The sequence below is a fragment of the Chinchilla lanigera genome, unplaced genomic scaffold, assembly GCF_000276665.1.
Source record: "Chinchilla lanigera isolate Chin_1 unplaced genomic scaffold, ChiLan1.0 scaffold00065, whole genome shotgun sequence".
Classification (NCBI taxonomy): domain Eukaryota; kingdom Metazoa; phylum Chordata; class Mammalia; order Rodentia; family Chinchillidae; genus Chinchilla; species Chinchilla lanigera.
In genome coordinates this window covers 6,462,020-6,606,198 of record NW_004955466.1, presented here as the reverse complement: position 1 = coordinate 6,606,198, position 144,179 = coordinate 6,462,020, and the positions used below count along the sequence as shown (strand labels likewise).

At 41.8% G+C, this 144,179-nt stretch overlaps 2 protein-coding genes and 1 long non-coding RNA gene across 7 annotated transcripts in view; 1 reads left to right on the top strand and 2 right to left on the bottom strand.

Annotated features, from left to right (window-relative positions):
• The first annotated feature begins 41,308 nt into the window (after positions 1-41,308).
• Rhoj (ras homolog family member J) lies at positions 41,309-129,377 on the top strand. The gene is made up of 5 exons (XM_005399158.2): positions 41,309-42,144; positions 107,077-107,135; positions 117,300-117,464; positions 119,335-119,430; positions 126,980-129,377. The coding sequence occupies exons 1-5, from the start codon at positions 41,961-41,963 to the stop codon at positions 127,124-127,126; spliced, it is 651 nt and encodes a 216-aa protein (XP_005399215.1). The 5' UTR covers positions 41,309-41,960; the 3' UTR covers positions 127,127-129,377.
• Positions 49,572-76,437, bottom strand: LOC106150167. Of its 4 annotated transcripts, none has more exons than XR_001236816.1 (8): positions 76,295-76,437; positions 75,095-75,212; positions 59,689-59,791; positions 58,733-59,017; positions 58,237-58,393; positions 51,917-52,005; positions 51,489-51,594; positions 49,572-50,940 (listed from the first exon to the last, which is right to left on the bottom strand). It is a non-coding gene; the product is annotated as an uncharacterized LOC106150167 (long non-coding RNA). The 4 variants fall into 4 exon arrangements; XR_001236818.1 differs by lacking the exon at positions 75,095-75,212 and having other exon boundaries at positions 49,572-49,887; positions 50,348-50,940; XR_001236815.1 differs by lacking the exon at positions 75,095-75,212.
• Positions 129,378-139,421: 10,044 nt separating the features above from the next.
• The window catches only part of Gphb5 (glycoprotein hormone beta 5), a 5,137-nt gene continuing 379 nt past the window's right edge, over positions 139,422-144,179 (bottom strand). The window contains exons 1-2 of one of the 2 annotated variants that reach the window (XR_001236814.1): positions 141,221-141,278; positions 140,623-140,704 (exon numbers count right to left, since the gene is read on the bottom strand). Coding sequence is in view for 1 of the 2 variants with exons in the window: in XM_005399157.1 (XP_005399214.1) it covers positions 140,516-140,704 (189 nt within the window). In the remaining variant the exon portion in view is untranslated. Of the gene's footprint in view, positions 140,705-141,220; positions 141,279-144,179 lie in introns of those variants that run through there. The other variant, XM_005399157.1, reaches the window with a different exon arrangement.

Sequence of the window (144,179 nt, the reverse complement as noted above, 5' to 3'; positions counted from 1 at the left end):
TCAGGTATTTAGCAGTGAAAAGACCAGCCGATACACCTTATAAATTCCCAAATATCTTTGTCTGCAGAAAAGGAAAAGTTGATTTTAAAATTCATATGAAAATGCAAGAAATCCAGAAAAGCTAAAAGAATCTTGAAATAGAAAGGCAAAGCTGGAAGACACATTTCCTGTTATCAGTGAAGTCACATGTTGCTTAACAACAGGGATACATTCTAAGAAATATGTTTTTGGATAATTTCATCATTATGCAAACATTGTAGTGCACTTACACAAGCTAAGATGGCTAGGACATCATTAGGTGATATAACCCTATGCACTCTCACTGACCAAAATGCTGTTATACTGTGTATGACTGTACTTGCTACCAAGTGACAGCAACCATGAAAGCATAGTACTGCCCCAGGGACAGACATATATAGATCACTGTGCTATTAGAATTAAAATAAAATACCATGTGCCTATCAGCCACTGCTTTTCAACAAGGGTGCCAAGGTAACCCAATAAGGAAAAGAATAATGTGTTCCATAAATATGTGTTAAACAACTGAATTTCCACATGAAAAAGAATGAATTTGGACCCCTATGTCACATCAGATACAAATATTAACTTAAGTGGACCAAAAATCTAAGTGTGAGAGCTAAAAGTATAAAATTCTCAAAAGAGGATATAGGCATAAATCTTTGTGACCTTGTAATCACAAATATGATACCAAATCATACACAAAAGTAAATAGGTAAATTGGGCTTCATCAAAATTTAAAATGTTTGGCCTTCAAGAAATATTATAAAAAATAAAAGTTTCTAGAATGGAAGAAAATATTTCAAATCATGTATTTGCTAAAAGATAAGTATCCAAAGTAACCTGAATAAACACTTCCTCAAAGAAGATATACAAATGGCCAAGAGACACATGAGATATTCAACATCATTAGTTATAATGCAGATCAAAACCTTGACTTATTACTTCACACAAACTAGGGTGTCAGAAAGAAGGAAGGGGAGAGGGACAGAAAAAGAGAGAAAGGAAGGATGGATGGATGGATATTTGAGAATATGGAAAAATGGTACCCCCAAACATTTCTGGTAGGAATATGAAATGGCGCAAGCACTTTGGAAACAGTTTGGTGATTATCCAAAAAGTTAAACATACATTTATCATATGACTCAGCAATTGCACTCCTAGTAATACATCCAGGAAAGCAGAAAGTACATGTTTACACAGCAACTTGTACATGGATGTTCACAAGAGCATACTTCATAGTAGCTAAAAAATGGAAACAACTCAAATGTTACTCAATGGATGAATGGATGAATAAAATGTAGCATATCCACACAATGGAATATTGTTCAGACGTAAATACACTATCACTTAGAGAACTTTAAAAATATCACACCAAAAACAAAGAAGCCAGATCCCAAAGGACACATGCTGTACAATTCCATTCATATGAAATATCCAGGATTGAGCATGGTGGCACACACCTGTAATCCCAGCAATTGGAAAGTTGAGACAGTAGTGTTGCCGTGATTTTGAGGCCATCCTGGGCTACATATTGAGTTCAAGGCCAGTCTGAAATATAGAACAAGATCCTGTTTCAAAAAAAAAGAGGAAGAGAGAGAGAGCATAGAGTTTCTTTGGGGAGAATACAGAGAAGTTGAAATGAAAATGTACAGTGGTGATTGTATAACTTTATAAAGAAACTAAAATTGCTGAGTTATGCACTCTAAAATTTATGTGAATTATATCACAACTTAAAAACTTAATTCCATATGTACCAGAATCTACATTAGTTCTCATAGAAAAAGAAAGTTTAGATTCCTTGAATTTCCAGAGTCTGAGATGATATCTATTTCAGTCTGAATTCTTATTCTGTATTTCTTTCAAACAACTGCTACTCATCACCTCACTGGTGGTTTTGAAATACATTTTCAGGTCTGAGAAATGGAAATGACATTTCAGATTGAAAAGGAACGACATTATATTGATTCCAGTTCTCATGAATAAGCAACACAGAAGAATTCTGCTCTTGCAAAGAACACAGCAACAATTTAGCACTGGACCTTCTCATTATAAGAGAAGCAAGAAAATGGAAAATAAAACTTCAAGCTTTATTTTTCAAGAAAATGACAGAGACAAATCAGAAAACTTCAAATTGCCAATAATTACTGCCAAAAATAAAGCAGAACAGGAATTGAGGACTAGGAATATAAAGAAGGTCTGAGCCAATGATCTTAGAAAGAGGCAGGAAATATAAAGATCTATGAAAAAATGAGGCAGCCTTAGAAGCCCAGGGCTCTATCTCTTTTTGATTACAGTCTTGGTGAACACACAGCTGCTAAGAGAACGGTGTAGAGATGAGCCACCAACAGAAACATAGCCCCGTGTTTAGCCTTTAAGCTGGGAGGCCAAGAAATCTACTCTGGCCTCAAAACCACCACAAGAACCTCCTGTTAGACAACACAAAAATCTATCTCATTATAAAGTATAACTAATTAGAAAGAAAAATGCTCTCCTAGTCACATCAAGATACTACAAAGGAAATTTTTTTTTATTTTAAAGATAAAAGGAGGGAAACATTAACAGACATACAACATTTTACATCATATTACAAGCACAATACAGACAATAGAGTTACAAACAAAGTGGTAGGGAATTAACAATGGTGGTTGTATTACATATTGATATCTTCAAAGTGGCTTCTCATGAAAACAGATATAGACATGCAATACTGGTCAACCAAAGACTCATGACAGTTTCTTTCAGCATAGAAATAGAAGACAGAAGAACAACCATGTTAACTATCCTGTATATACATACATACAAAATTTCTCCTTCTTTCCCTTCTCTTTTCCCACATCCCAGAAGCCCTACAAAGGAAATTTTAAAAGTTTAAAAATCTATCATCTTCTTACAGACAAAGAAAACAATAGAAAAAGTATTGACACCAAGTGTCATGGCCTGTGTCTGGATGTCCCCCCAAAGCCTCATGTACTCATAGGGCAGGCTTCTAGAGTTTATGTTTGATTCATGGCCAAAGGCTGGGATTATGGGTGTGAGTGGGTAGCTTGCATACAATACAAGGGAGGGAAAGAGGCTTCCTCTCTGCTGCTCCGCCCTTTTGCTCATATAGCTTTTGCTCTTTTCCACAACCATGAACTATTATAACAAAATACTTGAGACTTGGTGCTTTATAAAGCAAAAAGTTTAATTTAGCTCATTGTTCTGCAGGTTCTCCACTTTCATGCAACCCTGCTTGAAATCTCCACAAACTGTGAGCAAAATAAACCTTTCCTTCCTTAATTCTGGGCATCAGGTATTTTGTCCCAGCAAGGAGAGAAAAGTAACCAAGACAACAAGTAAGTGAAAAGTGCAATATAATATTACAAGTGAAATTTTGAAGCACATTTGTAGAAATTGAAACAATAAAGGAGAAATATCAAAACTCAGAGAAGAGAAAAATAGACAAGAGAAACTGATAATAGAGGAGAGGAGGATATGTTATAAGAATTGACATAATTCAAGAAAGAGAGGAGAAATTTTAAACAGTTCCTGAAGTGAAGACTAAACTATAAGGAGTATAAGGACAAATAGACACCATAAAAAGCACAGAAAGGATGTAGAGTACAGAAATAAGAAAGTCAAACAACACACAAAGTAAAAAGAACAACATAATTTTTTAAACCATATGGAAAAAATAGGCCTAGAAGGAGTCAGATATATAGAAAGAGATATAGATGGATAGATTAGATAGATAGATAGATAGATAGATAGATAGATAGATAGGATAAATAGATGATAGATAGATAGATAGATAGATAGATAGATAGATAGATAGATGATAGAATGGCTCTATATATGATGTATAGATATATGTGGAACATAACAATCATTTAAAATGATTTCAACAAAAAAATCCCTTCTGGGTTGACATAAAAGAGGGAAAAAATGAAGGGGGAGAAGAAAGGAGAAAAACAGACAAGTTGACTCCATAGATAGAAAAACATACTCAGTAACTGGGACAATTGACCCCAAATGGCCAACACTGAGACATAGCCCAGTATGTTATTATTAAAATAAGAGAAAGAATCATTTGGGCAATCAAGTAAAAAGAGCAAGTCAGTTATAGGACAGAAAAATCAGACTGGTCTGAACCAGTTTGATTTATGTATGACACTATTCAACAGAGGCTACAGAAGAAAAGAGAATAGATCCTACAAGATGTTCATGATTAAGAGAGACTAAGTCAAGGATTTTACATCCAACTCAACTCATGTTAGCATAGAAAGGCTACAAACATAGTTGTATTGGTCTGTTTCTATAATTATAACAAAATACTTAAGACTTGGTGCTTTATAAAGCAAAAAGGTTAATTTAGCTCATGGTTCAGTAGGTTCAAGGACATGACACTGGGATAGGCTTGGCTCTGGTGAGGATCCCACAGTAGATGACATCACAGTGGTAAGAGTGTATGCAGAGGGATATCACACAGTGAGATCAGAAGCAGGAATGGGCAGATTTTTAAACTCTTACATATAAGCATAGAAAGCATAACATAACAGGACTCCATCCAAACACGTTTTCTATCAACACATGCACATAAGCATAAAAAATCTGTTAAAAGGACGAGATCCTCAGATAGGACCACAAAACAGAATTCAATTCCGTACTGTACACAAAAGACATGATTACAACTCAGCAATTTTAATGGCTTAAAATAAAAGAAAAACACATTTTTAAAAAACAGTGTTCCAGCAGAGGGAATAATCAACAGAGTAAAAGGACAATCCACATAATGAGAAAATCTTCACCAGCTACTCTTCACATAGAGGGCTAATATCTAGAATATATAAAGAACTCAAAAAAATTAACCTCCCACAAACAACCCAATCAAAATGTGGGCAAATGAACTGAATAGATATTTCTCTAGGTTTGGGGGAATTCGCTGTACTGATTTCCATAGTGGCTGTACTAGTTTATATCCCACCAACAGTGCAGAGGTTCTCCTTTTCCCCATAACCTCACTAGCTTCTGTTGTTTTCTTGTGTTGATGGTAGCCATCTGACAGGAGCAAGAGAAATCTCCGTTTTGATTTGCATTTCCCTAATGGCTAAAGATGGTGAACTCTTTCTTTAGTATTTATGGGTTATTTGTATTTCTTTTGAGAAGTGTCTATTCATTTCATTTCCCTATTTTTTGATTGGGTTGTTTTACGAGATCTAATCGTTTGAGTTGTTTGTGTATTTCTAGATATGAGTCTTCTATCAAAAAAGTGGCTGGCAAAAATGTTTCCCCCTTCTACAGGTTGTTTCTTCCTTCTGTTGATTGTTTCCTTTGCTGTGGAGAAGCATCCAGATTAGTGATGGTGAAACCTTTAGAGACAAGTGCCCAAACTGCAACCCAAAACCCACTTATTTATCACAAAGTGCCAACACTGCAATTTGAATTTTGCAGTGAATACTGAGGTTTTAGTAGAGAAAAAACAACTCATATATTAACGTCTTTTGTCTTAAAAGAAAAACAACACATTTACCATAGGTTCCCACAACTGATCAAGGTGATAGACAATAGGTGGGTAGGTACGTAGGTAGGTAGGTGGGTAGGTAGGTAGGTAGGTAGGTACATACATATGTATGTACATACATACATACATAAATACATACATATATACATAGACAGATATACTGAAAGATGGTAAGGTAAACAGCTCCTGACATTAGGGAGTTTTCATAATTAAATTCCTCTTCATAGATAACATTTTATAAATACCTAATATTGATATTTCATGATTAAGTATTTTAAAAGTCACCAAAGATATTTCTTTGTTTTGATTGTCTCTGTAAAGAAAAAAAACTGAGATAATGTTTTAAACTTAACATAGACTTCCCGAAGAGAATCATAGCTTCTATATAAATTTCTCTTTTTCTAGTGTCAACAGTTAAAACATATGGATCAAAAACATTTTTCTAAAAAGTACAAAATTAGCTACTGCTCATGAGGAAAAACTTCTTGCTTTCCAATACCTTAATGTGAAATGATAGACAGATACACAGATATATACATAGACACATAGAGCAAAACATAAATACATAGATAGATATATAGGTACATATAATAGATACATATAATATAGGTACATATAATAGAAATCTATTTTTACTAAAAAAATTACATTTTTAAAAGATGTAACTTTACTATTGATGTTTATTTTTCCACTGTTGCCCAAACGAATATGAGTCAGCTACAGTTTTTTTTTAATCAAGTCAAAAACTATAAAACTCTAAGAAGGCCCCGGAAATGAAATCAATAATCAGGAAAACAAAGCCTCACCCTCCCGTGGAGTTTTCCTATCTGTCTCTCAGCGTGCCTAGAAATGCACTGGTGACTCATCTCTCCTTGTGAGGAGAGCTGGAAGCCTTACCAGCAGTTCCACAGGGACCTTGTTTAGGGGAGGCAGTGCCCAGGCACCACAGCCAGAAATGATATATCTCACTGGGTTTCCAAACTGGCTCTAAAGTAAACTGCCCAGCAGAGCCAAGTGGGAAAGAAACCAAGCCAGAAAGCCATGTGAAGTGACTCTTCATGTGTGAAAGGAAAGAGGCCGTGGTCAGCTGGTTCCAAGGCAGGGTGGCATGGCAGAAAGTGGAAAAACAGTTCATAGTGTGGCAGGCAGGAGGCAGCACCAGTGGGCCTCCCTTTCCCTTTTCATCCCATCCAGGCTACAAGTCTACTGGTCGGTGAGACCCATAGTCAGGGTAGGGCTTGTCCTCAGTAAATCCATCCAACCACACGCAGAACTGTGCTAGTCAAGTCAGCAAGCTGATCCCGTTATTACATACCCAGGATCCAGTATCACACACCCATGATTCTATCACTCCCAAAAGCCCACCTGGCAGCATATGAGGCTTTGAGAGACATTTTAAATGTAAGCCATACGTTGCTATATGCTAACCTTTGCCCTACCATTCTTTTCCCCGCAGATTTATTGACAAATAAAAAAATCTATACATTTAAGGTGTACAAGATGGTTTGACACACACATAGCTTGTGAAATAATGGTTACCAAAATCAAGATAACATCCATCACCTTGCAGAGTTATCCTGTATGTATGCATACACATGTGGTGAGACTATTTAAGATCTATTCCCTCACCAAACCTCAAGTATGTACACATTATTACTAACTATAGTAAATCAGGCCTCTGAAACTTGCTTGTCTCAGAACTGAAAGTTTGGACCACTGGACCAACACTTCCTCATTTTTCCTACTTTATAATCCCTGGGATATACCCTTCTAGAACTCTGTTTTTATACGTTGGATTTTTAAAATCTTCATGTAAGTGAGATCATATAGTATTTGTCTTTCCATGCCTGGCTTATTTCACTAGGCATGGTGTCCAGTAGGCTCAACCATGTTGCTGCTGCAAATGGTAAGATCTCCATCTCATTTAAGACTAATATGCCATTACAGATCTAGATACCACATTTTATCCATTCATCCATCAAAAGACACCTGGGTTATGGATGTACTCACTGCGCATCTTTCTCCTTCTTTGGGAGGTGGGGAGAAAAGGGGATTTTAAAGACCATATGCATGTTTAATAATCCCACAAAACCAGGTCAGGTACTGAGAGCCACACTTCACCTCCCCCTGGGCCTGCAGGGTGGAACCAGTTGTCTGCAGGAGGTACTTACACTCTCTACCCCTGGGTGTGTGCTAAGAAGCTCACCTAGAGAAGACGGGGAGGATGGAGACACAGAGTGTTTGAGGTACCAATGGGCTGGTTAGATGGGGCCCCCATGCCAGGCCTGTCAAACGACTCAGCAGCAGGCTTCCTGATGGAGTCACAGAGTAGTTAGCAAGGTGTGCATCCTCTTCCCTCTCCCCAGCCTCTCCAGCTTCTCATCCATGACCTTCACCTCAGTACCGTGAATGAGGGGCAAGAAAGAAGCGGGCCTCTTGGGAAGTGTCATACATGGCATGGAGCCAGGCGCTCACACCCTGTCCTCTCACTTCCCCTCTGAGGGAGTTAGAGGGCAGAGAGGACTGAGCTGTGCCTTTGGGAGAGAGGCCACCCAAGTGGCATGAAAATGTGTTTGGTCATGCTTCTGTTCTTGGATCTTGTGCTCCAGTCGTGTGCTGGAACTTCACTGGACTCCTGCACTCCTCAGAGTTGCTCTCATCTGTGGATAGCTGTCCAAAGCAATGCTTCCATGGTGGAATGACAGTCTGTAGGAAGCTCACATTCCTCCATCTCGCTGACATCCATTATCATCATTCTTCCGGAATTTCCTCCAACAGGGTCACTCCTGCCCCCTAATTACTGAAGTCAGTGAGGACTCTGGACTTCGCTCAGCAGAACTCTGCTGCGCCTGACACTGTCGGCCGCTCCTGGTTTGTGAGGCTCCTCCCTGGGTGGGGAGAGCCTACCCCAAGTACTCTCTTTCCACCAGACAGCATATATTCTGGACTGGTTCCTCTCCATCTACTTGCCCCTTACACGCTGGTATCTCCAAGAACTCCTCTTTGCTTCTTAGCTCACGTTTCTCCTAGACTCTCACCTACCCTAGTGACTCCACCTATCTACATGTTGGTGATTTTCCAGTCTACACCTACACATTTCCCTCATGACTGATTTTCAACCAATGCCATCATTTTTTATTTCCTAATGAGAGGCAAAAGAATGGTGCCCTCCTTTATCATCTCATGCTATGCTTCACATGCCTTTTCACAAAATATTGTAACCGTCTGTTTTCTTATATTACCCTCCATTACGCTGTTAGTGGTTCAGTGAGTTCAAACTCAACTCAGTAACTTCACCACACACCAGCTCACCCAGTCATTCACTATTCACCCCAAAACCTCCCTTTTATTATGGCTTATATGTAGATATCCCTCCCAAGTCTCACTCAATGGTCAGGTTTTTGGAAGTGACTGGATCTAGGGAGTGTGACACTGGATCAAGGATGTGATAAATGATTTAGTCCACTGATTGGTTTGGCATAGCTCTGAGTGTGGCTGAATGGAATTACTGAAAACAGAAGCCCCACCCTGGGTGTGGGCGGTACTAACCAGTAGGCTGGATGCAATACAAAGGGAAGAGGGAGAGGAAGGCTCATGCCTGCCTGCCTCCTGCTTGCCACACCATGAACTGTTTCTGCTCTCCACGCCCCTCTGCCATGCTGTCCTGCCTGGCAACCAACTAACTATGGACTGAAACCTCTACAAACTGTGAGCTAAAGTGAACTTTTCCTCCTTTAACTTGTGAGTGCTGGGTATTTTGTCCCAGCAACAAGAAAGTAAATTTCAACATACGAGTTTGGGGGCATCACCATTCAAACCACACTAACATCTCATGAAATACCTGCTTCTTTTGATTTCTTAAATTATTTAACTATATTTTAATTATTTAACTTTATTTCACACACTATTCAAAAACAGGCAGCAGGCAGTCCCTGGAATAAAAATAACACCTTATATTGGACAATTGGACATTTTTCTGATGAAAGAGTAATGAAAGCTAATTTACCCATGGTTAGTTTTCTGAATTAGAATAAATTTCAAGTTATATTATGAGTAAAATTCTTGATAGCTCCTGGGAGCATTGTCAGAGGACATTAGAAAGAAAAATTCCACTGGAGTTCATTGTCTACACTAACTCAAGGGCCACTAAAATGATGTTTATGCATACCCTAGACCACATCACATGCCTTCGGGTGGCTTCCTACTGGATGCAAAAGGGTTTTTACATTTTGAATGTTTATTATAAGTTTGCATCTGCAAAATCCTTATACCTTAGTCAGGGTATATTCTATTTCTTAGGCAGTGTATGGAGTGTTTGATTTGAAACATGATGCAGATCAGAATTGCTCTGCTCAGAATGTTTGGAATGCTCTTCCAGAATTCGTGTATTGAAACATAACCACTAAAGCAATGGTGGTGGTGGGTGAAGCCTCTTGAATGTGATTAGGCCCAAAGGCAGAGCTCTCAAAAGTGGAGTTTGTGCCCTTACACAAGAGGGCGCCCATGAGGACACAGGAAGAAGGTGACATTTGTGATCCAGCAAGCAGGTCCTTGTGAGACACCAAATCTGCTACACCTTGATCCTGAACTTCTCAGCTTCTAGAGCAAAGAAATAAATTTCTCTTGTTTAAAAACTACCCAGATTGTGCCATTTTTATTGTTAGAGACTAAACAAAGTAAGGCAGGGCTTTTAGTTCCAGTTTACTCACTGTGTAAGTGTGTGACTTGTTGGACCCTTTATGCTTAATTTTTCATTTGTAAAATGAGTGAAACGATAAGAAAATCTGCAGTCACTAAACAGCGAGAGAAGATGACACAAGTAAGCACTTACAGCAACACATGGTTCCTTCTCCTCCTTCCACTTGCAGTTTCAAAAACTGTATCAAAACTCACTTGTTTTGAGAGAAACCCAAAACATAAATAAAGAGCAAAGTAAAAGCGACATAAAAGGAAGTAGGGAGATCTTTTTCAAATGGGAAGGGGAACAAGGGAGGAGAAATGGAATAGAAGGAAAGACAATTTTAAAAATAGAAAAAAGAAAAGAATGGAGATAGCGCTTTTCCAAATGGGAAGGGAACCAAGCAGCGAAAGGAGCAGGGGGGGGAGAGGGGGAGCAGACATAAAAAGAGTCAAGATGTGTCACATCCATGGCCCAACTCTTCACAATAAATGTAATCGTTATATACTGCACACATAGACTAATAAAAATAAAAAGTAGAGGATAGCTGGGATGATTGTACTGCTGATGTCTAAAGGCTTTTTGAAAGGAACAGTTAATGCTTAACTTTTTTTCTGACCAATTTTGCTTGCTTATATCTGGTAATCTGAACAACTAACTTGAAGACAACGATATGCAATGTAGCAACCATTGGTGAATTCTTGCCATCTTGTCCAGTGAAGCTCTGTATCGTTCTAATGGATTTTTTAAATTATTTTTTATTCTCATTAATGGTTTAATCAATCTTGCATCCTAACATCTAGCAACCTGATAAACTTTGTGGAAGATAACAATATGTAATATAACAACCACTGTTAATTCCTATCATTCTGTTTTGAAACCCTGTGTCATTTTTATTATTTTTGCTTTGTTTTGTTTTTTGTCTATGTTTTTTTGTTATTTTTTATTCTTTTTAAAATAAAAAATAGAAAAAAACTCACCTGTTATTCTGAAGTGAAATCCTATCTGTTATTTCTCCTTTTGTCTGCCATCAATTTAATTGTATGAGGAACTATCAATGTTTCCCAAATTCTTCTCATACTTTAGTATAAATTATCCCATATATCTACCTTTAAAATACCATTTGACAATGAAAATGAGTATCACTTCAAGAAAACATTCTGGATATCCATATTTTAATATTTTTTCATAAGAACATCTAAGTGTTAAATGTGAGTGTATAAAGTATCAAGAGTTTCACAAATCCTGGGTATTTTCACACGGAAACCATCATATCCTTTAAATTTGGCAAAAGTATGTGTCTTGGTTTTTGCTCTTACATGTATAGTCCTTTAAAATGTAGATCTTTCCATTCTACTGGATGTCAAACTAAAATGTTGCTGAGAATGCTCATAACCAAGCTGAAAAAATACCTGAGAAAGTTAATCTTCCAACACTGAAGACATGTATGTGGATCTCACGGCTATCGACGACATCTACCCAGCCAGTGTCTCATTTATCTTCAGGTCACTGTTTTGGCCAGCGGTAGCGTCTAGAACCAGACAGGTTATGCTTTTTAACTCCTCAGCTGGATGACCCTGTGTAGGTTTAGGAACCTTCCCTGTGCCACAATTTCCTCCATAAGATAGGACTAAGGACAGCGTCATCTCACATGAAGATCTAGTGTGAGGGTTATACGGTGTGTTTCTTAATTCACTTTCTCCCAGACACAGAGCCTGAAGCAGGACTTAGGGTCAGGTGACTTGCTGCGGGGGTGGCAGAGGAAGGCAGACAGAGAGAGAAAAGCCATCCCTACCAAGGATGTGTTTGGACTGGTTCAACTCTGGGCCACTGCAGCTCAGTCCCACAGCGGGCTTTCTGAGGAACTTTACAGAATGGCCCTCTAAATCTCCGAAGAAGGAGAACATGCTGGGACATTTGTCCAGTAACTCCCACTTCCTGTTTGTCAAGGGTCCTTCCTGGAAACTTGCACGACGATGGCTTGTTCCCTGACTGTGAAATCTTCTATGGCTGCAGAGAAGTCACAGAGGCAGGAGAGCTGAAACACATCCTCATGGTGGGATGATGGCAGTAAGCACAGAGCTTTTCACCACGGCTGCCCTAAGATCCAGCTGAGCTACACAACGTGGTGAAGGGTTCATAAATTATGTGGTGCAGTGTATGAAACGCTAAGCATAGGGTATAGAAAATGGTAACTGCTTCATAAATTGTAATTAGTAATAGTAGTATTACGATCAACACCGAAGAGTAAAAAAAAGGAAACCTCATTCATCCTTTGGGTCCAAAGACTGAACAATATTGAGATTTACTCAGATACAAAATGCAGGCAAGAGTGCAAGGAGCAGAAAGTCATAAAACAACGGGTTCGTTAGTACTGCATACGGTTCTAGATGTCTGCAAGATACTGTAGTGGACATGTGAACAGGAAGCCTGGAATTTTGGTCTGGAACACAAGAGAGAATGAATGAGACCTGTAAAGTGGAGACTGGGGAGCCATGTGTACCTATATTAAACTCAATATTGACATGTGATCCCAGGGGAAAGAAAGAGAGCTAAGAATAGACTTGCGCAACAGCAGTACTTCGGGACCGTGAAGGAAAGTGATGCTGGAGAAGAAATGCAGACGATTAACCCTACCAGGGAAGGAGGAAGCAGGCAGGAGAGAGTGGGTGTCATGGAAACCAGAGCAGAGGCGAACAGAAGCGCATCTAGGAGGAGGGAGGACCCAACAGTGTCAAGTGTGCTGCACAGAGCAGGAACACAAATTTAAAATGCTCATTACACACTTTTTAAAAAAAATATTAGTTCTTCACATAATGTGATTTTGGTTGGAAACTGTAGAAAGAAAAGAATGTAATGCCATAAACATTAAGGCTTAGGAAGATCTACCAAGTTCAACCCAACACAGTAAGCTTTTACTGAACAATTGTAGTCTGCCCAGAGCATAAGAGAGATGGCCTAAAATCATATAAAATTAATAACGAGATCTTTAGATCTTTTCTATTCTTTGCATATCTTTTGTTTCTTGAAAAATGCATTCTGTGATGTCAACATTTCCTGTTAGGAAATCGGCCATGGGCTCCCCCAAGTGCATGCATTCTTCGATCAGCGAGCATTCCTAACCCCTTTCTCCACCCAGACCCAAAGCCCGTCATCTGAACAATGGAAGCGAGGCAGGCCAACCACATTATTAATACACCCCACAGCTCCTCCAAAAGTGCTTAGATATTGTCTTCATTCTAGAGGTGCAAAACAAGAAACTTCGCTTGTTTCATTGTCCTTGTGACCAATTACTTTTAGCTTTGTGGTTGGCAAGCACTGGCCACTAGGTGGAGAGAGATACCCAGAGAGCCCCGAGGCAAGGCATGGGCTGAATTTTTAGTGCTTAGTAACTCTCTGGGCAAGTTCACTTGTGAACAAAAGAAATCTCTATGAATGGTAATGGTAAGTATTCCATGTACTTAGGGGTCATTACTCTTTTCTCTGGAATGTCCGCATTCACTTTCTAAAAATGAGTTAGTTCTGTGCTCTTCTATCAAGGTAACGGTCAGAATTGGAATTGATGAGCCTTGTTGCTGTGCCTGTCTGCTGCTGGCCTCCCACACAGCCTCCCTCCTTCCTCTTTTCCAGTCACTGTGCCATACCCAGACCACGCGTGCCCTCCAAACGCAAAAGACTGACCATATCGCCCCGATGTGTTGCATTCACCCTGGAGACCTCTGAAGGACAAAAGGTGTTCAGCATCTAAAGGGATAGAACTGTTAAGGGTGCAGTTTGAGAATCAGAACCAAACCACACCTCTTTACCTTCCCTAAAACCTGCCTTGATTGGAATCGTACTAAATCTCCCATTATCTTTAAATAACTTATAGGTGATATTTGACAAAGAAATCTGTTCTTTCAGCCACACGACACTTATACTCAAGCAAACTAAAGAAACTAATTGCTTCTGAAATCCTTTTTGTGATAGAGCTTGTTTCTCAACTTTTTACATCAGGCCATAATCTTGTGTTCTTTCTCTTTTTAATCTTTTCCTTTGATTTCCCATCTCTCCTATTTTAACGCACTGATTACTTTCACAAGAGACCTTAAATATAGTCTGCTAACTTGCCCTTCAAATAAGTTATACACTTATTATTTTTCATCCTTCATCTAAACAGACACATTCAAATGTGTGAGTTATTTCCTGGAAAATGCTTTTCTGTTTTTCAATGGGTCAGTGTTGGCAAGGAGGAGAATTTTAAAAAATCATAACTGTTCTATAGTGATAAATACAGCAGTATGTCTTAAATAATCTCTTATCTAGATAAAAGTGTAAAAGATAAAAGTGTAAAAATGGGTGAAGATAAATAAGATAGGAAAGGGGGAAATAAACCTAAAAATGCATCCCAGTGAGAAAGTAAATGAAGACTAAATGAAAACTACCTGACGGCATTGTGGAGTTGCACCTGCAGATCTTGTTGGTTTCCGCCCTGGGCTTATCCCTTTGAACCACAGTTCTTGTCAGAGTTGACTCCTCTACTACTTTCACTCCATTCACTGCCTTCCCAAACGCTGAAGTTTTGTCAAGGTATCAAAAGATCCAAAGATAACCATTAGCTTTAATTATCTTAAGAAATTGCTAAAATTAACTTTGTTGGTACAAACGCTTTGAAATCTGCTTTTTTACTCAACTAAATTCTTTCACACCTTTCAGAAACCCTGCCCCATGCACATATGCAAACTTCATGACCCAGAATCATGGAACTTAGAGCAGAGACCTTGGGGAGGTGAATCCTGGGCCCGTCATCAAGCTTGGTGCACTCAGACCAGGAGAGGAGAAGCGCCTTCCTCATCTCTCCTAGCAGTGCCATCCATTCCACCTCTGCTCCTCCTCCAGCACTTGCCCCGTACTATAAGCATCCTAAAATTCTGATTTTCTCTGATAGTCAGTACACGAAGAGCTAGTAGCCAAGCCTCAAATTTAGACTTTTCACTTTCTTTCCAAATGAGCTTAAATGTTTAGTTACGGAAAGACGCAAACAGTACTGAAAGATCTAGCTGTTCTCTGACTTACCTGTGACCTCCATCTTTGAATCTGGCCTCTTCCAGCCCACCCTAGAGGCCACCTAAAGCTTGTGAATAGCACAGGGGTGTTACAAGATACTCTGTATGTGCATGTGTGTGTTACAGCATTCATTACAAGCAATTATTTATAAACTACATACGTGCTTCAATACTTACTTTTTCATATGCTAGAAGAGTCAGAAATAAAGGTTCTCTGGCCTCTTTGGAGAGACACTGCTGACAAAAATGACCAGGTTATTGTATGGGAAAATAAAGAATTCTCCTGATAAAAACAAGGACGCCATTAACAAACTTTCCCTTTCCTAGACCATCTTCATAGAGTTCTGTCATTACACATCGTGTAATATTGTATAGTCCTTTGTTACCCTCGCAGCCTCCTATAGCAGTGACGGTGATCCCTTCAGAGTTTTCGATGATACAAACACCCCGCTGCAGCACCGGTGCCATAGGTCTGCCACCACTGCCCCATAGCACAGGTCCCATCATCACACCCATTTCCCAGATGAGGAAAGTGAGGCTTGGTGAAGTGCTCCAGCACATACAGTAAACAAGTGGTTCACCAAGGACGAGAAGCTACATTCCAGCCACTCTGGGTCACCATCTCCTAGAGTGGGTTAATTTCCATGGATCAACCCTACTGCTTCAGGAAACTCACCAGGAGTCTTCAACTCCTGCTTGGTGATTTGTCGTCCCATGTTTAGTTCTCGTCCTCAGCCACACTGTGTATATGTGAGGAACATCAAGGAAGTGAGGCGCCCCAGTTTGTTCTCCATGGGGGTGCCCATGGAGGGGTCAGAGTTCAGAGTTTAAGCTTAGTGATGTCAGATCTAGCTGTTCTCTGACTTATCTGTGACCTTTCCCCAAGCTTAGTTCCCACCTATTCCTCACACTAGCCATTTGTTAGTCTTTGTTTTGCCTTGTAATCTATTAAATAGCATACTGGAGGCTAATTCCTCAGCTCTCCTGCCCACCCCGAGATGTTAAATAAATTCCATTTCTGTTCCTTTCTCCACAGACCCTGAAGGGCAATGTCTGCATCCAGTGTTCGCTCCAAGTCCATGATCACATCAACCACCCCAAAGCCTAAAGTCAAGAGCTGCCAGCCTCCTGTCTCTGCTTGTTCAATGCACATCCCCTCTGTTGTGCTCTCTCTGGACCTTATACACCCACGTGCCTCCTTGGGTCCCTGTAGTTAGGTCAGATAATGACACAAATTCGTGGTCATCTGTGCTCTGATGTGGGCCTGTCTCTTGCTCCTCCAGAGGACTCCCAGAGGAAGCACAGCTGTTGGTAGAACCTCAGACATCGCACATGGTAGAGACCTATTTTCAGGACAGCGTGTTTTCTATGACATGTAGGTGACATTTGCTCCCCTACATCATCCCTTCCTGGAGAGACTGGCTGCATCGCAGAGCATGACTAGGTATGTGGCTTCTTCTGTGCAGCAGGATGAACAGACGTAGAACTGGAGGAAAGAACAGACGTAGAACTGGAGCCAACCCAGGAAGAAGCCACAAGAAAAAGTTCAACCTAAGAAGTAGAATACGGTGTCCAAAGGATTCAAGACAACACAGAAAGGATGCAGTCCCGGCAAGCTGCCAGCATCGGGACAGAGCACAGGCCAGCAGGCAAGTGGAAGGGGCGGTAGGGGCTCATTCATCCTGGACCAGATCAAGTGCAGAGAGAAAGAACTGGGGGGAAACCAAAGAGCAGCAGCCAGGCTGCAAAAAGGAATAACAATGGGATCCCAGGCCAGCAAAGCTCCCTTGCATACCAGCCAGGTAAGCAAAGTACCGATTTGGCTGAGGAAACAAGACAAGACTCTGTCTCTTGAGGATAAACAGAAGGCCAAGATCTTGGGGCAAAACCCCATGATCAGAGTGGAGATACAGTTCCAGGGCCAGATTCGGTGCTTTGACCCTGGATAGGGTCCTGCAAACTCTCTGGTTTATAGTCAAGATGAGTCCACCCTTGAGCCTTAGATGTGGCTGGACCAGCAGCTGAGAAGGCAGGGACTCCAGGCTGGGGTCTGAGATGGGGTCAGGGTGATGCTCACTAGGAAAAAGGGCCCCATCTGTGCAGAAATAACCCTGCAGACACAGTGTGTGGCGAGCCGCCAGCATCTTTGTGTTATTTAGGAAAAAATCCCTCTCAACTGGGCACAGGGATGTTTGTGGAAACTGGGCTTAGCTTATGGCCCACTACCACTCCTCAGTCAGGCACCCTTGGGTTCCAAACCGTATCTAGCACACATGGAAGATATAATGGATTAGCAGAGGAAGAAAGTTCATTCTGGACAGGATTTCACTTTTTTGAGAAAATAACAAAATTTCCTCCTCAAATCCTACGGGATATAAAAAGTAGAATCAAGCAGAGCCTGTGTTAGATGCTCACCAATAAACAGGCTTCTTTTCCTCCCAGAAAGTTCATTTACAATATGAATTCAAACTAAGAAATCTGAGAAACTCCAGAATACGTTTTGGCAAAAATATTAGTATTTCATGACTTTCTTTTCATAGTCGAGTTATATGCATGCTGGTTTTTTCCAGGGCTTCCTAGCAGAGTTTTCATTATCTATGACAAAGTGGAAGATAAGTTGGACAGATGCACCGTTCAGAGGCCAAGTTCTGCACAGCATTTGCTTTCTGGAAATAACACCTGGCTCTGTAGCTTCTTTCCCTGGAGACTGAGCGGCTGTGGACGTGGCTGGCTGCTTGGCTTGTTTTGCAGCTGTGAGGCCACATCCCAAGTCCCATTTGGCATAAGCTCCAGCTGTGCAACATCTGACTTCATCCCTCCACATCCTCTCTTGTTCTTTTATCTGAGACAGACCCCAAAGAAGTCACGAAAGATGAACTAGAGTAAGGATTCTGGCCCTCAGCCTTTGGTAGTCGTTGGAAATAGGACCTGGCTATGGGGGACTGGTGTTCTGTCACTCTGCCTTGGTTTGGAGAAGAGGTTAATCCCTTCCATCCTGCAGGACCTGGGGGAAATTGGGTTTCCATTCTTAGAGGAAAGGAAAAGAGAAATCTCTTTGGAGAGTAGAGCCTTTTCTGTCATTAAAGCCAAAAACTAACAAGTAAAGAAAGGAACCTACGAAGATACTTAGGAAAGAAAAGATGGCAACAGACTCAAGCGTTCCAGAAATATCTTTGAATTAGGAGGCTTTGGGTTTGGTGATTTTTTGAAAACAAAATTTTAATTTTCCAGATTATACATGTTCATTAAATAGCACCCGCATACAATCACTGTTCTACATCTGAACTTATCCATTTGGGCATTTTCTGACTGTTCTGTTTTTCTAGTATGCTGTTATATGCTATATAGTCACAATATTAAGTTCTTCAGTTTTGCCACTTTATTACCATTTTTGTAACAACTTTTATGGTAGTGTAATGAAGCAATTAATTTTCTAAATCATTATATAATAATTATAGGTTTAAAAAAGAAAGGTTAGGTTTAGGCAAAAGAAGAAAGAGCTAAACTCCAAGGATTAGACAGCCTGGAGCCTAGGAGGTTGGTGACAACAGTGGCAGAAATGCAACAGCGAGCAGAAACACCAAAACAACACCCAGGATTTGGAGGCAGATTTATTTACATCAATAGGCACTGATCAGGATCATTTCTGAAATGCCAGACCCTGATCACTGGCGGTCTAGGGCTTATATGGGATTAGCAAGCAGGAAGTACAGAAGCAGAATGGCTTGTCAATTGGGGACTGGCTTATACAATGTGCATCATAGTGACCAGCTATGCATCTCAGTGACCAGCCATTTCTAAGATAGGAGCAACCGGAACTGGAACAAGAACTATTACCTGGGCAATTAACAAACTGAAGTATACGGGGGGGGGGGGGGGGGGGGGGGGGGAGTGCATTTTCTGCTACAGAAATGTTGAAGCAAGAACCTTCAAGACTGCCTGGTTCCCAGCTACATAAAGTGTGATCCACGTACCATCAGCATCACCATCATCTCAAAGCAGATAAGAACGCACTATTTCATCCTCCACCCCAGAACTGCCACTCAGAGTCCACATCTCAGAAAGACCTTCCAAGTGTTGAGACTCACTGGTTTACTGCAACTTTCTCCCTAACCAGAAAGGGAAAGTCTGGCCGCAATCACTTAGCTAACTAATAGAGACATGGTCTCCACTTCTTCCCACTAAAGTTTATCTTATTCAACTAATAATAAGAGGCACATTTATCAATGACTATACATCAGAAATGACCGTATTTGTTTTATGTTTAATTCTTTCGAAAACCATATTAGTGCATCTATTTCACAGACCAAAACATTGTGCTAAATAACTTGGCCAAGTTCACATAGTCTGGAGCTGGCAGAATTGAGACAGAACCTTGGGTGTCTGGCTGTACTGCTTATGCTCTTAATCTCCAAATTGAACTGGATGTGTACATGGATGGGTAGGTGGATGGATGGATGGATGCATGGATGGATGGATGGAAGGGCAGACAAATGGTTGGATGGACAGACAAAGGACCCTTTTGCTATACTTCTGACTCCTAGCTGCACTGATAAGCATCAAACTTAAGCACATATTTAAGGACACACTTAAACATGTGGGGACAGTATGCAGAGCAACCTGGATTTGAACCAAAAAAGTCTAGTTCCAAAGCCCTCTTCTGCCCTCAATCAATCTCCATACCAAAACTTCAAAACAGAACAGCACACTAGGGAACTGTGCCTAATAGCTAAAAGTCATTGTAAGCCAATGTCATGCATTTTACCTCTCCAAGAAGTTGGCTAAATGTCTATTGGGCTTTCTGCTTGCTATTTTCCTACCAGTGTCTTCTCCCAATTTACTCCTTCACTTTAATCTTTATCCTGCCCATTTGTTCATTATTGGTTATTATAGGGCTGCTCAGGACAGTGTGGTAGTCAAAGCAAACAGCCTGTGCCCTCACAGAATTTGCAGTGTACAAGGGTAGACAGAAATTAAATCAATGGCTGCCCAGGCAGATGTGAAACTTCAAACTGTGTTAGGAAGGAAGGGCATAGAGTGCTGGGAAGTGAATAGCAGCGAGTGGTGACCCCATCTTGCACTCAGCCTTTTTCTGTTCTACAGATTTAAGATTAATTATAATATATAGTAAACAAAACAGTATGGCATGAGATTAAGGACAGATATGAATCAACTGCATTTATGTTGGATATACACTTTTCCAATTAACCTCAAATGTCTATACCAATCTAATGAACAATTTCAGTGTCACTTTTTCCTTTATAAAAGTTACCTGGAAAAAATGGTAGCTTCACATAAGATTGCTTACCTTCCTCCATCTCTTTGTCTCTCCACCCCAATATCAAATTCATTTTCAAATATTCACATTGTGTAAAGTTGTATAACTCCCTAATCCTGCCATTAAGTCCAGCAACGCTACTAGTTCCCTACTACTGTTGTAATAAATTACCGTAAGTTTGACAGCTTAAAACAAAACAAATTCATTACCTTGTAGTTCTGGAGATAAGAAATCGAAAGTAGACCTTACCCAAGGTGTCTATAGAGCTGTGTTCCCCCTGAAGACCCTAGGAGGGAACAGGTTTGCTTGTCTTTTCCTGTTCACAGGGCCTGTGTCCATTCCTTGGCTTGTCCTTAGCAATTTCATCACTCCAGGGTCTGCTTCGGTCCTCACATCTCCTTCTGAGACTATGCTCAAGCCTCTGCCTTTTACTCACAAGGATCGCTATGGTTACACGGATCCCACCCAAATAATCCAAGATAATCCCCCATATCTCAGGATCCTTAATCACATCTCTGAAAAGCTCTTGACATGGGTAGCAGCGTAGTCACAGATTCAGGAGATTAGGAGGTGGATCTCTTTGGAGCCATTAATCTGTCTAGCACTCAATGCTCATTTTATCTCCCTTGCTCTGTACCTAGCCATCTCAACTTTTTCCCTTCATCCTATTTTCCATTGTCTTTCCCATTCTTTCCTTCACCACAAAACCATGTCACACTTCTGGTAACACATCAGCCAAACAGGAAGAAGGAAGCATTGAAAGCCAACCCCTGAGCCCTGGGTTTCCTCTGGGCATCGCTGTTCTTCTTTCTTTTTCTTTTCTTTTTTTTTTTAAGCAAAGCTTTGTCTTGGACTTGGTTTTCACAATATCATAACAACACATTTCCGGGTTCAGAATGTGCCTGTAGAACAATAGAACGGCTGTCATTTTTTCCAGGTTACCTTTATAAAGGAAAAAGTTACACTGAAATTGTCCATTAGATTGGTATAGACATTTGAGCTTAATTGGAAAAGTGTATATCCAACGTAAATGCAGTCGATTCATCTGTCCTTAATCTCACACCATACTGTTTTGTTTACTATATATTATAATTAATCTTAAAACAAGTGATGTAGTCCTCCAACTTTATTCTTTATTTTTAAAGGTCTATCTGCAACTTCTGCATCTTATGTCAGTTCTGCAAGCTGAGTCTTTCAACAAATTTGTCCACTTCAATTAAGTTGTCAAATGCCTTGGCATAAAGTCATTCTTCATATTCCCATAAGAATGTTTGTAATATTTGTTGTGCTGTCCAGTATCTTACTCCCACTACTAATAACTTGCTTTTACAACTCACTGCATTGATTTTGTTGTGAGTGTATTGATCTCCTTAGTCCTGTCAAAGAAGTGCCTTTGAGCTTTGTTGATTTTCTCTGTTGTTTGAATTTTCTGCATACTTTTAATATTTTCTTTTTATTAGTTTTCCCTACTGTGGCTTCATTGCTGAGGTATGTTGTCCTTTGTGCTTTTCCAGCTTGGGTTTGCTAAGCTTCATGAATCCATGAGTTGATACTTCTCATCATATATGGAAAATTCTCAGTCCTATTTCCTCTCTCTCTTAATACTCCGATTGCATCACTATGGGTGACCATTTAATATCCTACATAGCCGTCTTTGGAAAACTTTTTAATCTCACTGTTTCATGTCAGTAATTTCTATTGTTTTGGTTTTAAGCTCACTAATCTTCCCTTTAGCAGCACCCAGTCTTATGCAAGCTTATATACCAACTGATTTCACAAAGTATATTTTTCAGTTTGTTCTTTCTGTTCAAATTTTCATTCTGTTATTACTTGGGATTTTTATTTATCCCCTTATATGCCTTATTTCTTTATATAGTATATTCATCCTTTTGTAAATTACTTTAATATAAGAAATTACTTAATGTCTCTGCCTGCTGCTTTGAACAACTGGCTCATCTATACATCTGCATTGCATGACTCTTTTCTCTGTATTGCAAGTGAAATATTCATGTTTATTTTTATTGTAATCCAGGCATTGTACACAGAAAGCACAGTGGCTGAATATTTTTGTTTCATTTTGGTTTTCTTTTTTTTTTTTTTTTTTTTTCAAAAATTGAAAATTCTCTTCCACGATGAGCTGAGAAGTTCATGTTCAGTGAATGTGGACCTGGGTCAACTTGGATAAATTTATGTTCACCTGTGGCTGGGCGTTATACCATGTGCTTGCTGCTTTGATCATCACTTTTGGGAGACTATTTTCCATGGGTCTGATATTTCTTCACATCTCACAAACAGAGACATGGATTACTTATTTTAAACTGTCTTTGCAAGGATATTTATGTAGCAAATATCCTTGGAAGACAGAGATGGTGTCTCCACTTAGAGCAAAGAGTGGGATACTTACAGACCATCATAAAAATATTTGGGTTCCCTAAACTCTGTCTTCCTTTCCTGTAACAGAACTTACTGAATGTTCGGGCACATGTCTCATTGTCTTTGCAGCACCCTTTGGAGAACTGCATAGTGACAACTGCAAGTAATAAACCACCATTCATCTTTGACCCAGGAGTTTTGTGTCCCTTCCCAGCATCCATGAAATTATGGTAAGCGAACTTGCTTGTTTGCAAGTAGGGTAAAATCTCAGATACTTCAAAGTCTTACGCCACCAACTGGGAAGGATTTGGACTTCCGTCACATATATGTTCTATCCACCTTTGTATTAAACTCTGGGAAAGCCCTGGAATCACTTACAAGCATGCCTAAAACTGTAATTTCTCTGCTTTCCAGTCCCTTGTCCACCGCAGCTTTTACAACAGTATTAATTGACAGCCGAGGAGGGAGTAATTTCAGACTAATCAATTGGCTTTTCTCTTTACTGCTACCCCAGATTCTGATCTATCTCAGCAACCCACAAAGTCATCTAGTGCTTGCCTGATCTCTCCTTATCCCTACATCTTCTTCTATGGCACATTTTGCTGCTCCATCTGCCCAGACCTAGAGCAGTAAATTCCCTGGTACAGAAGCTGCCATGGTTTTTACTAACTCCATATAAAAGTGATTTTAATTTTAACTAGGTTTTTTGTTGCCATGGAAATGGACATTCTTCCACTTCTCTAACACCAGAAGTAGAAGGTTTTCTACCTTCATTCTGATCTATGTCTTTGCCATGTGCCATATAAAATTCCAAAGGTATTTTGTATAAACAAGGACTGCACCACTGTTCTTGTGTCCAGATTTGGTTCAACTCTACAGAAGATTTTGATATAATAAATAAACCATAAACACACAATAGTATAGGTAGAAGGCAGCAAACAGCTGCTAAAAATGCTGCTCACTAACATTCCATAGGGAATTTTAGTTTGCATAAAGTAAGAAAGAGAGGGGCTGGGGATTTAGCTCAGCGGCAGAGCGCCTGCCTGGCAAGCGCAAGGTTGTGAGTTCGGTTCCCGGTACCAGAGAAAAACCAAAAAAAAAAAAAAAAGTAAGAAAGAGAAATTGTAAAGTCAAAGTTGATTGTATGCATGAAACTAAGGAAAGAAAAAACCCTACAGGACTGATGTTAAAAAAAGACCTTCTTAGGCCTTCTTAATACTGGCATATTGAACAGACTTTATTGAATTACTTTTTGAAAGTCAATAATTCAGCACAACTGGGAGCGTACCCTTTCAAGATCTGAGACTTTATCTGCAAATTTTCATAAAGCCCCTTTAAAATAGCCCCAGTATTTCTTAAATTTGGTTTTTCTTTTTTTTGAGAATAAAATTATATCCTAGAAAAACCATGGATACACAGAAATTTTATTTCCCATCAGCTCAAAACCCATGGGAGAGAATCAAGCAGCCCTTCTTGTTGAACCTTAAGATGGCCTCTAAAAATTGGCAAAAAAAAAAAAAAAAAAAAAGATGGCCCCCTGATTTTCAAAACTGCAAACCCTGACCTTGTCACTTGCACCTACTACTGAAAGTGCTACCTTCTGCAGTATAAAATTAATTAATTAATTTACTTAAAGAAATATATCTGAGTGTTGGATGCCGTGTACAAAATATCAACTTTCCTCTAGGGAAAGTGAGAGGAAATAGGATACAACGACCCTATTTCTCACTTGCTCTCTCTCTCTGGACCCATAGGCATTTCAGGTCCAGCAGTCTAGAGTTTTTTATGGAGGGAAAGTCTTCTGGTTTACCCCAATGTGAAGTCATTCCCAAGCTCAGCTGCCCCCTGGTGAACATAACTAACAACATCTGTTCATCAGGCTTTCCAAGTCCTTGAACATACCCCAAATGTAACACATCATGCCCTGGGGAGCCACTGGTGTGTATCACCCATTCCTTCTTAATCTCTTAGTCTAATCCTTCGTATTTCCTGTGCTGACTTTCCTTTAGGGTAGAGTGAAACTGGAAAGACAACAGAGCCTATACACATTTTAGACTATAAGTTCCCTAGGCTCTCTTTAGCCCTAGAAGATTTTGAATAGAATTGGTCAGTAGTAGTAAATTGTTTAAAAAGTTGGTCTCAACAGTGGCTCCCATCCCATACACCTTTTGCAATTTTGTAGTTAGAGTTATCCACTACTATCATAAATTTATAGAGCTTTCCCTTAAGCCTGCACTTCGAATTGATTTTATTAAAAGAACGCAATAGAACTGAAGAGGTGTGACTTCCAGTGCTAGACTTTCACAGGCCTTGTAGCTTCCGGTTTTATGCTCCTACCACACTCCTTTTAGTGCTGACTTGATAACCCCATGCTGTGGGGACACCCAAGATGCTCATGTGGAAAAACCACAGAAAGGAAATGCAAGATACTCCAGCTGACAGCTCCAGCTGAACTCAATCTTAAACCAATCTGCTGCTGAATGAATCCTCCACAAGGGAGCCAGCAGCAGAAGAAACACCCGACCAACCCACCCAGGATCAGGATAAGAAGCTATTTTGAAATTATTGGTATGCAGTAATAGAACTGACACAGTACATGAGGTCATGCTCTCTAGAACAAGTCAGCCTAGTTTTGAATCCCAGCTAGCTATGTGACCCTAGGCAAGTTATCCAACCTCTTGCTGAGTTGAGCTCCACCCACTTTCTTCCTCATCCACAGTATTTACCAGGTATGCGACTGCCCGGCTAGACTGCGTTTCCTAGCCTCCCTTACCCTTAGCAAGCATGTGATAAAGGCTTGTGAGCAGAATAAACGTGTACCTTCTTTTGGTCTGGGCTTAAGACCCAGGGCATACATTTCTTCATGCTCTTCTGTTTTGGATGGACTGGAAAATGGATAGATCCGCTACCTACTTTTAATCACACAGTACTGAGGAAACAAAGTGAAAGGAACAGGGATTCCTGAATGGCTACATGGAACAGACCTGCCTCTCTGCTCACCATCCTACAAGAGCATAATAAGCCCTCCACTCTTTAAGCCATAGCATTATTCCATCGTGTGATTGTTGTCATGCCTCACCCTCTATTCTAACTAATATGTGTTCTATGTCTTAGTTTTAAGTAACACCTGAGGTCAACTTGACATTGCCTGATATTCTCTTAATAGCCAGAATAATATAAAATTACTAGAGTGTTTCTATGCTCCTCTACAGAAAGTGTCTCGCTTAAACTGAATACAATAAGATAGTATAACAATGTTGTAAAAGATATTGCCTTATAATCTATTATAGAGCACAATGTATGCAAGTCTCAAAATATATTTTTCTAATTTTGACTTTAATTGAAAAATATTTCTAAAGCACTCAGATTAGTCAACCTACTCTTGGGATAATAGAAGTTGTTCATGTTGGTAATGTATATTTTTGAAGTATCTAATCTCAATAGCTGGCAAGATGAGATGATCTCCATTTTAAACTGGATATTCAGTATTTTTAATTTATTAATATTAAATGGGGTGGTTGATTTTTTTGTTAGTTTTTGTTGTTGTTTTTGTTGTCGTTGTTTGTTTTTGAGACAGGGTCTCGCTGTGTAGTCCAGGCCTTCCTTGAACTCACTATGTAGCCTCATGCTGGCCTTGAACTCATGGCAATCGTCCTGCCTCAGCTTCTCAAGTGCTGCAATTACAGATGTGCACCAGCATGCCCAGCTGGTTGAGTTTTACCAGATTTGGTGTACTACTGAAGCGCACCAGGACGTACCTTCCTCTCTATTTGGTGGCTCTTTCCACTTCTTCAAAGATCAGTCATGGAGATTGTTTTTAAATCAATGGCACTCATTAGAACATCAAACAACTGGAAACACAGGAAAAAAGTAGACAGCTTCTATGAGAGGAGATCACCACAAATGCATTATTTAAATACTCATGCTAAAAAACAATTCTCCCTGGAATATTACAAGTGGAGCAGCTCTCATAGTGCAGGAATTTTGGTAAACTTGCACGCTTTGAGCATATGTAGAACAAGACAAAATGTAACCCAGTGTTACCAGAATCTGAGGAAAATCACACAACTGTGTTATCTCACACTCGTCTGCCAAAATTCATACTTGATGACTCACTGGAAGTTTATAAAATGAAAACTGATAAAGCACACATAAAACTTTACACAAGTACATTGGTTTTTTTCATGTTTTTGAGGTTGTGACAAAACTTGTTTTAAAACTGATAACATGCCTGAGAGAACAACCATTTAATTCAAGGATAAAATGAAAATAAGATTACTTCTTCAGAGAGAGAGAGACACAGGCCTTATGTTTTAAGGCCTGTTTTATCATTCCAAGAGTGATAAGTGCAGGAAGCAAGAGATAGGGAGAAGAAGCCAAAACCCAATTTCAGGACAGCAGGAAAATTAGAAACCTTCTAAAGAAGGAAGAAAAAGCAAAGGTAGTTTGCATGAAATACTTTGTATATGTTTTCAATAATAATGAGAAAATTTTGCTTTTAAATTGGGTTGTGGAGGACAGTAGAGATGGTACAAAGGCCAGATGTTTTCTTCTGCTTCCCAGAACAGGTTAGCACTGTATCAGGCTGCACCACCACCCTTGCAACTTATACCTAGCATATGGTAAAGATATTTGAACAAACATGTCAGAATCTGAGCAAATTAACACCACAAGAGGCAGTTAACTTGCTGCTAGATTCCTAATGCTCCTTCCTAAGGGGTCTGGCAAGCCAGGTTTGGAGCTGCAGATGTTGCTTTTAGGAGAAAAGTTTAACTTCAAAATCAAGTTCTTTCAGGTTACTTAATATTTATGAAGAGACAAATTGTGACTTTATAGTGAGTGACTCTGGCAAATAAAACCTGAACAAAGTGATGAAAGGTTAATATCACCAGTAGGGAAAGGACATCATTGGCCTGCTGACCCTGTACACAGAGAACAGACACTCTTATAGTATTCCCACCAAAAATGTATAAGCTGAATCGGACTATATTATACATCATAAGAAAACATCATACAAACCTAAAGTAAGGGACATTTTTATAAAAAACCCTAGCCTATGTTCTCCAAAAATGGCAATGTCTTGAAAGGCAAGTAAAGGGTAAGGAACTTCCCAGATTAAAGAAGGTTCAGGAGATATGTGGACTAAACACAATGCTTGATCTTAGTTTAGATCCTCTATTGGGAGGGTAATTGCTACAAAGCCTTTAAATAGGGACTCACCTGATAAAACAGTATTCTAAAAATGTAATAGCTCCTCAGTTGATAATTTTACTATGGCTATATAATAGAACATGTTCTTTTCTAGGCAGCTTATGCTTAAGAATCCTGAAGTCATGGAACACAATGATGACCACATAGTCTCAAAAGTTTCAGGGAATAGTAGGTAATTAAATAGAGAAAAGGTATGATAAAACATGTATATCAAAGTTTTAATAAGTATTGAATCTAGACACAGAATTTATGAGAATTCTTGGTAATTCTTAAATTCTTAAATTCTTGATAATTCTTAAAGTTACTTTAACTTTGAAAGTGCTTAAATTTAACTCTTTTAAAATATGAGGTTATTAAAGCTTGCAAGATTAAAAAAAAAGCAATCATTAGTTTCCAGTGCCCCTTATCTTGTTTAATAACTTGATGAGTTCTGAGACCAAAAAAGAAAAGTTTATCTCTTAGTACATGAATTACATAGATAATAAGAGCTATCCATTCAGCAAGTTTTAAATGTTCTTATACATGTCAGAAATGGGCATCTTTCAGAGTGCTTTTATTTTACAGTAATTTCACTGAAAATAGCTGAGGAGTAAGAAGGTTTGGAGTAGATGTTATCAAATCACCTAACATTGAGAAAGCTAAACTTTGAATAGCATGAATCATTATTTTAAAGAGCACCCTAAATACAAAGATTATTCCCTCAGTGTTAGTGGGGCCAGTTATATGTCAGGTACTGCATTACTTGTGGGCCATCCTAAACCAGAACTATAGTTTCCAGACACCCCTCCAGTCCACACCTCTCCCTCCTGTGCAGATCCACTTGGTCCCAGCACCCTGTGTCACTTTCCTTGATGCTTCACAGGTATCTACACCTGTACCTGCAAAACTCAACTCTTGATCTTCCTCCTCCACTGCCTTATATCCTTCAGTCTTGCTCTGTTTCAATAAGTATTGAACCGATCTCGTTGACAGAGGAAGAAAAGTGGAGCTCACTCCTGCATTCTGCATGACCCTCCTACCCACATTCAATGTGTCGCCAAGCCCTACTGATCCAAAATCTGTACCTTTCATTTATCTAGGGACTTTCCTCATTTCCATCCAAGAAGGATAAATGATCTTGGTCATTAAAGCATGAGTTCTCAAATCAAATTACTTGGATTGAAATTCAAGCTGTAAACTCACAGCTGTGTCACCTTAGACAAGTTCTTTTGCCTCACTTTGCCTCAATGTCTTCATCTGTAAAACTGGGACCCATAATGATATCTGTCTTATAGGATTCTTACAGTGAGCCCTTAAGAAGGAGACAGTATTACTACTGCTTCCATCTGCCCATCGTCTGCCCCCTAGACAAGGCTTTTACTGTTTTCCCTGTTCCCCCATTTGTGTCCCTCTAACCTTCACAACTACTGTACTAGCGGATCTTTACAAAAACTGTTATAAGAGCACAATTAGCCCCTTAATCTTTTTTAGTGACTTCCCTTTACTCTTGAATAAAATCCAAACATTTTCCATGTGCCTACATGACCTAGCCCAGCACTTCTCCAACTTTTGACAGCTGAAGACCACATGATAGACAGCCAGTCACCACAGGGCTACCACTTTCAGGTTTAAAAGAGAAAGAACCTAATCCTTATTCCAATATTAAGTAATGAAAATATTTAAAAATAAAAATAATAATGGATAGAATGCTGTTTGCAGTTTTCACCAAGCCATCCAGCTCTACATAAACTTAGTTCAGTTTCCAGCCACAGGTAGATGGATTTTTTAAATACTTTGTTTCTAATAAACTATAAAATCTTAAACTGCAATTATGCACCATCAGGAATGCCAATCTAGGGTAAATCTGTCAGCGATCCCATAATTCAATTGAGCAGAGAATTCAAACATTCGGGGGTAATTTTTCACTAAAGATCATGCACACACCTCTGTCAGATGCTAAGTCAAAGAGCATAACACACACACACATACACACACACACACACATCAGAAAGGTTACTGATATCAATCAGTTCCTGATCCAATCTAAAAACATCCAGTTCTGGCAGCGTTTCTTCTGGGTCTGCTGTAGCATTTAGTTATGGTTTTCAACTATCCCTTAATAATACCTTATCATTTTTTCTGGGACCAACGAAGAACATCATCATGAGCTAGGAGAAAAATTAAATTCTTAGCAACAAAGCTCTTTTCACTGTAGGTCAGCCTTTGTAACAAATCCTGGCACTTTACGTTCCACATAAGAAATCGTGATATGCCAGCTTGCCAACAATAGATCAGGTTATTTGAGAATCTGAGATCACTAAGATACATGCAAACCATTTGAAAACATATTTCAATGGCATGATGCTCTCATTAGCAGATCATTATGGAGAAATATTTTTATCTCTTCCCTTGTGGAAGAAACATGTCAGCACCTTTCTTCCAATTCTCTCTCCATCTCCTATGTCATTGATTTGTTTTCCTTTTTATAAGATCATTCCCATTGTGTAGTAAACATGCTGCTGTTCTTTCCTTTAAAATTTTTTATCTGATCCCTCCCTTGAACCTCCTCAATAAAGTTTTTGTTCCCATCAGTGCTCTCCAAACCACTCTTGTCAATAACAGTGACCTCCACATTATTAAATCCGGTCCTCCTCATTCTTGAAAATCAGCAGCATTTGGCCCTGTTTTTTAATTGATACCCAAAAGTTGTGCATATTTCTGGGATATCACTTGATGCTTTTACATATGTATATATTGTGCAATGTTCAAAAGAGGGTAAACATAGCCATCTTCTCAAATGTATATCATTTCATCCTTATAAAAATATTCAAAGCCCTTCTAGTATTTTTGAAATATTCAATATTAGTTATCATGTTTCTTTTACTTGGAATCTTTAGTCTACTTCCTGTTGCCAGAAGTCAAGTAATTTATGAAGAATAAAGGTTTACTTAGCTTGTTTTTCTAGGCTGAGAAGTCCAAGAGCATGACATGGGCATCTGCTCAGCACCTGCTCAGCGCCTTCTTACTGCAGCAGAACATGATAAAGGGTATCACATGGCAAGAGAGAGAAGCTCTCACGGGAGTTTCTCTTCTCCATATAAGGCCACTAATGTCATCACAGGAACCCTGTTCTCATCACTTCATCGAATACTAATAACCCTTCAAACACTAACAACCCTTCAACAGCCCCAACTCCAAATATGTAGGGATTTGGATTAAATTTCCAACACATGAATCTTGGAAGGTTGTATTCAAACTAGAGCTGTACTTGGCCTCCAGGTCAGGTCACTCTGAGGTTCTTTCTTTACCTCCACATTCCTCTTTGCTCCTGTCATGTCAGGAGCTTTCTCCTTTCTCTAAGGGACAAGTGCACATCCCTCGCCCCAGCTGTCTCCTGAAATTCAAGGTCATGGATATCACTGTCTCCCGGCATCTCCACTGGTTTATCTCACAGACAAACCTTTCCCAAAGCCGAACTCTTCATCTTCCCTATCCCTAAATCTCCACTCACATTCTCAGTTCATGAAATTCCATCTTTCCAGTTGCTCAGGTCAAAATCTTGGGCAGTCATCCTTGATTCTTCTTATTCTTTCTTACAAGCTACCTCCAATTCTTGGAAAGACCTTTCCCGTCACTGGCATGTCCATAGTAAGATTTCTCCCTTTCACTTCCCCTGCCCCCCCTCTGGTGCAAGCCATCATTATAACTCACTATATACATCACTGGACTCCTCATTTCCCATCACAGCAACCAGAGTGAGTCATCCAATCACATCACTCCTCTGCCCTGGCTCTTTTAGTGAACTTCCCATCCAATTCAGCCAAGTCCACCTCATGACCTAAAATGTGCTATACAGTGTGGCACTTTGTTACCTCCTTTGCTGTATTCTTTGCTCATTCTGTTCCATCACATGGGGCTCAAACATTCCAGAGATTCCCTCCCACACCAGTCTTTGGCTAGTTTCACTGTCAATGTGTTCTTCTCCAAATATAGCTCCCTATTAGACTTGCAGGCTTCTAGGCTCACTTTTGGCCAATTATCATTTCCTTTCTAAAGTTTTTGCCCCCACGGCACTTTTCTTCTAGTAAGATAAATTCTATAATTACCATGTTTATTATTTATTTTCTCTCACTGGAATATGAGCTCCACAAGGGCAGTGCTGCTTTTTCATCCAGTTCATTCATTATAATATCCCTGGCAGCCTTTAGATACTCAATGACTATCTGTGGTAAACCACTTCTAGGAATTTTTCCAAGTTTTCCAAGTCTACCCTTTCTGTTTGAAAATCATATAGCAGTTGATTACTAATAATCATTTTTAAAGAGGTTTAAGGTTTTAAGACTCAGATTCGTACTTGAATCTCTTTTCTATCATTTAACCTGCCAGCTGTGTGACTTTGGGCCTGAGTTTTCATTGCCACTTAAGAGCAACAAATGTCATGGCACCTGCTTCTCTGCTCAGTGGAAGCATTAAAAGTCATAAGTGCACAAAATTTCTCAGCACAATGCCTAACATATAATAGGTCTACATCAAATGTTAGTAAGCTCCATTTCCCTTTCCTACTTCCACCTAGATAACAGGCAGAGTTACTTTCTCTGTCTGGTGAAGGCTGCGCAGGGCTGCTGACAGCTTTTACTACGTCTAGCATCAGCAAAGCATAGCGACAGTGCTACTGTGGTGTCGGGTAGGGGAATGGCCGCAGCCAGGCAGAATCCACCATATTGGATAGAAAGGTTCAGCCTGCTGCCCCCTCAGAGAGCCCTCAAAGATGTCTCAAAATGCTCATTTGATTTTTCCAGCATAATTGTGAGAGAAGCTATGCTATACCAGCATCCATAGTAAAAATTATTTCTGCGTTTTAAAAAGTCTTAAGGAAAGACAGTGAAAAATCTTTATTTCTGCAAATGCTTTTCAAACTAACTGAGTTGTTGTTTTATTTCACGGAGTCTTTCAGTATATTCACGTCTAATTTTAAGACCACATCAGGTTTGTGAAGCAGGCTTCACAAATCCCCTGTCTTCCACAGGATTTCCAAAGTCCCCATTCACTCTGAAGAAGTTATACTCAATGACAGAAATAAAATTCAAACACTTTATTTACAAAAATATTTTCAGTCCAGAGTAATTTAAGATTAGACATTATATCGACCTTAGTGCTGTGAGATATACTAAGAATAAATATAGTGGTGCCTCGGTTCACAAACTTGTGATAATTCTGCTCACAAACCAAACTGAACAAGAACCAAATCAAATTTCTCCACAAGAACCCATTGAACCTAACCATTGAATTTCATTCATTTCTCATTGAATTTAGTTTGTGACCACAGCTGTGGAAAAAATTAAGTTCGTGAAGCACTGTACATGAGACAGATGTTAACTGAAAAAAGAAAATTTAAAAATGAATGCAATTATTCTCTTAAGATACCATCATATTCATCAAGTTGACTTGGCCCAGTAACAGTATATTATACGTTTCAAGGGGTAGAGAATGTGACAGCTTAATTTTTCAAATAGGTACCATGCTCAAAATACATTTTGGAGGAAGAACAAGAGCGGTCAAAATGGTATTTATTTCTCCTGTCTCCACAGTGTTACAGGCAGTCAAGTTATCTGACAATATGTCTTGTGTCCAAAGTAAAAGGAAATACATGTTTCCTATTATGTGCCAAATTTACCTACCAAGAAAAGGAAAGCAAAAACAAATGGTTGGAGGGGCTGGGGATTTAGCTCAGCGGCAAAAGCGCCTGCCTGGCAAGCGCAAGGTCGTGAGTTGGGTTCCCGGTACTGGAGAAAAACCAAAAAAAAGAAAAAAAAAAAAAAAAAAACAAATGGTTGGATGGCTCCTGTTCTATATCAAATCAAGAAATCTGTGGCTAGAGATGTTGCTAGTCATTACTTCCAAGAAATGAAGTTTCACACTTAGCGTTCCAGCACCATTTTGATGATGCAAAGGGTAGCCAGGAAAACGGGGAAAAAGGTACTTAATAGTCATCTTTGATTGAGGAATGGTTGGAATCACCTGCTGTGGGAATCTAGCCAAATGAACGGTACAAATTCCGTAACCAGAAGGAATGTCTGAATCCTGCCTCTCCTGCTTCCTAGCTATGTGAACTCATTCTGTATTATAGCTACCTCATCTGTAAAAGGATGACTTTAAGGTACCTCTCCCACAGAATTCGGGCAAGGATTAGATGTCTTAATAAATGCTAACACATAGTAAGTACTAGATTGTTGGCCATTATTGTTATCATTATGGTTACTGCTACTGGCAAAGAACTATTATTACTACTACTAATACTATTATTATTCACTTTTAACCAGTATCTATAGTTTCATCCCTCATCTTTACTTCTAAGGTTCAGTAGGTGCTGGATGGGTCTAATTGCCCTAGACCTATCAGCATATCTCACCAAAGCCAAGGCAGAACGAAATCTGGTCATGTGGAGGACATGCCAAGATATACACCCTCCTCATTCTGGAGGTGGAGATGTGATGCTTACATTTATTGTGGCGGCGGGGTGACCTACAGATGCAAGGAAGAGCCTGGGGATGAAACCAATCCAGAATAAGAAGCCAAGAATGGATCTTCATGGCAATAATGAGTCTTGGGCAGCCAAACCCAAAGCGAGATTCCCTTGAATGTTCAGTCACAGGAATGTTTATCTGCCACTAAATACACACACACACACACACACACACACACACACACATTAAAACTCAGTCACCAGTGTAATAGTATTAAGAGATGGGGCCATTTAGGAAATAGTCAACTGGGTCACGAGGGAGGAGCCCACACGAGTGGGATGGGTGCCCTTGTAAAGAGGTCGAGAGAAATAGTTTGTCTCTTCCACCATGAAAAGACATAGAAGGAGCCCCCGATGAAGAGCAGGCACTCACCAAGCACTGACTCTACTGGCACCTTGACCTGGGACTCTAAACAATGAATTTTTATTGTTTATAAAGTAACCAGTCTAAAGTATTTTGTTATAGCAGCCTGGAGGAACTAAGATAATCACTTTGGATGTAAGCTAGTTTGGGTCCAAGTTTGTTGTTTACACCATTGCATATATTCATGACTGTGTTGTAGAGGGATGTGACATGTATGTTTTTATTTAAAAGATGAAAAGTCATTATTTACTAGGGATTGCTCAGTTTACACAACTAAGGCTTAAGTGTCCTGGATATGAGTCTTAACCATGTAAATACAAGAGAGTAGACTGGGGGAGAAAACTAACTCAAAGCATAATCACATGTGCTCAGCACATGCCCCCAGAGTTTCATAGCTTGAGTAAGCAAAGAAATACTTGTTAATCAAATCATCTTCAAATATCTTTTAATGCACTGTCTCAAATATCATATGGCAGGACACAGTTAACTCAAGATTTCCCTTTTTATTCGTGAATTATTCAAGTAATAATAGAAGTACATCTCAGATTAATTTAAGTCAAAAGGGAAGGTACTGGTTGGCTATGAAGGGACATCCAAAACTATGTTAGCAATAAGTCAGTCAAGGGCTCAAATGATGGTTAGGGTTAGTGTGATCAAGGATCTGTTTTTCTCCCTTTCAGCTGTGTTTTTCTGCAGTAATTTTTTAATTCCTTTTTTCGTCCCCTTTTCCTTCCTCATCCCTCCACCCATCTCTTGATCTCCTTTTTCTTTTTTTGTAAATTGTTTGCAATACCTTAATTCCCTTATTATTTGGGAAGTTGGATTTGATCATTCTAAAGTCCTTTCCAAATTCAGTGAGACTGAGGTTTAGAAGTATTCTGAGATGTAATAAAAAAATGAAGATATAGCAGAAAAGTTCTTTGAGCATCTATAGGGTGGGCATGTACAACCACAAAGGCTTCACATTCAAGATATAAATGGCACTTTGTAGGTTTTGTTGTAATTGAATCAGAAATTAATTCCTTACAGATGTAGGCAATTTTGAAAAATCATCTTTCTTTTAATATAGAAGGATAAAATAGAGTTTGACTAAAAGTGTGTATCAAATTTACAGAAAGCAAACCATTTTATGCATATTGCCAATTTTCCCAATATAAAATCAGTAAAATTATATTGTTTTATCATACAAAATTAAAGTAAAAAGTTAGACTCCCATAGTAGACAAGAGTTACATTTCACAAACCAATTACATTTTTTTGGTTTTCCAAACAGTGAAGGGGAATACAAAATAATGTTCAAATATAAGATGGTTGACAATCAATAGAAACAGATTAAAAACCACTACTAAACCCAGATGCAATAAAACACAATAGTGAATAGAAAACACAATAGTGAATAGAAAAACAATAAAAAGGGAAATTTCATAACATTATCTGGAAAACAAACACTTTGCAAGAATTCCCTATCTTGACTATAAGGTAAGTCTTTTCTGGGACACTTAATTTGAAAGCTATGCATTCTCTCATACAATGACTCCTGTGATGACAATCAGACGATTTTCCCTCTCTTCCTTCTTCTGTGCTTGGGTTTTGATAGATTTGTTTGAAGATATTTTCTTGCCTTAACGCCTTCTTCCACTCATCCCACTGAGGCTTAGTTCCCAAGTCTTCTTCCTTCCAGTCCCTATCACGGACCAGCACTGAATCTGACTTTTGAGGTATGGTCTCGTGTCAACCCTGGAAGTCTTTGTGATGCTCTTTCTTCTGATGCAGATGATTCCTAAGTAAAGATGAATTAGTCAATGAGCAGTTCAGGCAGTCTGAACAGACACGTTCTGTTCACAAGGTAGAACTGTACTTTCTTCTGCATTTAGGGTTTCACCCACAGGGGTTTGGTCAGTAAACTGCAGGCTCTCAGGAAGTCCCTTGCTATGTTTATTCCAGTCACAATAACTAGACTGCACCCCTCTATACAACAGAGCTGAATTTCCTGTAGTATTTTTTTGAGATTCCTTTAATTCTTTATTCTGTGTATCAATTTTTTATATGACATTGATGTTACCCATGCATCTGAAACCAAGGACAACTTTGAGCTGTTTTTATACCAGCAGTGAAAACTTTCCACCAATCTTTCTCACTCTCATATAGCTCAGATACAAAAAGGAACAGTGGTGGACTGTGGTACAGCCCCACACCCACCCTGTCATAGTGAAAGTTGCCCACCCAGACAATGGCCAGTCCAATAGCTATATTGAGAACCATGTCCCTAACTAGCCAAAGTAGTCACCAAAGATCTTTGTTTGACTCCAAGGTGGTCATTTCCACAAGCTATTTCCAGCTCTGCGCCCTTGTTCCAGGAACAATCCAGCACAAAATCAACCTCAAATGTTCTGCCTTCCAGCACACCTCTCCAGTCTGGGAGATCAGGAATTACTGGGGAAAAATATCTCTCCAAACTATGCTATAACTCCATATTTTCTGGGTACGAGGAATTTGAATGGTCCTTCATATCTGGTTTCTATAGATAGAGACCAATTTTTAAAAAATCAGATAACACACAAGACTCCCTTCCTCCAAGGCAAGGTTTAGTATTCAGAGTTAAACTGTGCAGTAGTGAAATACTCAAGAAATGTGCACACACACATGCACGCGCGCACACACACACACACACACACACACCGCTTCATCATTACTGGCCAAGAGGCCTTTGCTAGTACTGAAAGAAGCCCTGTCTGCCTTTCATTTGCAAGTAACCCACTTCTCTTGGAATTAAGAGATGAGGAGGAAAAAGAGACACCTCTAAGCAGGAAATATAAGCCATTTCTGGAATTATAAAAAGATTAGATCCAAGAAAGTGTGGCTGATATGATAAGGCACTACATGTTGGGATGTTGCTTGAGCAACATGCAGAGGCAGAGTGCAGGTGACCCAACACATGAAAAACAGACACATGAGCATCACTGATAGCACACTCACCCCCAGGGGAGGGGCAGTTCCAGTCCAGGCGAGTCCTAGGACAGCTTGCTCAGTTTTAGCATCCCCTGTGAGCCTGAGATTTAGGCTCCATAGATTTGGGTCAGCATCCTTAGGACTACATAGCACCTGTCTTAGTCACTTTTTTCTGGTTGCTGAGACGAAAGACCTGATACCCAAAATGAAAGAAGGAAAGGTTTATTTTAGCTCACAGTTTGTGGAGGTTTCAGTCCATACTCAGCTGGCTCCAAGACAGGGTGGCACAGGGCAGAGGGCAACAGTTCATGGCCGCAGAAAACAGCAAAAAGGGAGGAGAAGCAGAGAACAAACCTCTTTCCCTTCCTTATATAGTACACAAGCGACCTGTCCCACAGCAGGTGTAGCACTCACACTTATAATCCCAGTATTGGACCATGAATCAATCATAAACTCTAGAAGGCCCCTCTGTGACTGCATGAGGCTTTGGGGAGACATCCAGACACAAACCATAACAGCACTGCCCCATACCCACCCCCACTACAGATCTGACTTCACGAATAGCCCCAGAAAGGACTTTGTCTGGAATGGAAATGATTTATGAAGGAGGAAGGAGACGAGAATAGAGACAGGGAAGGGAAAGGGAAAGAGCAAAAGGGAAAGGAAGGAAGGGAAAGGAAAGGGAAGAAGAGAAAGGTAAAGTCTTCTATTAAAGTCACAGTAAAACTGGAAACAATCAGAGGAGTCAAAACTTTGTGCAAAAAAGTGCCCTGCTGCCATTTGGGGAAATGTGTGTGAAGTCAAGGCTCCAAGCACAAAAAGGAGCCAGGAAATTAAGATCTCTTGGAAGAGGCAGAAAATATTACCCAACTGTATTTCACCATGTGCTGGTAAGTTTATATAAACTTGGTGGTGAGGTAAACCAAATAATTAATGGCTATGTAACCACAGCTCAATCATTTACATGGCCTAAGACCCAAAAGTACAGGCAGCTGGAGCAAAATATTTAAGGCATCAGCCATCCTACCACTTCCAGAGTTCTACACGTGAACCTTCAGAATCAAAGTATATTCTTCACCATCCTACCTGGGCAAGCAAACAATTCTATGGACTCCTAGATCTATAAGAAAAATGCTGAATTGTTTTTAAGATTTTTTTATTCTTGTTCATGTCAGTCTTTTGATATTTGAATATTTTCATATTTTAAAATATTTATTCTCACATAAGCCTGTGATCTACTTAATCTGCAAGCTGAGATGAAAGTTTTAACTTTTTTGCCACTTTTACTAAGATGTCTCAAAATTTTTTCTCCATAAATTTTAAATTTATGGAGCAGCAAACACTGAAGAAACAAGATTATTTTGTGAACTAAAAGCAATATTCTCCAAGGCCATAAATCATCTTTGCATAAAATCCAATCTGGCAAGTGTACCAAACCTTTGAGTGAGCTTCAAGTCTTAAATGTCTCGAGCCATGGTCCCTATACCCCTCAGAATGGGCTTAGTACCATAACTGATGATCCAAGGGTTAGGGATATATGGCAGAATTTCACTCAGTCCTGTTGCTCAGCTTTATCCTAGGCCACATGCTTGGTGGACCAGCCTTATAGTGAGAAATACGGGCTTTTAGGGAACCAGCCTTTTAAGGGACCAGCCCTGTGTTTGAAAACTCTGCTAATCATGTACCATCCCGCCTTTACTGCTCATGCCAAGGATAAGATCACAAGAAGAACCCCTCAAAGCTCTGCAAAACGCATGTCACTACATTGTGCTCGGGGGTCCTGGTCATCTTCAGAGGGATTCTTGGCAATGCCAGCAACTCCTTCACCTGCTCAGACTTGTTTGGTTGCTATCTTCATACTTGAGCCTCTTTTTTAAGAAGTAAAATATAAATTTTCCAGTTGCAACTTTATGATTGTATATTCCAGGTCTCCCAGGTAGACTGAATGAAAATAAAAGTATATAAATCAGACAAAGTCATAGATATCTTCAAATGCTTCAAAATTGCGCTAAACATAAACCATTCTGCTTTCATATGACAAATACAATGTCAATTAAACTATGTCTGGTGGTCCCATTCAGGCTGTTTAACAATGATTGGCTTCCTCTTTCCAGCGCATGGCAAGGTTATACCTCGGATTCTCCTGGACACCCCGATGGGGGTGTACAACTGGCTTTGGCTACTGTGAGCAGAGGGGTGACTTCCAGGAGGAGGCTGCAAGAGTCAGCGCCTGCTCCTCGCATTCATTTCTTCGTCTGCCACAGCACTCGTCAGTGTTGTCAGCCTGCAACCCTGGAGATGACACAGACACAACAGAGACAAGGTGAACAAGAAGTATGTATGCCATTTTGAATCACTGAGCTTTGGAAATTGTTTGTTGCTGCAGAATAACCTAGTTGATTCACCACAACTTAACTGAAACACTGTTCCAATGCAGGAAAGAAATATTGGGGCACTAAGCATTATGGCAAAAATTAACACAAAGCAAAAGAAATTTGGGACTGTATCTATTACGTGTTGGCATAAATATGATATGTGGGATACATATATGTATCTGATAGCCACTTACGAAAACACACTTTTCTCCCTCCCCCCTCCCCCAGAAAAACTCAAAGCAATTGGATAATCTGCATTTCTCAAAATCCCAAAGAGAAAGAGTTCCCCCATGTTAACTCATTCGTCAAAAACATTTACAGAGTTCCACTTCTTCTCCAAGACCAAGTACATTAATCAAATGCAGAACTTCAAAGGGGCTTCCTTTGGAGGGAGCCAGTAGACAAATAAATTAGCTGCCAGTGGCTCCTCTGTAATTGAAGAGGGCCGGGTTGACCCAAGGCAAGAGGAGTTAATCAAAAAGGGAAATACCTGAGCAAAAACTGCAGTGGGGACCTTAAACAAACCAAAAAGCCATTCTGTGTCCTCGCATTTCCACCAGAGTTAAGTGTGAGCTGGCATATGTGTTTATTTACTAATAAAACACAAACGCCCGGCATCTGATTGATTTCTTATGTACTACAACCATTAAAAACAAGTTTGTATCCCAAACCCATGCTTGAGCAGTGTGTTCAACTGCTTGTGAACCTGATCACACACATTATACCTACGACCTACAGAAAAATTTCCCTTGGAAAACACTGTAACTCCAGAAGGTTTTCTTCTTCGTTGCAGAAAAGAATCACTTGCGATTTCTCCTTGAAGTAAGTAGAAAACTGCCCGCTTTTAGTTTGCAGAGTTTAACTGGTGACTCAGAGAGGGATGATGTCATATGTTATCCTACAGTTGCCGGGGTGGCTGTCTCTGCCCACCCAAACCCTTCCCTCTCTTTCCGCGGCAGGCAGTCCTCCCCTCTTCCCACCCTCTCTGCTTCTTTCCAGCCCAGCCACAAGCGCGCGGCCTCCCCACAGCGGGTGGGACAGGAAGTCTGACAGCTTGAGTCTGCAGAGGGACCCCTAGTGTTTTCCCACTCCAGGTCCTGGCATCGTTCCCCAGAAGCACAAACACACACACACATACACACACAGAGCTCCCATTGTTGCAGCCTTCCCCAGCCCACTGATCCTAATATGGAATGCGGCAGGAAACCCATGATTTCCTGACACTCTGCGAGCTGGAGGAAGCAAGGGGGAAACTCCATTAAAAAGCCCAGCTTTCCTCCATGTTAGATATGCAGTGGGAAATGGGGAAGATTTAGTAAAATTCCCCTGTGTCTCAAGCCAGGCTGGGAATGGGGAGAGTAGCATGAAGCCCTCAGGCTCCTGAAATTTCTAATCTGCCTGGACTGCTCCAGAATTCTGCGGAAATGAGGATTTCCTAGCTGAAAGTAATAGGGAACTGGGACAGACCCTTCTCACCATGTCCCCGAGTGTGCACGTCCTTTCTCTGCCAGGATGGTAAGCGACGGAGCCTACACCGGCCTGGGACTCGCCTATGTGATCTAAGGTAGCCAGAGGAAGGCAGAGCGAGCTCCAGCCTGCGGCTCACTTCCCACCACTTCACGTGCTCTGGAAGCAGCAGCAGTTCCAGCATCTGGAGCCGCAAGAATGAACTGCAAAGAGGAAAATGACAGCAGCTGCAGCTGCGGTGGTGGCCAAGACAACGAGAAGAAGATGCTGAAGTGTGTGGTGGTTGGGGACGGTGCCGTGGGGAAGACCTGCCTGCTGATGAGCTACGCCAATGACGCCTTCCCTGAGGAGTACGTGCCCACCGTGTTTGACCACTACGCAGGTAAGCACAAGCGTCCCAGCGCTCTGTGTCCCGGCGCGCAGAGAGGTGACCGCCCAAGCTCAGGAGGGCCTGGCTTAGTGGAAATGTCAGGACTTGGTACGGGCCTGGCAGTCACCAGGTAGGTGGGTATAATGTGGCTTTGCCAGAATTGTAGAGATAAGCATTTGTACCTCCGTTGGTATTATAGCACCCTTTCCCCTTCAAAGCAAAAGAAAGTACCTTGAATCTTGGAAAAGTACCCTGAACTGTCCTCTAAACTTTGGGGCCAGAGATGTTACTCAAAATATGCCTGAAATATCACCAGCTTTTTATTGTGAACATTTTAAAATGTACTGTACTTGCATTACAATTCTTTCCTATCAAAAAAGAACAAAAAAACCACTAGACACACCACTGATTAAAAAAAAATTCTTGCCACATTTAACCTATCCTCTTCATGCTGCTTTTATCACAAATGAAAATGCTAAGATTAATATATAAAATACTTATTTTTTTTCTATGACACATGATGCTGAATTACTGAGCTTTCATTCTCCTGGGGTTGTCAGTATGGATAAAAGCATTAAAAAGTTTTTAAATATCCGTTAGACAGTCTGTATTTGACATTAAAAGAAACATTTTTAATTGATGTATTTTTTTAAAGTAAAATTACAAATACAAATAAGATCTGAATCATTTTAAAGTATGTCCGAAAAGGACAAAATTGAGCCCAGGACAGTGGAAAGAATGACAGTAAGATACTATAGTCAGAACGTCCTCCTTTCAGTGCACTTCTGGTTTTCAAATGTTCTAAAGTTTATAGGTGTACTTGTCAGTATGATACGTTTATCTAAGTTTTCCCATTTTGACTCTGACTTTGTGTCCTACTTTCAAAAAGAAATCTTATTTTCTCACATGCAAATTCATGAAATCCTTCAAGTGTACAGCAACCTAAATTTTATAACTGGCATTGGACTTAGTGATTAGGATGGTGAGTTATCAGAGATCTGTTTTGTAAGAGGAAATTTCTCTTTCTTCACCTTGGCTTGGGATCAGGATCAGCAAAGAGGAAATGGCCCACAGGAAGCCAACATGAGTGTTTACTTTGCTCGGTGACCAGTTGAAGTCCTCCTCCTACGGGAAGTAGTTTCTTTTCCAAAGCTGGATATTCACCTAGGTCTTCCTTCCTTCTGTGTGTGTATGGTTGGCGACAATATTACACAGCAGACAAGGAGAGAACCACAGAGAGTATGGTATCCATTTCCTGGTATATTTTGTATATTTGTAGAAATTATGAGCACATTTGGACACTGGATCCCCTAAGCTTTCCTGAAAACAGCAACTATGCCCAGAGAAGAACATTTTAATGAGAAAAGAATAAGGAAAAGTGCAGATAGACTTTTCTTTTGAGAAAAAAAAATTATAAAATTTATGGCTCTCTGCCTTGGGAAAGTTCCTATGATTCCGGTCCCAAACACATCATAGCAAAAGTTATTTATTCTACATTTTCTTTCTGCCAGGAAAGGAAACATGACTGGTGTTTTATTTTTAAAAGCTTTTAGATCAAATGTGGAACTCAAGATCTACTAAAGGGAGAAACTACAAATGTTGAGAAAGTTATATATCTGAATCTCCACCTCTTCAGTGAACCACTCACATGGTACCAAGAAGAGAGTAAACCTGGGTGTAGAAATAAAGTCAGCTGATATTTTAAAAACATTAGAGAGCAAACCAAGGCTAAAGCACAGGTAAACTCTGCTACCATTAAATTATTTTACATGTCAATTTGCTACACACTTTGAGCATCAACTATCTCAAGGACTTTGCCTACCGTATGATTTTAGCCTCCAGGGAATCACAGCCACTGCACTGAGAGCAATTCTTTGCACATAGTAGGCATTTCTAAACATGGTTGCCTTGATTTTCACCTCATATCTTTTCAAGTACATGGTCATCTCATGTGCATCAATGAGGTTAGAAGGGACAGAGAACATGAGCCACATACCTCTAGGGTCATAATGAAGTGCTCATTTCTGTTAGCAGAGGGGTATTCTCCATCACAAGACACCAACTGCACCCACCCGCACACTCCTCATCTATGCTCTGGCTGAACACAAATCCACCAGGTATTAAGTGAGAGTCTGCACTTAATTGTAAAAGAATCAAATGTCTCTTTTCCACTTTGACTCAGTATCCTTCCTTGGTCCCTCTGGCCAGTTTGGAAAAGACTACCTGCAGTTAGGCTTCTGAGTCTTTAGAAAATTGCAATGAGGTCAAAGCCTTCAAATCTCCTTTGAGATATTTCATGAGTAACTACTCACCCCAGGAAAGTAGATGTACAGTAGTAAGGATGGAAGTACAGAATATTACTCAACATGATGAAACTCAGAAGCCAGACAACCCAGTTTTAATTCTAGTTCTACCACTGTCTGTTCCTCTGAACAAGTTACTTAACCTTTCTAGGCCTCTTATACCAAAGTAAAAACAAGCACAGTAAAGGTACCTGAACTATTTGAGCCGTTCATGAGAACAAAATGAACTAATGTAGGTAAAGTTTTCACTGCCTCATATGGGATAAGCATTAGGCTTTTTGGTAGCTGTTATTATTAAGAATATGTCTGTACACTTGCATACAAGTATGAAAATGAATTAAAATATAATTAAAAGATAAAGAATGCAACAAGGAAAAATATAATTCCAACAGTATCCTCTAGAAGTGTATTATTGTGCTTATGAAATAGTTAGCAGTATATTGATAATTAACAACTATGTCCTCATGGAGTAATAGTAGTAGGATGTTAACTTAAGCAGGGAAATATTTGGTTTTTTTATGAGTAGAGGCAGAAAAATCAACAACCAAATTAAAAAATCCAAGGTTTTTAAAGTTTTATGAATTTTGCTTTTATCCCTTCCTCCTAAATAACAGGTTCCAAAAGTACTGTGTATCCCTGAGTAGCTTTCCTTACCTCTCTAAGAGAGCTCCTTGCCCTATGTCCAATCCATCTCCAGAAATATGTTTATATCCCTAGGGTGCACCACACACGATGGTGTGACAATGTATGTGTTTCCTTATCTTCCCGTTCCTACTGTGCTGTGAGCTCCTTAACAGAAGGGTCTATACCTTGCCCAATCCAGTCCTCTTCTTGCACTCTTAGAAGCTATTTTAAAGGCTTCCCTTAGACATTTTTTTCACCTGCTTTCTGAGGTACCACATTCTCCTGGTTTTATTCCACCCATGAGTGAATCTCTCTCCACTTCCTCTGTCCACTTCCTTTATCTCATCCAACCATCTCACCGTTCCATCCCTCCATCCTTTTCCTCATTAGAGTTCATGTCCTGGCTAATTGTATCTGGTCTCAGGCTTGAAATATTATTTACATACTGATAATTTATATCTCTACCTCCCAAAACCTCCAAACACTCATATAGTCAACCACCCTTGTAGATGTCTAACATTCGAACTAATTTGTCCTAACAAGATTTTAATTCCTCCAATGCACTCTTTTCTTGGTCCTCCCTATCTAAGGACATGACCATCACCTTCTTTGAGTGACTGAAAACAGAAACTGTGGTGCTATCTTTGACTCATGCCTTTCTCTGACAGCACTCTCTCCCTCCCCATTCAAAACATTAGTAGCAGGGCGTGATGGCGAACACCTGTAATCCCAGCACTGGGGAGGCTGAGGCAGGAGGATCGTTGAGAGTTCAAGAACAACCTGAGCTACAAAGTGAACTTAAGACCAACCTGAGCTGCATAGCAAGTCCCTGTCTCAAAAAAAAGTCAAAAGATTAGTAATTATCCTTTTCTTCTCCAAAATCAGCTCAACATTCGACACACAGTCCATCCCCAACTTCACCACTCGCCATCACCAACACGGACATTTCTCCTGGGTGAACCACCGTCATCTCCCGTAACCCAACCCCTACTTCCAATCCTGACAGCTATGTAGTCAGTCCTCCAGCAGAGAAATACCATGGTCACAGCTCCGCCCATAGCTTCCTCTAACACTCAGACCCCGCCCTTCATCATCACATGCAAGGCACTCCATGACTTTGTCTCTGTTCCTCTCCCACTTTGTCTCCTGACTCCCCTCTTCCGTATTTCCGTTGTAGCCACAGCTGCCATCTTGCTGTTTCTGAAACACACCCAACTCCTTCCTTCAAGATGTTGCGCTTGCTCTTGCCCTAGCCTAACATTTCCCCCACATCCTCCTTAGCGTCACGTGACTACATTATTTAACACATGTGCATGCCCGCACGCATGCACACATACACACACAAACACACACACCATACTCTCTTCTGACCTTGTATTTACGTGTCTCTCTTCCCAACACTTTACCACTACATCACATTAGATATTTATACGCCCTTCTTAGCTTCTAAAAGCAGAACCTGTCATGTAGTAGACTCTCAGTAATTACTGAATAAAACAAATTAATTTATCTTAATTACCTTTGTCCCTTCAGAATTTAGGTAGGTCTTAGTCCATTAAAATTTTGAGGAATAAATGAACAAATTGCTGGTCCAATAGGTTATCTGTTTAGGAATGAATATGTAAAATATGTATTATGTGTATTATATTTTTAACTATTTTGTTCACATTTTATTTGGGTTTTTTTTGGGTTTTTTTGTTTTTTTTGGGTTTTTGGTTTTTTTTCTGGTACCGGGAATTGAACTCATGACCTTGCGCTTGCCAGGCAGGTGCTGTGCCACTGAGCTAAAACCCCAGCCCCTTTGTTCACATTTTAGATAATTGTGAACAGCAGATAATCTCTACTGTAATTGTACTGGATATTAAGTTGTCTTGACCTAACTGAACAGTGCCACATCTATTGAATAGTATAGCTCTATAGTGTACAAATATCACTTGGGATATTCCTCCCTTGCCTTACATTTAAAAGCTGCCCTAAATGTGGTGTGGCCATCTCAAACACTTGCAGTTCTCATTGCAGAGCACATTCCAGAGTAACCCCAGCTTAACTGAGGGCTGGAACTGAATGGTGGGGGCAATGTGATGAAGGCATGTTTGTTACAAGTACATCTAAGAAATATCTCTGGACCCTCCTTGCTACCCCACTTCCAGGGAAGACTCAAGATATCCTAGAACTTTCACATCGTTAGCTTTGGGTTTTGTAGCAGACTATTTAGTGGTAAAATATTCTTATCAACTAAAACTTCACATGAAATATGACATAAAGATAAAACTTGCATTTGATTTTAGCTGAGTTGTGCATTGGTCAGATTGTATGCATGATTCATGTTAGTGTACATGGATGTGTGAAATAAGCCAGTTCCAGTTGAAACCTGTTTACGATATACTTGATTTACCATCTCCCTCATCTTCTATATTGAAATGTGTTTTGTCTAAGGGTCTTTCTTCCAACGCTCATTTCTCCTAGAACTTTTTGTCAAAATCCATCAAATTTGGAAATTCATTTTAAACCAATATTTGCAAACCCAGGTGACCTATGCAGGAAATTCACACAATTCAGGGAAAAGAGAAGAATCGAGCATTTCTATCAGCTGAATGAGATGTAAAAGGAAATGGTTTGCACAGAGAACTGATAGTCAGTTCTAACTTTTTCCACCCACTGAGTGGCAGTCAGCCTGGGTTAGACTCGTCACATCCACAGTGGCCAGAGTGGGATGTGGGAGTGAAGGAGGGGAAACAGGTCCAATCCAAAGTGGGGGAGAGGCAATATAAAAGTAAACTGTGAATAAAGACCAAGTCCCCGGCTTGTAGAGAGCTGTGACATAGCTCTGTCCATTTGGGAAATTTTACTCAGCAGTTTCTTTGGCTCTTCCTGAAGACTCCTAAGAGTCTACAAAAAGAAGGGATATTTCTTTCTCTGTCAGCCGCAAGAAAACCTAAAGCAACTCTCATGGGAGCATAAAGCAAATCACCACATTCTTAACCTTAGATAAAAAATACACAAGAAGTCATAAAAGAGGGAAACAAAAGTGGCTCACTGTTTCTCTGCTGGAAAACCCAAAATCCTGTAGGTTTCTTATACCCCGGTATCTCCTTTTGTGGTGGTGTGATGTGCAGGTACTGCTTTTTGTAGACTCTGGGAGGACACACTGCAGACCCGATGGCAGGAAGCGTACAGACAGCGCCCCCTGCAGTCTGCACCCTGAGACCTGGACTGGCCAGCTCCCTGGAGCCTCTGTGGCAGGGGAGGAGGGGACAAACTGCTCTCAAAGCCAGATGTACTAGAGAGAGGGTAAATTGTGGCCTTCTCTTCTGGGAGTGAGAAAGAAACACTAATAAACAGCAGGAAAAGAAAAGTAGGCATATATGATGAGAGTACCATAAGAAAGGCCTGCGCCAGGGCTGGAAACTGCCTCTACTGCCCACGACCCCTGCATCCCCACTGTAGCCAGCAGCACACCAAGGGCTGCAGACAGCTCAGGCCCAGCAAATGGGTTCCCCTAAACAAAACTGTTAACTCGGCATCTGGCTCCCAGGCTCCATGGCTCCCTGTACTGTGCAGGGTAGGAAAGTCATCAGTCGTCTAGCTAATGCCCACTGCAGCTGGGTTTCAGACACTGTATATTCTGGGATAGCTTTTTCAAAATCAACTATCTCTCCTTCTTCCTGTGGGATGAATAGTAAATTTGGTTCTGAGATGCCTTAAGATCTTGGCTGTCTAGGTTCTTGGGTATCCTGCAGTTGGCCTGTTTCAAAGGCAACGTGGAGGCAGGTGACAAACAAGACCACTCAAGGAAAGGCAGGTGAGAAAATTCAGCAGAAACCGCCTCCCTCATTCATTCTGAGCATGAGACCCACAAGGATCCATAGAGGGCCTGCCCTCATGTAAAGATAAGCTCTCCTGTGACTGAAAATGTACTTCCCACCAACAAAAGTCCATGACCCCTTCTGGGTTGCTTACAGAAACCAAGGAGTTAATTTTTCAGGGATAACACAGGGTAAATCCCATCATGAATTTTATAGGCACCGATGCTGAATCACAGGCTGGCCTGGCACTCTCCCTGAATACTCCGAAGCCCACCAACTTTTTGGTTGTGCCCAATTTTCACAAAACAAAAGGACATGATCCATGTGTGTTCACTGGGCACTTTACTTTGGTTCACAATGCAGCTTTTAGCCACGGTGTTCCTAGTTGCATTGTCAAATTCACTGAGGCCACGTGTGTTCCTATAGCGATGTGGTGGTGGGAGTCATGAAACTGGACCACTGCTAGAAGCCGTGTGGACAACAGTAGTACAAGCTATATGCTTCCATGCTCCTTGCTGTGATTCCAGCATATTCAAAGTGTTTTCTTGGTTCTTTTTTTCTCTTTTTTGGTGGTACCAGGGATTGAACCTAGGGCCCCATACATATTGAACTATCTTCATAGATCAGTTCTTTGCCTACTCACAATGATCCTATGAGATGCTATTACTTTCTCACTTTTACTGATGATGAAACCAGGACAGAAAGATATTAATCAATTTTCTCAGAGACAAATTGTTTGTAATGAAGTAAGTGAAGACTATAAAATAATAAGTAATATAAGCAGTGTGTAGGTTTATAATTAATGACATTTATTTAAAAGCCACCGTTAGGGTATGCCAACCTGCTATAATAAATAGATACGAACACTTAAGGGATTAAGGCACTGGCAGGTATTCCTTGCTATTGTTATGTTCCTGGTGCAGGATCCAAGTCAATAGGGCTGCTTTGCTCCAGGTGGTTACTGAGAGACCCAGGCTCCTTCTGTCTTGTGACCGAACCATCTTTGAGGATCTCATCATTAACTGCATCCATCGAGCATAATGAGAAAGATTATGAAAAACTTGAAGGGACAGTCATGGGCCAGGCCTGGAAGTGACAGTCATCATTTCCAGTCACTCTGCCCAGCAGATAACTTAGTCACAAGGCCACACCTCACTCTGAGGGAGCTGAGAAAAATGCCCACCTTTGTGTCCAAAAGAAGAAAGAATGGATTTGGATGGAAATGAGCAATCTCTTCTGCAATCTTTCCATCCAAATGTCCTTACCCACTTCCCCCACAGGTAAAGCAAATTCACGCATTTCCCCAGAGGGATCATCCAGAGTTCCACTGTGGATGCCACCACCCCAAAGTCCTACATGAGCACCAGGCTCTCCATTGAACTAGATGCAATTCCTCATGGCCCAGTATAAGACCAATTATCTAGCCCATAAACACAATCACCCCTTAAACAATGGTAAGACAAGAGGAGTAGAATGACTTACCAAAATGTTCAAACATCTTTTCAGAAGGAGAGGAAGGAGAGACGCATAGCAATAACAAGCACTGAGAAGACGCCCTGCCCTGGCAGTGGGAAAAGTCCTTGAATTAACCTTGATGCTGTTCAGTGGGAGAAATATTTTTGTCCATTATTTTCGACTGTTCTGGATCAGCCCTCCGCAAGCTTCTTCCTTATCGATTTTCCTCCATGGCCCACACCTGACTTGGGCCCTGGAGAGAACGACTTTCTCAGGGGCTGCACAGTTCTCTCAGCTTGCTTCTCTTTTGTACTGGGGGGACAGTTGTGACGGTCACAAGTGTATATACTCCAAAGTTACAGTTTCTTTGGAAATATCACTCCCTTGAAAACTTACTAGGCTTCATGTAGTATGTTCTTCCTGTACATATTTTCTAAAAATGCTTCATTTTCATGCTTCCTTTTGCTCTGAAACAACTACAGCTACCCAGAGGCCACGTACAACAGTAGGCTCAGGTAGGACAACATCTGGGTCTCATCTTCGAGCAGAGCAGATACTCCTGGGTTAACAGAGAAGTCTTCGTGGGCATCTGTTGCTTGAATCTTTTTAAATTAGATCTTCTGTTTGTGGAATCCGGAAAAAATAATTTTTAGCCCTTATGTGGTTACTGATCCTTGTGTTCTGTTGATCTCTGCTCTATAAACAACAATTTAGCACTTCCTTTACTTTTCTTTTTTTTTTTTTTTTTTGGTTTTTTTCTCCGGTACCGGGACCTCGTGCTTGCCAGGCAGGCGCTTTTGCCGCTGAGCTAAATTCCCCAGCCCCCACTCTTCCTTTTCTTATAAATGTCTTGCTAAACACATACAGTAACAATGACTGTACACTAACATTATGGTTTATTCTAACCTTTTCCTAGAGCGCTGTGGACTCAGTAAGAGCTAAGCTTACTCTCCAGGTTCCACAAACTGCTTCAGCACAGTATAATATAGAGCTTCATCTACCCAACCTGCCACCATCTGCCACCTAACAGACTAGCCAAGAGCACGCTTCTTAGGTTCTGGTAACACTAGTAGCAAACCACAAGATGAGCAAGAGTATGGTAACAAACTCATCCAAATATGTAGTGAATCAAACTATTAGAATCTTATTTCTTGATCATATCTGAGACCTGGGAAGGTGGTTAGGTTGGTGAGCTAGTTCTGCCCCATTTGGTCGTTTGGTGATCTAGGTTTCTCCATCTTGAACTTGGTCAGCTCCAAGGACTTCGTGGTCCTCTGCATGTAGACAACAGAACAGGAAAGACTGAGGAGTGATGACAGGAAGTGGAGGCATAAGCCAGGCCCACAAACAGTATGCCAACTTTCTGTTCACTGTTTCGGAAAGAACTTGGACTATAGGCCACATGCAACTGCAAGGAAGGCTAGCTAGGTCCCCAAAGAAGGGACAAACATATTTAAATTGACACTTGGTAATCTTCACCATAGTCGCTAAAATGAAATTGTTTATATCCAATACAAACTTACATACACACATATAAGCTGCCCTAAGTACCATGTTTAATTAACTATTTATTCAACTACAAGTGACATACTTTACCTATATTTCCCAAACTTGCCTGGTAGGAAGCAAAACTACCAGACAAAAAGGAGATTCTTGGGTCCAAGCTGGGACTGCTACATCAGACCCTTTAAGAGAAAAAAGAAAGAACTGTGAATACAAATTTCAACAAACATCCATGCTATTCCTTAGTAGGTAGAACCTGGGAAACTGCTATTTTGTCATTCAAAATTATTTGGATATCATAAATTCACATAGATCAAACTAATGTAGCTTAGCAAGTTCATTACATCTTTTTTTATGCTATCCAGGTGCCTATAAAAGAAGCCAAAAGGAGCAATTCCATACTCAACCATCAAGCAGTAAAAGCAATTTAAAAACAAATGTCCATATCATAGTTCTTGACTGAAGAGTTTCTAGCAGATTATGCCAAACAGGAAAGGCTTTTCGAATCTCTAGGAAACGGCTAGCAAATTCCTAAATGAGGAACCAGGGTGCCTTCCAGAAAGATCTGTACCCATGGCTAGGACATGGAGGGAAACTCTGAAGGAGACCCAGGAGGCTGGGAGTCAGCAAGTGCTGGGAGTGGCTGGCCTGGGAAGGGCAGAGCAGCAGGACGGAGGCTCATGGGGGTCATGCGGCGTCCCAGCGCACAGCAGCCAGGCCGACTTGAGTACACTGAGAACCAGCTGTGGGAGAAAAGCCTCGAGCTTGGGCAGAGCCTGCTTCCGCGCAGATCGCTCTTCCCCAGGGACTGCTGCCTATAAAAATAAACAAGCAGTGTGACTGTAAGACCTTCGCAGGGGTCTCCAAGGAAAGTTGGAGATATATTGAGTCTTGAGGGAAGAAGCAAAGGATTCTTAAAGAAACAAGAACGAGGCTGCTATCCTGAGGGTATTTTTGCTGCAGTTCTTTCTTGGAAACTGTATTGCTCTTCCATATCCATCCAGCCTTGTGATTATGAAATGAACAACACACATCTGCTCCCCTCTGCAAACCCTTCTGTTCTGCTTTGTACTTTGACCTAACATTTGAGAGAAAGGAGGGTAAAAAAAATGAAAAACTCCCTATAATACACTTTCTCGGAGTCCAAAAATGCTTCCACTTGAGAGAGAATCTGGTTCCTGAAAGAGAGAGGGTGTAAATTCTGGAAGAGGCAGTAATTGCACAGCCGGAAGTCAGCTGCCCTTATCTGGACAACCCCTCGACAGGCACTCCTGCTGGTGGGGACCCAGCCTTTCTCTGGAGTCGGTCAGGCTGTCTTCATGCAAACTGGGAGACAGGGCCTCAGGACACGGCCTAACTTGCCAACAAGAGGGAAGTAACATTCTGTGAGGCCTGGGCAGAATGCTCCACAATGAACAAAATTGGTTCCTAATCCACTGACAGTAATGGTTAGTGTATTACTAGTACAAATAATAGTTAGCTCATAGTAAATAGTAGAGTGTTTCCTGGGTGTCAAGCCCTGTATTATTACCTTTGATGTTACGCTTGAGCTTCACATTGTGTCCAGGTAACGGGTATCCTCATCTCACAGGTGAGGAAACTGAAACTCCGAGAAATAACTTCTCCAACATCATGAGGCTAGGAAGCGGCAGGACTGAGATTTGAATCTACCGAAGTGTTACTCCTCAGTGAGGCCAGACGATCCTGATTAAGTTGGATCCTCTTTCAAAACCTGTTTGTTTACTCTTTAGTTTTTATCCTATTTACTTGTCCGTTGCTATTCTCCCCCTACACACTTGCTGCAAGTGAAGTTCTCTCTCCCTTATTTTATGGCCCTGATGCGTGGGAATGAAGCTACAAGACCCATCTAGAAATGTTTATTGCATAATTGAGTACATGAGTAAATAAATAAAAGATGTCCAAGAGTCACATTCTCATAACCTTGCATTTCATCGAAGTTAGCATTTGTGTGACTAGTCAGGATAATTTTTCTATGTTGTAATTATTTTATTCCCCCACATTCTAAAAAGACATATACTAAGCCTCAAGAACATACCTTGAAAAAGATTATATTGGTCTTGTTTAAAATCACAAGGTTGCTGGGATTGGTGGTATATACCTGTAATCCCAGCACTTGGGAGGCTGAGGCAGGAGGATCACCATGAATTCAAGATTAGTGTGGACTACATAGTGAGACTCTGTCTCCTATATAAATAAATAAATAAATAAATAAATAAATAAATAAATAAATAAATAAAACCACAAGGTTTTGCTTTAAAATTTCAAATTTTTGAGTTCTGAGTGCTTTGCCTGAGCATAAAGTTGGTTTCCTCATTATATTAAGGGTTTGTAGTATCTCTGTGTTTCTGATGCTATACCCTAGAAGCAAAACATCTTAATTCCTTAAATTATGTACTCTTCAGATAATGAGATTAATTGAGAGGAAAAAGAACAAGCAAGTAATCTCCTTAATATGTGCCATGTATAAACTTCCTAAGAATTATGAATAATGTCTATAAAATGTAACTATTCGTTTCTTTGGAAGTACTGCAGAGCGGTTTTCAGCTGATCAGCTTGCAAGGGGCATAGTGAACACTAACACATCTACACTCACACTGGGGCACTTTAAACTCGTCAAAGGAAAGGTGATTAGGAGAAAAGAACCTGCGCTTGCTTCCCTCCTCCCCTTATATTGGATTCGCTTGCACAAGGAGCCCTAAATTTTTCTTTCCTCAACTAAAATGAATCATATGACATTTGCAATAGTTCAAGCTGGTCAATAAAAAGCCCTAAAAAATTTTCAATAGTAAACATGTTTTTCACCAAACTCTTCAAAAGCAACAGAGAGTGGATGTTAAATCTTAAATGTCAATATTAGGCATAAACTTTGCTGTAGAGGTTCCACTCTATTCATTTCATTCACTTATCCCCTTAATAATACTCCATACCAAGCCATTTCTATTTGACAGAATAAAGCTCTCCGGCTGCAGATCAGAGCCATTTCCTCTTCCTCGAGCCCAGCAGTGATGGAGAAAATCTCATTATTATTCTCAGAATAACAGCTCTGCATGTATTCGAAGACCAAGGAAGGGTTCAGCCTTGTTATCCTCAAACCATACACCCAGATTCTTTTTTCTTTTCATACACCCAGATTGTCCTAACTCCCTTCTTATTTGACCTATTCTTTCTCCCTTTTTTAATGGGAAACTTCTTGTGAATTCACTTCAACTCAATTACCACAATTTGCCTCAAACCTAGAGCCAACACACTGCAACCTTTGCAATGTTTTCATAAGAATGGCCATCTTGTCGACCTGGTTAGGTGCAGTCTTAACAGGATATAGAGGATTAGACTAAAGAATATTTTAGATTACGTCTATCTTCCTTCTTCCTTTGTATTCAAATTAATTTAGGTCAGCTTAACTAAATGCAGAGAACTGAAGTCACCAACACAAGAGCACTACATTTAGCTTCCAAAGTTTAATAAACCTCCATCAAATTTTCTCCAGGTTTATTTCTATTATAATATGAAGTAATGGTTTTCAAAAGACAAGATTCCCTTGTTTCTAGAATTAATGTAATTTTGAGATCTTCATATAACCTCAAGAGGCCACATGTGCCATGCTGGAGGGTATACTCCTTCTTGGATGCTTAGGTTGACACACTTTTGGTGTTATAGGAGATGTCTTGGTTACTATGGCAACTATGGACCGCTAGGCTTCACAGTACTGAGTACCCCATCATTTTAACAGACATTCTAGTCTCACTGGGATTTAGTACATTATAGACCACGAACCACCCTGAGTTACTCTCACACTTCATTCACTGCCCACCACTTAACACATTCAAATCTTCTGAAGGATTATATATCAGGCAAATGTCCCACTTACCAACCTCACCAGTTATTACACGTTGAATTCTAGTTGCACAAAAAATATTCTGTACCAGAGGAAGTAGAAATGAATGGATATTTCTGGACCTAGGAAAAAGTCATGGGCTTCAAATGACAAACCTCAAGGCACATACAAGAGACCACAAGTCACTTTGGTCCTAACTACATCGCCAACTAATCTTAAATATAGTGATATACACACAGCAAAAGGAATTACTTCACATTGTGTCTAATTCTGTATGTTGGTCCAAGAGTGATCTCCAAAATGTCAATTGACATCCAAGTGTTGTTTGTTAAGGTGATGTGAAAAAGGTAGAAGGGGATTAGGAGTATAAATAAATAGCTGCATAACTTTCAACACATTCACATAACTGGAAAAACACATTGTACTTGCCTTCCATGTCGAAAGAACCTAGTAAATCCAGTTTTCCTTCCTGATACCATCACTGCCTCAGTTTTCCCATCTTTCACCATCCCATGTGCAGTTTAGGAAATGAGGAAGAGTAGTCTATGATAATAACTTAGCTTCACTTTAATGGCCAAGGTCTGGTTACTCCCACAAATTGCAGCTAACTCAGAGCCCCCATGGGCAGAAAGTAAAACATTTGGAAGGTAGAAAGCATCAGACAGAAGGGTCCCCTTGCCCATTAGAAGGTAAGAATATTTTTCTACTTCTTTGCAAATAGGCACCAACAACCTGGAAACAAAGTATCTGATAATGGTGACTTTAGAGGATTTCCTACATACATTTCTTCTCCTTGTGGTTCTTACAATCAATAATATGCTAATCGAGAAAAATTTTGTTTGTTCTTCTTTAGCTCTTTTGTGTATATTCTCCCATTCCTTTTTTAAAAATTCCTATGCTATCTTCAGTATATGCATGAAAAGTTTTCGTCTCCCGCTCCATTACTTCTACCTGGTGAATCCCACAGGAAGGGAAAAGCACAGGTCCAAGGCAACGGCGTGTCAACTGGAGAACCAGCTCCCAATAAGCCAAATTTTATGCTGATGCTATTTAAATTTTATCCTTTATCAAGGAAAACAGACTCAAGAAATATTTTAATAGTATATGTGAGAATCATAGAAATTCAGCTATGGAAACGATGCCGCCATGCGTGGAGGATGAAGAAGGACTGTATATTTCTTCTCTGGTGAATTAATCAGTGATTCTGTGAAAATAATGTGAGCCCACCCCGCAGCAATGTCTATCAAATCTATGGAAAGAGAAAATTAAGTAAATTTCTTCTGCAATTGTTCAAGGACAAGGTTCTTCTGGCCCCAGACCCTTGGTCTTTTTTCCACAAAGATCCATCATAATTCTTGTTCTACTGCAGACAGCAAGGCTCCTCTATAACTCCCTAAACTTCTGCTCTTGGTCTCACTTTAGCATCAGGGTGCAGAAACAAGTAGATTCTGTATATTCCAGGGAGAAAGATAATCATGGGAATTCCCTGCTCCTTGGAGTCCAGGCCTGCATGATATCATTTCACTACCCAAGTCCTGGTCTATTAGGAACAGTAAGCACTGAACAGGAAAGAGCTGGATATTATTAGAGAAGCTCTAAGTGTTCCTTGAAATAAAAAAGACTGATGTTTTCATTTGACTTCCAAAACCCCTGCCTCCTTTATACATACTGTCCTTAAAGGGAAAACGTGCACAAATCCAAAAAACAAGACTGGAGTTTTTCAGACACCAGATTCTACGTCCAAATATCTGTATTGTTGCATTCAGTCTCTCAAGGCAATAAAATCCCCAACCTTTCCTCCCGCTCCTCCTCTGTTGTCTCTTAGCTGCGTGATAGCCCCTAGAATAGCTGCCTTTCTCCCCTCTGCCAGGATAGTCCTCCAAAGGAGGCGAGCCTCTTTCCCTCATACCAAGTGCCTGTACATGGCACTTGGTAATAAATATTGATTATATTTCTATAATCAGAGAGAATACTGATACAAAATATAGGACCTTTTCTAGGGCCTGCGACATAATAGATGTCTCAGGGATGAAAATTGGGTTGTACATTCCCTGTGCACACACACAAGGAGGTCATCCTAAACTAGAAAACATGGAATTAGTAGGGAATTACAATGTGCCAGCTTCTTGGAGCCTACGGCAGGAGGATTGTTTAGCTCACAAGTTTAAAACCAGCCTAGGTAGTATAGTGAGACCTCATCTCAAAAAAACGCATTAAGATAAAAGGAGGGACTTAGATTTGAGAAGTCTGAAGATGTCCTTGCTATACAATTTCCACCATGGTGGAGGCCTTATCCTTCATAGGATCTGAGTTGATACTGGCATGGATGGATCCTCTTCATAATGAGGACAGCCTGGTGTTGAGTTAACTCTGAATCTCGAGAGAACAGAGGCAGAAGAAAGCAATGCTTCCGAAAACTCTTCTGCACCTCTTTGCAAAAGCACTCGACCTCCTGTCCTCCTTAGTTCTGTGAATCTGGACAACACAAACGAGCAAAGGAGAGGGCAAGGAAAGAGGCAGAATGATCAACAGTCCCTCCTGTTCTCAGCTCACCTACCATGTTGAGTGACAAGTGACAAGAATGAGTCAGACCAGAGTGTGAAGATCGTGGACAATTCAGTGGCCCTCTGGTTTGCTTCCCTTAGAATTCAGAGTGCAGGTCATCTGTGGTCCTCCACGTCATCCCTCCAGGCTTCATGGAGGGCTGGGCATCACTGGGAAGTAGGAACAAAGGTCAGCAGTCTGGGTCACTGGTTCCGAAAGGACCTATTGGCCTAGGCCCAGTTGTCCTCTGTCATTAGGTTACACCCATCTTCTCTGTGCTAAACCCCTGCCATTGACAGACAGCTCTGCCTTAGTATTACATATTGTATTCTATCATCTCCATAAAGCTCACATGTGTACATGACATGTTCAGCCGTTACCCTTTTCTGCCACCATCTCAAGTAACCTACAAAGGCACGCAGAAGGTCACATTCAGTAGACTGAGCACCGTCCCCCAAAATCCCTGCATTACCCCTTGCACAGTGCTTCACTTATAGGAAAAGTAGTACCTGAGGAGTTTCCTGGAAATCTTTTCACACAGTCGTAATGGTTATCTTCCATACCTGTCTTATCAGCTCAGTAATGGGAAGGGTATTTCCAACATGAGTATTCCAACCTTGAACTTCAGGGACACTTTGTGGAAGATGAAAATAAGTATGCTACAAATGACTGCTGTGTTTACTTGAGTGTGTGTGTGTGAGTGCGAGTGTGTGTGTGTGTGTGTGTGTGTGTGTGTGTGTGTGTGTGTGTGTGCAAAAAGAGAGACAGACAGAGGTGCAGGCGCTGCATCTCTCCTAGGGGAACAAGGAGAAGATACATTAATACAGTCCTCAAGCATTACCCTCAAGGGCCCCACACAGCTCTGCTTTTCCACCTTAGGGTTCAATCTCATTCTTGAAAGATGACTTCAACATGTTTTGTTTCGTTTTTTTAAAAAAAGATGATATTATCCATGAAAGCTCTTTAAAAGTTTTCATAGTCTCTTTTCATGGTCCAATTTCACTCCACTCTGAAAGCCTTTAAAAATACTTTGTTGAGCTTATTTAGCACCACAAATCTCTCTAATGTAATTTTGCATTGAAACCAGGTATCTAGGAAATTACCTGTCTCCTTGACAACAGGATTCAGCAGAGGTCCCCAGGAAACTAATCTGTGCTAGCCAAACACCTCCAAGAAATCACAAATTATATAATGTGCATGAAAGCCTTTTGTGTGCTGGGAAACACTATAGAATGCTATTGTTTCTTATTAGCAATAAATCACTTTATATATTAATGTGCGATGAGTCTAGAAGGACATAATGTGCAATTAGCCACAAACTACAGCAAAATCACAAAACCAAAGAAACTCTCTTTCCCCAACACTGCATCTCTAAGAATGCAGTTAATCGCATTTGTTCTTTCACACATGCATAAGCAATATGGGCTCAGAACCAAAGGTCTCTGCTTCGTGTACTGTAACTTACACGTACAATCTTCTCCTTCCTTTTATGGGTAGAAGTGCCTTAGCTGTTGGCATTATCTCAGTGGCTGGAGTGGGAGGGGATCTCCCCAGCACAGATCATCCAGCTGCAACACCAAGAATGTTTTCTAATCAGGCATGTAAATCCATTTTTATAACCTTAGAAAGAATCACAACAAGAACATTTGGATATTAAAACACTCTATTCTAAAGACATAATACAATTGTACTGTTTGCTGTTGATACTACGCCTCAAGCAATTTACTGCCTAGTTAAAAATCTAGACTCACTCTGTACCAAATTCATAGAGTAGTTAATATATTAGTCCCCTAAGGCAGAAGCTACATCCTGAGACCCCAGTGTATGTATCAAACTGCAGATTGTATCATATCCTGTAAATACCATGTTTATTCCTAAATATACATACCTATGATAAAGTATAACTTATAAATTAGGCACAGGAAGCTATTAACAATAGCTAACAATAAAATGGAATTCTAAAATATACTGTAATTGTAGTTGTGTGAATACTATCTCTCTCCAAATATACTGTACTCACAATTCTTGTGATGATCTAACATGTTATAATGTTCACACGGTGAAATGAAGTGAAAAAAAATGGTACAGTCATTGGGACACAGTGTTAGGCTACTATGTAAGGATTACTCGAATTTTAAAAAGCATGGCAATATCATGACACTCAAACTGATATCTGGGGGGACTACTAAGAGACAAATGGGAGGGTAGTGTATACAGCATAAACACACTGGACAACAAAATGATTCCCCTCCTGAAGGCAGACTGGGAAGAGTGGGAAAGAGTGAGATTTCATCACATTATTCAGAATGGCATGCAATTTAAAACTGATGAATTGTTTATTCCTGGAATTTTCCATTTACTATTCCCAGGCCACAGAAAGCAAAACCATGAGTACAAAGGGATTACTGCAAATACAAGTAGGATAGATGTGGAATTTAATTGTTTGATAGCTCTTTCTTGTTACACCAAGACAAAATTCCCAACACCCACAACGTAAAGAACTAGAGGTATATTTCGCTTCAAGATCAGTCCATAGTCATCTGGCTCCCAGGCAAAGAGAGAGAGTGGTGGAAGAATGTGGCAAAGCAAAGTCGCTCAGCCCAAGGCAGACAAGAAGCAAAAACAGAAGGTAGAAGTGAGAGAGGGCAATACATCTTCCACACCCAGGGACTCACTTCACACTATCCATGCTTCCTAACAGCACGCCATGACCCTAAAGCCCCATCTCTGAACACATGAGACTTTGGAGGGTGGTCCTAGATTCAAACCATAACGATTTTGCTTGCTAGTTCCTACTACTCTCTGACTTCTGAAATTAGCACTCAATTTCATACCCACTTCTGACAATCTCTCAGCTACGTCCCAAAGCCTTTTGACCCCCTCACAATTTTGGAAGTGATTGAGGTCAGTCTCTGCATAAAACCAGTTTTCCCAGTTGCATCACACTATATACAACCCTCACTGATGCATTTTGGTTTGGTGAGTGGGTTTTCTTTCTTTTTATTTTATTGGTACACTTTAGATACACATAATGATAACATTCATCACAGGGAATTTGAACCTCTATGTGGTATATCTTTTTTTTTCTGTACATGGCATATCTTGCTGCTTCTTTTTTCCCATTCCTTCCTCTCCCTTCAACTTCTTTCCCCTCTTTATTTACAAAAGGTTTGTTTCCATTTTGTCCTTCTATTCTGTTTATTTCTTGTCCTTTCTTTCCTTCCCTATCCCTTGTTCCCCCTCTCATTTGAACATTGCTTCCCATTTCCCGGTACTGTACCTATTATACATTTGGGTCCTTATTTACACTTCAGGTTTCTCACACCAGAGAAAATGTGATGTTTGAACATGTGTGTCCAATATATTTCACTTAAAAGTATGGTCTCTAGGTGCATCCATTTAGCTAGAAGTGTCTCAAGGTTATCCTTCTTTCTGGCAGAGTAGTACTCCATGGTATAATAAACCACATCTTCTTTATCCATTTATCAATTGAGAGTCATTTTGGCTGTTTCTAAGATTTGGCTATTACAAACTGTGCTACTATAAACATGGGTGTGCATATATCACCAAGATGTGATTTTTTAATTCTTTCAGGAAGATACGAAGAAGGGGAATAAGTGGATCAAATGGAGCCTCTAGTTTTAGTTTTTTGAGGAATCTCTATACTTATTTCCAAAGCGGTTGCACCAGTCTACACTCCCACCAACAGTGGAGAAGCGTTTCTTCTTCCCCGCAGCCCCACTAGCGTTGGTTATTGGTTGATTTCTTAATAACAGCCATTCTTTCTGGAGTAAGATGGAATCTCAGTGTTGTTTTAATTTGCATCTCTTGAATGACCTGTGATGTTGAACATTTTTTCATATATTTATTTCCTCTTTCTACTTCTTCATAAGGGAAATGTCTATTCATTTCAGATGCCCATTTTTTGACTGGGTCTTTAATTTTGGATGGTTGATTTATTTTAGTTCTTTATATATTCTAGATATGCATCCCTTGTCTGAGGTACAGCTAGCAAAACATTTTCCCACACTGTGGGTTGTCTCTTCACTCTGTTGGTGGTTTCTTTCTTTTTTTATTTTAAAGAGAATAAGAAAAACAAAAACAAAATAATAAAAACAATACAGAATTTCAAAGCAAGATGATAGGAAATTAACAATGGTTGTTATGTTACATATTGTTATCTTCTATTTTTCTCCTTTCCCACATTGCAGTTGTTCCTTCCTTTTAAAAATAGATAAACAGAACAATGAAACCAAGTTTCAAAACAAGTTATTAGGACAGTTACAATAGTTGATACAGTGTGTATTGTTGTCTTCTTAGTAGTTATTCAGAGTGGACAATATATGCATTGTCTATACAATATTAGGACAAAAGACATTAGTTCTTTTTAATGAACTGAGAGAAACCGGCTATGTAACAATCTTAACTATCTTGTAAATACATGTACTTTTTTTCTTCATTTCCCATTTCCCCTTTCCCCATAAGTTTGTCTTTTCTTTTGAATAGTTTCTTCCCAATTTGCAATATCTATTGTATATTTTGGATCTTATTTACTTGTTCATTTTTTCACAATAGTGAGCCAATACAGTGTTTACACATATGGGTCTGATTTATTTCCCTTATCAGTATGGTCTCAAGTTGCATCTATTTACCTATAAAAGACTCCATTTTATGCTTTGTTATGGCTGAGTAGTACTCCATTATATTAAAAAAAAACACAGTTTTTTATCTGTTCTTCAGCTGATAGACATCTGGGTTGTTTCCAAGATTTAGCTGTTACAAATTGTGCTGCTATAAATATAGGTGCACATATATCACTGTGTTATGACAATTTTAATTCTTCTGGGAAGATACCTAGAAGGGAAATAGCCAGGTTGAATGGGACCTGCAATCCTAGTTTTTTTGAGAAATCTCCACACTAATTTCCACAGTGGCTGTACCAGTGTACACTCCCACATTGGTGGTTTCTTTTGCTATGCAAAAACTTCTTAATAAGATGAGATCCCAGTTGCCGATTCTTTGTGATAGTTCCTGTGCATTCAGGGTTTCATTCATAAAGTCTTTGCCTATACCAATGTCTTCAAGAGTTCAACCTCTTCTCTTGAAGACATTGGTATAGACAAAGACTATGCTATTTACTATGCTATTTTGCCAGTACTATGCTATTTTTATCACAGTTGCTTTGTAGTATAATTTCAAATCAGGGATCGTGATGACCCCTGCCTTACCTTTGTTGCCCAGAAATGCTTTTGCTATTCTAGGTCTCTTCTTGTGCCAAATGAACTTCAGGGTTGTTTTTTTCTAATTCTGTGAGATATGCTGTTGGAATTTTGATCAGGATTGCATTAAATCTGTATATCAATTTTGGAAGTATGGCCATTTTCATTCTATTTGTTATTCCTACTCAGGAGCAATGGATGTCTTTCCATTTTCTGATTTCCTCTTCTAGCTCCTTTTTCAGAAAATTGTAGTTTTCAATGTAGAGGTCTTTCACTTCCTTCATTAGATTGATTCCTAGGTGTATCATTTTTCAGATGCTATTGTGAAAGGTATTATTTCCCTAATTTCTCTCTCAGAGTTTGCTATTTGTGTACAAGAATACTATAGGTTTTTGAGTGTTGGTTTTGTGTCCAGCTATGCAACTAAATTTAGTTATTAAATCTAGAAGTCTTTTGGTGAGGTTTTTCAGGTCTTCTATGTAGAGTAACATGACATCTACATATAATGACAGTTTAACTTCTTTCTTCCCTATATTTATTCCTTTTGTTTCTTTCCCTTGTCTAATTGCTCTGGCTAATGGTTCCAGAACTACATTGAATAAGAGTAGTGACAGTGGACATCCTTGTCTGGTTCCTGGTTTTATAGTGAAAGCTTTCAATTTTTGTTCATTTAATAGGATGTTGACTGTTGGTTTGTCATAGATGTCTTTTATTAGATTAAAATATAGACCATCTATTCCAATTTTCCCTGTAAGGTTTTTATCATGAATGGGTGTTGGATTTCCAGGAATGATTTTGGGAGTATTGCTTCCCTTTTAATTTAAGTAAAGTGTTTGAGTGGTAGTGGCATCAGATCTTCTCTAAATTTCTCGTAGAATTCAACACTGAATCCACCAGGACCTAGGTTTTTCATGGTAAGTTTTTAGTTTTATCTTTAATTTCATTGACTGATATTGAGCTATTTACAATTTTTATATTTCCTTGATTCAGTTTCATTCATATGTATCTAGAAATCTGTCCATTTTTTGGTTTTCATCTTATTAGAATAAAGATTCTTGAAGTAGATATTGATGATCTTCTGAATTTCTCTAGGATCCATTATAATTTCACCATTTTCATTCTAATTGCATGGATTTGAGTCTTCCCTTTCTTAATAAGGTTGGCTAAGAGCTTATCAATTCTATTTAATCTTTCAAAGAACCAACTCTTCAATTCATTGATTCCTTATGTTATTTTCTTAGTCTCCATTGTATTAATTTCTGCTCTGATCTTTATAATTTTCTCACTCATACCAGCTTGGGCTTGATTTGTTCTTCTTCTAGAAGTTTCAGGTTCAGCATTAAGTTGTATATTTGAGCTCACTCTGTTTTCCTGATATGAGAGTTCACCACTATAAATTTCTTTCATAGGGCTGCTTTCACTGTATCCCATAAGTTCCAGTATGTTGTATCAGCATTATCATTTAATTTTAGAAACTAATTTCTTCATCTGTGACCCATTGGTTCTTCAGGAGGGTGTTATTTAATTTCCCTATTTATTCACTTTTTGTGCTTTCTCTGGCAATTGATTACCAGTTTCATTGCACTGTAGTCTGGCAATATGCATGGGATAATTTCAATTCCTTTGCATTTACTGAAGCATATTCTGTGAGCTAGTCTGTTGTCTATCTTTGAGAACATCCCATATGCAGCTGAGAAAATGTGTATTCTGATGTAATGTGGAACATTCTGCATACATCTACTAAATCTATTTTTTCACAGATTTGGTACCATTTTGAATTTCTTTGCTAGTTTTCTGTCTAGTTGAATTTTCTATTTGTGATAGTAGGGTAATGAGGTCCCCCATTACAACTGTGTTAGTGTTTATTTGATTTTTCATGTGCATTAATATTTGTTTTATATAGTTGGGTGCACTGGTATTTGGTGCATATATACTTATGATTGTTATCTCATCTTGGAGTTTTCCCTTAACAAGTATGTAGTGACTTTCTTTGTCTCTTTTATCAGTCTTGTCTTGAAGTGCACTTTGTATGAAAATAGAATAGGTACCCCTGCTTTTTTATGGTCTTTGTCACATGAAGTGTTGTTTTTCATCCTTCAACTTACAGTCTATGTATTTCTTTTTGAGTTAAACATGTTTCTTGAATACAGCATATTGTCTGATCTTATTTTGTCATACATTCTGTCTGTCTTTTTCTTTTGATTGGTGAATTGAGACCATTTACATTGATGGTTATAATATATTATTGGCTTATCCTTGTCATATTATTTTCCTGTTGTTGGTTCCCTATCTTTCCCCTCTGTTTAATTGCTTGCCTTGCCTGGTAGATTCTTTCTACTAGTGTTCTTGGAATATCAGTATCATTGTCTATTTTTAAAATATCTTTCACAACATTTTGGAGAGCTGGTTTGCTAGTCATGAATTTCTTCAGTTGATCTTTGTTAGGGTAGAATCTTATTTCTCCTTTGATTTTGAAACATAGTTTTGCAGGATACATCAATCTGAGTTGGAGGTTCTTTTCTTTCAGGACTTGAAATACTTCACTCCAACCTCTCCTTAACTTAAGAATTTGTGTTGAGAAGCTTGCTGTGATTCTTATGGGCTTTCCTTTAAAGGTGATTTGTTTTTTTTTTCTCTAACAGCTTTTAATATTCTGTTCTTGTGCTGAATTTCTGGAATCTTGATTATTATATACCTTGGCATAGATTTATTTTGGTCATGGCTAATTGGAGTTCTATATGCATCACTTACTGTACATCAAATTCTTTTTCCACACTTGGGAAGTTTTCTACCATTACTTCTGTGAACAGGTTTTTTAATGGCATTTGTGCTGTCTCCTACTTTTCCATTGACTCCAATCAATGTTATGTTCTTGTCTGCATCATCTTGCAGCTGTTGGATTGATTTTTCATGGTCCCATGCTATTTTTAAGAAATCTTTCTTTTCATGATCACTAACCACAACCCTGTCCTCTAGCTCTGATATTTTATCTTCACCTTGGTTTATTTGGCTGCATATACTTTCAGTGGAATTTTTAATCTAGATATTTCTTTGCATCTGTTCCGTGGATTCCATTTCTTTTCTGTGTAGAGCATTCATGGTTTCCATCATTTTCCTATGCTCCTCTATTTTTTTAGTCTGTGCCTATGTTCACTGAGCAAGTCCTTCATTTTGAGTGTCATCTTTTTTACTTGAGAGATTATTTCTGATCTGATTTTCTCCATAACCCAATTCATCTAGGTTTTTGTTACTTCTGTTGCTACTATTTCTGAAAATTCAAGTAAGTGGCTTCTAATTTCCCCAATCTCATTGTCCCTGGACTTGTCCTCAGTGGGCTGAGGGTCTGGGATTGCATTTTGCTTTTGTGTGTTGTCATTTTCTCTCTTTTTAAATTTTAATTTGTTTTCTGTGTTGATGCTTATCAATTTTTTATGGGAATGTAGCTTTATCACTAGTATTGAGGTTTCCCTAGAAAATAGCTATTCCTCAGAGATGTCTTCTAGGTATAGTTGACTCTTGGTCTTTGTGTCTGTTCCAAGATCTTACCTTCCCAATTCATTAGGGATAAGAAGTTGCTATCTATTTGGCTAGGCACTCAGCCCTTTGGTACTGGACTATGGATAATTATGATCCCAGACAATCATAGTGTTGTCGTACAAGGAAGAACAACTGATTATAGAAGGTATGGCACTCTGGTTAAAGTAATTCAGTTAGCACTAACAATACCTTTAAGCACAGTCTAGAAACAGACAAACTGTGGTAACTATTAATTTGGTACCATAGGAGCAAGATCTACAGTTATATAACAAAATCAAACAAAGATCAGAAACTTGTATACTCTTAGATTCTCCTTATTGGAGTGATTTTACCCCAGGGAAAGTGGTTTTTTAAGAAGAATAGGGAGAAAATAGATAATTGAAGAGGAATATAGTAGAAGCAAAGCTGAAAGCCAAGTGATGATCTCTCAAGCTTTGGGAAACTGGAGAAGAGAACAGGAGAGAGAGAATGAAGGAGAAGGCAAAAGAATATTGAAGCAGACCAGAAAAACTAGAGACAATGTTCACTCACATGCATATATCAAAAAATCAAGAGGGACAGCTGAGAAAGAGAGAAAAAAGACCAAACAAAACAAACAATAAAAGTAAAAACCTAAACAATCAAAAAAAGATGGAAAAAAGAAAACAACAATAAAATCAATAAAATATTCCTCTGGTGCCCTCAGTTCTGTGGTAGTGTCCAGGTCAGAGCCCAAATCTGTGCTGGGTAACCCCACTAGGTCTGCAGTAGGATGAGTGCTGCATATGGGACTGATCTTGTTCTCCCAATATAGGGGCTGTGGCCAGAGTCTTCATCCAGCAACTTTGTGTATGTCCCTCAGCTGCCTGCACATCTCCTTACCCTGTGTATCTCTGTGTTGCTCTCCCAGTTGCTCTGGTGCCTTCAGACAGAGACATCCCAAGGCTGCTCCCAATCCTGTGTAAAACTGGCCCCTCCCAGCCCTGGTACAGCCTCCTCTATTCCACTCCACTGTGTCTCTCCCCTCTCACATCACTGGGAGCCAGGCAGGGCAAGTACTGACTTCCTACTTGTTGCTCCATCATGGCTTAAGGTTGCTTAAATACCACATCCCTCTCTCACACTGCTGGGAGCAGGGCAGGAGGGGTGGTGCTATTCCACTCACTACCTTCACCACCATTGTGCAGTCCCTGACCTTGTTGCTGCTAGAGGTTCCAGTCAGCCCCTGTGTTTTCAGATGATTTTCTTTGAGTAACTTCAACATGGCTCTTCCTCTGTTCAGCCACGCTGAATCTCTAAAAATTACCTTCTTTATGACATACTGCACTTAAACCACTGTCTTTCCTAGGTACTTTGACAAAGTGTGAGTCATGCTCTTGCAAAACTGCACTTTAGAATGGTGCTGCATAGCCATATTGGGGATAGATGTACACACAGTGTCCAGCTGTGATTTAGAATCAAACACACCCAGATTAGACATTCAGCTCTGTAACTCAGCAATGGTTTGCTCTTAGCCAAATCACTTACTTTCTAAACTATAGTTTCTTTACTTGAAAGGATAATAAGAAGAGTTAACCCATGAGGATTAAATAAGACAGTCATTAGGTGCTGGAGATTTAGCTCAGCAGCACAGAGCCTGCCTGGCAAGCATGAAGTCGTGAGTTCAATTCCCAGTACCAGAAAAAAAAAAATAAGCCAATCATCAGTATATGTAGCAGCATTGAATAAATATCAGCAGATTTCGCCATTGTTTTTGTTCATGTCCAAATTCTTTGTCATATAATATCTCATCTCATAAGCTGTGTTTTTCCCAGGCTGTCATCAGTTTCCTACAGTCAGGAAAGAATAAGTAACACAAAATGCCCACACACTAAACCAGTCTGGACTGCTGTTAGTTGGCCTATTAATACAAGACCCTGAAATGCAGGTACAGGTGATAGCGTACCTATAAAGAGAACGGCCAGTCAGGTGCTTGCCTGAACACTGGCATCGCCAAGGTGATGGGTGATCTGAAATGACTTCTTCGAGTACATTCCAGATTACTTTTAATTTTTCTTGACAAAGCAGTCCCACACTGTGAGTTTCATTAAATCAATCTCAACTAGGGAGTCTTAGTGACTATTCTCAAGTAAAATCTTAAATTCTTGGGCAGCTGGAGATGGTAGTGCGTGCCTGTAACCCCAGTACTCAGGAAGCTGAGGCAGGAGGATCATTGCGAGTTCGAGGCCAGCCTGGGCTACAAAGCAAGCTCAAGGCCAGCTTAAACTGCAAAGCAAGACCTTATCTAAAAAAGACAAAACAATCAATCATTAAATACATTAATTAATTAATTAATTCTTGAGCAGTCTGGTGCATGGTCTTCTCTTGTTTTTCATTTTAGTATTTATTTTATTAGTACATGTTTGCAGTACAGGAAGTTTACATTCATCCTGGGGAGTAGATACATGAACATAACACAGCCTATTTCTTCTGATACGTGAAAAGATTACTTTTTCACAATTACCTACTAAATTTAAATCCAGAATAGGGAAATCTGTCTTATCACCCTAAAACTGTATTTTACTGCTCCAAAATAATCTCAAGAAGGATTCAGATGACAGCAAGAGAACAAAACAAAACAAAACAAAACCACAAAACAAAACAAAACAGATGAGACCAAGAGAAAGAAAGTTCTATCAGGCTGCCTGGGAAGTGGCTAACAAAGAAAACATAGTCTATTTCCTCAGTTGCTTTCCTGCCAGAGCTGCAGGAAGTTTGCTAGAAACAAACTCAATGCACAGCTGTTCCCTTGCAAGGGGCTCTTTATGGCATAATCTATAACCAAACAATAAACCATGGTTGGCTTAAAATTAAGTCAGAATGTCATGCTTCCCACACAACGTGGAGTCAATAATGGCCATAATCTCTATGATCAGAATAAGTATTTAAATATCTGTATTTTTCAAGTAATGAGTCAACTATTTGGTCGAATGCTAAAACAGGAATCACTGTGACCCACTTTCCCAATGGCATTTACCCCAACTCCATCTAAAGGGCAGAGAAATAATGAGATTCTTGGTCCTCGTTCACCTCTTAACAATGATATGTTTTCATAAATCTCGAGGAGGTGAGGCAAGTAGCCAAAGGACAGATGAGACATAAACTGACACAAATGTGAGTATCAAGAGAAGTGGTCTATAATGTGAAATGGAAAAAAAAGGAAATGAAACATTTACTTGAGTCAGAAAAAATAGAGGGCTATGTAGTCTCAAACAGTGATCAAGGGCATAGCCTTTAAGCTCATGAAATATATAATTTCCTGTCTAATCCTTAGAGACAGAAAATAGAGCACAGGTACTTCTCTGTTTACAGCAAGGTCCCAGTAAGTTCATCAAAAGCTGAAAGCTTCATAAGTTAAAGAAACAACTACACATCTACCCTGAAGAACAGAGTAGCTTAGCCTAGCCCACCTTAAATAGTGTCAGGACACTAACAGTATCCTATAGTTGAATATCCCACGTAATTTATTGAATACCTGTACCCTAAAAATATTGACAACACAATATACTACAGTGTCAGTTACTTGACCTCATGGCTGACTGGGAGCCCCAGTTGGATACCACTTCCCAGCACCAATAGAGTGTGGTACCTTATATTACTACCCAGGAAATGATCAAAATTTGAAGCATGGTGTCCATTGAATGTGTACAGCATTTATACCATCATAAAATCCAAAACTTGAACCCAAACTATCCTAAATTAGGGACCCTGGGTAGGGATTTGCAGGGAACAGGGAAGACTAGAGAAAAATCACTAGTGGGTATAAGGTTTCTTTTTGGAGTGCACAAAATATTCTAAAATTCATTGTGGTAATGGCCACAAACTCTATGATCATATTTAAAAAACTATTAAATTGTCCAAGATAACTGTATAAATAGCCTAGTATGTGAATTATAGCTCAATAAAAAAGCTGAAAAAATGTCAGAGATCCCCTTTATTTGTGGAGCACATGTTCCATAATCCCCTGATAGATGCCTGGAACTATGGCTGGCACTGCACTCTATACATTCTCTAAGTCACTGCTCCAGCCTCCCCTCCTTTTGCAATCTTCTTTGTCTCCCCAGATGTACTACTAGATGCTTCCTCCTCTGTGATCTTCATTTTTCCACTGAGTCAACATATACTGTGTCTTCTGTGGGGCAAATCCCTACCCAGGGTCCCTGTGGGGCAAGCATATGGCACCTTATATAAATGCCATTGCTTCTCCCCACACACCATGACCCTTGAGGAGAAGGATTGCTTTCTGTGGTTCACCTTTGCAATCTTGCCCCTAGTACACCACCTGACACACTGTAGATGCTGAGTAATTCCTTGGAAAATGGAAAAAGAGCTAAAGAGGTTATTTGAACACTGTCAACATTACTTACAAACCATCTTTTCACTTCAGTACAAAAAAAACCTGACGTGAGAGGTCTTAGTAATAGTAATGCCAGTACTGCGGTTGTTTAGATTTGAAATTGTCAGATACGTGATATACGGGCATGCACGTATTTACGTACATGTATACACAATATGTAATTATACGTATATGTGCTTTCCTGTTTGAACCTGAAAATGTTTTAAAGAGATAAGCTATTGATATACGATAATAATTTTTCTCACTTCTGACTTTTCATATGTTTTTTCAAAAAAGCAAACCTGTGTATATGAAAAGTAAATCTACCTGTCCCGACAGATCTCTGTGCGCACTATTATGTAAATGACTGTTTTCTTTAACCACAATTTCTCATGGAAGTGCTGAGCCAACATTCCCAATCACTTGCTAAACATATCCACCAAGGAAAGATGACTTGTTTAAGAAATCAGTTTCCCTTCACTTGATTTTAGAGTATCTAAAAGCCAGTAAATGTGGAAACACTGTGATCCCAAAGCACTATTATATTTTCTGCCAAATTCCTTCTGTCTCATCTAAATCTCTTGGGTTTTTTATGTTAATATGAAAGCAATTTGGTGAATCTTCACTAATCTACCAAACTAAGTTCATATTGTTTTTCCTTTGTAACTCTAAATTATCAAAGAGCGTATCAAACATATTACTTTCTCCAGAATATAAAACATTCCACAGGAAAACTTGCCTGACCTTCAAAAACATACAATATTATAGAGTAGGGAGGAAAGAAATAAAAACAACACTCTAGATTAAGTACTATATTTTTAATACTATATTTTAACCTGATTGGATCTTGATTTTTAAAAACTATTAAAACTATTTTAGGAAATTAAGGACATTTAAATAGGGAATCATTTAAGTTATATTCCCAAATTAATGTTCTGACATCTAGCTTTGACAATCATAGTGTTTTACTCTTCTGAGGGGGGAATAACTTATAATGCTGTGTAGTTTTGTACTATTGGTGTGTTGGTGAATTTTTAAACTGTGTGCTAACTGTAATAAATTATATGAACTGAGAAAAACATTAATGTTAACTTTCTTGTATGATAACAGTATTGTATTGAATTCTCTAATTCTATTCCAGCACTTATCAAAAAGAATTAAGGTTAGAATTACTTTCTCCTACAGAAAAAATACCAAAATGCAATGAATGTTGGCAAGTCAGGGACTTTGTGTATATGCAATGTTTTTCTGTTGAGGAACAACGTTGGAGTTCTGGACTTTCACGGGTATGAAAGGACCTCCCATTATGAATATTCATAGACATGAACAAATTCGCAGAAGTAGCTCACACGTCTGCTGGACATGGGCACAGTTGTGCTGCTGTGCACTTACTCTACAGTGTGCTAGTATTCCATAGTACAATCAGACTCAATCAGAGCCCAGGGTGTCTGGAAGCAAGAGGAAAATCAGTGGTGATGCAGAGGGGACTGCTAGGAAACGCAAGGCAAAATACATGGTATATTTGTGTGAAAGGTATGTAAGACCCTCTTTGTTGGACTTATGAACAAATCCAACTTACAAATGTTCTCCTGGAATGGACCTCGTTTGTAAGTCAAGGACTTACAGTAGACACATAAAAGAATCCTCTTTCACTTATTATTTCAGTGTCCTAGAAGCTGAGTTTGAGTAGGTTTGGGATTTTTCCAAATACCTTAAATCTTTCCATCTACATCTTCTCTTTTTTACTTTAACCCCATAGTTTCTTTATATGGACAGCAGGTTCTAAGAGCTATGTGCAGATGTAAATTTTGCAAATCCTTTGACAGAATTAATACTTCCTCTTTGAATAACACCTCCTGACAAAACCTGCTGTGGAGGTAGGTGATACAGCTAATGCCTTTGGAAATATCCTTTCAAAGGTCATATGTGGCATTGAATACTTTCCAATGGTCAATAAGCAATAAAGGAAGGGTCTAGAAACATCTCTTCACTGCTGGGCGTGGTGGCACACTCCTATAACCCCAGCCCTTGGGAGGCTGAGGCAGGAGGATCATTGCGAGTTCAAGACCAGCCTGGGCTACAAAGTGAGCTCAAGGCTTGCCTGAACTGCATAGTGAGACCCTGTCTCAACAAGACAAAAAAAAAGACAGAAATATCTCTTCATAGAAAGAGATTTAAATGTGCATGCACACACACACACACACACACACACACTGTACAGAACTTTCTTCCAAAGGACCTTGAATGGTCAAAAGAGGATGCTTTATGAGACACAACTTTCCTGTAAAAATAAGAGGAAATTATGATCAAAAGGAAAAAAAATCAAAGTTTCCCTAGTTTTTTCAAGACCAGGGTTGGTCCTAGTAGGAAACAAATGACCTAACCTAGACAGTATGATCTAAAAAACATTAAGCAGCCCAAGTTTATCTCATAAGGGAAAACTTTAAAACATAAAAATAATTTTCTTAGTTTCCAAACTACTCTGCACACGATTTGAAATAGTAGGAATGTCAGATCAACTGCAGTCCCCAGGAAATTTTAAACATTAAAAACTGTCTGCTCTTCAGAGTCAATATCATTTCTTAAATCCTCTCCAGTTTCCCCTCTCAGGCCGACAGCAGGAAAAGGGTGTGTGACATGCCTTCTGTTTGCCGTTTGCAAAAACTCCAATTACACCCTTAAGTTTCAGCTTAACTTAAAACTTTATGGTTCCGAGTTCCTTTGTCTGGTTTTCCAATTTGTATCCAAATATAGGAAAAATAAGAGAAGTAACAGAAGTGCTAGTGAAAATTTAGCTGTGCATTTTATGTTTTGCCGTTATTAGGAATGGCTACCGGATTTGAAGCTTAGACTGAAATAATTGATGTCTATCCTCAGTCTCCGTGCAGTGAGACACAGGGATTTTTCACATGCTTCTCATTCCTTAGCAAGTACAATTTAGGTGTGAAAGGAATGTTCTTGCCACGTCAGCCTGGCTGTCTTCCCACACTGCTCCATCTTGATGGTCCCGCAGCTGCCAGCAACCGGCAAACTTCAGACCAGACTCACTCCACTCTAGATTCAAGCTAATGAGTTCACCACTTGGCCTTGGTTTCCAAGAGCAGATCATGGTTTTATGTAGCAAATCTTTCGTATAAGGAAGAATTTTTTCTTAATAACTTATAAGTGGGAAATGAGAATAATTGTAGAGTTCAAGTATGTTTAGGAAGCTGAAGTCAAATTTGTTTCAGTAGTACTATTAGAGATAACTGCTGTTTGTTTTCTTTTTTTTCTTGGGCATATGAGAAAAATACAGTTCAGATCAGCCCACTTTTAGGAAACTATGTAAATTGTTGAAGCAACAGTTATCATTTGTGTAGCATAAAACTAGCTCTCCAAAAACCAAGGTAAGGAGAAAGTCTTTGACCATGTACAGTACTTTAGTTAGTGCATAGGATGATGATACAGGTTGGGCATCCCTAACTCAAAAATCCAAGATCCAAATTGTTCCCAAATCTGAAATTTTTTGAGCACTAACCTGATGCCACATGTGGGAGATTCCACACCTGAACTTAAATGACAGGTCAGACACACTAAAAATATTGTATAAAATTGCCTTCAGGCTGTGAGGTGTATATGAAACACACATGAATTATATGTTTAGATTTGACTCCCATTTCCACAATATCTCATTATATGTATTCAAGTATTCCAAGATCTGAAAACAATCTAAACTCTGAAACACTTCTGATTCCAAGCATTTTGAATGATGGATACTCAACCTGCATGCTCATGGAGTTTATGGGGTCCTGTTCTTGCTTCTGGAATTATGAAGATTTTCATATGTATCAGTACATATTCCTAGGGATCTAAGTAGGTGAACTGCAATTTTTCCCATTTCTAGAAATAAGGACAACAAGACACAACTAAGAAACATGCCCTGGTTACATCACATATAAGAGGGAATTCAGTCCCATGTTCATAACCATAAAACTAGTTACAGCTTGTATTTAAATGTTCCCCGCAAAACCTCATGCACTCACAGGTGGGGTTTTGTGCATGTGGATTAAGGATGTGTGATATTGGGATTAAGGGTGTGTGGTACTAAATTAGTCCACTGATTGGTTTAGCATAGCTCTGGGTGTGGATAATGGGAGGCCCACCCTGGGTGTGGGTGGCACCACTAAAAAGTCTTGTGTCTAGATGGGATAAAAAGGAAAGGGAAGCTTGCTTCATTGCTGCTTGCTGCTTCCCACTCAGCCATGGACCATTTCTCCTCTGCCATGCCACCCAGCCGTGGAGCCAGCTGACTGTGGACTGAAACCTCTGCAAACTGTGAGCCAAAATAAATCTTTCCTCCTTGAACTTGTGGGTGCCAGGTATTTTGTCTCAGCAATAAGAAATGTAACTAAAACAACCACAAAAGCGTATCATACTCTAGGCTGGGTTCTAGGGAACTGGGAGCCTTACTTAGGCCAAGTCTTTCCAGGTTATTACACACTGATGAACACAAACTACTCAAATGAATAACAAGCCTTTTTAAGTTGGAAACTTAAATGAGAGTCTATGCAATAAATTTGATTCTTGATTCCAGAGAAACATTGGAGTGGGCAGAGGGTTTCTGTAGTCCCCAAAGGATTTTAAGAACATTCACAGTCAAGGGGCCAATTTTTTTATTGGCTCTTTGACTTAATGGTTTACTGACTTCAGGTTGTTTCTTAAAATTGCTCAGAGTAGAACTACTTACTTAGTTATGAGAACCTGAGTTCACTAAACTACTACACCCGTCTAGGGCTTCTTCCCTATTTCAGAGGTTAAGTCAAGTCAGGGTGCTTGGCTGTAATATCAAGACATAGCCGCCTCCACCGATTTGCAGGACAGAGATACAGGAAAGCAGACTTCTTTCAACATGATTAGAGGAAGGGAAGGAGAGGACATCTTAGGCATTTTCCTACCAATGGGACAAAATACCCAGCACTTACCACTTAAAGGGGAAGAGGGTTATTTTGGCCCATGGTTTCTAGAAGAGTCACTCCAAAGGCAGCTGGCTCTGAGACAGGCAGGGCGAGGTGGAAGGGCTTGGTGGAGGACAGCTGTTCAAATCATGTGGGTCAGGCAGCAAAGAGAAAAGGAAGGAGCCTGGGAGGGAGCCCTACCCTTCCTGACCCCGCCCCCAGGACCCACCCCTCCAACAGAGACCCCTCCTAACAGCACGTTCAGCTCTGAACTCAGAAGTGGATTAATCCACTGATTAGTGTCGCTGTGACCCAGTCATCTTCCAAATGCCCACCACGAACACAGGAGACTTTGGGGAGGACATTGCAGATCCAATCCACAACAGAAGGCTCCTTAGCAATATACATGTAACATTACTTGAAAGTAAGCGCAGAGGAATGAGGAAGTTATTATAAGCAAGTCAGCTTTTTGCTGCAAGATTAGAGATAAAACTCTGAAGAACTGAAATAGAACCTCTTGTGGATGTCTGAATCTCACAGTCTCTAATCCTCATGAGTAATGGCCCCAACTTGCATCTCCCTGATAAAGGGTCACAGAATTTCATATTTTTCCCATATAAGTACTCTACACATATGTTAGAATGATAAAATGAATAATTTATAACATTGAAAATAGGATCTTTGAGAAAACTCACAGAAGCTGGATCTGGTTAATGGGGAGAAGCACAGGTCGGGGGATAATGTGTAGATAAGCAAAACCACAAAACATTTTAATAAAAACAGTACATGGATATACTTTTTTCTGGAGTAATCTCATTGTAGCTGTGTTTTTAAAAAGAAAATAACGATCCCATCCTTTTTAAATCCCATCCTTTTTAAAGATATACATTGAATAAAAAGATGTACATTGATGACGGTAATCAAAATCACTAAGTGCTTTTTGGTGTGAGATTCTACTATATTAGTTGCTATGCATAGCAATTTGGACTGAAATCTTCCCCATTTTTTTAGAGAATGAAACTCCTGCTACCATACAATATAACAAATACTAATTGATTAATCTCAGAGGGAAAATGTAAGAAAAAAAGTGTAGAGGGCGCCAGGAAGTAGAAGAGAAAGAATGAGTAAATAAGTTCTAAAGAATTTCCATTGAATTTGTGGAAGAAGCAGGAAGAAAGGAGTGGATGACCAATGCCCAGAAGAAGCCATCAAAACCAAATTTTAAAAATCAACCCCACAAAGCATGCGGCCATTTCTTCTATATTCTTATTATTCAGTCATGCAAGGCATACTTCCTAAATACCAACTGATTTGGGGGTTGGGGATTTAGCTCAGCAGCACAGCGCCTGCCTGGCAAGCGCTAGGTCATGAGTTCAATTCCCAGTACTGGAAAAAAACAAAACAAAAAAAAGAACCCAATCTAAATACCTACTGATTTCATACAGCAAGCAAACAATATTGAAATCAAGTTGTATCAGGATTTTCCCCCATGAAACTATATTTTTCAAGGAAAATTATTCAGCCCATTTAATGTCACTAAGCTGTGCATAACTGTATTTATTTTTCTATTTTTAATCATAGTTCCACGAAATGGCCACCACGATTTTCTAAAAATGTGTTCAACCGAGGGTTGAGGCTACTAAGCTTTTGAAATCAAATTCAATCTATGGTAAGACAAGTCCTCTCCCATTATTTTACTGCTTTCTTCCCAGTCAGCTCCTGAGAACTCATAACTAATATAAATAAAATGCCGAGTAATAGAGCCATTGCCCAGGAACGCTCCTCTGACATTGTCGGTTCTAACATGGCTCACGTGCTACTCAGGGAAAAGCCAAGTGCAGCGGGAAGTTGCACCATGCAGGCACCCATTCTATGGTCCTTGGAAGCCTCTGGTTCAAATATGTGGATTTTACGCAGTGAACAAAAAATGCAATGTCATCCAGAGAGTATTGATCATCTATTCTCTAAGTTTTCTGGGAAAAAAAAAAAGGACCAAAAATCACTTGCATCCTCCTGAGTCTTTGACACAGCCATAAGTACTCTGAGGTACCACAACAAGGAGAGAGGAAGAAATTTCTAATCCCTTCAAGCCTGCCAGTTTTATTTTTATATTTTAAACAAATACGTGTTCCTCCTGTCTCTGGACACACATTCAGAATGATGACTTGCCAGTCGCTTTTGGTGGCTTCGAGGGAGGCTTTAGGATTTATTGATATCAGAGAAATAAGCATAAGCAAAGAACACTCACATTAACTACCATTATGTGCTTTTTGCAGCTCTGCAGATGACAGGGTCATCAATATCCTCTTAAGTCTGCAGAGCAGTTGGTGATGTGAGGGAAAAGGTGCAGACAGACACTCAGAGCCAGCTGGGAAGTCAGCCTGAGGCCCTGCAAGAGCAGAGCCCCTGCGGGACCTGGATGATCCCGTAGCTAAATGTCAAGCTGATTTATATTCAGGCCAGGAGATTCCATGGACTAAAGAGAAATAAATAAATAAATAAATAAATAAATAAATAAATAAATAAATAGTACAAGGCTATCATTTTTATTAGCACATGTTTGACATACCTAATGAATATATTCAGCAAGGAAATTCAGTACATATACCTATCGCGAAGACCACGTTATCCTCGAGTGAATGGAAGTGTCATGGGTGAAACCACCAGCACTTCAAATTTTCCACCTGCTGTTGTTCTTTGGTGAAAATGACTGCAAAGCAAATCTGTTGGAGATGCAGGGCCAAGCGTGGGCTTGTACCCAGCAGAGACAAGTACTGTGCCAGAGAGTATGATGTTCTGTGTTTTATCTTTTACATCCTTGTGAATTGGGCAGGCTACCCCATAAGACATCCTTTTTTACCTTAATGCGAAGATAAAATGGTGCTATTTGATCTTTTTGTTGGAAGCTGACACACCAGGAAGAAGCACCCCTTTGTGTTACGACTCAGACTCAGTCTGAGGAGTTCGAATGAGAACATATACTAGCAATCACGGTTACTTCCTTTGCCATGACTCTCTTTTAAGAAGTCATTCCCGGGCTGGGGATTTAGCTCAGCGGCACACGCCTGCCTGGCAAGCGCGAGGTCATGAGTTTGATTCCCAGTACCGGAAAAAAAAAAAAAAAAGAAGAAGTCATTCCCTATACCCATTTTATGTGAAAATCTATAAGCTCTTATCCAAATCAAATCTCATTGTCAACAGCCCCATACACACAGTTATGCTAGGAATGATAACTCCAAGATGTCCAATGAAATTTTACCACAACATTTTTGCTCCACGCAGTATTCTTTATATAAATGGATAACTGACAAATGGTTTCAAAGTGAAGCCTGCATTTTCTGTTGAGTTTTACAGTTCAAATCAATATGTTGTGTTAACTGCATCACCGCATACAAAGAGCCTATTAGATTTAGGGCCCATGGGAATGTATACTGTAAGCATAGAAATATTTAAAATGAAAAGGTGGCCAAGTAGGGAACTATGGTGCTTCTGCCTTCTTGTAATTTTTAAAACTGAAAAAAAAAGAAAAATGTCCAAGGACTAAAAGTAATAAAATGTAACGGTATCACTATATATATATATATATATGTCTCCAAGGCCTTCTAGAAGCCAAGGAAAGCAAAGTATTTCTCCTCTGAGGTGTTAGTAACCCACTGGCTTCATTATTAACTCATCTCTTACTTGGAATGAAGCTAGCATGCCAGAAGCTAGTGTGAAGTTCAGCCCTTCCCATTCCCCTGTTCTTAGGAATGACCTAATGACGTGAAACAATACTTCTGGTGCACCAGAAAGACCTGACCCAATGGCCCACATGACTGTAGGTTGATCTTCCCCTTCACTACACTGTCAGAGCCTCGGAAATGTCTTCCAAAGCAAGGAGCAATTGTTTACACAGTTGTGCCAAAAACACTATCTCTGATGTGATGGCAGAAGGGTAATATCATGACAAGCACATTGAATAGATAAATATCTACAACTGACTGTCAATTGACTAACAGTATATACAAAGTGATATCATAAGATACACGGCATGGTTACGTTTTTTAAAATATGCTGCAGTAAAAGACATTACCATCAATGCCCCTCAATGTCCTCCCCCTCTCTTTGAACATGCTCCCTCCTTCTTGTCACTTGCTGAAGCAATTCTGGAAGTCCTCCTTCCGGAATGTTTCTGGTTGTGCTAGTGTGGCTGCCTCAATGTCCTTAATCAATTCAAAACGTTTACCTTTCATGGTGATTTTAACTTTGGGGAAGAGAAAGGGGACAAGGACACTCCATAAAGTTTTTACGAACCTGCCTTTCCATTGGATGTCATGCAGTTGTAACATTCACTGCATTTTTGGTCATAACTCATGGAGACACTCACAAAAGAGCACTTCCAGAAGTGCTTCAGAAAGTGGCAAGAAGTACGGGATAAGCGTGCTCAAGGCAAAAAGGAGTATTCTGAGGGGGATTAATGACCATGTGTCTTCTCCTGTGGTCATTTCTTAATGTAAATATTCACCCTGTTTTTGGATGGCCTACAGTACCCCCCCTAAGAATATGTCCAATTTTCATTTGAGAAACAGATGATTCTATTAATTTTTCATCTTCATCTCATCAACTCCAGAGTAGAAACAATAGAACCCTGACTTTATAGGTTTGTTGGGAGGAATATATGAGATAAAATGTGCTCAGAAAAGGTGCTGGGCAATTGGTATATTGCAAGAAGGAAATAAATTTTAGCAACCGTTACTGCTATTATTATTATTATGGCTATTTGTGAAAGTATTCGGGACGTTACCAAATTAAGGCAATCGTTTAGTTGAACATGGTTAGCTTTGGAAATGAACAATGGGTACCATTTTTGAACACCTGTCAAGTCTCAAGCACTACTTTAGCAATACTTCTACACAGTGTCTCTAATTTGTGCAAAAATAACACAAATGTGTTGACATCCCAATTTCAAAATCAAGGAAACTGAGGTTCAAATGCTTTCGATAATATGCCCAAGGTCACAGAAGTATTTTCAAAATTAAATGTCAACAAAGAAGTAAAGGAACTTTCCGATACATGAAGACTTAGCTTTGATAGCTGAGTCTCTTGTCTCGGACTGTCCACTTACACAGGGGTATTTGTAGCGCCTGAGTCCTCACAGGCCCCAAAAACATCCAGCATATTGGAAACAACTTGAGCTGCACAGTTACATTCAAATATGAGTCTAAATACACCATCCAGGGTTTACTGCGTGATCTTCTCTTCACATCAGTGTTCTGAAAACAGTCCCTAACTAGCTAAGAACCAAACATTCCCTCATCCCTTCGGTGGCATCTTTGGAAATATTAATCCTAAAGCATTTCTGTTTTGCTCCAGTGAGCTCCATATGCTCCAGCTGGAACTCACTCAGGCCTGCTGTTTCTGAAAGTTACTTTGCTTTACCTTTGAGTTATCTCAGTGTGGGGGGGAAAATTCAAGCGTGGATTGCTTCATTTTTAAAAAGCATTCAGAAAACACAACTGGCACCATCAATACACAGGACATATTGTTTAGGGGGAGAAAGGATTTTTAAACTCGGCAAATCTGACTTAAGTGCCGACTAGTGTTTAAATCTGGAACTACGATTTCTTTGAGGGTAAATGCTTTCAAGTAGAGGGTCTAAAACACTTCTAAACTCCATAGTCACCCTGGAATAGACCTCACAGAAGACATCCACAGTCACAGAAGTTCAGAGCTTCAAAGACACCAAAAGAAGGGAGAGATTAGAGGCTACGCTTTGCATTCAAAGAGACCTGGATTCTAATCCTAGGTCTGTCACCTATTAGTTCTGTAACTAACGTTACTGTTAGATGAGTTGTGACCTTTTCATAAAGTGCAGGGATTCTCAATATTTCAGAGACGCCACACAGAAGAGTCCAGTGAGCTTCCACCCCCCACTCCAGCTCTCTGCCGGCAGCAGCCAAGGGATCCCCAGGAAGAGGCACAGCCCTGCGTCTGCCTCCCATCCCCTGCTTGAGGACTCACTTCCGCCTTCCTCCTCCCCAACCCCAAGGCTCACACACTGCCTAAGCCTCTGCCTCCCCGCCCCCTTGGTCTTCTTTAAATCATTCTCTTAGTCTGAAGCGATTTCTGTCTCCTATTTCACATTCGAGTGAAAAGTGTAACCTGAAACAAGTAGGATATTAAAAATTACAGTCGTGGGTGTTAAGACAAATTGGACTTAATAATAAGCCAGAGATAGGGGGAAGAAAAAGAATTAAGATGTGCTGTGTCCATGGCGAACACTCCACAAGAATTGTAATCATATGTACTGCAAATGTTCTAATAAAAACTAGTTGTAATAATAATAAGCCAGTGGCATTAAGACCCCGAGTGTTCAGAGCTCTTCCTTCATCATCTGTACACAAACCACAGAGTAGCAAAAGCCTGGGCTTTGAAATCAGATAAATCTGTGCTCTAATCCCAGTTCCAAGTCTTACTACTAGTTCCTGGAAAAATCATAAAGCCTGAGACGACTCCTTCTTTACTGTTAGTATGAGAAATTAAGCTAAATAATTCACATAAGCCACTCAGCACAGTGGGTACATGGTAAGGAGCCTGCAGTGACTATTGGCTGTTATAAGTGCTATCTCCCTTCTCCTAGCTCTTCCACCCCACTTTTCTTTGATCCCAGGATTCAATGTTCTTTGCAAGTGCTGGGGATCAAACTCAGGGCCTCACAATTGTGAGGCAAACTCTCTCCCCTTGCTATAGCCAGAGTCCCCAAATAAATTTTAACACTCTTTTTCTGTAACAGTAGATAGAGTCAGAAATATGATACTTCTACTGTTTTTATATGTATTCATAAGAAATGAGCTTCATTATGTGCTACCATGGGCCACCTTAGAAAGCTAATGCTAAGAAGTGGTGGGTTGAGCGGACAAGTAAATCCCAAGTTCCAACTTCAGCTTGACAAACTTTAGATCACAACCTGTTTAGAAGTTTATAAAAGAAGGGATTAGCGTCCACCCTTAGTGGGAATACTCATTTACTCATTTTAACTGTTCCCTGGGTCCCTGCCTAGCTCCATTTTACAGGTTTTCAGACAAAACTGGAAGAAGCTTCAGAGCAAGTCTGGAATCAGAAAGAACTGGAGCTCATCAGGAAGGCTTCCAGCAGATGTAGGAATCTTGACCTTTACTTGAGGAGTGGCCTGAGGGATGGAATGGCCAGACCAAAGATTAAGAAAAAGCTGGTGACACGGTGCTCACATAATAAATGGCTCGTTTAGCACAGACAGTGCAATGTGGGATTTTCAGTCTCCCAAAATGTTCATCAGTAGTAAACTTGAAGGGTTCGTGTTTGGGGCCGGGGAGATAGCTCAGTGGCACAAGCACCTGCCTGGCAAGCACGAGGTCCTGAGTTTGATTCCCAGTACCAAAAAAAAAAAGGAAAAGAAATGCCTGAAGGCTTCATGTCTGAAGCAACATCTCTAGTGGTAGTTCCCTGCTCATCGAATGGATCTGAGATTTCAAGGGGTGAAATTTGAAATTAAATCTTGCTCCCTCCCTTTTTCTACACAGTTTACTTCCTTCTTTCCTGAAGTACTAGAATGCAGTATGGTGTAGCTTAAAAAAAAAAAAAAAAAAAAAGAGGAAAATTAGAGAAAAAAATCAAGAAGTTATAATCTTAAGGGAAAAATGATGAGATCTTTTTTTTTTGTAAGTTGTCTGAGAAGAAACTAATCAGTCTGTTAGAAAATGAAAAGTATACTTATCCTCATCCTTGAAAGTGACTCTCTCTCTCCCTTTCTTTCTCCCTCTCTCTCTCTCCTACTTGGATGTGTCGTTGGACAGATTCGTGACAGAGGCTCAGTCATGAATTCTGGTAGGGCATCTTTATTTTGCCTTCTTCTTACCCATTTGTTATGTGTGAAATAAGATAGATCCCATAGAAAATGTCTCCTTACAGCATCCAGTAAAGTATCATATTAATAAATTATGACATTGTTCTTTTACTAGGTATGTTAGTCTTGAATAGTGAATCTAAACAGGTAATATTTTCCTTCGTGATCCAGTGGTCCTACAAACCCAAAAATGGGCTTATTTTGATGATTTATGTCAAGGTAAATGTGATTAAATAAAGTGGAACATTAGTAAAGCTAAGAAAATAATAAAATACTTGAGTTTGGGAACGCATTGACTTACATACCTTAAACCTGAGTCAGACTTCCCTCGATACTAGTGTTATGGAAAAAGAATTTGCTCCCCCTTCAGCCCATAGTCAAACTGAGTATTTATTACTGCACTTTTCCATTTTAGCTCTCTTTGTCATCCCAGGATAATCAGAAGGGAATTCCATATTTTACTATTTCTAGATTTCAGAGACAGGAAAACGATAGGAGTTTGGCCCTTAATGTAATTGATTTTTCTTCTGCAGTTATGTAAACTCAAGGCAGACACAGTACAGTCCCACGGTCCCTGAGTCCCAGTTACAGGAGTAGTCCTAGCTTCCAGTGAAAGTTGATACTGTACATTTCTCACCCTTTCAGCCCTGCCTTCTCAGGGTTGGCTCCGTTTTCAGATGGATTTCTTCTCACAGTTCCAAGATGGCTGCCTGAAGCTCCGGGAGCTTCCTTCATCCCTCATTTGCAGTCAGGAAAAGGCCTGTTCCCACACAGGTCACATAAAGGACCTGGAATTGAGTCTCCTTGGTCTCTATTGGTATGGCCTGGGTTATGTGCCAACTTCCCTAATCAATCAATCAGTGTGATCAGAATATGGGATAAATGATGGGTTTAATCTAATCATACTTCACCCTTTTAACCAGTAGAGCCTGTGAATATATGAATAAGAAGCTCAGGACACCTTCAGGGCACAGAACTGATGCTAGAAATAACACAGCTAAAGACTTGGCAGGAGGGAGGGAACTCACCTACTCAACCCATACAGGAGTCGTTTCTGGTAGGTGACGAGTGTGTTGCTAACAAGTGCGTAGCTCTGGGACTCTTCCCACAGCTATAGGATGCAGACCGCACATTCTGTTAAAAAGCCACCCTTGAGCAGCCACCATATGCTCCAAGCTGCTGGCCTCTGGCAGTGATTTAGAGGTGAAACCTTTCATGGCCAATTAGCCTACATTTTGACTCATGTTATGCCTAAGAATTCATCTTTATTTATAAAGTTCTAGTTTTCAAATAAATTTGACAAGAACTGCTGAAAGTTAAAGTGTTTGCAAGGAGGTTAGTTTCCTCAATTAATCATGATTTAATTTTCCCCATGTAGAGCCTATTAGAGAAAATTGCAAATAGTCAGCTCCATTCAAACTTTGTGTGAGTGGAAATATTTTTCCTCTGCCTTGTTTTTCACTGCAAACACAGATTTCATCCTGAACTCACATTTTGTACCTCAGCCTCAAGCTAATGCTCTGCCTCGGTGGTTTTTAACTTCAGCCACACAATGGAGAAAGCTTTAGAAAATAGCAATGCCTAGGTCTCAAAAGATTCTATGATAATAGGGATCCAGGATGTAGCCAAGGTTAAGGACCTCTGCCCTAAGTAGAACCTTGTTGAAGATGAAAATGTGTTTCCTAGGAAACATATCCAAGTTACACACACACTCATGTACATGTTATAGCCTATCAGAAAATAGTTAAAGTGAACTTGCTATTAAATCAAGTTCAGAAGAAAAGACAAAGGCTCTCACAGCAGTAGGACATCCACCTGCGCATGCTCCCTGCCCCACAACAGACACACCCTCCATCTCTCCACTGCCACCACTTGGTCTAAGCTTTCAGCATCATTTAGGGCAATAAACTTTCAAGCCGTAAAATGCGCAAGTTCCCTAGGCTATTGTCTGTTTGCTCCCCCACATTCGCTACCCTCCAGGCCACACTGACTCTTTGCCTCTGCCTCCTCCCATCTCAGGGCCTCCTAAAGTGTTTTTCCCTCTGCCTGAAATACCCTACTACAGACCCCTGATGTCTGCCCATTAAACACGCAAACGCTCTTTGCACTGCTCGTTCTACTTGCCAACCAGGGCTTCCCTCAGAAAGGTTGTCCCTTTATATTTTCTCTGCACCCTCTCATATTTCCTAGTGAGGACTGTTTGCATAAGTCTGGCTCCCACTTCAAACTATAAGCTCCCTGACAACAAGGACAATCCTGTCTTGCTTCACCCAGGTATTCCCTAGCACCCAGTCTTAACGCAGCCCATAGCAGATGCTCAATGAATAATTACCCACTTTTTCAGTAGGAATGAAACAAGTGTGTTCTATTCACTTACTTACAGAGGGACGTTACATGAAATGGCTTATGAAATAGATAGCCTCTCTTACTCAAAAGGACATTTAGAGCCCTGTCCACTACATTATGTAAGGATTCTCTTAACAAAGGCCCAGGAAAAGTGCTTTTCGCAGTCTTGATTTCTGGAGTAGTTTGTTTGTTTTCTTAAGTATCCAGTAGAGGGGTTGCTACCATAATCTTGGTTGCTACCAAGATCTTGATGCTACAATGATTCTATAAAAGATTTGCCAATTAGGCTTCCTTCTTTATCTTCACTGATTAAGAAGCTCAGAGCCAAATCTTCAGACCTCTCCCTCTCCAACACCTGCCAGCCCCCAACAGACTCCTGTGTGACCCATTTTTCCCTCACTCCAGATTCCTCTACTCACCTCTGCCTGCTTGCCCTCTGCATCTTATTCTTAATTATAATATATGTATAAGATACCTACATACTGTCTGGAACTGCAGAGACACAGTAAATAAATTGAATAATGAATAATAACTTATCCCAAGAAAAGAGAAAAAATATCTACATGAACAATTGTGTTTCAGGGGATTCAATAAATAACACTTCTTTCCCTACTTGAAAGAAAGAAGAAGAAAAGATCAGAGCATCCCTGGACACATGGGCAAGACTATGCTTCCCAAACTATCACCAACAGCCCTGGAAAACAAAGGCTTCTGTGCTGGGGGGGAGGAGGTGGGGAGGGAGTGCAGTTACCTCTCCCAGAGGCGAGCTCTCTGCAGACAAATCTCAAAGAGAAAGTGGGAGAGGCTGAGCCAGGCACTCTTAGTTACTGCTTCCAAATTTACCAGTAATTTTCTCTACTCCCCTGGTGGCAGCCAGGCCAGGAGTATTAACACTATGCAATGTCCTTCTCAGGGAAGCTTGAAGTCAAGAGAAAGGATGTCCTCTCTTTCCAGATATCATTGACTTCAGAACATACAATGAATGATCAAAATATACCAAGTGTGTTTAAATAAAAAATGATTATAGTAAAAGACACACTGCCATTAATCTCCCCTTCTCTTTGAACACACTTATTCCATCCTTCTTGCCAATTTCTGAAGCAATTCTGGAAGTCCTCTTTCATGAGTGTCTTTATGAGGTGATCAAAAATATAGGGAGTGCTGCTACTGGGTGGCATCCAATGGAAAGGAGTCTTGTAAAAGCATTATTATGTGTTCTTATCCACCTTATTCACCAGTTCTGGCACTGTGTGACTTCCAGCGCTTCCCCAAAGTCAAATGGAAGGTAAACATTATGCTTCAATTTAAGACACTGAGGCAACCTTGACAGCACATTTAAAGACACTCATGAAAGAGAACTTCCAGAACTGCTTCAGAAAGCGGCAGGAAGGATGAGATAATTGTGTTCAAGGGGAGGGGTAGTATTGTGAGTGGGTAATACTAATGTGTCTTTCACTGCAAGAAAATTTTTATTTAAACATTCACCATATTTTTAAATCATACCGTATATATTTCAACTAGGAAATACAACATAAAATCACTGTACTCATTTCCTACTGGTGCTGTAACCACTTAACAGAAATCTATCATCTTATCATTCTATCCCCCTTCCCTGAGTAGTGGGGAATGAACCTAGGGCCTCGCATAGGCAGCTGCTGTCCCACAGAGCTGGAGCCCAAGCTCTCTCTTACCATTCTGAAGGTCATAAGCCTAAAATGAGTCTCAGTAGGCTAAGGCCAAGGAGCCAGAAGACTTCATTCCTACAGGAGAACTCACACCTGACCTCTTCTGGCTGCAGAAGATTCCTACATTTCTTGGCACCCAACCCCTTCACAAGACTCCAGCCCCTGCTTCTGTTCCCATACCAGTTTCTCTGACTACTCTCCTGCCAAAGACACTTGTAATTTTACAGAGCCCACAGAATAACCCAAGGTAATCTCCCCATCACAGAATCCTTAACTTTATCCTGCTACAAAGTCCCTTTTGCCATAGAAAGTTCTGGAAGTTAGGACATGGACATCTTTGGGGGTCAGTATCCTACCTCCCATCATCACACTAAAGGTTGAGGCATAGATGGATACACCAAGGTATGAATTTGGATTTTTTGTTGTTGTCGTTGTTTTTCCGGTACCGGGAATCTAACTCATGACCTTGCACTTGCCAGGCAGGTGCTGTGCCACTGAGCTAAATCCCCAGCCCCCAAGGTATGAATTTGAGGTGTGGTTAAGATCATAACAAAGAACTATCTCCAGTAACCAGTAATCCATTCAAACCAGTTCCTAAATTCAAACAGTTTAATCCTTAGACATGGAAAAAAAAATATTTCTCACCTGGGAAAGTAACCCAAGGATATTTGCGAACATTGATTTTAGCCCTAAAAATAAAAATCATTGCTTCCTAATCCATAGCCCTCCAGCAAGCACGCTGAGTGAAGCGGCTGTTTGTATTTCCTCCTTCCTGGAATTCATACCTTCTCTGCCACGCCTCAAAGGCTCCCTGGCCCTCCTCCTCCCACCCCTACCCATGTCCTACTCACCTTCCGTTACTGCTGCACACCCATCCCAGACTGCACCAGCATCAGCACAAAGCCATCAAGACAAGGTAAGAAGCATCTCTTCAAAAACAAGAACATGTAAGATCCAAGAGCCAAAATAGGTGCAGTGAAAGGGAGAGAAAGTGCTCAAAAGCAAAGAACAACTCGGATGAGGAAAACAGAAAAGAAGGAAGGGGAAAAAAGATACATATATATACAAATTTCTATTAGTGCATTGAAAGGAGCAGTTAGTGCTTATACTGTTTGATCCATTTTCATGCCTGGTAATCTGAGCAACTACTTTGAAGATAACAATATGCAATATAATAACCATTGTTAATTTCCTATCATCTTGTTTTGAAATTCTGTATCATTTTATTGGATTTTTGTCTCTTTCTTTGTCTCTTTAAGATAAAAAATAAAAAAAGAACAAGAACATGAGGGTGAGATAATATTTGACAGAGATATTAGGAAATTCTCCATAACTATTTAAGGAGCAATTTTGCTTGATTTTTAATAATTTTTCTAGCCCTCCTACTCACTCTAAAATTTTTAAGTATAGTTTTAAATTTAAAAAATTTTTATCCCCTTTGTCCTTTCATTACTGTCTTTATAAACTCTAAAAGCTCAAGGCCGCTATCATCCTCAACATGCACACCCTTCAGAATCCAGGGTCACTCATGCAAAGGGCCACTCAGTTATGAATCCTGAACATCACCCTGTTGCTCACCGCCCCCCCCCCCGCCTTCTAAAAATACACGTCCCTGAATACCTCAAGAGCAGGTCAGTTTAGACAATCTTTTAAACCAGTTAGTATTTTCATGCATTCTTTTCTCCTCTTTTGCCATCCTCTCTGTTTGTCCAGCCATTTCTATTTTTAGGCAGGTCCACACGTTCTGACTTGTAAGGCTTCTCCTTCTCACTGTGTCTGAAATCAGAGGCAGAAAGCAACGAGCCCCAGATGCCAGCCCTCGCGGAGAGCTAGAAGACCCGAGGATCTGGGCTCATGGTCTAAAAGAGAAAACCTTTTGCTGACAGCTGAGGTGTCAGCCAATGTGATAGTTTTAATTTACCTCAAGAGGTAGGGACAATAGTCATCTATACTGCTATTTCCCTTAGTCTGCCACACAATTCACAGATGTTCTCAGATATTTTTCTTTGTGCTTCTTAGCTGGGGAGTTAGCTAGGGGAACAAAGCCACTTTCCCTCATGGTGCTTCCAGGAAGCCCAGTGGTTAGGGTGAGGGTGGGCCCGGCCCCTTGCAGAGGTTGGGATCAAGGGCTTGAGCTGCTCCCCACAGGCCCCGAAGCTGACGACTTCAATGGTTGCCTTACTTCCCACAAGACCGGATGGGAGTAGCATCAGCCGCCAGCGCTGGGAACTGGCCAAACACTCCATCACGGTCTATCTTGGAGTGTGCCCAAGCCGTGGCTCAATGGCCTTCCTTGTTTTCTAGAACTGATCGGTCTGAAGCCAACAACTATGCCTCCTGGCATCCACAGCAGAAAGTGTCACCAGCACCTTCTGCTGAGATTTTCTGAGTGCTGGGAAAGCTGCAGGATTCCACACGCTCCCTTCCCACCCGGAAGATGCTCCTCTGATCTCTCCTAGAGTTGATCGCTTTGCTGTGATCCTCCAGAAATGGATGCCGTCCTGGAGGCTGTGGGAGGGATATTTAAAGCCGTGCTTTCATTCACTACGGACTCACTCACTGAGTGCTCGTCATTAGCAAGGCACTGTGCTAGGCCTGGAAGATTTGTCTTTGCCCGGAAGAACACACAGGCCAGTCAGTTATTAACCAATTACAGGCCATCTCTGTGTATGAGGAATAAGAAAACAGTATGGATTTTTGCTAAGGAAGAAGAAAAAGGTTAGCTGGGCGTGGTGGCACACGCCTGTAATCCCAGCACTCAGGAGGCTGAGGCAGGAGGAGTGCCGTGAGTCCAAGCCAGCCTGCACTACATAGTGAGACTCTCCCTCAAAAAAGAAGGAGAAGGAGGAGGGAAGGAGGAGAGGAAGAAGAAAGAGGAGGAGGAGGAGGAGGCAAGGTAGCAATTACCAGGGGCCAAAAAGGAGAGAACAGTGAGGAAAACTCGGCAAGAGATGAACCCATTGATTTCTCCAACCACCCTAAAGTTACATCTACACGGGTCATCAGGGTGGACAGATGGATCCACAGCCAGAGCAGATATTTCCATAGGTCCCTAAGCATATTTTCAAAACATTGGGTCACTGAACTTCAAAAAGACTCGGAATTCCATGCAGAAGAAATCATGTTGGCTTTCTATGGACAGCTGAGCTGCTGCGTGCAATTGACTGAAATGCTGAGGTAAACGCCGAGGAAGGGCAGCCCCGCCACGGTGTCCTCTGCCCCACCGCGTGTCCTCCTGAACTCAGGCTGCCCAGTTCTGAGAGCAACATTCTCTGGAGATGACACAAGGGAGCGAGACATTCCAAGCCCCAAGGCTGCTTATTTATACTTTCATCTCTTTTTTTGACCAAAGTCCCTCCCATGCCTCAAACCCTCCTCGGGAAGCCAGCAGCCCTCTGAGGAGGTCCCCCTCCCAGCAGGTCCCTGCCACTCTCCGCTAGACTCGTTGTACTGGGATTCTTCTCCACTCCTAACCTTCCAAAGACCACTGAGGGACCAGCAGGCACGAGTACTTCAGTTCCGCCCACACCAGGTTTCCTTCTGCACCCCCTTTGTGAACTATACTTCCCCTCTCATCTGCGAGGGACCAAAGAAGCTACACTGAAGGAGAATGAAAGAAGGATGGAGTGCGTTCCACAGACCAGCAGCAAGAGCACCTTGTGACAGTGCAGATTCTCGGGCCCCACTGAACCTGCAGAGTAACAACCACTGTCCGGTCCTGCTTCTGCCCAGTTCTACCTCTGCATCCTCATATGCCCCCCACAACACACTCCTGCCAGATGCCCACTTTGATGGCAGCAGGTGACCCTTGTGCCTGTCTCTCCCCCCTGACTGGCTCTGTTCTCAGTGCTATTTCATATTCCATTGAAGCGCTGCCAGCCCAAAGTTTATTTTCTTTATTTCTTTGTTGAAGCCATATCCCTTTGGGCTCTGAAGAAATGATTCTCTTTCCTTGACTTCACCACGAATGCTTCCTCCACCATTGTAGAAAGATGCTCTGTGTGGCTGGTGGTCAAGACATATGCAGGTCATGTGATCCTGTATTCATCAGACTCTTGCTTCTGCAGCCGGTGCCCTGTGTCACTTACCCCCAGCACAATAAGCTGGCATCAGTTATCACCTAGCACACTTGTGTTTTATTTATTATTCCTTTGTTGAATCCCTGCAGTGGGTCCAATCCTGTACAGGATATTTGTCCTCTAGGGAAGAGCTTGTGGATCTGCTCAGTCCCGCTGCATAACCCTCATTAGAAACTAAAAGTCAGAGGGTAGAGAAAGGCACAAAAGTCCTAAGGTGGACACACCAGAGCTGCAGGGGAGACGATAGGTGTGCTGTCGTGGCTTTCCTGACTGCTATGGCTTGTGTCTTGCGGTCCCCCTAAATCTTCATGTGGCCATGTGTGGAGCTTTTCAGAGGTGACTGGATCTAGGTGTGTGATGCTGGGATTAAGGATATGATGCTAGTACTTATTCACGGTGCAAAGCTAGAATTAAGGGTGTCCCACCCTGAGTGTGCTACCTGTCCTAAGAGTAGGTAGCCTGGACTAGATCTGAGAGACAGAAAGCCTGCTGTTGTCACTGGTTGTTGCTTGCTACTTTGCTACTTCACTGCTTGCCACCTTGCTGCCTTCTGCCCACCATGAATTGTTTCTCCTCTGTGATGCCCCTCCGCCATACCACCCTGCCTGGGAGCCAGCCAACTGTGAACTGAAACCTCTATGAACTGTGAGCTATCACAAACCTTTCCTGCTTTCACTTTGGGTGTCAGGTATCAGCAACGAGAGGAGTAACCAAGACACTGACCACACCAACATCTGCTCCTCTGTAACACCCTAGATCTAGCCTCGTCCTTCTATCAGTTTGTTTTCAGGAGACCGTGCTCAGTAGAGTATGAGTCTACCCAGAAAAGAACAGGCCCTTTGGAAGTGACAAGAGTCTGTACTGATCTCTCCCCACCCAGTCCCACATGCCCTGAGGGCTCCCTGCTTGAGAGGCAAACCCTGGGCCAGGCTCCCATGGCCCCTTGCCACAGCCCCAGTGACTCAACAGTCCTTCAGAACTGGTTTGAATTTCCCTAATTCAGAGAGGCTGATGTCAGAGAGCTCTCTGGGTGACGAGGTCAGTGTAGGGGAACAATGGAGATACACTGAAGTCAGTGAGTCAGGATTGAACCAGCTTGGAGTTGGGGCCTGCCATGGGGTGGGACCCACCAACGCTTCCAAACATTGACCCAAGACAACCCACTCCCCTCCTCATGTCCCACTACCTTTCTCTCCACCTTCTTTTCCCATCCCACCCCCATCTTCTCCAGCAAATTTCTTTTTTTTTTCTCCTTGCCTTTTTCAGAAGATTATTGTTCCTCTACGGCTCCTGACAGCCACTGAGTATTACCCTTCCTTCACTGACTTCTCTGTCATGCCAGGTCCTGACTGATGTACTTCATGGGCCAGGGTAGGGCAGGTGACCCCACATCCCACGTGCAAAGCCCTGACCCCTGTCCATGTGGCTGCCCTGGCAGCGCCTCACTGTACCCCTGACCAGCTCCCAGACAGCTCCTCTTATCGCTAACTCCTTCATCCATCCTTCAGACTGTAGCCTGGCCTATCAGAGACTGCTGCTCTAGCCTCCACAACGTGCTCTACACTACTTGGGCCGCAGGAGGAAGACGTGGTATTAGCATAATAAGAAACTTGGACAAATGACCCCTTTATGTATGGGAAAATTACCGTATTATAAACATGCTAGGGATACAAGGAAGAGCACTAAACTGTAAATGTTTTTCATTTCTCCTCTCCTTATGTTGTCTTCCTTCCACTGAGGAAAGTGTCCTTGCTTCTCAGCCTCCCTCTGTCACAGCTCAGAGAAAAGGTGCGAGTGCCAGGCCAGCCCCAGGCTTTGCTGTGCTGCCTGAGAGAAGACCCAAACATTTCCAGGTGGACTAGTGAGGAACGGAGGGTACAGGCAGAGCTCTGAAGCCACTGCAGGCTATAAAAAAACACCAAGAAGAGGATCTCAAGAAGCAGTGCTATGATTTATAACTTGAATCTGCCCCCCTCATTGGTGTTTCTTATCTGTCGGCAAAGATCAGAACATTTTTGTGTGGTACTGTGTCTTGCTGAATGTGAAAACACCTTGCGATTAGACCAAATGGTCCCTTGCTTCTGCTCTTATATATTTTAAATCCATTCAAATGCACAGATATTCCCCTGGATTAGCTGTAGCTTAACTAAAATCTAGCAAAAAAAGCATCAGCAAAACCAAGAATAGCAAGTGGAAGCCAGAGATTACTAATCTGTAAACTCGGCTGGCCCCCAGGCCAACGTTGCACATGGCACCCCTCTACTCTGAGTGGTGCTGCCTGTGCTGATCTTTGCTGGGGGCAGCGCTCCATGCATCCGTGCTGGTCCTGCACCTCCCCTTAGCAGCAGTGGCTAACGAGGCATCATATCTTGCTGATGCGCATTCCCAAAACTATAGGTTCATTGCCAGGTAGTTTGAGGAAGAAAAAAATTAGAAAAAACATGTGGACAATTAAAACACAATACATGAACAATTAAGAAAAATACTTTTACTACATAAAAGTGGTAGATGTTACCCTATACACACTCTGAGAATATACTTAATAATAAAGTTTCAAGAGAAAGATGGTCTCATGTACATTTATTGCAGAAAGGATACAGAACGGTTTTATCTCAAATTGTCACACATACACTTTTTTGATGATTAGCCAGTAGATAATAATATTGCTTGACATATATTAAGAAGTGGGGGTTGGGGATTTAGCTCAGTGGCAAAGCGCCTGCCTGGCAAGCGCAAGGTTGTGAGTTCAGTTCCCGGTACCAGAGAAAAAACAAAAAAAGAAAAAAAAAAAAAAAGTGAAAAATAAGGATACCTTGCTTTTACCTGAAAAGAATCCCCTGGATGGGAATATTATCTGAAGAGAAATGAAATAAAGAAGAAAACAAAAATACATTAAATTCTAAGACTCTGAATAAAAAGACGGGAGGGTAAATAAATCCAATCCTAGGATAACAAACATGCGCAGAAGTAGAAAGCAAGAAAAGTCACTAATGTTCTCCAAATTATCTTGTAACACTTCAGGAAAAAAGTTATTGAGAGCAGAAACACACACCGTAAAGATTTACCTAGCTGTCTTACTCCACCATGCCTAGACATTGTCAACCAAGGGCTATATTTGGAAGCAATTTACTCCTGTTGTCTTTATAGCTCACATACTTCTTTTGGTTTGTAACTAATACATTTTGGCAGATTCCACCACCCTCAAACACAATATTCTCTCGGTACCTTTGAAAGTACAGGTACAGCATTAGTAGTTCATCATAATTCTCTAAAAAAGATGGGTTGCTCCGCAGCACACAATTTATAAACCTCCACCGCAACAGACCTACTCATCAGACATTCTCCTCATAAAATGCAAGCATGGTCCCACAGCCTAAAATAAATCTGGACGAGCCTCACACAAAAAGCCTCAGAGAGTGAATCTCGGAGAAAACCAGGATTTAAGTGATGGGTGGTGTCTTTGATGACATTCAATCCAATCTACACAAAACAATAATCATAGCAGAATAATAACCACGATTCTTGAGCACTCAAATATTTTTTTATTGTTTTACATATTTCTCTGATTCTTTTACACATTCACAATAGGTATTAAAAAGTAGTTATCTATGCATATTTTTATAGATGCAATGTAGAAATGTTTTTCCTACTCTAGAAATTATATCCTCAATTTTTGCCACATTCTTCATTATTCTTTAAAATCTTCCATTCCAAGGGTGCTCTGTAAGAGGTGAGGACCCATCTGTAGTTTTTTGTTTTTTGTTTTTTATTTTTTATTCTTTGTCTTTTTGAGACAAGGTCTCACTAAGCAGTTCAGGTTGGTCTTGAGCTCACTTTGTACCCCAGGCTGGTCTCAAACTCTCAACCATCCTCCTGCCTCAGCCTCTTGGGTGCTGGGATTACAGGCATGCGCCACCATGCCCAGCCCCATCTGTAGTTGTTGGATGTCCAGGTTGTTTCCAACTATAAACTATTTTATGAACAGCTTGATGATGAATATTCCTATTTGTATGTCTCATTGTACACTGGTCTGATTGTTCCTTGGAATACACTGAAGAAAAGATTGCTGAGTCCAAGGTGGGAAAAAAAATCATGTAAGTTTAGGATCTTAGTATCTATTACTGAACAATTTTCTAGAAAACATAAGCAAATTTACATTTCTTCCAGAAGTATGAGTGCAGGCATCTTCATGTACTTACCAACTAGATGTATTTTCTTTATCAATACCAATTTAATAGACTACAAGTTTTATCTTTAATTTGAAATTTCTTACTCTAGTATTCATTGGTCTTTATAATTGTCTGTATGCTTTCCTTATTTTTTTTGAGGTCAAAAATAATAAACATCTTTGATTTGCATATACTGTACCATAAGCATCCTTTCTAAAACATATTTTTCTTTCTTTAAAGTCAAATGTGTCAATCTTTATGGCTTTGTGCCCTTACTTATATATATATATACACATACATATTCAAAGTCCTTTCTGTAATTCCAAAAAGTAACCAATTATCTACATACAATCTGTCATAAACTTCATGTTTTCCCACTGACTGGAGTGCTATTTGTCATATACTAAAACCTCTTGTGTGTAGCTCAGATGCTATTCTGTCTTTCATTCATTTTTGTGATATAGCTATACTACTTTGATTAGTATAACTTTATAATATACATGAACATGTGTATCATGTCATATAGTATGTATTAACATATACATTATAAATGTCATATAAAATATTGGCATCTATGTAATACCATTCTTATTTTAATTCATAGCTATTCTCATCATTTTAATTTTTCATGTAGCCACTGGAATTACTTTGTCATGTTTCCAATTCAAAAATCCTATTGTCTTACTTAAACATTAAACTGGAGCAGTCTGACATCTTTCCAATATAAAGTTTTTCATCCAGAACATGAGCTATTGCAGTATTTCTCTTCTTTTATATATCTCAGAAAAGTGTTGTGCTTTTTCCCATAAAGGTCTTGCACACTCCAGATCATATTGTAGTTTTTGTTGTTGTTGTGAAAAGATATATTTTTCCATCATATTTTCTAACTAGTTATAGCCAGTACCTGATAGAATTTTTATAAGCCTAATAATTCTTTAAAAACTCTTAAGAGAACATGCTGTTCCACTTTCTTCATCATCCAGGTGTTTGAACGTCCTTGGTGATCGTATCTCGTCCTTAGTGATTGTATCTCAACAAGGACAGGAGAGTGGTCTTCCCTATAGGTAGCCTTGTTCTCATGTGTGTCAGACATGATCAGGAGAATTAATGTCTGTATAGAATCTTCTACATTTTAAGTGTGTCCTATTTGTAACTCATCTGATATTCACACAGCCTTTCCAATATGGATGGGAGACTCCAGAGTAATTGAATTACTATTATTTCACCCTAAAAACAATGAAACTGAGGTTCAGGGCTGAATTACTTGTCTATAGAATTTGGTAAAAATAAAGCCTTGTGGGCCCCATGCAGACTTATTTGTCGGGATCCTAGGGGAAGCTGTGTTTCTAACTAGTTCCCCCTGATGACTGCTACAAAATATTTTGATCACCTAATCAGAGGAGGCTAACTAAGGAGGCTTCCAAACCAGTATTTGCTCCACCATACTTCAATGACAACTCAACTATTATGCATGCAGCAATGCGTGATTATTATTAAAGCAGCTAGAGTGCATTTCCTAAGTATCTCCCTATACACAGAATCTTGCAAAAAGCACACAAAGATCTATGGGGCACAACACTCAGACACAAATTTCACTTACAACCTAGTCAGAGTCTTACTGAAAACACAATTCCCTGGTAGTCTGTGGCTAATCCTAGGCTGGCCTGGCTACTACGGGAAACTTGGACCATCCTGGGGGTGGTCCACCCACTACCCAGACTCAGGCAGCCTTTCAGCTGGCGAGCACACACTAGAAAAGTGGGACCACTCTGAGTCCAGATGCCACTCACATTCCAGTGGCAGTGCTCCCAACAGGTGGGCCAGCTCGAGGGTCAGGGGTCTGGTGAGCAATATGAAAATCTCATTAGAAAATCTCATGGTGGCCCTTTGGGAAATGCCAAGGCTTACAAGAAAATGTGAGTATTAGCAAGGCTAGTTCCATACTTACTGGTGATAAAGAGGCACTGTGTCATTTATTCTCATGCCCCAGGGTCTAGCCTGAGCTGTGTATGTAGCTCCACAAGTATTAGTTGAGTGACTCAAATATGCATTAAACTCCAACAAGTCTGCAGCTTTTCTCTGGGATATCCATTTTCTCGTAAGTCTTTGGCATTTCCCAAAAGGCCACCATGAGATTTTCGGGTTGCTTGGTGATCTGGGTGGATCAGGTCTTAGCCTTGCTGTGACACAGAGGCTATGTCTCCTACACTCTCAAAGGGCTTAGTCCCATGTCTAACCCTACCTAGGGGTATCAGCTGTCCCTACATTTCTCCCTCTGGAAACAACCATCTAACTGCTGGTGGGAGTAGGGGCGATGACCACTCTAACTACTTCTCACTGAAAAGGGGTGTCCACTGGGGCAGTGGATGATGTCCATTGACAGGCTGATTTATGGGCCAAGTAGAGGGAAGGAGATGGTTGGCTCCATCTGGAGGACCGTCTGCATGATCACTTGTAGTCTGGTAGTCTCTGGGTGAGAACAAAGTCTACCAAGAGATTAAAGGACATATGACGAATGCTGGATGCAACATTTAGCACATAGGCCAGAAAATTAAAGAACAGACCACTAAAGACCCCCAGACACAGTCAGTATACCCAGCCTAAACAGGAGTGAGTGCAGGAGAACACTCTTCTGGCTAAGTCTCCGTTCTGGGCGATAAGGAAGTTTGGTTTGCAGGAGGATTGAATGTAGTCTCTGATCATCAAGGAGGAGACTTGGACTTTACCTTCCCGTGGCTTAGTGGTGGATCCACTTAGGTGACAGAGTACCTACGCTAAGAGGGGATCCTTCAGAGCTGAATAGAGTAGGTGCCCATGGGAACCGGGAGGGCAGATCAGGAGTCCTGGTATAACTCCAGACATTCTTTAAAGCCTTGGGCTACAGCTTCTCTCTGGACTGTTGTTGCTTTATATATATCTCTCTCCCTCTCTCTCTGTCTCTGTCTCTGTCTCTCTCTCTCTCTCTCTCACACACACACACACCTACAGATAATTTCTAAATTAGGCTGCCCACCTCAAGGTTGTCACTTTTACAAACATACTAAAGGCAAGAGCTTTAATTGGTATCACCAAAACCCCAGAGGCTTTTGGTAACAATGTAAAAATTATATTGATTAACCTTTTCTGTCATAAAAAATATATATACCAATAGAAAATATAAAGACCTGGCAAGGTAAACTGGTTTCTGCTCCCCTTAGATTATTACATGAGCTAGAAAAAAATATCTAAACAGTCCTGATGAGAGCCGCCTTACTCTCCCTTCTCTTAGCTGCCTACTGTCGCTACTGTGCGGCCTGGAGTCCCCACACTAGAGTTAACTATAGCCTTTCCCACATAGAAAAATCTTAGCTCTCAGCAGTTATCCATTCTGTCCCTCCTTAAACCTCCGAAAGAAAAAGCCTCCATAATTTGGCCATTAGGGCCCATGAAGGAGAGACCTTTATATTTTTGAAAAATTCTATACATTTGCGAAATGAAGACATCAGCACTATTTTTAAAAGTATAAGAGACCCAGACCTTCTGAGATTAACTCCAGGGGCAGGGAGTCTCCGCCAAGGTCCCTGGGACTGAGGGTGCCCCACCCAGAGCCCTTCTGAGGCTCTCTGTTCGGAGACACCTGACAGAGTGCTGTCTCCTTGGCTCCATAGGGGGTACAAGACCAGACCTCCATTTGCCCATAGCTTCTTTGTCTATGTCCCCTTTCCCCTACACCACCCCCTCTGAAGGGAGATACCAGCCAAGGCAGAAATTCCAGGGTATACAAGGTATGGGGTTTTTTAAAATATACTGAATTTTTTTTTTAATTCATTGCAGTAAAAAATACACTGCCATTAATCTCCTTCAAAACACCCCTCCTCACTTCAAACACATTTATCTCACCATTCTTGCCACTTTCTGGAGCAGTTCTGGAAGTCCTCTTTCATGAGAGTCTTTAGTTGCATTATCATGGCTGCCTCAGTTTCCTGCAGTGATTCTACACATTTCCCTTTCATGGTCATGTTGACTTTGGGGAAGAAGCAGAAGTCACATGGTGCCAGAGCTGGTGAATAAGGTAGATAGGAAGGCATGGTAAGGTTTCTACGAGCCTGCATTTCCACTGGCTGGCACTGGGCAGCAGTATTCACTACATTTTTGTCATAACTCATGAAGACACTCACGAAAGAGGACTTCCAGAACTGTTTCAGAAAGTGGCGAGAAGGATGGGATAAGTGCGGCTGAAGTGGGGAGAGGGGGCTTGAGTGAATCAATGGCAATGTGTCTTTCATACTCCTTATATTTTGAGCACCCCTTATAGATACTATCTATATGTTAGAATTGTGACTCTTTCTTGGAGTTGGCCACATTCCCAGTCAGTTCTGAGATTCTAGAAATGGAGCAAATTCTTCCCACTCCTACTCTTCCTCCCCTCGTCAGTTTCTGCCATCAACAAACAAGTACCGGAACGCATGGACCTTTCCTGCATATCCATCCCACACAGATGCAGTGAAACACCTTTCCTGGAAGCTCTGTTCCCAGAACTGTGGCTAATTAAAGCCATTAGCTCAGTGACGCCGCCTTACACTGTGTAAGCGATAAGAGCACCAAGGCTTGCTCAAGGCTCCAGTGTTGTTGATAATGAGTCAAGGGCACCAATCAGTTCTGCTGTGAAATCCAGGGGGGGTAGAAAATTGCTGGCCACAGCAGACATGTTTCACAGGGGAAAGACCATGAGCAGGGGAGATGGTCATGGCAGGCATATGCTGCCTTGTTCAAGTGGGACTCTCGTTGTCATAGGACAGATACACAGAACTAAGAAAAGGAAGCCCTCTGCTCAGAAGCCTAGCGGGTCTTAGGAAGCCTGTTTAGTTTTCTCCTCAGTCTTTGTTCTATAGAAATAGGACCTCGTGCCAGCTCATTAAATAAGAGACTTCCCTGAGCAAGCTGTATTTCACACACACACACACACACACACACACACACACACACACACCCTGTTCCTCAGGTAACTACAGATGTCCTTAGCAAGGGAGAGAACGAGTTGGCCGAGGCGAGCTAGAGCAGCAGGGTGAGAGGCACCTGGACCAGCACTAAGAGGAACACATGTGCCGGAAGGAAGGAAGTCACCTCCGTTCCTGTGGAGGAGAATGCAGTGCTCGTTCCTAGTTACATAACTTAATTCTCATCTCTTTCATGAGGGAGGATTTTGGACTTGGAGTTCGTCACTTCATAAAATGTGCACATTTGTGAGACTTAAATCAGGTGGTAAACATGCCCCAGCAGCGTCTGGCAGGTCATGATCTGCAACAGGATCTTCCAGAGCACAGGAAAGGAAGGAGATGGGAATGAGGGTCCATGCAGATGGGAACAGGGCCGCAAATGCTGGTGCAGACATCCAGTCAGCGTGGGAAGTCTCACTGAGAACCCTCACTGAAGTGTCCGACGCACAACTCCTGGACAGAGACAGCCTGCTGTGATGATTGCCCCTGCCTTTCAAACAGCTCTGCTATCCCTTACTTTTCCCTTTTTAAATTTTTTTAAAATTAGATTGTTTGTAACACACAATCATAACAGTCATCCTGGGGAACCGGTATGTGTACATATTGCACCCTGATCATTTTTATTCCCCTTTTCTGCCCCCTTCAAGTAAGCACAACCCACTCATTTTCAGGTGAGACAAAGGCCCACTGGCTGTCACCCCAACATCTCACCAAATAACTAGCAAAGCTTGGACTTGAATTAGGCATCAAGTTCTCTAAAACTTGGGTACAAAGCTAAGAACACATAAGATGCCCATCCAAGGTCATGTTGGATGTGTGTTACATGGATCCCCTACCCCCAGGATTAATTAATTATCCAGGGAAGGTAACTTCATCTCATTCTAGTAAGAAAAAGCTTAAGCTTTGTGAGGTCACATGTTAACCTGGAAATCTTATTAGGTAGAGATGCAAACAATTCCTGGTAAGTAGAAAAGAGGACAGTAAAGTGCATCGTTTCTGTAGGACGATAACGAGTTCTCTGCTGAACCTCGCCACTGTCTCCTAACACGGCTTTCTTAAGTATCTATAAATGCGTAGTTCCTCCAAATGCTCTTTGGACAGGATTTACCATCTTCTTGGTTCACTCATTCATGAGTTAGTAAGTCTTTGACATATGTTCATTCTACATTTGTATACAAACTATGTTTGTAACTGTCTTAGAATTCTATTCCTTGCTATATCTATAAGCTAGTGTTTCTTCCACTGAAAGAGGACCTTCGTGGTGTTCCTTGTGCCACCTGTCAGGGCAGCCTCATCCTACTGACCAAATAGAGCATTCCAGACCTGGTGACATAGGTACCTGACTCTGTCCTGGGGACCAAAGGGTAGTGGAGCTCCCCTTAACTAAACCGGCAGGTCTACCTAAGAGTTGTCTTCGGGTTCATCATATCTGCATATTAACCTCCACAGACTTCTCTTGACAGCTGAACAGCACACCACCCAACAGGGAAGGGGCTTTGAACCAGGCTCCCAGTTCGGCTGATGGACTGCGTCACTAGTACCTCTTCATCCAGGCTTGCAAATAACATACAAAGTTTTGTGAGATGCCTGGAATGCTAAGGGAAGGAAGCTTGGGTCCTGTGTGGGATATTTTCTCTCTGAGTAAAGTTAACTGATCCTCCAGAGAGCAAACCCCCAAATTAGGTTTCATTATCACCTCATATCAGCTCACAAAATGAACCACTCCAATTCTCTCCAAGAGGAAGCGCTTGAGGCAGCAAAGAATTTAATGGATTTCAGGAAGAAGGCCTTCATTTTGCACCCTTAACAGGTCACTGACAACTTTTCACACTTTATTGAGAGAACCATGTGAGCTATTAGCAGGTCATTTGACCCACTCTCTTTAAAACCTCTCTAAACTCTAATAGCTCCCAGAATAGAACATGATCTGGGACCTTCGCCTGATCACTGTCTGCCAGGCAGCTTTGCCGGCTGTAGCTGCCTCCCAGCATGTCTGTGTCTTCAAGGGGAGCCTCCAGCTGCAGCTCTGCACGTTCTGAAGGACTCCAGCTCCGCATTGTGCACTCCAAGCCTACCCTGATTGGTGCGAGCCTATACTGTGTCATGTGGGAATGAAGAATCTGCCCTCAGGACCTTCTTAACTAGTAGAGCATAGAAGACACGTCTAATCACTCTTATGTAGGGTAGAAAGTAATTCACAATACCAAGATCCCATCATCTGCCAATTCATGAGCACTGGGCATTCAGCAGAAAGACTGGCAGCCTGGCCCTTGCCCTTAGTGTGGGCCAAATAAACACCAACCCCATTTTCTGAACTGTTCAGGACCTGCCATGTGCCAGGCTGTGTACCAGGCACCTCCTCACTTCATTTCCTCCTCAGGAGCACTCTCTTTGGTAGGTGATATTATCCCCTTTGTGTGTGTGTGTGTGTGTGTGTGTGTATGTGTGTGTGTTAGTGAGGGCTGAACCCAGGGATGCTCTACCACTGAGTGAAATTCCTAGCCCTTTTTAATTTCTTATTTCGGGACAAGATCTCGCTAAGTTGCCTCAGCTTGCCCTGACCTTGTCATCCTCCTGCCTCTGCCTCCTGAGTCTCTGGGTTTATAGACAGGCACCACCATGCCCAGGTGGTATTCCCAGTGACATCAGGCTCAGTGACACCTGGTGACTCTCCCAAGGTCACTCAAATGGTGAGCAGCAAAGACCGGATTCAAACGCAAGAGCCACCTGACTTTTGATCCCTTGACATTTACTGCTATATGGCAATATTTTCCATCTGTGCAGCTGTGGATGATTTCTTTCCAAACTGAGAAAGCTCACAGGACACAGGCTGGTGAGCAGCAGGGCACCCACAGCTGGTCCAAGATGAGGACTCACAAAGCCATGACTTGTACAACCCACAATGCGAGAGCAAGCTTAGATCGGTCCCTGATGTCCTCTGACCTAACTGTGATCCACTTAGCTTCTTTCCAATGGAATGGGAGAATAAAAGAGTAGGAAAGAGAAAATCACGTGACTCCCAAGGGTAGGGGCGCACGCTCTTCCCCTTCTTTAGGGTTCTTCCAGCCGGGCCAGTCTCACACAGGCACAGCAGACTGTCACACACACAAAGCTGAGAGTCTAAATGGTTTCCACACAAAAAATGCTATCCTCCCTCCCATGGCCATTTTGCCTTAACCCAAAGAAATCATTTTAATTGCTTTTCTTTCACTTTTTTACAGAGTGTGAGAAACAGTATTCTGGATTCTCACAGCTTAAGAAAGCCTTCAGAAGAAAGCCTGAGTTAGTGTGCCAGAGCAGCCCTGCGCTCTGGGCTCACCTCTGCTGCCCCATCTCCCCCAGGGCCTGGGGGAACTCTGGGCTGTCCCCTGAAACTCAGCGCAGACATCTCCGGAAAGCCTGCTCAGACCATGCTTCAGCAGCGTGTGTGCACAGATGCACGCTCACTCACTAGTGCCCTCACCGTGCCCCCCATACCTTTGACAATGGCCTTGGAGTAGCTGTACCCATGGTTTCCCAGAAAACCACTTGTCTCCATGGGCCGTGAGAGGAAGAACTGTATCTGTCCTTCCTACTCCCAAATCTGACTTTAGTCCAGGAACACAGCAAACCCTTGCAGAAGGGAAAGAGACTGAGGGACGAGATGGCTGTGCCCAGACTCTCGGCCTACAGCTTAGCCTTCCTTAGCTCTCACGTGCCTTGGGCCTAATGAAATTCTTTGGAGTCAAAGGTGCCAAGGAGCAAGGTGTGAGGCCTGGGGAGAAGCAGGCTGGAGGGAAGGGCTGCTCTCGGAGAACACAGCAGGAGCTCAGGGCTCCAGGGCAAAGATCAGAACCACCGTTTAGGAACACGTGCAGTGCACAGTGGGGCCGCAAGAGTGACTCGGCTGCCTTCCAGCTCACGCCACAGAGGGCGCTGGTCCCGCAGGGTACGAGACAGTCTAAGAAGGTCTCAGGGACAGCTTCTCCTGGCCTCCATGTGCTGGACTTGCGGGGGAAGGAAATTCCATGTTGTAATGCCTGGACTTCTTCCCGTCATTCCCGATCCATGACTAGGTGGCCTATTGGTCATTCAAGAAACCATTTAGGCAGATTCCAAAAACATCAGAGCTCTTTTCTGCCAGTGTACAAGAAGAGAAAAATGAAACAGAACAAAGAGTCCTGGGCCACATCACGTCACCTTTATTTCTATTGCTAACCTGACTTAGGACTTAGAAGTAAAATGTAGAAATGCCTTTCCTCTCACAGCATTGTAACCGGGGTTGGACAGAGCTGGCTTTCCTTAAAAATATCGCCTTAAAAGCCCATCTGGTGGCTGCAGCTATGTTATCTAGCTGTACACATGTGGGTCTGAGTAGATTAGAAAAACAGTTCCCGGGACCTGGGGAGGCAGTGCTTTTAAACAAGTACTGTTCAAAGAAGGATGTTAACAAATGCTTTGCGTAGAAGTAGCTCACGAACCTGGGAACAAAAATAAAAATCAATAGCAGATCAGAAACTCTGAGCAGCCAACTAAAGACTTTGGCTGGCATATGTCAGAGATACGGTTATAAAATGTTGCTATTCCATTCCTTTCTCATTTCCTGCACCGCTAATGATAGCAGGAACCAGGAATCATCTTTACACGCATTTGCACATTTTTTTAATCAACTAAGGAAAAAAGTCATGCTTTTCTTCCTATTTTATTTCCTATTTCCAAAGAGATTCGGCTTTTGTGGAAACTTAAATGTGTTCCCTCCTTTCGCCGCAAGAGTTGCCTTCTCTCCCATTCAATCTGCTCAGTCTCATTTTAGTCTCAACTTGAGACTAAATTTCATTTCCAGACATGTACAGAGTGGTTGGTATCCCTGCATTACTTCTCACTTTTGGACACAATTGCTTGGCAAGGTAGGAAGCCTGCTGGGAAAATCAAACTGGTTACTCTTCGCTTTCCATATGCCCTGTAGGTAGGTGAAACCTAACCATGCAACACTCCTTCTGGAATTAAGTTTTAAAATCATAAAGGATCAGTTGGACTAATGCCCAAGAACATTTTGTTACATTTTTAATCATGTTTGTATTTCACTAGAAAACTTGAAATAAACACTAAGCTCTTCTCATTTAGTTATTTGCTTTCCTTTAAAGAATACAAAATATTGGGCTAGGGATATAGCTCAGTGGCACAGCACCTACCTCCACGGCAAGTGTGAGGTCCTGAGTTAAATTCCCAGTACCAAAAAAAAAAAAAAAAAGCAGTAAGTTAATATTCTTTGTTTCCAAGATTTTATTAACATTTCAAAGACAGATAGAAGCAGAGAGATTTCTATCACGAAGTACCTTACACAATTCGGTATCCTGAAAGAAGGCTCAAACCAAAGAAAAGGTAGCAACCTAACTAGGAAGAGGTCCTACGGCCTTTTCCTGCAAGAGCTCGGTTTCAAGAGCCTGAAAAAACTCAATGAGCAGCTTATGGAATGCTCTCGTGGCTCCAGTGATACTTGTTTGGGTTGAAAAATGTGGATTGGCTCACGCCATCTGCCATCACAGTGGCTCAAGATTGTCTTTCATTTGGAAACCATGCTGTTGACTTGGTGTAGGATACACAGGGCTGCGGCATATGCTTATCCTTGCTGCCCAGAGAGATGCTGGCATGGAGAAATGTGAACGCTCCTGAGCGAAACTTCTGTTTATGGATTCTCCTCTTTTCTCCCCTAGTTACTGTGACCGTGGGAGGCAAGCAGCACTTGCTTGGACTGTATGACACTGCAGGACAGGTATATTTTTATCATCTTGACTTGTTAAGGATTGGGGAACGGGGGTGTAAGGGAAGCAATGACCTTGGCTTGTCGTAGCGGGACTAACACCACCGATACTGCCCATTCTGATCATTGAGGGACTACTTATCTATCTAAAATGATAGCCATTCTTAATATTTTTTTTAAATTTTTATATCTATTAATAAAGTAAATCATATTATCCAAGGCATTGATAATGAGTCATTCATTAACTAGCAACCATTAATAACCAAAATTGCCAGGTGTGTGGCACAAGTCCATGATCCCAGCACTTGGGGAGGCTGAGGTAGGAAGGTTACACGTTTGAGCCCAATGTAGGCAATTTAGCAACTTAGGGTTAAAAAAGAATAGCTGGGGGTGTAGCTCAATGGTAGAACACCCTTGGCTTCAATCCCCAGCACCACAAAAAAATAATAATAATAATAACAACCAAAATAGTTATTTTTATTTATTTGGTTGGTGTTTTGAGACAGGGTCTCCCTATGTAGTGCAGACTTTGAACTCACTATTGTAGCCCAGGCTTTGAACTTGCAGCAATCCTCCTGCCTCAGCCTCCCAAGCACTGGGATTGTAGGCATGGTCCTCCATGCCCAGCTTTAAAATAATTGATTCCACCAAGAGTTTCAAATTTTCTCCCATCCAAACCTATGCCCAATCGAGGATTAATAGGTCAATGTTATAAATTCTGGTTGCTCTCATTTTTTGCACGTTATTTCCTTTGCCCATCATTTGAGCTGTCTAATGTACTGTGAAAAGGTCCAAAAAGAGATTGGTAGGAGAGGAGAGGAGGGAGGGAAATGATGGATGAAAAGAAGAAAAGCTAAGATTCTGGGTGTTTTCCAACGGTGATGGTCAACCCCTAAATAACTGGGAGTTGACTGTACTCTTTAAGATTCTCAAAATCTTCTCACTCTGTCAGAAATATTTCTTCAAATTGGAGAACTTGGCCAGCCAATAATGTCAGGGTGTGGAGTAGAATTCTCAGCACTTAATTCATTAGCACACGCTCTACAGGGGTGAAAATGTTGCCTTAACTATCTTTCCTATCACCCCACACATCAGTGTACAAATTCCTAACATTACAAGCTCAGGGGTCAGGGGGGTTGGCCAAGGAGCTGACAGCAGGTGTTTAATTTCTTGAGTAGAGCTTGTTACCATATGTCTTGGGTCACTTAATTAGGGCAAAGTCAGCAGATTGTTCAAATCTGTCCAAATTTATACGTCGTAAGCCCCTGTAGGGGGGCCATTTGACCGTGCTATTTCCCACTGTGAGTTTCTGGGTAACTGTTATTGGTTGTATATTTGTCCAGGCCTTTTTTGACAATTATCTGGAAATATACCCTTTTGCTCATCTTGGAAGATCTCTACCAGAAAATACATAATCTCTTTGAAGATTCCCATGTGCATTTGCAGTAGTAACTGTATAAATGGGGGCCATCAAAGGCTAGTGCTGTACACACGACCTGGAAAATCTAGCCCTAGACTCAAGGCTCCTAGGAGAATCCAGCTTCCCCTCCCGGGAGGATGCTTATATCCGCCACCAGAAAGACTTCTGCCAATAGAGGTACACTGCCTTGGGGGCTGGAATTTCCAACTCGAATCCAATCACTTGCTGTTAGGCGTGTCCCCTGTCATCAGGATCTCACAGCCTGAGAGTTTATGCCCTCATAGTCAAATTTTATAAATATACTCCAGTTTGAGAATCTCCATACAGCAAGGATTACTCCATATCTGAAACCCTTCTGTGCTCCCTGGCCTCCTAAAAAGCTGTGTCCCCCTCATGGCCATTCTGTTTGTCCCTTCTTCTGCAGCCACACAGGATGACAGCTGTGGGCTCCTGTGAATTAACTGCCCCAAGAACAACTCCCATAGGACTCTACTTAATTTCACATCCAATAAAACTACTTAAAAGCTCTTGTAGAGTTTAATTATTCTTTCCCACTGCTCTGTTCTTTTTTAATTTTTTAAATAATGCTAGTGTAAGTGTTAAAGCTATTAAGGCACTGTAAAAAAAATATCTTTAAACTCTGAATTGAAGTAAGCGGGAGATCCAAATCTCTGGACACAGAAGTGACAAGTGCTAACCAAATAAGATAAATGGGTTCTGGACATTTCCTCCACTTAATTTTCATCTTATGCTTTCCATCAGTTATTTGAAGGCTCAGAGGTTGACAAAATTCCTAGGGGAGCATAAAGCATAGGGGAAAAGAATCAGAACATCTCATAAGGTTCTTTGTAGAGTTCTATGAGAACCTTAAAAGTATAACTTCGAGAAAGCCTGAAAGAACTAGATGTCAGGCTAGACCCAAAGGAGACCTTTCATCAGAGAAAAATTTCCACTCCTGGGTTGTGTTACAATGAAAGGATACCTATCACCCTTTTCCAGAACAGTAGTTTTCTAGAAAGTGGTTCTCAAACTTGAGCATGCCTCAGAATCACTGGCAAGGTTTGTTTTGTTTTCCGGCCCGGGAATCGAACTCACAACCTCGCGCTTGCCAGGCAGGCGCTGTGCCGCTAAGCTAAATCCCCAGCGTAAGGTTTGTTAAAACCCAGACCCAATTGCTTCTTGGTCTTTTGCCTAAGATGAAGTGTAAAACCCAGACCCACTCTGGCCCCACTCCAAGAGTTTCTGATTCCACAAGTCAGGGTGGGTCCCAAGAATTTGCAGGTTTCCTGGTGTTGGTGGTCTATGCATCTTACTTTGAGAACCACTGTTTGAGAAAATCGTCACTGAAGTATAATCCACTCTCCAGCAGCATCCCCGGGAAGCATATTAAAAATGCAAGCCCAGCCGAGTGAATCTGAAAATTCACTTTAAGGAGATCCCTGGATGATCTGAGAAGCACTACTCCAGAAGCCTTTGCTGGGTGAGGCATTGTTCCCAAAGTCTGAAGGTGCAGTGGAAAAACAGCTATTACACAGATTCTACAGTGAAGTCCAGAAGGCTTTGCAACAAATTTAATTTAGAACCCTTGTCCCAAAAGCTCCGCCCCCCGGTCGGAGCCCTTCCTTATATTTTTGTTAATGTTCCTGAGGTCACATAGCTAAAGAACACCTATAAACTAACTCAAAATTACTCTTTTAGCTCATTATTAACGAACAAAGAGAGACGATCTCAAAAACCAGTTGATAGTCTCTGAACTACAAAAAAGGAACTAAGTCTTTGAATATGATATAGAGTTCCCTCTTGCTTGAATAATTAATTTTCTTACATGAAGACCCTTTAGCTTTGTCTTGAGTTAATTACGAGTCAGCGTTGACAAAAACAACCTCAAGAAGCAAATGAACTCTGAAAGGTAAAGTGACAGGAACTCATTATCTTAAAAAAAAAAGGTCAAGCCTGAGCACAGTCATTTGACCCGGTTCCAGAACTTTGGGACCAGGTACAGCTTTGCCCCGGACGATGCTGCGGCAAAGCCCCGGCTGGAGATGCCCCTGCCAGGGCACAGTTGGCCCCGTGCCTGGTCACAGGTGGCCCCGAGGTCCACGCCCAGGTCCACCGCCAACACGAAGCGGCTGCTATGAGACCTTAGCCCCCTCCCCAAGCCTAAACACAGCTAAGGCTGGGACACAGCTAACGTGGAGTAGTCTTGTCAGGAGAAAGAGTCTACAGAACTCTGGCTCATCTATTGGGCAGAACCCCAAACAGGAGCTTAGGCGTGAGGCGTGGGATCTGCACCCCAGATCACACCAGGGGGGCTCGGGCCGGTCCCCCAGCCGGGTCCCCCTCCGCCCACGCCGCTAAGATGCGATCTCGGGAACGTGAAGGCCATCGGCCCTCCCTCACCCGGGGCAGCGAGCCCGCCCATCTTCCCCAGGACCTCCCGTTTCCCCCGAGAACCAGACAAGCCGGAAAGCACGCAAGCAGGCGGCGTGAACGGCTGGGGCTCATTAGTGGCAACTGAGGTCCGCTTGGAAGCGCCAGTCTTCCTCTTTGCTATTGGCTGACACGGCGAGGCCATCTGGAGTCCAGGATCTGGCATCAGCCTACCATGGAAAGTTCGCCTGAAGCCTCAGAGCAAATGTTTCCCCTCAAGAAGCCTCCGAGCTCCCCGCTCACGTGCGTCTTCACGTGGCTCCCAGGAGTGTGCGGTTTGCAGGAATCGAGAGGGGTCTGTCCACTCCACAGGTGATTTGTAAAAGCAACCTCAGAACCCAGTCTCCTCCCCAGATTATGAAAACTGGAGCCGAAGGAACACGGACCAAGAGAGGCAGTCAGGGTGTGCAAACATTGGGAGCGCACTGCTGCTCGGTTCAGGAAAAGTTAATTCCAGAGTCAGCCGTGGGATCCCAGAGGCGCCAGGATCTGCAGCTGTTGTTGGTGGGTGGAGCGGGACTTGTTTACTAAGTCATTAAAGCACTTGCTACATTCAGACACGGTCCCAAGAAGCCTAGAAATATTAACACATTCTATTCCCACAGCAGCCCTGTGAGACTGGCACTGTTACCATTTACAGATAAGGACACTGAGGCAGAGAGCATTTACCCAAGACTGAAACATAGTCCCAGCGAAGGCAGGGACTTGAATTCCCAAGTGTTTGTCTCCACAGCTCCTGCTGTTAGCTCTTTGGAAAAATCAACTGATCTGAGAGATACAAATAACTCTTCCTGCATATTGTTAAGAGGTGAGCCCTAGCCAGTCCTCACGGCAGGGTTAAGCACCCAGTCTGTATGGGCTACCCACATTTTCCAAACCAGCTTGATGTATGAGAAAATATTAAAATGAGACTGATTCTGGAAAATCTGGGATAAATGTCACTCAACTGAGGCATAATTGGAAGCAGAATTCTACTCCCAGTTCAATGCAAGGAGGGGGCAAGGAGCTGTGCTCGGAGCAACTTTTCCTGCTACTCAACATGTGCTCCCTGGAGCAGCAGCGTTGTGGCACCTGTCACGAACGCAAAGCCTAGACCTGCTAGAATCTGTGCTTGGCAAGGTCCAGGTGACTGATTATATAAGGTCTGAGCAGCGCGGGTATCGCGGTTTCACTTACCGACCACCTGTATGGTCAGGATGTGGCTGCTCCCGTACGTAGGACTCAACTATTTATTTGGTCCATTAGCTACTGAAATTTCCTCTGAACTTTTCGAATAATTACCCATAGTGCCCCAGCCACCGAGTTCCGTATCCTCTTCCAGACCAAACATCCTTTTGCCTTTGCAGTGAAGTGGGTAGAAAGCACTGGAAAGCCCCCCCTCCCCCAGTCCCTCACCACTCCAACTCCAACCGCAGCCCCTGGGTCCATGTTAGTCCCCCGCCCATCCACAGGCTTTTACATATTAAAAAATGGCTCCTCATGAAGCCCGTGCGCGCCCGTCTTCCTACCTCCTTCTCAGCCTTAGAAGGGGCCTCCACACCGGCTGAACACGTTAGACTCTCCCCACAGCCCCTGCCGTCACCTGAATACGAGATCTCCCCACCCAGGGTGACAGCATGCTCCATCAAAAAGTCATCCGGTCTATCTGCTGGTGTGAATTCAAATCCCCAAACTGCCATCCCCTCGGCGCCCAGTCCCGAGTTTTATTAATCCTGAACCCCTACCTCGTTCACAGCCACAGCTGATGCTCAGCCCCTGCCCCTCAGATAAAAGCATTCTTTGGAGCACTGTTGCTCTGTAGTCCTGTGTAAATCCATCTGCCCGGTATGGGTTTCTGAAGTTGTCGATACCCGCCCGATATTAGGGAGAGCGGGAAGAATAGTGACCCTTGGTCCTGGAGCCTGACTACTCCCAAATCACCTGGAGCATGTGAAGGCCCAAGTTTCTGGCTCTTCTCCCGGTCTCGCCCTGAGCAGGGCTGGGTGGCCCATTCCTAGCAGGCTCCTAGGTGTGGACCCCGCAGCTGGCCCAAGACCATGCTTTGGAAACCACAGCACTAACTCATCTTCAAATCCTCTTCTACCCTTGACACTGTGTTTTTCCGGTTCAATCAGATAAACGCTCCGCATTATCAAATTCCCCGACAACATGTAAGGGAAACACATCACCTGTCTCACTTCCCATAAATGGACTTGTCTCGTGTATTTTCCTTTCCTTTCTCCAATTTGATTGCCGGTCACTATTTGCCTTAGATGGTTCCCATCAGCAAACTGTGGCCTGCGTGACTTTCCCGGAATGTAAGCAGTTTCCTTGACGGTGGCTGGGTAGAGAATCAAACAAACCGAACCATTCAGACTCTCTGTGCTCCTGCCTTTTCCGGTTCTGTCACTTCTCCGGATTGTGTTTTTTGTCTTGGACTTTTGGGTTTTCAATGTACAGTGTTTGCTGCCATCCTGTGGTGATTTCAAGCAGATGCCAGCTTCAGATGTACCAGCGGTCTCACTTCCTCAGATCCCTGGGTAATGCCTGTGTGTACACTGATTCCTGTGTAATTAAGTTCAAGAAAATGCCGAATCTACCCCATACAATTCTGAGCAATAACAGCAGCATCGTCACAGCTAAGAGACAGATCTGGATGTCGGCACTTGTATCTGGTTTCTAATAACTCTGTAGAGTTGGCCCATTAGGAATTTTCTCTCAGCTTCCTCTTCTGTGAAATTTGGGATGGTGACGGTGCCATCTTTCCAGTGCCATTGTGTAAATACCACGAGGTGGTGCATACAGAGCCTTTAAACAAGGTGCCCACCCTTTGACTTGCCTCACCATCCTGAGCAAAGAGGATTTGTCATGGGCTGCATATAAAATATGTAATAGAGTTGATCTATATAAGTAACAATGCCTCCTTTCCTTTTTATATTTTAACTTATTCAATTATTTTACAAAATACACAAGCTCAAGTTTAATAAACAAGAAAACATACATGTCTGCTGAGTAACAGTAAATGCCTGGCTTCACAGGCACACACACATGCAAATAGCTTCAATCCCCAGTATGAAAAAAATCACACAGTAATGTTAAAAGCTTATCACCTTGTTGGAGCCATGTTACTAGCTGTCTAGAACCTTGTCCAGCCCTTGAGCTCACACTTAGTTCTTGGTAATAAGCCCTGGACACATTCTCAGTTGATAGTGAAGATGGTGATGATACAAACCACCTGTTTTCAACTCTGAGCCCACGCAGGATTCCCACGTGGCCAGGCCCACTCTCCAGAGACTCTGATTTTATTGGTCCCAGAGTAGGAAAGGAGTTGGGGGAGGCAGTTGATCAGCCGTGCATGAAAATATTTTAAAAGCTCTCCGTAGTTCTAAGAGAAGCCACCGAAGTAAATGGCTCAGAAGAACTGCGTCATCATTTGGAGACCACTGGAACATTTTCTGTGAACTGGGTGCAGGTGGCAGTGTGGTCCCTGATCCACTTGTGATGATCCGGATGGGAGGACCAAGTGGCCGGGGACAGGTAGTACCATGCATGGTTATAGATTACAGCCGCGACGATTTCTCAGCTTGTAAGTCTTACCGAGCTGCTCTCTGAGGCATTATTCCAGAGAGAAAGGAGAGAGGCAGAGAGTCCAAGGGAGAGAAAGTGTGGTGGTGCTCAGGGCTCGTTGTACAGGAGAGGGCCACAGACCAGTCATTGCCTTCCCCGTGGTCTGCCCACAACACCTGTAACACATACGCGGACGAGAGCACAACTCAGCCGCGGTGCAGAGAGCAGGCCCGGTATGAGCAACATTTATTCAGTTGTGCACCCAATCTCCAATTATTTGCTTTAATAGAAATATGGTATAGAAGCCACCATAACAGCTGTGATTTTTGAGGATTTGTTTGGTTTATTTCTTAGGATTCTATTTTCTGCATCTTGCCTCGCACTTTTCTTGAGTACCTAAACCTTTGCTTACTTGAGTAGATCCTTGTGTGCTCTCCCGCCGGAAAAGACCACGTTCGACACGCTAAGGCACTTGCTTGGGTCACGTGTGCCTATGTATATGTGTACACATGTGCGCACTCCTTTTTATAAAGACAGCAGAGGCAGTAGAAAGACACCAAAGGTGATATTAAAAATATACCTATGGCACATTATTTTTTAAAAATAAGTGGTGCAAGGGGCTGGGGATTTAGCTCAGTGGCACACGCCTGCCTGGCAAGCGCAAGGTTGTGAGTTTGATTCCTGGTACTGGAAGAAAAACCAAAAAATAATAATAAAAATTAAAAATAAATAAATAAAAAATAAGTGGTGCAACAGTATGAACTGTGTAATTAATCTACGTTTTTAAGCTAAATGTGTATATCATATACCTACAAATGTTTGGAAGTATAACTTTGGGAGGTAGCGATTTCTGGGAAAGGAAAAGTATTTAGAGATCACTTAAAATGAAAACAAACTTTTCCTTCCATCTATGTGTTTCTGAAATGTCTGCATTTTTGCAATAAGCACATGTGCCTTATAATCTTTTAAATGCTAGGAAGAGAAGTCAGGGATCTAATAAATGCTTTGTGAATACATGTGTGATAGGTTTCGTGATGCATGTTCACATACAGCATGTGCATATATGTACTGTACCACACCCACAAATCTGAATGTTATGCATAGATACGGCGCATACGTCATGCTGCAGTATGTGATGTATACATTAGCAGGACATGTGTGTATATTCACAAAGTTACTTTTGGCTTATGTATCTCTAAATTCTATGAAAATATATAAAACTTTATCAATAAAGCAGATTTTCTCTTGGAGCTTCCTAAAGCAATTTGTCTACCTGACAAAAGACACCTGACATTTTTCCACAGTGGAAATAATGCCATGTTTTTACTTTGCATTTATTATTTCCCACTACCTCAACAGAAATGGAACTAGAAACTCTTCCACCAGAGCATGTTCTGATCAGAAAAATCCCTGGGAAAAGAAGAAGGTGGCATTTTATGTGCTTGTCACACTATGGATTTTGGATTAATTTGTGTCCAAGTCCCAAATTCTTAGCTCTAAACCTTTACCCAACTGTTCTGTCGAAGACCCTGTTACCTTTGCTATGGCTCAATTCACGCTAGCCGAGGTATAGAACCAGCCTCGGTGCCCACCAGCGGATGAATAGGTAAAGGAAATATGGGATATGCATGATGCAACAGTATTCAGTCCTAAAGAGAAACACGAGCATGTCGTAAGGAAGGGAAATGGATGGATCACTGCGTGAAGTGAGATAAACCCGCTTCACAAAACTTGTAACACGTTTTGTGGGCTCTGAAAAAAAAAGATGACATGAAAGTAGAAGGAAGGAAATAAGAGGGAGGAAGGATGGGAGATAAGGACACATCAAGGATATATTAAGAACTGTGCTGTGTAATTTAAGTTCTTTGCTTGTACTTTAGCTTATTCCAAAGTAAACTGGGAAACAATTTTTTTAGTTGTATAAGGAGAGGATTTTTTTGCCTTAGTCAGTGACCTGCTAATTTAAATCTTTGTCCTATATATCACAATACCAACATAGCGGGAGAACTGGATAGTTCTTATTGGATTATGCCCTTTAAATGGGTGAACTTTGGAGTATAGGACAGGAGGATCACTGTAAGTTCGAGGCAAGGCTGGGCTACAGTGAGCTCAAGGCCAGCTGATCTACATAGCGAGACCCTGCTATGTAGACAAAAGACAAAAACTAAATAAGTGAACTTTGGAATACACAGTGGAGAGCGGCACCACTGTTCCTAGGGACTCAGGGGTGGGACACTGGGAGATATTGGTCAGTACAAGGCTGCAGCTAAATGGGATAAATGAGTGTAGAGAGCGAATGTACCCAGTACAAGCACCATGGTTAATATCCATGTTACATACTCGAAATTTGCTGAGAGTAGATTCCAGGGGTCTCGCCATTAAAAAGATAAATAAATAAAAAATAACCATGTGAGGAGGTGGATAGTTTCCTTGACTGCCGTGTATTAGGTGCATAACAAAACATCATGTTTTACACCCTGCGTATATACAATTTGTAAAACATTAAAAATCTGTGGGTGAAGTTTATACTATATAAAGTGCAGCTCAATAAATCTGTTAAATAGTTTCTAAATTCATCCCGAATGGGGGCAATCTGTAATCTCCATACACAACAAAAACATGTTTCCTGACAGAGGGCTCCTTTAAGTCTAGCAATAGAGACCACCAGACTCCCGGCTGGGGAAGGAACCGGATCTCAGAGCACTGGTGTCGTGGGCCTCCCAGAGCCACCTCCTGTCCATCTGACTCAGGCGCTACAAACTGGTCTGCTCTTCCCACAGGAGGACTACAACCAGCTGCGGCCGCTCTCCTATCCCAACACCGACGTGTTCCTGATCTGCTTCTCCGTCGTAAACCCCGCCTCTTACCACAACGTCCAGGAAGAGTGGGTCCCGGAGCTGAAGGACTGCATGCCTCACGTTCCCTATGTCCTCATAGGGACCCAGGTTAAAGTGTGGGTGATTGGGGGGAGGGGGTGCAAAGAAGCAAGCACAGGACAAGCAACACATTCTGCCAAACGTGATGGAAGAGTCTCAGACGCAGTACTCCTAGGAGCAGAAGTGCTTAAGACGATTATTTAGCCCATAGTTGAAAAGATAATAGAACTGTTCAATGTGGAGCAGAAAGTTTTGATATGGCCCGGTAAGAATTAATCTCCCAAAGAAACTTTTTCAAACTGACAGTCTTCCCCAACTCTGCTGAATCAGAGTAATGAAGGGATGGTGTGAGTTACAGATATTATCTACTATTTTGTAGCTAAAATCCAGGGTTGTTTTAAACACTGCAAAATAGTTGAGTGTCAAAATGACCCCCACAGTGAGAATGGGCATATTATGGCAGGACTCCTGGAAGAAGGAAGACAGAACTACACTGCTCTGTTCTCCTTAAAGCCCTGGATCTTCCAGAGCTCATAAAAGAAGTTAAAACGCATATACAAGATACACAAACCTGTATTGGAAAGGCCCTTAAAGTGTTTCAAAAGCTAATAAAATTTCATAGGTTGAATTTCCCGCAGTAAGCCAGTTGCACAGATACGTTAAAGACCATCCCCACTTTGTGGTCTTAAAGGGATTTTGTTCTTTGCTTTTTTAAAATCCAAACTACTATTCCAGGAACAATGAAGGGATTTATCGTGATCTGTTTCATATGCTGTTTCTTTATATTTCTTGTTTTATGTTCTGCTTGACAAGTGAGATTTCTAAAAATCATCAGAGAAAGAAAAATATTTTCTGAAGAAGTTGTGGATAGATACAGGGTGATATGTGGTCCCTCTCAGAGAGACAAAGTACAATTCATAGAGTCATAAGTCAGAATACAATGAACGCTTCTGCTCTGAAAGATAATCGCTTGTTTGTTTAAGTGAAGTATATCACCTTAATTCCGGATGATAATATTTATCCATATCGATGGAGCCTGGATCCCTGCTGCCAAACTACGTGCTGGGATACTCAAACACATTAGTACAATTTGAGTCTATTTTTCAACCGATTGGCATTAGGTAGAGCAATTGAGGCCAAAAAAACCCCACCGCTTATTAGACCTGAGTATTACGCTTATTAATGGGACCCTAACATACAAATATATTGCTTTTTCTTTAAGACTAAGTCCTGTGTGCTCACATGCAGGTTACCATACATAGTGACATTTTTTGTTATAGTGACATTTTAAAGCAGCCAAATATTAAATTCTCAAACCTAATGCATCCTACTGTCAAATCACCTCTACCTTTGAAAAAATTAATGGTTACTCATTAAGCAAATCATTTGGAGACCCCTCTTTGGGACTTGCCTGCCCGAGCCTACAATACATTGTTAGAATAGTCTCACAGGTAGGGAGAAGTTCTGACTTGGAAAAGCAAAACAGAATAAAACAAACAAACAAATAAGGTGTATCCAGATACAGGAAATAAGCATTAGATAGTAAGTAATATAATCATCTAATGTAATTTGGGATCAAATAAGTCATCCCTAGAAGATAACATGAGTGTCTGAGCCTCTTGTGTGCCCTACCAGTGAAATCTAGAAATAAACAAAAAATTCCAAAAACACCAGCCAGCTCTGGAATTATTAAAGGAAGTCTTCAGCACACAGGGGGACTGCTTCCAAGGAGAAAATACAAGGACATCCTGGTATGTCCATGTACAAAGGACTCACTTGACCCTCTTAGACATAACATGGACAAGTGTGTGCTCTCTTGAAGACTCACCCACTTCAAAGATGTCCAGGAGAAAAGAAACCCTATGAGACCACAGTTTAAAATAACTGAGAAGGCTTGAAAAAATAAATAAGTTAACCACATGTGTGTGTTTTTTGCTAGATCGATCTGCGCGATGACCCCAAAACCTTGGCCCGTCTGCTGTATATGAAGGAGAAACCTCTCACTTACGAGCATGGCGTGAAGCTTGCAAAAGCGGTACGTTGGGTTTGGATTTAATTCTACGTGTATGCTGAGAGGAGAGTTTGGCATGTGCCTTAGAATGAGCGGGATGCACATCTCCCCTCTGTATGAGAAAGGCCGGAAGGGACCATTTGGCTAGCTTTCTTGTCAGCCTGTGTTGTCTGTTTATCATTAGGAGAGAAACTTGGTGAATTTAAACAGCTGGAGCACTTAGCATCTGATTCAGCAACCTCTAGAACACCTTGCCATACATCCATGAATTGAAGGGAGGCTTAGAAGTGTATTTGTAAATCTCACTGCTTAGGAGCGCTGTAATTCATTTAAATGACCCCATGTGCAGCATTCTGTGGTTTTCTTCAGAGAGACTTAGGTTAGCATCTGGCAGGGTTCCTTTTGCTCAGTATTCCTCATCATATAACGAACAGCCGCTTACAAGCTAGCCTGTGTCACACACAGCACGCAGAAACATAATACACACCGAGAAGTAACCGCCTGGGAAATCCAAGTGGCTGCTTGAGAAATAAAGACAACTGGCTTGAAGCTAGAACAGTTTTCGCAGACCTCTTTCTTCTTCGGAGTCTAACTGCATAGTGATTTGGCTGAGGACGCATTTCAGAAAGCATTTGCCGGACACCAAATCTTTGCTTTCCTGTTATCACCAAGGTGTAAGCAAAACAGCTACTGAAGCAGACGCGAAGGGATGGAAGTGCTTTATCCAAGACGAGGCTGAGAAACCACATTTCTGTAACTTGAATCCATTTCCTCATTGATTTAGTCACAAATCTGTCAACCCAAATAGGAGGCTTTAAAATCCTTGTTTTACTTTCTAAGTAAGAAGTCCTGCAAGATGCAAGCCCCAGGCAGTCAGCGTAGCCTTGTCTATGCGGGTGAAGAATAACCACAACTACAAAGTCTTCATTAACAAAGATGTATGTTTCTCTTTAAAAAACCTGATTACAGGCACAAAAATAAGTATGATGCACTTAGCTAAAATGAATTAAATAAAATTTTGGTTCCACAGGAGCAGTGCCAGGCTGGGCACGGTGTTCCTTGCAGAGGCAGGAAGATGACAAACTCAAGGGCAACCTAGGCGAGTCCGTGAGACCCTGCCTCAAAATAAAATGGAAAGAGCTGGGGAGATAGCACAGGATTCTCTGGGTACGGTTCCCACCCAGTACATAGGAAGGGAGAGAGGAAATAATTTCTAACCCAACCCTGTGGACTTTATAGTCATTCTCTAAACTGTCTCTTTTCCAGCCTTGTCTTTTTCTTCCAGGAGAACGGGTATGGATCTCTGGGTCCTTCCGCCTTCTCAAACATCCAGCCCAGAGTGTTCTCATTAACATACACAAACGCCCCGCTCCACAAGTAACTCTGCGCGTTTCCCAGTAGGAGCTCCCGGCTGGCGCGGCCCCAGCTCTCTGCAGGACCGCGCTGTCAGTGTTCCCTGCTTCCGGGCCTGTCTCCCATCTCGTCCTGTCAGCTGGGAAGTTGGTTTTGTTGGGGGGTTTTTCCCCTCTCTAAAAAGAAGTCACTCCAAAGCCGCCCATCTCATTTCAGACTTATTTTGGGAACAATGGCTGAGTTCACCACTTTATTGCCTTTTGCCAGTTTCCCCTAGCAACTGCTCTCAGACACAGAGAGAAGCACGTTTAGCTTCCAGAATCCAATTTAGAAGAAAACCAAGCAAGATCTTAACTTGTTTCATCACAATTCGTGTAATTACAGAGATGTTTGAAGTTTCGCTGCTCTCTGACTCGCCTGTCAAGTGGTTTATAATAACAGGCAGCATTACGGAGTGTTTACGGAGCGCAGGCCGCCAGCCAAGTGCTCCACACGCGTCATCTTAATTAATCCTCACAGCACGCCCTGAGCTGTGTGTATTCTTATCCCTGCTTTGCTAGGGGAAACTGAGGCACAGAGAGGTTAAGGCCACACAGCTCGATAGTAACAGAGCGAGGCTGTGATAAACACCACGCTTTTCTGCCTCCCAACCATCACCTGAAAAGAAACCCTGAGGTCTGGGGTCTTTTTTAATATACTGAAGGCCACATTTTAACGTGCCTATTCTCCCCAAAACTTAAGTGTTTTGCGAATTCAGAGTTCTCACATCTGCTCTGCTCTGTTAAGCGCTTCTCCGTCTGCAGTTTGTTTTTCATCTGTCTTCTCTTTTTTGTGTCAAAGGGCATTTGTTTAAAAGATGGTTTCAGTATTCACAGTTACGCAATTCTTTGCCTTGGAAAGGCAACCGCACTTACACAACTATTTCACGTCCGTGTATAATAAGTAATCTTTGTTTTCTCTAACTTGATTTAGCATCCCTGTTATGGCTGGTTTTTCATTCCCGGTCCACACATCTCCAAACACCCACACCGCTGCTAGGTTTATTTGATCACTGATTAAACACCTCCCGTGGGCCAGGTGCTCATTCTCGGGTGATAATCCTTTGTGATTTCTCCCTCTCAATTTGTCTGCTTCAACCGCCGCAGGACTTTCTAAGTCCAGGCTTCCCAAGGTACTTCCAGATACAACCCTTGCCCACTTCCCTTTTATCCATCTTCTGCCCGCTCTTGTCATCTTCTTCTCTGGGTGACTTTCGTTGTCATCACCCTTTACCTTAGCACCTCTTTCTTGCTGGGTTTTTACCACACACGGGTGGGATTTAAAGCAGCAAAACCCAGTAATCAGTGTTCTGTTAATGTCGATCACCTGGGGTCTGAATGGCTCTTGAATGAAGGAGCCACAGGGCCCATCTTGTTTCATGTTTTTTTATTTTGTTTTTGCTTTTGTCTTTTTTGAGACAGGGTCTCACTGTGCAGCTCAGGCTGGCCTTGAGCTCACTTTGTAGCCCAGGCTACAATGATCCTCCCATCTCAGCCTCCCGAGTGCCGGAATTACCCGCATGTGCCACCACGCCCGGCTCTGTTTCACATACTGTCATTACCCCTTTCCCAGGCTGCAGAAGGCCAGCCCCTCACCACTCGCATCAGGGTTACAGAGGCCCACACTCGAGGGGAGGAAGGAGACAGGCAAACAGATGGGCCGAGCTGTTGGATCCATTTTGGACTCTACCGTACCACTAAAGTGGCGGAGGGGACTGTGACAGACACATGTGGGGCAGGAGGGCTCGGAGAAGATTTCTTAAAGCAGTTGACATCAAAGCAAGTATTATCAAAGAGGAGGATAAGTTTATCAGGTGGACAAAGTTAGAGGGAGGGGGATAAAGACTCCAGACAGAGAGGCCAAAATGTTCGAAAGCATCCTTTAAAACACAAGGAGCTGCCGGGCACACACCTGTAATCCCAGCACTTGGGAGGCTGAGGCAGGAGGATCACTGCGAGTTCAAAACTGGCCTTCTGCAGCCTGGGCTACAAAGTGAGCTCAAGGCCAGCCTGACTTACATAGAGAGACCCTGTCTCAAAAGGACAAAGAAAAACAACAACAACAACAAAAAAAAAAAAAACACAAGGAGCCAGCTGGCAACCTGATGGGTCACATTATACCCATAAATATTTTGATCAGTTTATACCAGTATTTTTATGCAATTTAGTGGCCAACATTTAGCACTTTGGAAATGTATATATATATGGTATTGCTGGCTTCTAAAAAATTTCCACATCTGGCAGCTCTAAGCAAGAATGTCCTCATTACCTGAAACTTTCAGTCTTTTAGACAAGGTGCCCCAGTTCCACCCCTCTGTACCATCCTGTACCCGAGCAGTGCACTCATACCATGTACCCTAGAGCTAGCATCTTTAGAGTCCTGAAAAAAAAACACATCAAACCCTGAAAGGCTCTTCCTCTTTCAGCAATTGATGAATACTGATTGGTTAAAACAGAATTTCCACCACACCACCTGCCTGGCAGGTGTGAGGTTGTGGGTTCAGTTCCCGGTGCAGAAAAAGAAAAGAATTTCCCCCACAATCCCTTGGGCTCTTGTTCCCTTTCTTGGCTCTCTGTCCACCTCTAATCTCAAATCAGGACTAAAGAACTTCTCTGTGCCTGGCGGTTCCTTTAGACACCACCTCACCTGCAGATCCTCTGACCCCTTCTCCTCCGTTCACGGGTGGGGAATCCCCACTCTGCCTTCCCTTCTCTCTCCCTTCCCTTCTCTCTCCCTGCCTAAGTCTACAACACTCCTCCTTTGATTCATTAGGGGTTTTTTGTCTTTTGCGGGGTACTTTTTGTCTCTCAGGCACAATTTCTTTCTGTTTGCTGGAGACAGCAAGGCAGAATGATTAAGACTCTGGCTCAGGAGATGGACAGATGCTCATCTCTGCCGTGTTCTTACATGTGTGGCCACAGATGGGTTACTTAACCTCTCTAGGCATCTGCTCCCTGAGCTAGAAAATGACGATGGTGACAAGCCGGTCCTCACAAAGTTGCTATGGTGACGAGATGAGCTACCCTACAAGGTCTAGCGCAGCAAAGCGCAGTGAAATCGACGTTAGCCCTCAGACGTGACTCCAGCTGGGAAGACCTCTTTGCGGTCATTCCTGTCCATTACTGTGTATCTTATTCTATAACCTGTCCCCCTGCCGCCAGGACCACCCGGAAGAGGAGCTACACTGGTTTTACTGGCTTGTCCCTTGGGTTTATGTGTCTGTCAGACTCTTACGTCTGCTGTGCATCTGTGGTATATTTCCCAGCTTTTGGAACAATTACGTTTTAGCCATTGTAAAATTATCAGAAAGTGTTCCTCTATTTATATCCTCCCTTTTCCTTGAAATACATCAGCTTGGTAAAGCATGTTCCAGATTGCTGGCCTGTGTGTCTAAACAAGGATCCTCAGAATCCTGCGCTTTCACCGATGGATTGGAAATATTTGACAGAGTAGATCGTTTTGCTCCAAGAGGCAGACGAAGTTGCTGCCGAAAAAAGCTATATTTCCTTGAGACAGTTTTCCATTTCGTATCTCGAAGGACACAAATGAGTTCTTCAGCGCTCCCTCTAGCATGGCTGTGCCTTTTACCTGAACTGGGATGAATTCTCTCTGACCCTCAGAGCCCTTCAAACACGTAACAATACTCATCCCACAGCTGGATTGTCTTTCTCACACTCCTCCCCACTCACACCCAAAATCTGCTGGCGACTTTTCCTGGACCGATCAGCACAAGGCACAGTGTTTTGTTAACCTCCTTACACAATGATCCCTTTATCCGCTGTTTCGTTATCTTCAGTAATGTCAGAATTGGGAGAGACAAGTTTCGACTCCTTCTGCATCATCAAAAGGCGAGCTCTGATGCCCTGTGTGCAGCGCTGTGGGGGCCGGAGGGGAGGAGAGGAGAGGTTCCCACCCATCCTGCAGGGGGTGGGCGAGTGTGAACAGAGTTTCCAGCCCTCCTGAAATCCCCAGAATCTGAGGCTGGGGATCATCATTCTGGGGGTCTCCCAGATAAAAGAGCCCCACAGCACTCTACAGGTTTGCAGCATGAGTGTAAAGAGCTGTCACATTACAGGTCTTTCAGTTGGCCCGTCGTTAAATCAGTGTGCCTTTTTACATGTGCTCGTACCCAGCTTAGACACAGCCCCCACGTGTGACAATGACATTACTAGGAAAATTCTCTCTGCCCTTTATTCCTCTCTAAAAACAGTTCCCTACTGTTTTTGGTTGAGCCTAGACATTATTCTCTGACTTTCTGATTATTTTTTAAAGTTATTCCCTAGCCCAAAGGCCAACCATGGTCAAAATGAAAGACAGATTTTCAACACCCATCCATGGTTTCAATACCATAATTTTGGTATTTCTCTTTGGCTCCCACAGTAACCCTTCAGTCCGCAAAAGCAACAAAGGGATATAGTATCTGTTGGAGAAGTAAGAGAATAATTTCTAGGCCCAACCAAAACAACTTTATTTTCTACTTAGTGTTCGTGTCTGTAACCTTGTGGGTAAGTGAGCAGCTTGTCGCATTGAATGTCAGCTGCAGCAGAGCTAAGCCATCCGGTCAGCTACAGTCAAGAATCAAGGAAAAGAACACTGATGAGGAGACAGACCCAGAGTTTAGGTCTAGTTCTTGCACTTTCCAGTTGACACCCCATGTTCCCCCCTGGGGCTGTTCCTACACTGGTCTACACAATATCACTAGTTTCTCTTTAGTCTGCACATTGCAAATTGCCTGGTTACACCCAAGTGCATCCATGTCAGCATCCTGCATGTTCCACAGGAGGTTTTTAAATTGGTAAATACTAAATAAAAGTCTAAGTTCCCAGACCTTCTTGAAAAATACAAAACTGGAACAACCACAACTCAACATTCCCGCATGGAGCGGAGTTAAGACCACTCTAGAGGGGCATGTGCTTCACAACCCGCCACCCGCTCCAGCCCCTGGGCCTCCCACCAGCCCTGGCTTATTCATTTGTATAAGCAACTGGCCTTGACAGGCACAGGATTTTGCTGCTACTCTTGCCATTCACCTGCTGGCGTTGCCAGGAGTTCGCCATCCAGCCAACCTCTGCTAAGCTAGTTTCATTTGTCAAAATGAGTCCTATAATGTAAAACAAAAGCAAGCACTTTTCTGGATATGCTTAGTTTTAAGAGGCCGATGTCATATAGCTGGCTCACACTGAGTATGTGAGAAATATCCAGGTGTCCTTCCCATGAGGCTGACTGCCAGACACGGTCTTCACACCTACGATATCCACACTGAGAGCCTATAGCTTTGGCCTGGTTTTCGTAGAGCATTCATGATTGTCCAACATACCGTGGAATGAAATCCTCAAAAAGTTTTGAGATAAAGCCCGACAGAAGTACAAAATACTTTATCATTTAAATAGACTGTCCACAGACAGAGAATATGTTTCTGTAGATACACATACTTTATGATTTCTGGTTTTACACGTTCGGATTTTTTTAATTTCTTAAAATATACTTTTAGGGGTTGGGGATTTCGCTCAGTGGCACAGTGCCTGCCTGGCAAGCGCAAGGTTGTGAGTTCAATTCCTGGTGCCGGAAAAAAACAAAAAACAACAAACAACAAACAAACAAAAAAAGAAATATATATATATATATATATATATATATATATATACTGTTGAAACTGAATAACAACACCATTCAGGGATTATGCCACTGAAAGGTATCTTATTAGAAGTATATTCCAATCAAGAACTACCTAGAAACCCCCTCCCTTTCTGTGGCTTTATCAGCAGGCCTGATACCTGGCCCTACCACACCCTCAAGGTGCAGTTTGCTCGGATTTGACAGCAGCTAACACAACACTGGGCAGGCCTGTGCTTCACAACATAATTCAAATGTACCACTGGCCTTGAACCCTTTTCTAGTTATTTGCACTGTTACATCTTTACATGCTTATGTTAGAGATAAGTGGCCGTGGACCACTTGCGGAAGTCATTGCTTACCAAAGTGACCTATAACCATGTATTGCTAGTATAAGAATGTAAAAAAAAAAAAAAAAGTTAGAGTAGTGGACACACGTTGTAAACAAGGAAAGAAATCCAAACGAGCCCCCAGGCTGATTAGGGACCGTGCCCAAGTCGGGATTCGGCAGAGGGCTTTTTTCCCTGTTCTTCCTGCTCCTCATGGCTTTCTCTCTTTTGTGTCTAAGATCGGAGCACAGTGCTACTTGGAATGCTCGGCCCTGACTCAGAAAGGCCTTAAAGCAGTTTTTGATGAAGCAATCCTCACCATTTTCCACCCCAAGAAAAAGAAGAAACGGTGCTCTGCGCGGCATAGCTGCTGCTCCGTTATCTGAGGTTGCTCGAGCACCGCCCTCCACTCCGGCCCCGGGGGAGGGAGGTCGGCGGGCAGCCTCTGCACCCCAGCTCCAGCCAGAAAGGAGGACACCACACAGAGGAAGTCCTGCGCCTGCATGAGCTCTCCGAGCAGCACCCTCGTCCGCCACCTGCCACGTCCCCTGCCAGCCAGAGCAGCCACCCTGCACACGCGCCTGCAACGCCGGGCCTGGAGTCCAGACAGGCCTGCTGCCGAGCATGTTGGAGACAAAGTCGAAGGCCACCTCGCATTTTGTAGCCCCCTTCCCACGAGTGTGGAACTGATGGGAATCATCGCAGGAAAACCAAAAGAGAAAGTTGGTGCCTGTGTTGGTGGCCTTACTTGATGTCTTATAGAAAACCTAAGAACACGACACTAACCTTTTCTTTTCCTGAAACTGCTGTTTTCATCCATGTGTCTTACGTAGATTTGTGTTACTTCAGGAAGCTCCAATTGACTCAGGTTTTACAAATCCTTACCAAAGTAGCCTAAAGACAAGATGGTTCGTGTTCATTTCCATTCTGGGCAGGTTTCTACCAAAGTTATTGGAACCAACATATACCTCTGAATGCCTGATTATAAAACACAAGAAAACTTTTAAGCTTTCGGAAATTTACAAAGCCATCATTTTTTAGCCTGGTTTTTAAAAAAACAAAAAGCACCATCTGAATTATTGTAGGTCCACATATTTTGCCAAAGATTCACCCTACAAATGCTTAAAGTGTAGATAGGCTGCTTTTTTTTCATATCATAATGCCATGTCTAACTAAAAAGGAACTGTATTTAAGAAAATAGCATTTCTGCTTTTTATACAAACTGATTGGGGGAAGCAAATGGCAGAACTCATCCTTTACAAGTATTCTTCACCCAGCAAAGTAGATCTCCTGCTCCTCCCTTCCCCCGGAAACCCTTTTCCTTCTTTGGACTTACACCTCCTCCCTCCCTGTTGCTCTTGTTCCTGCCCATACAACAATAGCCTGACCTGAAAGAAAGATCTGGACGTTCAACATGAAAAGCCAAAAGTTTCACAATGCCCCCAAATCAGCCACACTGCCTCAGTTTTTGTACTTGCTTCAACAGAAAGTGCTTCTCAGCTTGCCCTCTGTAAGCTCTCATTCTAAATGGAATACCTTTTCCCAGTTACAAATGGTGCTAAATTATTGCACCTCTCGCTTCCCTTCCTCACTCTCCCAAATATCTGTTTGGGAGCTACATTGGTAGGTACCAAGTTTTGGGTCCATTTCCAGAACAATGCACAACATACAGCATGGCCTTGGCCCTAGGAAAGGAAAAGCTCCCGATTATTTGCCCTTTCTATATGAAAATTCATTTTATTTTATTGCATGAGTGAAGTCTATCTTTGCAGTATGACATTTGGGCAGGGGGGCTACCAGGAATCAAACTCAGGACCTCCCACTTGCCAGGCAAGCGCTGCACCCCTGAGCTATACCCTCGGCCCCAGGCAGTACAAAATGATGCCAAGTTGTTCCAGATTCTAGCTCCCCCTAATGAAGACACCAGCTTTCTAGTCCCATCTGCTCCTGGAGGAGCCATTTACAAAAAGAATTGTATGCTGTGGGTCTTTTCTCTTAAGACCTTCCGGAATTACACTTCAGTCTTTGGGGTTCTATCTGTGTAGAATTTCTGAAATGTGTTTTCCCTCCTCCCATATTCAAGTACTAGTTCTTTTCTCTCCCATCTAATTGCTAAACATTTTTTTAAAGTACACACACACATCTTAAAGGCAGCAGGAGTTTTGTGAAGCCAAAGTGTGACATTTAGAAAAATGAGGACTTTCTGCCTTTGTAAATGGAAGTCAACCATGTGTGAACTATAACTCTGCAGAGGTTATGAATTCATCCTCTACAAACAATAATGAGTATTTAGCCCTGTAATAAAGGAAGTGCTGTTAGCCAGTTTTGTCGCATTATTGCATAGTTACATCTTGCTAAAGAGCCACTCCTCACTTCTCATTGATGCGGATGAAAATGGAAAGCATTGTGTTGACTTCACCAAGAAAAACGTTCCAGATGTGTGTACTCAACCGGAAAATAGCTCCTCACGTCATCACCTCCCCCGTGGGCCACTGGGATTAACTTGTTCATGGTGGGAAGGTAACTCTCTCTCGCCTGGAACCGGAACCTGTGCAGAGACCGTTAGTGTCTGAACAGAGCAGACTCCAAGAGATGTTAGGGGCTAATTACAAAATAAAGTCACATAGAACAAAGCTACATAAATGAGTTCACGTCATTCCAGCACATTAATCATTCACTCCCCTTGTCTTGTGCCAAGATCTCCTTCGTGTCACTAAAAAGTGTTTTTTGCCATAAGATTGAATAAAACTGTTCTGAAACCAAAAATAAAAAGGCACAGAAATCTAGAGAAGGATCCATTAATGGTCCATACAACAAGCAGCAGCTGATTTCCATGTGAAGCTAGAGTCTTCACTCTTCAGAATTAGAAAAGGTATCAGAAACTACAGTGGTGATGAGAATGTACCGGTCCTTGGGTGCTGGAGAAGGGACCAGGAATTGTCCATGTGATGGGAAAGTGCTGGCTGAGCAGGGTAGCACATGCCTGTAATCCCAGCACTTGGGAGGCTGAGGCAGGAGGATCATTGCCTTGAGTTCAAGGCCAGCCTGGCCTATTTAGTGAGTTCAAGGTCATCCTGCACTACAAAGTAAGGCCCTGTCTTGAAAAAAAACAACAAAAAGGAAGAAAAGAAAAAGAAACTAAGGGGCTGGGGATTTAGCTCAGCGGCAAAAGCGCCTGCCTGGCCAGCGCAAGGTCGTGAGTTCGGTTCCCGGTACCGGAGAAAAACCAAAAAAAAAAAAAAAGAAAAAGAAACTATGGTCCAATTCTTCATTGTACGCTTGAGAAATTCAGCCTACATGACCTAAGCGAGGTGCTGGCCAGAGCAGGGCAGACCGCAGCTGTTCCGCTGAACGTCTTTCAAGCCCACACAGTAAGTTCCTCATTTCTGCACACACTACCTTGGAGCTGTGTGGGTTCACCATTGGGGTTGCAAGTGTTAATCCTACAGATTCCAGCCACATTTGTAACATATAACTTCCTGTAACTAGGCTGCTAAAAAGACGGTAATCTAGCAAACGAGTAATAAACTAGACTGCACAGCAATGTAATCCCAATCTAATGACTCAGTCAAGTGGCTAGTTTGACCAGTTCTTTTTTTTACTCAATGATTGGTCACTGGGTAGAATAAGTGAATTCCCTGGGCTATTTTAGAAATAGAAAAGGACTAAGACACAAGTCAAAGCCATAGCCATGATTAGAAATCAGGGCTGGTTTCTACCAAGAACAGTTAGACTCAAAGAACGGTACTTAATGCAATAGCTACAAACCAGGAAGTGCTAAGTTGGAATTGAAAACTAAGCCATATGTGTATGACAGGAGGGGGCTTCTACGCTAAGACTTCAGTGACAGTGTTTCTGGTCATGAAATATAAAGAACCATGTGAAAGATTTCTGGTCCATCAGAGAAGCACCAAACAGAGTGGATGGAACCGTACACAGTTTTCACTGGACCACCAATCAGGAAACCAAATATGAGGCAAAACCCACGCCTGACATTTCCCCCGGAGGATTAACTTCTGCCCACTCTCCAGAAACAGGGAAGAAAAGAACGCTGCTGGTGTGAGCATACGATGATCAGCAGCACAAATCACTGGGTAATTTCACCTCATGATTGGCTACAGATGTACGCTATCCTGGACAAAGCTCCTTGGGTCGTTAGTAGCAGGGAGGGACCTCATCATCCCACTTATTCTGCTTATACACCGCAGGAAGCCGAGGGAAATTTACCAAGAAATGCAAGTGAATAAATGACTTTGAAAGTTTCCTTGAGCATGAACATGACTTAAAACTTGGAAAGGATGACTTGGAGGTATCTAGAAAGATTCATGATTTGAATGAATGATATTTATTCCTTTTCAGTGGGGTGTTTCTAGATAGAAAGATTGTGTTTACCATGCAGATACAATAATAGAATGCAAAAATTAAAGATAAAACAATAATTCATGGTGCTTCAAAAATCATCAAAGACCAGAAAGAAAATCAGAGCAGCAGGGTCTTTGCTTAGCATCACTTCAGCATCAGGGGCTCAGCCAGGCTTTCTGGGGATCTCTTTGGGTTAGGAAAGAGTGAGTCTGAGGGGGTTTGGCTCATCTATGAGACGGTGGGATGCAAGTTCAACAACCGTTGTTGGCTTTGAAATTGCATTACAGGAAATGAGAGTAAATGCTGCACGATTAATCTTGGTCACGATCTATATTTTTTCTCCTGGGAGGATATTATGTCCAAAACCAGAGTAGCTCTGTTGTACGTGTTTTAAATGTGTTCTGTCCTGGTCGTTTGTTCTATGAGTTCTGCAATAACTCCGAAACTTCTGACACTACAGCTGCAGTCATTTTTTTTCTGTATTTTAATCCACATATTCCAACTCTCTCAGCACATGCAGTCACCCTCGCTGAACTGGGCCTGATCAGCCTTATAGGGGATGTGATATCGGGGTGCTCTCAGGTGTGTAAGGCCCAGACCCAGGTCTTCCCTGAAGCATCCATACTCAGAGCGCTTAGCCTCTCAGTAACCCTGCGCAAATCAGTCTCTTTTTTTCTTTTGAGTATATGTTAGTTCTTTGAGAAAAAAAAATAGAAACACTCTCTGAGGAGGACAGTGGTGGGGGGTAGCTTTGTAAATGCACATCTAAAATTACCTCTACCTGCCATGTTTTTATCATTTTTTAAGATTCTTTTCTCCCGAGGAGCTACAGACATGAAAGTTCATGAATTCTCCATCCTCGTCACCCGGTTACATTGTCTTTTGCTCTGAGTGAACAGAAGTTGCTATTTCAGGACATCTCAGCAGAATTTTGTCCCAGTTGCGACAGTCCCTGTTCCACCCACTGTGATGTTGGCAGCATCTGGGGAGGTACAGCTGACCCACTCAGGGGCTGGCGTTCTTACACTTGGCGTCTTATTTGACGGCTGCTGTGTACCCTTTTCATAATTAATGGAATATTATCTCGTGTACTCTGTAACCTTGCAGTTCATTCTGTGCCGGGTTCTGACTTTCAAGTCATTAAATGTCTTTCCCTTGCTCTCCTTGGTGGGTCATTTGAAGGCGTCTCTATCAGTCACCCCAGCAGACTGATTTCTGGGAATCTCTTAGAATCGGAAGTTCTCTTGCTCTTCGCGATTCAAAGTGTGGCCCAGGGCTGGACCCGCTGACATCACTAGTGTGCTGGGTAGGACTGCAGAGTGTCAGGCTCAGTCCAAACCTACTGAACCAGAATCTGCATGTTAGTAAGCCTCCCTCGTGATTTGTATACACATAAAACCCGGAAAGAACCGGGCGAGGAGCCCACGAAGTTCATCGTCAGTCTTTATTTTAAACCGTATCAGATCTGCCTAATGAAGGCAGCGGCACCCTAGCCTGACTCTCATTAATGTCGGAGTCATTTACTAGATGAATAAAAGGACCAGCAGAGCCTTTCCCTTTGATTGTGCTGTGCCTTCCAGATGCACTAAAGGAGCACGTGTGTTTTAGAACAGAGCAGAAAAGCAGCAACTGGCTTGAAAGATTTGCTAAACGCTGAAGTATTTCTGCTCTAAAAATCTTTTTGGCATTGATAAGTGGAGAAGGAAAATGGCCCCCAAACTTACCTTCCCGGAAGAGATAAGAAGGATTCATATCAGATGAAGTTTACACGTTGGTAGAATAAGATAAGACAAACTTCTGAGGCATACAGCTTTTGGAGAAGCTTCTGTCATCATTGCTTCAGATGCGGAGCTCTAGACGCGAGGTGAGGGCTGGCTGCAAACCTCTAGTCCTGAAGACGGACATAAACCCATTCTGCTGACTCGAGTCTTCTTTGCCGTGTTAAACAGAGACCAGCAACTCATGCACTTAGTCACCATATTTTTACCAAACATCGCTAGGGACCAGATTCTGCCCTTCCTGCCCACACCTCACTGTCTGTACAAAATCCTTTTAGAAATGGCACATATTTAGAAGGGAGCCCATGGTCTTATTCAAACCCCTATTGCTGCAGAAGTCCCTAAAGCAGATTGCACCTACCTTTAATCAAACCAGAGAACACCAGAGTCACCACTCTTTTGTACCTGCAAATGTCCTCACTCACCTTCGGGCTAAGAAGTCAGTGATTCAATCCCCTGAAAAGCATCTGATGCTGCTGGACACGTGCAGACACTAAGAGGCCACCTTCTCAGCACAGGACGGTCCCTCTTCCCCTCCCTGCCCAGGGCCCCTCCATATGCACGCAGAGGCATTAGTGGTTTAATCAGGCGGCCTTCGTGCTCAAGCAGTAGAAGCTCACCTGTGTCCCAAGATGGCCCTTCCACCAGGAGCCTTTAAAGTGGTTCACCCTTTCCCTCGGGAGCAGCACGGTCAGCCACAGCAGCTCCCATTCTTGGAAGGCTTTGGTCAAATCCAAACACAGAATCTTACAAGATCATTTTCACTACCACAAATGTATCCATTTGTTGGCTGTAACCCCTGAAGCAAGCTGCCAAAGAGCAGTTCTTTTCTTTTCTTTTCTTTTCTTCTTTATTACATTTATTGGTACATTCTAGGTATACATAATGATCACATTCATCATAGGGAATTTGTAGCTGTGCATGATACAACTTGATTCTTTTTCCCATTCCCCTACCCTCCCTTCAACCCCTCTTGCCCTCCTTATTTACGGAAGCTTTGTTTCCTTTTCTTCTTTCTTTTCTTGTCATTTTTTTTCTTTTCCTTTCCTTCCCTTCCCTCTCCCCCGCCCTAGTTCCCCTTCCCATTTGAACGTTTTCTCCCTATTTCCCAATATCTATTATATATTTTGGTCCTTATTTACACTTCTGGTTTCTCACACTGGAGAACCAATGAGGTATTTACATGTTTATCCAACTTATTTCACTTGAGAGAATGGCCTCAAGGTGCATCCATTTAGCTAGAAATGTCTCAAGCTTATCCTTCTTCACATCAGAGTAGTACTCCACTGTATAATAAACCACATCTTCTTTATCCATTCACCAGCTGAAGGGCATCTGGGCTGTTTCCAAGATTTAGCTATTACAAACTGTGCTGCTATAGACATGGGTGTGCATATACCGCTGTGGTATGATGCTTTCAATTCTTTCAGGATGATACTAAGAAGAAGAATAGCTGGTTGAACAGAACTCAAAGAGCGCTTCTTAAACCAGGGCCTGTACAACTTCCAGCAGCCCACCAGGCCAAGGTGCCCCATCCAACCCCTTCCTTCCCCGGGCCACAAAAGAGAATCAGTTTTATTCAGTTAATAGGGAGTGAAAGCTAACAGCACCCACTGACTTCCCTTCAAGAATCCACTTACTTATAATTTTTTAAAGTTTGATTTGCAATCCCTGTACTGTGACAGTAAAATGAAATCCCAGCCCAAGCTATGTGTGAGCCTCCCCTCCTCTGAATGGAAACATTCCCACCAAATAAAACACATTGAGGGGCTGGGAATTTAGCTCAGTGGCACAGCGCCTGCCTGGCAAGCGTGAGGTCGTGAGTTCGATTCCCGGTACCAGAAAAAAAACACACACACATTGAAATAATCAAGTGTGGAAGAGGAGAAGCCCTCTAGTCAGAGCCCACCCACGTCTCCCCTCATGAAGGGTGAGATGCATGAATTCATGGTGCCCTCTTCCTTTTGGCTTTGGCGCTGAGCTAAGTTGGCTCAGATTGTGTTAGTGCTGAAACCTGCAGCCAGCTCTGATGGGCCCTTGCTTCTCATTAGCAGTGTTAATGTTTCAGTGGGGAGATGTTTCTTCTTGAGCTTGGTCAGGCAGGATACGAAAGCTAAGCACAATCTTCCACTTAAAAACATTTCCAACATATTCTTACACATTGGATGTTTTCATTCTTCTCAGGAAAGTTTGTGCCCAGAATGTTTTAGTTGTAATATGCCAAGAGGAAACACATGGACAGCAGAAGCTGAAATCAGCCTGAGAAGCCTAGGATTTCACCTCCATCATGTGAAAGCCCACTTTCCTATGCTGTGGACATAGGCGGACTCTTCCCCTGAGCAGCTCAGGAAGCCAGGAAGGCATAGTCTGTGCTCATTCATCAGCGTCCTTCATTGTATGTTGGGACAGCTTACTTTCAGTGAATAAATGTTCTTTCAGATGAAAGTTTACTTGTATCTGCAACTTGGAGATATTCACATTTATTCTTTGGTTGTATTTGTTTCTTGGGTATTTTTTTTTTGTTTTTTGTTTTTGGATACCAGGAATATTCTTTGGTTGTACTACTACCTTCAACATCACCAAAATTACCTTTCTCATCTTAGTAACATTGATATTCTTGGGGGTTTTTTTGTTTTTTGTGGGTTTTTTCTGTCTTTTTTGAGAGAAGGTCTCACTATGCAGTTCAGGCTGGCCTTGAGCTCACTTTGTAGCCCAGGCTGGCCTCCAACTCACAATGATCCTCCTGCCTCAGCCTCCTGAGTGCTGGGATTACAGGTGTGCGCCACCATGCCCGGCAGATATTCTTGTTAAAGCAAGACTTTTTTTTTTTTTTTTTTTTTTTTTTGTCTTCTGGAGAACGTCTGTCTGTTTGGAGTTTCTTTTTGTGGGTGGGGTGCAGGATGGTTGGGCTCTGCATGAATTTCCTAAAGCTTTGATTGACTCACAATCAAGGTCAAAGAATATAACATCCTGTGTGTCAGGAAGCCTTGTTTTTTAACTCAATTATCCCATATGCTAAAGAAATTATACAGCTGGAAGAACTTAGAGTCGAATGTAAAGCCAATAAGACTGGGAAAGGTCTGCTTTACTTCCAATAATGAGAACCTTGAAAAGAGAATAGAATAATCCCTCTAAATTCCTTCACACTGGAGACAAGACTCGGCCTCCCACTGCCAGTTACAGAGCTCTGCACCTGCTCCCCTTGTTTTCCCATCCTTCTTGTTCCTGTTATGATCCTTCCCCTGTTCACAGGGCTCCAACATCCCCTCCGAACCCGCCGGGATCGTAACGACAGGACACTCAGCCTTCCTGACTTCCCTGTACATGGTTCCAGATAGCTCCATGTATTAAACCTACGGGAGATCGTTATAAAAAGAAATGGCAGAAGATTCATCTTACAAATAAAACCCACAATTCTTACAGTCCAGTAGACTGTTTCACAAGTAGAAACTTTTAACAGAAAATAAAATTTGAAGAATTTGCTCGAGATAGTTTAAAAGTTGTTTCTTAGTAGTTTGCTATAATATTCTGAAAAGAAAACCCACAGAGGACAAGGTGCAATCATTTTGAAGAAATATTAGTCCATCTCTCTCTGTCTCTGTCTCTCTGTCTCTGTCTCTCTGTCTTTCTCTCATTCTCTGTCTCTGTCTCTGTCTCTCTCTCACTCTGTACCTGGAGATTGAATCCAGGGCCTTGGCACTGAACTATAATGTATAATGCCAGGCTTTTCTTTTTAATTGTTCAGGCTGGACTTGAACTTGTAATTCTCCTGCTTCAGCCTTACAGAGTGCTGGGATTATAGGCATGTGACACCACGCCAGGCAGAAAAAGTCTCTTGAATGTAAATAACAGGTGATCATTATGGAAAACAATAAAATACAATTTGTTTTATCACCGTGATATTACTGTCCATTAGATACACAGTTCATTTGTCATCTATGAAATGATTTTATGACATTAAAATCGTATTGATTCAAAAAGTGCATTGGGCTACCATGGAAGAATTTGGTACCCTCCTGGAGGCTCATTGACTTTCTAGCAATGAGAGAAGGGAAGTATGAATCACTAACAAGAAGTTAGTCACTAACAGGAGTATCACTAACAGAAGTAAAGGGAGATGTGAGAATTTATGTTCTCCAATCAAAAATGATCTCATAAAAAAAAATCCAGGAAATTCTCCTCCCCACCCCCTTACCTTTCATTAACTACAAAATAAACATATTTCCGGGGTAAGCAGTTTCTCTAGAGCTGCCCTAAAAGGCACCGTACCACCGTTCCCCTCCCCAGCTCTCGCATTTCCTAGGAAACAAGCTCAGAGCCCGCACCTTTCATCTCTGCAGCAATCTCTGTGAACCACCCTTTGAGGCTCTGCGTCTTTTCTGCCTCTGTCCTTCTTTTGTGAGATTTGAATTGAGCTACAGCACCACATTCTCTTCCTAAAGGTTCGATGGGAAACCAGAGAAAAAATTCGCATCTCCACACAACCCCCAACCCAGCCACCACCCCCGCTGCCAGCAAGGACTGAGAAAATGCTAACGAGTGCCGAGAGCTAGTCTGACACCTGTAAACCCAAAGACCTCCCAAGCAGAAAGAACCTGGAAGCAGCGTTCCAAGAAGCACCATGCTCTAATAGGAAAGGCTTGGTCTTGAAGCAGAGAAACAGGAATGTGCTGCTTATTAGCGATATTACCTTGAGCAAATAATTGAGCTCTCTGGGCGTTTGGTTTCATCCTCCATAAAACGGTAGGTGTGATTTGCACTGGGGTCTTTTTCAGCACCAGGGGGTTTGAATAAGACCACAGACTCCCGTCTGTGTACGTGCAATCTGCTGAGATCTCCTCCCACGCTGACACTCCCAAGATCTACCGTCAAGTGCATTCTACCAATTTCTCCCATTTGCCTCAGTAAGTCCCAGAGCTCCTTTAGTGAGAAGTCTCATTCCTCCCACTGAAGAGAAAGTCTTTCCCCGGAGGATGATCCTGAGACTCGGCTTTAGTTGTTCATCTAGAACATAAGGGGTTGTGGGCCATATTTGAGAAGGACAAACACCATCATGTAAAACAACCTCCTCAGATGGGGCCACCCCCGGGGCCTCCAAACAGGGGGAGTCTTCTCTCCTATCACAAGAGGAACATGAAGCCCCATCTGCAGGGGAATCTCCAGTACATCTAGGACATCAAGCATTTGTCCCCTTGTCCCACACTAGCTCTGTGTCCCATTCCTTCCATTAGGGGAAGGTAAATGTGGGAGATTTTTCAAAATAGTGTCAGCTTTTTATAATTGAGCTCCTCTCCCAATGAGGTATCAGGCCTGATTTTCAGCACTCTCCACTGTCCAGGTGCATTAGAAAAATAATCTCTTCCAGTGCAAGCTTTCATGCCATACCCTGAGGGCTTTGATTGTACTTAAGCAACTAATCCCACAATCCTTATCACTCCCATGGTCCTCCTGCCTCCCAGATGTTACAGACTAGCAAGTGCACACGTTTCCAAGTGCAGCAGCCCACTTCACCCTGGGAAAGTCTTCCTGATACACAGCACGCCTCATTGCCCTCCCGGCCAGCATTACTGTGACCGAGCCTCCTGCAGGAGTGGGCTGGATTTTATCCATTTGTCCCTTTTGATCTAGTCTCCATCCTTGTTCAATCTGCAGCCCAGAAAGCCAACCAACATTTACAGACCAAATCAACGAGCTCCCTCACTCTTGGGCTTTCGTTGAACTCCCACTTGATTTCACAGAAGACCAGGAGACAGGAGGACAGTGGGGTATCGATTCCCCCTCACCCTTTCTACAAGTGTCAGTGTGGGTCTGTCCTTGTCCTCTTCTTCAATCCCTCTTTGTAGAGGGATTAGAGCCTCAAGCCACCTGTGGCTTCCATACCAGAACCAGATCACCTCTCTTTGTCAGTCTCCTTAACTCTGCCCACACATTTACAAATAGTCCTTCATTAAACTCTCCTCCATTGCTTCCTGATGGGGGCCATTTTTTCTCAAACTCTGGCAAGGCTTTCTCATCTCAGAAAATCCAGGGCAGATTTCCTAGGGAAGCTCAAGGACACTACAGCGGAGCAGTCCATCACCTCTCGTCATCTCCCACCGTCCCAGCAGACACTCAACTCCTGTTCGGTTAGCAGGACTTCCTTCCTTGCCAACAGATCAGCCAAGAGTTGGGTGGATTTTGCTCAATGCTCTTTGGCCCCTCATCCCAGCAGGTGGCCATTGGTATCCAAATTTGCCCACCGTCTTCCAGGGAGACCCACTGACTCCTCCTTCGAGGAGGGCTCCTGGCTCCCAGCTGTGATGCCTCCGGGGGTCCAGATCACACAACCTCTGGGACTTACGGTAGCCAGACAATCTGTCAGCGACCCTCACTAAACATGTCCTCCCCTGCCCAAATTCATGCTTATGTAAAAATAGCCTCCTAGTTCATTTTTCGTGTTCTTCCTAGGGCTGCATCAAATGTATTAAAGATTAAAAAGACTTCTGAAAATTTGCATGAATTCAAAAGACAGAGAACATGCTTTATTGGCATTAATATAGATTTCCATGGCATATTATAAAAATGAACAAGGTTACATCCGACCCCAAAATCAAAGACACTTGCATAAAACTAGAGGTGTCTTTTTTTTTAAGTCACAGAATCAGCAGCTGCAAGATATAGAGAAGCAGGGGCCAAGAGCTGGACAGTCACAGACGTCTTCCCTCCGAGCTGGCAATGCAGCCTCACCCTTACAGACATGTTAACTCTCTGAGATTACAGTTTACATTTAAAATATGCTCAATAGAGAAGAGTATTTGAAATTGACCATTTTGCAAGCTCTTTGTGAGACTATCACTCTAAAAACGTGAGTTTTGTCTCAGAAGTTTTTAAGCCAAAATGATACCTTCTGATTTCATATTTTTTTTCTGCGCTTGTTCATTTGTTTTATGACAAAGTAGCTCCTGTATTACCGATCTTAAGGGAATGTAAGGAATTTTTCTTGGGAATGAACTAGCCAAATCCAAACACCTTTGACTTGGAGATAGTCTCTCTGTCCATTCCCTTCTGTCAGTCTGAGCAGTTGCTATTTCACGTGAGGATAATTGCCCAGTTAAAAGGGAAAGGGAGAATTTTCTCTAAGGAAACTTGCAGTTGGGTTTCCTTTCAAGGCAGAAATGCTGGTGTGTTGGTTTTGATCATTTCTAGCCCTTTAATCATAAATCTAGCTGGAGATCAGTGGTTAACTAGAATGTGAATTTTTTCAGATTTCCCGGCCCCGTTTCCTACACAGACCCAATGCATTTGAAAATGTGGTATATCATCAGTCCATATCGAGGGGTGCCAGGGGATATAAGACAAATTACGACCCAAGACAAAGGAAAAGAAAGGAAACTTTGCAAGGCAAAGGAAAACTAACGTGCAAACGTGTGAGCAAGAGAAATGATCTTGGTGAAAGCTCAAATGTTTTTGCATTTTTAGCACAGGTGTGCTGCCTCTGCGCCCCGTGCCTCAGCTGGACAGAAGGAAGGCAGGTGACCTTCTCCAAGGCACAGCGAAACAAGCACCCTTCGGTCCAGGGGTGGCGCTGCTTGCGCTGCACAGGAGCGGGGTCCGCGTGGCTCCCGGCGCAGCTGCGTGGGGCGGGCCACGTCCGCTTCAGATGGTCTCGCACTCCGTGGTGGCTGCGGAGCAGGCCCCGCAGTCACAGCGGACAGCCACGGGGTAGGTGTAGAAGGGGTCGACCCCAGGGGCACATCCAGGCAGCTTGACGGTCACCTGTCTGGTCTCGTTGTAGGTGCAGACTCGGTGATGCGCTTCAATGTAGGGGGGTTCCAGAACGGGCCTCTGTCCCCGCAGGTGGAAAACAGGGAAGCCGTTAGAACACATCACCTGTTCGCTTTTCTTGGTACCATTTATCCTATAGGAAATTAACTTGGTTGTTATTTGTTTATTTAGCACTCCGTCTCCTCCCAGTAGAAAGCAAAGTGCTGAACGCAGGAAGCTGATTTTGGTCATCGCCCTACCCTGAGCTCCTGCACTGGTCCACTGCCCCGCTCACAGGAAGTGCTCGCCAGACGCGTAGCCAATGAACGATCTTGACCACTGCGCATGCCTCCTGCATGGTCTCCCCTCTTACATCATCAGCCCGATGACTGTAACACAGCGGCCCTAAGTGATCCTTTAAAAACAAGCCCTCAGGGCCTACCTCAGCTTTCCTGCCCTTGAGATTCGAATCTTGTCCTTCCCCCGAGGCATCCGTGACCTTTCCCACCTTGTGACTTCCTCACCTAGCTTCAGCCACAGTGCAGCCCCTCAAGGGAAGCATTTCCTGACATCCTATTTAAAATTGCAGCGTCTCACCTCCATGTTCTAGAGCTTCCTCTCCAGCTTTCTGCTTCATTTTTCTCCACACTAAGCGACATCTTACCTATCTTATCTTGTTCTGTGACGAGCAACTCTCCAGCTCTAGAGAGTAAGCCCATTATGAGCAGAGTTCTTGGCCACTGGGTCCCTGCAGGGCCCCCCTACCCAGAGGGGTTCCCAGGAGGTTCTCAAAAAGTATCCGACGAATCAACCAAAGAAAATAGAGCCAGGCAGCTTCCCAGATGCTCTGTGCGATGTTCTGATACGTGAAAGATTCTCTCCCATCCTTCACCTTATAAACCCTGAGTTCCAAGGTCACTTTAATAAACCGAGCACACAGATCAGGGAAAAACCAGCACAAGATAGTGGTTCAACGCTTGGAGCCCTGCGGTCAGACCTGTTTAGCTCATACACCTGTCAGAGACCTGGAAAAAACTCAATTTCCTCATCCAATCAAACACCAACCCATAGCATTGCTGTGGAAATAAGGAAAACGGTGACGCAATTCCCGCAGCCTCGCACAAGGTAAGTGTTCAGTCAGTGTGATCTACTGTCTCACTGGGCCAAAATTGGGACGTAATAATGAAAAAATAGTCTTTCAAAGCACAATGCCTTCACTTGCTCTGGGCAAAAAGGTAGGCAGATATACTGTAGATAGATAGAGAGAGAAAGAGAGAGAGAGAGAGAGAGATAATAGATAAATAGATAGGTAATAGATAGATAGATAGATAGATAATAGATAGATAGATAGATAGATAAAGAGACAGAACCCAGATGAAGTCCTTGCATAAATGCTATGAAAACAGAAACCTTGCCTTCCACAAGGACCATGAAGAATTTGTTCTCAGAAGAGCTGAATTTGTTGGTTTTCTCCCCGCTGCCCCATATACTTTGTGGTCTCTTACCTCAGTACTCTGAGAACCCAGGCAGCTCAGACATCCCGTTAAATTTGTATTTCAGAATAATGAACTTCTTAGAATAATATGTGGGACAGATTTATGCTTTTAAGGTAAACCCAGCCACTCTGTAGTCGTGAACACCCTTCTTTTCCAGGCAGGCTACCAAAAACAAAAACAGTGCTCTTTATTTCAGAAACTTGCTGGTTGCTGGGAAAATGAACCTCAGTCTCCCCATTCTTGTATTCTTTACACCAATAACTTCACTTTTCCTAACACAGTAAAGACACAGACAAAGCTGGCTAACATGAGGGAGAATCTGGTTCTTTCCTGGGCTTCGTCCTTCCATTTCTCCAGGGATAGCTCAGTCCTTGACCTCCTGCGGGTGACCAGGGTCCTGTGAGAGACCTTAATCAATGGATAAAAGAAGAGAGGATGGGCTGAGAGAGGGGAACCTGGAGTGTGAGAAGCTGGCATACAAAGCTCTCCCACTAGCCAGACCCAAAATGCTACAGAAGGCATTGCCAGGCCAGGCCCTGCATGCGAGAAAATTCCTAGAGTTCATTTGATGTCAATGGATGGACCCAGTATATAGAGCAGAATTTTCATTTGATTATTGAGGTCCAGGGCCCTGAATGATGCAAAGTGATAAGATAATAAAATAAAATAATAAAATAAAATAAATAAAATAGCTAATATTGTGGAGTAGATTCATTTAATTTGTTATTTCATCACCAAAACCCGATTCCGTTCAGAAGGGCACAGTTTTATCTAAGCAGTAGCAGGTTGCTATCCCAGTCTCTGAAGCAAAGCCTCCTTCTCCTGAGGATCAGTGCTCCAGAGCTGGTCTCCCTCGGGCTGGAGACTAGACGGCTTCAGGTAGAGTTCAAACCCATCCAGCTTAGCTGGTGTGCACTGAATGCCTTGTTCACCTGTGACACTTTGACAAACGCTACGAGAGACACAAGAATGAATGAAACTAGGCCCTCAAAAAAACTTAAAAACATGTGTGTAGGGGCTGGGGATTTAGCTCAGTGGCACAGCACCTGCCTGGCAAGCGCAAAGTCATGAGTTCAATTCCCGGTACCAGAAAAAAACCAAAAACATTGTGTGTGTGTGTGTGTGTGTGTGTGTGTGTGTGTGTGTGTGTGTGTAGCAAGTTAAAACAAAAAGCAGAATCAAGTCAAGGAATTAGGAGAGAGCCAGCCAAGGCTTAGGGAAGGACTTGGCCCTGGGGCCAGGCATGGGGAAAGAACTATGATAATGACAGGTGTAAATGAAAAGGGATATGAGCAAGGAACTAAAATAAGATTTCATGAGGGCTAGGTTAGAAAACCTTTAAAAGTCAACCTGACCAGGCCAAAGCTAGGAATGCAGGAAGTCCCCAGGAACATAGGCATCTGCCATAGTGTTGAAGACAACTGTTGGTATTGAATGTGTGCGAGTGGGTGGTCATTAGACGTCTAGAGCTGGGGAGTGGTGAGACTAGAGCTGGTACTTCATCAGGGACCAGCTCAGGCACTGGTGGCATCCAGTAAACACCGTGGTGTGATGTGACAGGAGCCCACTGGCCCTTCCTCTCCTCATCCCTCTACAGCTCCTAATAGCCCAGCAGGATTCCAAATTCATTTGAGATTTTTAGGCCCATTCTTCAATAAAAGGCCAGGTATAACTGAAAATAGAGGGACTCAGTGGGCCTCTCCGTGCTTCCCTGAGGTCCCCAGGGGACGGAGGGGATGGGCTATGGGTGAGGCGTTGCAGAAGAGGCCTGGGTCTCCCTCACTCACCACACAGCCCAGGGCCCCCTTCTCAGTAACTCGCTGACTTTGGCCCAAATGAGGGAGGAGAGTGGCTCACAGGCTGGAGCCAAGAGTTGGTTCCCAACTTTACACCAGTTCTCTGTGACTTCACAGTCACCCTTTGAATCCTCCCTGTGATCTGTGAAGTGGGTAGAACTGTAGCACCTTCTGACCCCCCAGAGATAGCACGAACTACACAGACACCCTATCAACCAAGTTACTAACCGGATCAGTACTTCCTTAAAGGGGCAACATGGTTTT

Bases quoted from the DNA above. Each gene is read 5' to 3' on its own strand.
- Rhoj (XM_005399158.2), top strand. From the start codon at position 41,961: ATGAACTGCAAAGAGGAAAATGACAGCAGCTGCAGCTGCGGTGGTGGC. The intron at 42,145-107,076 runs GTAAGCACAAGC...TTTCTCCCCTAG, and splicing joins CGTGTTTGACCACTACGCAG to TTACTGTGACCGTGGGAGGC. The intron at 117,465-119,334 runs GTTAAAGTGTGG...GTTTTTTGCTAG, and splicing joins ATGTCCTCATAGGGACCCAG to ATCGATCTGCGCGATGACCC.